Source organism: Adiantum capillus-veneris, chromosome 27 (assembly GCF_014529385.1).
Source record: "Adiantum capillus-veneris isolate H3 chromosome 27, ASM1452938v2, whole genome shotgun sequence".
Lineage (NCBI taxonomy): Eukaryota > Viridiplantae > Streptophyta > Polypodiopsida > Polypodiales > Pteridaceae > Adiantum > Adiantum capillus-veneris.
In genome coordinates this window covers 11,703,251-11,847,429 of record NC_140957.1, presented here as the reverse complement: position 1 = coordinate 11,847,429, position 144,179 = coordinate 11,703,251, and the positions used below count along the sequence as shown (strand labels likewise).

Genomic DNA, 144,179 nt, shown 5'->3' with positions numbered 1-144,179 from the left:
CATAGAACTAGCAAACTAAGTGCCCTCGATAATTTAGTTACAAGTTAGGAGCCATCGATTCAAATCTAATCAATAAAGGATCACATCATGTAATTGTATAATTCCAAGGGAACTGAGGCTTAAGGCCATTTTTGTAGAAGCCCTATGGACTTTTTGGCTTGAAATAGCTACATTGAGCTATCTTGTAATCATCATATCTTTCTCTTTGGTAATCCAAAACTAGTACCAACTATTGCATTGTGTTTCTCTTTTCTTACTCTTTCTATTGAGTATTTTTTGGTTTGACTAAAGTTTGTGTTTACACTGCATGAAATCAAATCCACTATTTATATGACATTCTCAAGTGATAATTCTAATCTTTTTATAGGAGTTTGATCCTAGCTTTAGGGGATGCTATTCTACCACTTATGTTCATGTTTTGACAACTTGTAAGATAATGGGTTGTGCTTTATGTACCTCTCATGAATGAGGATTTAAGGTCCAAATAGGTTATATTAGTCTCTGTCTATAGTCTCCCCAAGATTTTATGGTGTTTCAAACTCATTTACCTGAGGTATCATCAAGTAGTTAGCAAGAGCGAGGATCAAGCATATGCTTGTAGTTAGACAGTGAGAGATGATTTGTTACTACTCTTGAGTACATATTCTTGCAGCAATAACTTTTTTGTGCTTGACAACCCATGCCCCATTCTAGTGGCTTCTCTAAGTATTGACATTATGTTAGCTATGTTATAGATGTTTGTCATGATGATCTGGTAACATGCTCTCATACCAATAAAACCTTAATTAGATTTAGCTTATTTTCGGCATAAAGTCACCTTAGCATAGGTTGCATTTTTAAGTGCATAACCAAGCATCATTTCCACATACATATTCAAACTAGCATGCTTATAACCAAAATGAAGGAGAAGATTATTAACATGAGATGTGTCTTGAAATCTAATATCTAACCAACCCAAATGATTTTCTCATTTTAAATTGATCATTTAATGTGGGATAATACACGGGAACAAGGGTTACAAAATAGACATGTGGTTACGGATCTATCTCAACACGGGGCCAATGGTAAAACGGGTCCAAATCAGAGATGGTATGTCAAAGAGAAAGACTAGTTAATGGAGCTTAAAAAACCTTAGGGTTAGCTTCACTAAAGACCTCCAATGGTTAGTGTTAAAAGTCCTTTGACCTTAGGCAAACTAGGACTGAGCTTAAGAAGGGAAACTGACCTAAGCTTGAGGTGCTTGTCATGCTTGCTGACTAAGATGCTTGAGGTGCTTGTCGTGCTTGATGACTAAGGTGCTTGAGGTGCATGTCGTGCTTGATGACTAAGGTGCTTGAGGTGCTTGTCATGCTTGATGAGGAAGGTGCTTGAGAAGCTTCCCATGCATGGGGGGTAAGGTGCTTGAGTAAAAAAGAGACCCAACAAAGGAGGGGGAAACGCCCAAACGTTAGGGGAATCTTTGACTTAACCTCCACTCACCCAAAGGGAACCCCCTTTCTCAAGGGGCCATGGACACATGTCAGACTCTCCCTATGCTAAGCCACATGGTGTGCTTGAATCCTATTGGCTCGGCTAAAGAGGGGTCCAATGAGCTTCTAGTTCAATTCAACAAATATCTAGATATCTTCAAGCTCTTTCTCTCAAAGTGGTAAGGAGGACACTTGTCCAAAGGCTACCCATGTGATTGAAATGCATGGGGCATGTGATTGGCTAGGGAGAGAGGGGTCCAATAAGCTTCAAGCTTGAGCAAAAAGGGGGGGCGAGGTGCATGGGGCATCTGATTGGCTAGGGGGAGAGGGGTCCAATAAGCCTCAAGCTTGAGCAAAAAGGGGGCTTGCCCAAAGCAATGAAGGGTATGCTTGGGGGGTATACACCTCTCACAAACTCATTTTTTTCAAGTATTCTCACTTGGTGAAAGTAGAGGAACTCCACCTCCTTCTCCAAGGTTTTTGAGAAGTTGAGTGCCTACACCAACACTCTTGTCTATGGAATGCAAATCCAACCAAGAGCCATGCTTCAATGCTTAAGCTTGCCATCTTCTCCACCTTCATTACTATGCTATTATGTATGCTAGAAAGAAGAGTGATGATAAAGGCGGAACTATTTCTTTCTTCTATGGAATGTTTCTTCTTCCTCTTCCCTACCCTCATTCCCTGCTCTCTCCACCTTCAAAGGTGTTTGAGGCCTTGGGATTGAGGCTTGGGATAGTTAATGCTTTCTACAAATTTTATGTTATGCTCGTGATGCATGAAGATTTCCATCTTCATTGCATCACCTAGGTCACAAGGAACACAAAGATTGTATTGTACCAACAAGTCTCTCTTGATGAGGAAACTATAATACAAATGCCTATTGGAGGGGGACCGGCTCCACATGAATCCGGTCCTCAACTGTTGTCATGTTCTCTAAACTCTCTCTTGCAAAATTATTGTTCATGCCAAGTTAACTAAGTACCATGTTTATGTTGCTACCAGCAATTAAGTTCACCAGCTATGCTCACAAAGTAATCTCACAAAATTGCTTTATCTAATTTCCTAATTCCGCTACTCTCAAAATTCATAGGCCATTGGTATCAGAGCATTTGGTTTCTCTTTCCTTGCTTAAGAAGAGAGGTTCTTAAGTAGCCTATTAATGGTGTATTTTGTTAACTATATTAGGGTAAGTGGGATTGGGATCTATTATCAATTTTGTTGAGCCCACTATGTGGGATATGGTGCACATCTTGGGAGATTTGGTCTTAATAATGGAGTCTTTTTAGACTTGCCTACGGCTTGAGAAGTCCGAAAGGAGCTATCCCTCAGCAACTCTGCTATGTTAGACCCACTCCACTACTCTCTATAATTAACCAATTCGAGTCATGGGTGTAGATGCTTACGTATTGATTTTCAAAGGCTAAGAGGAGTAGCAACTAAGGTTTGAATTGCCAAAGAATACACTAAAACAACACTTTGTTTACATGGTTGACAATAACCAAGAGAGTAGAATGAACATTGATAGCTTTGATTTTGCACATGAAGGTGCTAATGATGATGCCCCCATGTTTGTTTATTATCTTGTTACTGGGTTGCAAGAAGCTATGGGCAACTCTGATTTGCAAGCCAAAATTACTCAACAACTTCGTGCTTGATTTCCTTTTCTCTTCAAGAGGAGAGAAAGCTTAGGAGGCCTCTTGATGAGACCCCAAAAAGAAGTCTCTCTCCCATACGAGAGGAGGAATCCAAAGAACGAGAAAGTAATGAATCCCTAAGTTCCTCCGAAGATGTGGCTCCACGAAGACGGAGGACTAAATGATCGCCAACTCCTCCCAAGAGGAAACAGTCAACCCATAGTCCTTGTCCTTGTCACCCTGAAAGGGAAGAGAGAACAAAGGAAGGAAAGGGCAAGAAAGAGGTCACCCTTTTCTCCTTCTTCTTCACCTTCCTCCTCTTCTGATGAAAGCTATGGATATTCTCCTAGAGAATACAAGAGGGGAGGATATCGCAAATCTTACCCTACATGGCGAAGGTCACAAAAGCTCAAGAAGTTCAAAGAGGGAGGAAAGAGTATCTCTTTTGTCACCTATGATGGCACCTTTGGTGCTACCGACAAAGTATTGGCCCTTATCCAACAATTTGATGCGGCCCTTGGAGACGAGGGCTTCACGGAGTCCTCCAAGCTACACGATGTAGCTATGCACTTCCAAAAATTGGCTCGTCAGCTGCCATGGCAACGACAAAGCCCGAAAGACATTGAAAACTCTACGAGTTTCCATCATGAAGCAATTGCTTGCAAGCGATGCAAAGGACAAAGTGCTCACCAAATGGTGCAGTTTGAAGCTTCTCTCTCGTGATTCTATCCACAAATACGTAGACGAGTTTTGGGACTTACATCTCAAGGCTACTGTCTTCCAAAAGATAGACTTTGCCAAGAAAAAGCAACAGTTTTGTTCAAAATTAGTAGAAGAGATGACCGAGTATGTCAACTCTCAACAGCTTGGTTCTATCGTCCATAATTCTACTAGAAAAGAACCTTTTGAAATCATATAGGGAAGACCCAAAAGTCCCTTGCTACTTAAATTACATGGGAAGATCTTCACTCCCGATAAGTATAGCCATGATTTGCAAAAATATTTTCAAAAGATTAAGGAGGCTATATTCATCTCTCAACAAAGGCAAAAAGCACAAAAGGGCCTTAACGCTCAAAGAAAATGATTGGGTCTTACTTAAGTTTCCCAAGGCTCCATTGAGGAAAAGGACGGGCAAAAATCCTACGCACCATCAAAAGTATTATGCTAAACTAGCAAAAAGATACTATCATCCTTTTCAAATTTTGAAGCCAATCAATGAGGTGGCTTATCAACTCCCTTTGGCTCATACACAATGCTTTTCATGTGAGCCTAATTAAGCCCTACAAAGGAGAGCCACCAAGTGAACCGATTATTGAAGACCCTCCTGAAATAGCAGACCAAGAAGAGGTGCTAGAACCCGAAGCTATCCTTTGGCATGAAGAGAAGGTACTACGACATGGTAAGATTATCCGACGGTATCTTATTAAGTTCAAAAATTATCCTTTTGAAGATGCTAGATGGATGAAAGGAATACAGCTTAAGGATAGTATGAACCTTGTCAATGCTTAAAATGCTACATTAGAGTAAGCAAATATACAAATTTCTTTCAAATGACCAATGTTTTGTCTTATAAGACTAGTTCTCTTTTTACTGTACACAATTTTAAATAGTATGCATGCTTAGAATCATGTTTGTGATGAAGACGTATCCCAAATACCAAGTAGAATTTGTCACTTTACTTCGGAGAATGAAATGAACTAAAGAGCAAACATGCTTGTGGCAGCTATGTCTCCCAAGCACCAAATAGATTTGTTATCCATCTTGGAATGATGTCGTATGGTAAAAAAGGGATCCTCTACCCGCTAAGAAAAATTGACTAATGACTAAGACTTTTTCTCTTCTACCTCATAGTTGAGGATGACTATGATTTCAAGAGAGAGGTAATGTCATAAAATCTAACATCTAACCAACCCAAATGATTTTCTCATATTAAAATGATCATTTAATGTGGGATAATAAACAAGAACAAGGGCTAGAGCATAGACATGTGCTTACATGTCTATCTCAACACGAGGCCAATGGTAAAAGGTGTCCAAATGAGAGATGGTCTATCAAAGAGCAAGGCTTGTTAATGGAGCTTAAAAAACCTTAGGGTTAGCTTCTATAAAGGCCTACAATGGTTAGTGTTAAAAGTCCTTTGACCTTAGGCAAGCTAGGGATAAGCTTGAGGTGGGAACCCAACCGAAGCTTGAGGTTCTTGTTGTGCTTGATCACTAAGGTGCTTGAGATGCTTGTCGTGCTTGATGACTAAGGTGCTTGTTGTGCTTAATGACTAAGGTGCTTAAGATGCTTGTCATGCTTGAAGACTAAGGTGCTTGAGGTGCTTGTCATGCTTGACAAGGAAGGTGCTTGAGAAGCATCCTATGCATGTGGGGTAAGGTGCTTGTCATGCTTGACAAGGAAAGTGCTTGAGAAGCATCCCATGCATGTGGGGTAAGGTGCTTGTCATGCTTGAGGTTCTTGTTGTGCTTGCTGACTAAGGTGCTTGAGATGCTTGTCGTGCTTGATGACTCAGGCGCTTGTCGTGCTTGATGACTAAGGTGCTTGTTGTGCTTAATGACTAAGGTGCTTGAGATGCTTGTCATGCTTGAAGACTAAGGTGCTTGAGGTGCTTGTCATGCTTGACAAGGAAGGTGCTTGAGAAGCATCCCATGCATGTGGGGTAAGGTGCTTGAGTCAAAAAGAGACCCTACAAAGGAGGGGGAAAGGCCCAAACACTTTGTGAACTCTCACAAGAATGAATGTCAAAAATTTCTTGTGGAGATGGATGCAACTGGTTTCTATGATGTGCATTGTCAAGAACATAGGACCATTTGTGGGTAAAACATACACTTGGATATATTGGATGCTACTATATTGGTTCCAATTTGCAGTGCTCGCCTATGAGAACTTGTCACAATGTTTCACATCCAACCAAATAGTTTGGCTTAAAATCGTGAGATACATTTATTGAATTGAATGTCAACATGTGTTGAACATATTTCCTCTCTTATTTATAGTTGGTAAACTCTTATTGCAAGTGAGTAGCACTCAAAGTTTGCAACATCAATAGTGTGTTGGTGGAGAAACAATACTCCAGGTATAGATCCATTCAAGTGCACAAGCTAAAGAAAGGAGGCTCTTATAATCAAGACACCAACATAGTAGTTGTACCTAAGCTTGATGCCTACGTAGCCACCACTACCACCCCCAAGAGTAATCTAAGCATCCAAGTGGTTGGTGCATCAATCAATTCACTGCTTAAATTAGAAAAGAGTTATTATGAATGTAGTCTGTTGTTGATGCAAGGGACACCTTAGCATCCATCTCTCGCTATGGTTACTTCAAAGTTAATGCTCGTGGACATATTGTGTCCTTCAAGCCTCAAGCTTAGCATTTTTCTTTTTTTTTTCTCTTTTGTAAGGTACTTGTCTTTGACTATTAGATTTCTTATTGTAAGGTCTTTTTTTGGAAGAAATTGTGATTTTCTCAACTTGTGACTTGTCCTTGTGTGTCTCTCTCCCTCTTTCTATATCATTGAGTTAAGTTTGAGTCCTCTCTCTCTCTCTCTCTCTCTCTCTCTCTCTCTCTCTCTCTCTCTCTCTCTCTCTCTCTCTCTCTCTCCTTCCTTGTTTCTGAATCTAAAAAAGATGGACCAAAAGGAGTAAACATTGATTAATTTTTATTGGCAATGTATCCTCTAAATCAAGACATTTTGTGGCACTTCATGACTTGATTCACATTCAAATGCACCACATTGCAACACGTATCTGGAAACTACTCACATAACTTTACTATCCAAGCCTCAACATCATTTTTTTCTAGAATACGTTTAAGTGAAGGTTTATTAAAGTTTGAGTCTTGATGAAACTTGTAAGTCCTCTATGATTCTCTCAATGGAGGTCATACATCATTTTGCCCTCAATTTTTGTAGAGAAATTGTCGTTATGATCAATCATGCCAATTGAAATTCTGAAAGTCTATCGCAACAACACAAAACTCTCTATAGTCAATAACCACAATCAAAGGCAATAAAGAAGTTCATTGAAAAAGTGATGGATACACAAACCTACTCTTGTGAGAAGCGTGGTCGGTTACTTTTACCGACAACTCACACGTCTACCATTGTCCGCGGATTTGCAAAGCGAGAGAAGGAAGTAGAAGAAATATTAGAGAGATAATATTTGTGCCGTGTCAGGACTAGGGTAAGATCGGGCAGGACAAGGGTCTCTCTCTCTCTCTCTCTCTCTCTCTCTCTCTCTCTCTCTCTCTCTCTCTCTCTCTCTCTCTCTCTCTCTCTCTCTCTCTCTCTCTCTCTCTCTCTCTCTCTCTCTCTCTCTCTCTCTCTGTGGGCGAGTTTGGGTCGTGCACAAGCCCTCTTGCAAGGAAGGGGGAAGGCCGTGGGCATGGCCCCTTGACTACGTAGAGACGAGGAGGACAAGGACGCATGGGCAATCTCTTCCCTGGCAGATTTAATAGGGGGAGTTTGTGCAAGAAAGTACCCTTGCATGTACAAGAAGGTTGTCGTCGACCTGCAGAGATTTGGTAATGTTCGTGTTTGTCATATGCACAGAACGAAAATTAGGAGATCTTGTTTTATGATGGCGGTGTGCGGAGCTTTGCACGGTGCAATATCTCTCTTGTTTTCCTCTTGCGCAGGTTGCTCCACTGTCATCGTTCCTCTTCTTTCACACTTAAGGCCACTAGGCCCTTAAATCAAGTGGTGCTGGGGGGTAGGGGTCTCACCAGTGCCATGGTGCAAAGCTCCGAACAAAAACCTATGGTGCAGAGCTCCGAACGAGAAGCCATGGTTTCCAATTTTTGGCAAGGTGGGACAATAGCATTGAGCACTTACAACGGTGTATCATTCTCTTGTTGTGCCCATGACAGTAGCAGCAAGGCCTTCAACATTACAAAATTTTGACATTTCAGAATGCCACATTCACCAAATTTCATGAAAACATGATCATCAGGATGTGTCTCTACAAAAAGGGTCATCACCCACTCAGCATGCATAGTCAACAAAGCATGTTGACTGAGTAGGATTGAAGTCGATAGAGACTTCAAGCTGATTTTTGAACTCAGTTTTAGATGCGACTGATTCCTCAAAAGTTATTTTCGAACGCATGCAAGGCATGACTGGGAAACTTTGTAGCAAATTTGGATTCTACAGAGCAATCTTCAAAAGTTAAATTTTGATACAAGCACGGCCTATGATCAAAGGGAATAGAATAGGTAACTTCTTTTATATTGTATGATTACAATCATCATTGATGCAGGTTGGCAAAAGGTTGCAATCAATTGTGACAATTTCGAGCTAGAGTTAATCAACTCTTGTGAGTCTGAAGAGCAGTCAACTACCAAAATTGCTGCAGCAAGCAGATTTTACAGCTACATGGCTACAATGGAGATAAAGTATTATACGCAGATTCAAAAGGCCATTGATATCTTATGAGCAGCAAAAGCAACACAAGAGCCACGATCCTATTGATCAGAATCAAGCCAGATTCAAAGAACTCCCAAATGTTCACAGACTTCAGTGGAGCCGGGTATTGCAAGCTCAAAGATGAAGTGCAGATAGAAGTTTAGAAAGTCAACCCAAGTGTTTATCAATAAATCTGCACAAGCCAACAAAACATACAGTTGGTGCATATGCAATTGTGGTCGTTGTACATCGATAAAAGTGGTCAAATCTACAATCGAGATCTAGTAATGGAAGATCCAATAGATCAACCAATAGAAGCCAGTCTAAATGGGGAACCAGGTCAAAGACAGTATAAAGGTCAAGATGGAGCATTCTACAACTTAATGCTTAGTGTTCTGAAAGAAGATGCCGACAACTTGGCCAACATAGAAGCAGAAAATCCTCAGCAAGAGCTTGACATGAGAAAACCAAATGAAATACCACCATTCATGGTGTATTGCTCAGATTGTGGACAAAAAGGTAGACGTTTGTTTGAAGATTCTCCAAGAAATCCAGACAACAAGGACACATCAATTGCCAAGCAAGGTACAGAGAAAATTGGAAATGCGAATCTCGATGTAAGTGCATCTACCTTGTCACTTTTAATGCAATCAGATGATTTTGCATTACCGTTAGAAGCACCAGTAAAAGCATTGCAAGTTCAAAATCATCATAAAGATGCACAGGCACCTAAAAAGCTTAAAATTAATTCTTTGAACAAAAACTCTTGCGTGAATTTGGTCAAGGTGTCCAAATATCACCGAATTTTGAAAAGACTTTTAGGTTTGCAAATGATTCTGCATCCACTGGCACAAGTGTGCAACCAATCACGAGTCTAAGGGACACATGAAACAGAATGTTGTTAGCATTGTATGGCACCCATAATTCATATGCACACTATGTAGACCAAAAAGGGCAACTGTACAAAAAGGATCAAGCAGTGTTTGAACGACCCACATCCCAGCTCATAGAAGTGCATCCATTGATAGATTAGACAGGATGGTTCATTTTAGAGTATAGAAACTCTTATAGCCCATCCTCTCTAGAGCTGAAGGATATTACCCGAGCGAACACAAAAATCTGTTCAAAGCCAAACTCTCCTCCGTCAGAAATCAAGCTTCGACGTTGTGACCAAACGAGCATATACTTTGACCCAAAAAGTCATAGATATAGACAAGATTCTAATATCTATGATGCCTTGGGTCCTAAAACCACATAAGCTCATATCATAGGAGACCCATGGGATAGACAATATCAGGGCAAAGATAATGCTATCTACAGCTTGACTTGGGGAATAATTTTTCATGTTTAACGGAGATACATAGGAAACTATGCAGAAGGTTTACAGATGCCAAACATCAACAATGCTACCCAAATTACAATGCTATCCAAAGTGTGTCTTCACAATCTCAAAAGGCACTAAACCAGAGCCAAATAGTTTTGAACTCTCATAATGAAGCAGGCTATAGTGATCACCCTAGGAAGGGGGGAGCTGTAAATTCATCAAAATCAGCTCTAGTACCAAGAACCGCACTGTCAATTAGAAGCCCTAGAACTTCTAGCCAACAAACCCCTTCAAACCAAAAACCATTAAAAGACCATATGGTTGTTGGAAGTTTCCAATTGACTTAGATTCCATCAGAGTCTACAGATAAATGCTTCTATGAAAATCATCAAGGACAGAAGTTTCAGATGATCTCCACAAGTCAAAGTCAAAAGTCGACAAATCCAAGACCTTGTACAAACCCCTATGGATGGTAAGACTGAAGTCAAAGACTATATGAAGATGATGCAAATCCTCGAGTTGCCAGAACAGGTAACAAAAAAGTCAAAATCAATGAAAGCTAAAGTCCAGAAGGATACACAAAGGTCACCACCAAAATCTCCTTCAAAGAGACAGATTGTGCCAGACAATACAATGGATCTTCTAAGATCAAAGGTTACTCAGATGCAGGTAGACAATACTCAACAATTGCAAGCCAAAAGTGCAATATCACAATCATATGAGTCTATATCAACTGAAGCAAATGATCAAAGCAAAGAAAATGCAGATAAAGCTCAACCAAAGGACACTACCACAACAGAATCAATCAATATAGAAAGAAATCCTGAGACGATCAAGTGCAACATTGTTGGTGAGAATGAAGAAATACTCTCAAGCAAAGTAAAGCTAGATTTTCAGCTAGATAAGAACCTGATATCTTTTTACACTTGGAAAAAATGTAGCCAACCACATCTAGAAGATGCTCCTGAATTTGTTAGCATATCAAGAAACAAACAAGAAAAATGTTGGGGAATCATCTCTACTACCATTGAAGTAAGTTTATAGAACATTATAGCCCAATTCCATGCTATCATAGTAAAAGATGTACATGATGGCCTCATATTGGGAATGCCTTTGGCCCAAAAGGTCCTAGAGATACAAAATTCAATAAAGATGAAGTTGTCAAAGAAAACAAAGAATGAAGACCAACACTGGTCACCACCGGATAACAACATAACGTCCTCAAGCACGGTTAAAATGGAGACTGATATCAAAGCAGATCTTATTCAAGATGATTCATCTCCATCGAATAGAACTTCAAAAGAGCTTAAAGCAAAACAGGCAATAGCAAGTGCATATCAAACAGAGCAAAGGGCAACCACGATAGCTATTGAGCAGAGAATGCCATCAAGACAAGAAGTAAAGAAGATCAAAATTGAAGACACCCAGGAAGCAATAGGAAGTCCAAAGATCTAGACATTGCCAGCTGAATCGGCTGATGTAAGTCAAATTGGAAAAGAGAGTCTCAAGCCACCCTCCATAGAGACACATTTAGATCAAGAGGAGACCGTGACAAAAGTAGGACAGAAAATCTTCAATAGAACCAAAAATAAGAATAGCTATAGTTCTCAACAGTACAAAAGGAGAAAGTGTCGGATGCAATGCTCTACTGGATAAAGCAGTAGACTGCAATATGATTGTAGAGAACATCGAAAGGATCCTCCAGATCACTGCAGGAAAATATGATAGCAAAACAATGCTAGGTATGCATACAGGTCAAGAATAAATGGTTGCTACACTTAGCATCCAAAAGCATGAAAAGCAAGTTAAATTTCAGGTAAAGTCTTCAAAGACATGCATGCAGATGTCATCCTTGGACATCGCTGGTTAGAACAACACAAGGCCTACAAAGAAGATACAATGCTAATATTATCTTTTCCAAGAGGTAGCCCACAACATTTATAGGTACCATTAATGCTAGATTCAGAGTTGTAGAAGTCACAAGAATCAAAGACAAATCTTGTAGACAAAGGTAAAGCCAAAGTGAACCTTCCACCGATTAACACAAAAGGTGTGACAGCATATGCCTCTACATCAAAGAACCCTCATGGATCAACTTCTTCAAGCAAGTCAGGCTTTCAAAACTTCAAGGCAATTGCTAGCCCAACTGAAACCTCTAAGGAGACACCCAGAAAAGCAAAGATAATTCAACCAAAGTACTCAAGAAAGAAAAAAAAAAAAGTCAAGCAAGTGTTTGTTACGAGCAGTTTAGTCAAAGTCAATGATTCGGTTTGGATTGAGGACAGGAAATCAACACAGAAAAACAAACACATGGGATGGATAGCATCACAATGGAGCTTAAAATAACAAGAGTACTATAGAGGTAATATACATATATGAATACCAAAACTACAGGTAAGGGTAGATGAAGTAACATCAAGAAGGACCACCCAACCAACGTGAATGCAGATTCGAAGAAGATAAAAACAGGTATGGCAAAAGAAACCTTCAATGCCAACTTGGTCCTTCACTAATCCTCTTTTTTAGGATTCAAGCTTACTTTTACCTGAAGAAATGTTTGTAGTAAGCACAAGAATGTAAAAAGTCAAGTCGCCAGGGTGCAAAAAAAGTCAATTTGCTAGGCTGCAAAAAATACTCTTTGGCATAGTCAGAGTCGAGCTGCTGAGCCATAAAATGAGCAAAGCATTAGTCCCAAAGCTTCAAGTCGTAATAAACTATGTGCTAAGAGTAGTAGTTATTAGGCTTACACTCAAGTTGGAAGAGTTGAGCATATCTAAGTCGTGTCACTTATGCTGGATGAGATGAGCATAAGAGTCAAAGTCTATTAACTTACAATTGGTGGAGTGTCGTAGAGTCCCACACTCACGCATAGTGTACAGTAACATGAGAGCACATATCCTCGACAACGAAAACCATTCTTAAAGAGGTGCCAGCTTGAAAGCCATGTCATATGCTTTTATAGCTACACCATCTTTCTGAAGAACCCCTCAAAATCTTTCTTGCATAGTATATTGTTTTCCATGCATTTCTATATATGCACATAGGATGTCCTGCCATTGGACATATGCATTAGACACTCTTTTTTGCTTCCACCTATGCACCTTGAGTGGACTACAAGAGGCAAACCAATGTCTCATCATGGTACCCTGTCATATTCGCTGCCTTTTTTAATCTATATCTATCAACAAATAATCCCTTGAGTACTTTAGTAATAATTTCCATGCTAATAAGTACTCCAATAATGCGCGTATCCCAAAGGCACTTTTTTTCCACTGGGTTTTTCCCCTTTGGCCATCCAGGTAATAGACCCTAATTTGGAACCTCATCATTCTACTTCCCTTGTACATACTTTTCATCAATAAACGGCAGCCCCATCATTATGCTGTTACAACGGAGAAATGCAACATCATCTATCACATCAGATATATTCAGACCAATCAAGATGCTTCAGCAAATTGAACCTCATCAACAAATTCAACGATAAATGAAGACGATCAGCCCATCAACAACCAATAAAAAACTTTCCACAGTCTCCATGGACACTTTTCAATAGTGCCCAAGGACAGGCACTAAAATCGGAAGGGGGGTGTTAACTAAGTCGACGTCAATTAACATAAGCTGCTAAAGGCATGAGCCTTACCGATGCACATAGAAGATCAACATGAAGAAGTAGTAAAGATTGGAGTTACACATTTTTTACATTTTTTAAATGGCCATGTATTGTAAATTCCCGATTTATTTAAAGCCATTGTGTAACATTTAATGGCCTAATAACTTGTGTGTAGCGGAAATGAGCATGAACATAGTGGGCATTTCATTAGAATAGATTCCTAATGAGAATTACAAGAGTGCTTGGGTGGAGAGAGCAACAAAAAGCATAACACCTAGCTAGATAGCATCGACAATACTTTCAAAAGAGAGAGAAATTAAGCTAATGACAACAGTTGAGGACCGGATTTGCATGGAGCCGGTCCCCCCTCCAAAAGGCTTTGTATTATGGTTTCTCCCATCAAGAGAGACATTGTACAATACGATTCTTTTTGTTCCTTCAAGACTAGCTAGTGCAATGAAGATGAAAGCTTCATGCACTAAGCAAAACACTTAACAAACACAACTTGAATTATCCTCGTTCTCAGACCCAAGACCTCACACACCTTCGAAGATGGTGAGAGCTAGCAGGGTATGAGAGTAGATTGAGAGGAAGAAGGAGTATCTTACGAGAAAGATGTACATCTCCTCACATAATCACTCATATTAGCATAGCTTAGCTTAGTAATTAGCTTGGTAGAGGAGATAAGCATGCATTGAAGCTTGGCTCTTGGTTGGATTTGCATCCACATGCCAAGAGAGTGTTGATGTAGGCTTCTATCTCACAAGCTTGGAGTAGGTGATGAGTTCTCCATTAAAGCTTGGGAAGAGATAGTCTTCTCTTTCTTCACACATGAGCTTGTGTGAGTGTGTGTGTGATAATGCCTTGCAAAAATCAGCCCCCTCTCTCTCTTGGGCGAGCCCCCTTGCTATTTGCTCTTGCTCCAGCCTCATTGGCCCTCCCCAAGTCAAGCCAATCACAATAAAGCAGCATAAGTGATAGCCTTTTGACATGTGTCCCCCTTTCCCCTTTTGTGAGAGCTTTAGGTAATTAAATAATTAAACTAAACTCTCATTGGACCCCTTTGCCTCCTGGCCAATAGGAATCGGGCAAGCCATTGGGCTCCTGAATGCTCATTGGACCCCTTGGGAGACTGCCCAATAGTCTTCTAGGAGACTTAATTCTCATTGGTTTCTTTTATTAAATGTTTTTAAATTAATTAAACTAGATTTACTCTAGCTTAATTCTCATTGGTCCACTTCAAGGGTCATCCAATAGAAACTGGGTACACCTTGTGGGCATCTGGCCTAGGGAGCTGACATGTGTCCCTCATTCCCTTTGTGTAAAGGGAGCCTCTGTGTGTGTGTGTGTGTGTGTGTGTGTGTGTGTGTGTGTGTGTGTGTGTGTGTGTGTGTGTGTGTGTGTGTGTGTGTGTGTGTGTGTGTGACTTTCTCTCTCATCCCCTAGAAGAAGGGCTCGCCCCCTCCCATGTAGGGATATGCATTAACTTTGGAGAGCACACAAAGCATCCAATTCCCCCTAAGCTTTAACCCTTTGGACACAACCTTTGAATTTTGGAACCTTAGCATTTTGGAAGTCTTAATGGGCTGAACCTTAGGGTCTTTTTAGCCCATTGTTGCACATGGCTCTTTTGCAGATGGCCCTCCCTTTGGATCCCTATTTTCCCTCCTTTGGATCCCTACTGTGGCCGGTCTGCTAGCTTAACCAATATTCTAGCCTTTTCTCCCCTGGCACTTCCCCACATTAAATGATCAGTTTAATATGAGAAAATCATTTAGGAGAATTAGATATTGATTATTATGACCTTAGGGTCTTTTTAGCCCATTGTTACACATGGCTCTTTTGCAGATGGCCCTCCCTTTGGATCCCTATTTTCCCTCCTTTGGATCCCTACTATGGCCGGTCTGCTTGCTTAACCAATATTCTAGCCTTTTCTCCCCTGGCACTTCCCCACATTAAATGATCAGTTTAATATGAGAAAATCATTTAGGAGAATTAGATATTGATTATAATGACACATTGTAATATTTTAATGTGTTACGGGCTCAATGGGAGTTCTAAGCTATAAAAAACAGGTCAGTTAGTGTAGGTTGCAGATTCAGTAAGTGGTGAAGCCCTAAAGGCCTTCGGCGCCCATACATTGCATATTTTACCCTAGGTATATAAGGCGGTGTGTAAAAGAAATTAGGGTTCTCAAGCTCATTTGTTGAGACCACTCTTTGGTGAGAGCTCATGAGGTGTGTGGCTATGGAGTCCTTAAACTTCTCCTTGCTCATGTGACTTGGTTAACACTAATAAATGCTTAATTCTCTTTCAATATCCCTCTCTCACACTTCTTGATTGCTAATGATGCTTTGATTAGCTAGATCGTAACTAATTAGTGGTTAATCCCTCTTTAATCTTGTGTGATTGCCCTCTTTTGCTTGTGTGTGCATGTAGGTTTGATTGGAGTGTGGTACTCGATAGATTTATGTGTGTGTGCTTGTGATTAGTGTGTTGCATGATAGGATTAGTGTTGTGTGCGTCTTGCAATCGTTAGTGTGTGTTGATTGGAGGTGAAGGGAAGTGGATGTGGAGATTGCCAATCATTGTGGCTTAGCTCCTCCATAGGCCAAGAAGCTTACCTCATAGAGTCACCATTCGTGTTGCCATGATTAGCTCACTATTGTGTGACTGTTTCCATGCCCTAGCCGGGTAACTCATCTCTCTAGATTGATAATTTTGTTGGTCATTGGAGCTATGCTACGATGGTAACCCCAACAAGAGAGGTAATGTCATAAAATATAATATCTAACCAACCCAAATGATTTTCTCATATTAAACTGATCATTTAATGTGGGAGAATAAACGGGAACAAGGGTTGAGATATAGACATGTGCTTATAGATCTATCTCAACACGAGGCCAATGGTAAAGGGGGGCCAAATGAGAGATGGTCTATCAAAGAGCAAGGCTAACCAATGGAGCTTAAAAACCTTAGAGTTAGCTTCATTGAAGACCTCCAATAGTTAGTGATAAAAGTCCTTTGACCTTAGGTAAGTTAGGGCTTTGCTTGAGGTGGGAACCCGGCCCAAGCTTAAGGTGCTTGTCATGATTGATGACTAAGGTGATTGAGGTGCTTGTCATGCTTGATGTCTAAGGTGCTTGTTGTGCTTGTTGACTAAGGTGCTTGAGGTGCTTGTCGTGCTTGCCGACTAGGGAGCTTGAGGTGCTTGTGGGAACACCACCAAAGCTTGAGGTGCTTTGTCATGCTTGTTGTATAGGTGCTTGAGGGTAAGGAGGTGTGCAAAAGTCAACATCAATCCCTACAAGGAGGGGGGAGAGCCCTACAAGAGGGGGATGAGAGAGAAAACACACACATTCACACAAGTCATGCTTAGTACAAAGAAAGAAAAAGGGACACTTGTCAAGTTCCTCCTCATGTTGCCCTCATGGTGTGCCTCAAGCCTATTGGTTGGCCTCCCAAGGGGTCCAATGATAAATTAGTTAATTTCCTTAATTGTTTTTGCATTTATAAGTCCTCTCTCTCAAAGGGAAAAGGGGGACACTTGTCCCAAGACTAGTATGCCTGCTTGGTATGACTCTTGCTTGTGATTGGCTAGGCATGAGGGGTCCAATGAGCTTCAAGCATGAGCTACAAGGAGGGGTCAACCAAAGCAAGTAGGGGGCATGCTTGAGGGGTATACTCTGGGGGTTTACGTTCCAAAAATACCTATAGCATTTTTCACACACACACACACACACACACACACACACACTCATTGTGTGAAGTGCAAAGTGCAAGAGCTCCCTCTTCTTCTCCAAGCAAGTAGAGAGGTTGAGAGCCTACACCAAATCTTTTGGCTATGGAATGCAAATTCAACCAAGAGCCATGCTTCAATGCTTAAGCTTGCCATCTTCTCCATATTCATTACTATGCTATTATGTATGCTATCAAGAAGAGTGATGATAAGTGAGGAACTAATTCTTGAGATGTTTCTTCTTCCTCTTCCCTACCCTCATTCCCTGCTACCTTCGAAGGTGTTTGAGGTCTTGGGACTGAGGCTTGGGATAGTTAATGCTTTCCACAAAGTTTATGTTATGCTCATGATGCATGAAGCTTTCCATATTCATTGCATCACCTAGGTCACAAGGAACACAAAGATTGTGTTGTAACAAGTCTCTCTTGATGGGAGAAACTATAATACAAGTGCCTATTAGAGGGGGGACCGGCTCCACATAAATCTAGAGAGAGAGAGAGAGGTCCGCGCGTAAAGATTTCCGCAAAGACATATGCAAATTTGTCATGTGTGAGAAGCGAGGTCATATTTTCTTCTACTCGCTCTCTGTGCTGATGCTGAGTGGAAGCTTAATCAAGTTGCGAGGGCTAACATAGGGAGTATGAGTGGAGGATAATGGAGGTGGGTTAGGAATGGAAGGTGCAGGACAAAGCAGTCCAAAGTGAGAAGAAGGAGCCAGGTAGGAGATGGCTCTTGCACAGACGTGCATGAATGCACTCCAACTTATTTTCCTTCCACCTGCAAGATTCCAAAAGCAATATCTAAAAAATTATTAGGTTTCTTGGGGAGTAGTAGACAAAGAGTTAGAAAAAAAACAAAAATACCCCAAAGGATCTGCGCCGACACAGATCCTTTAGAGAGTTTTTGTTTTTTTTCAACCCTCTCTCTCTCTCTCTCTCTCTCTCTCTCTCTCTCTCTCTCTCTCTCTCTCTCTCTCTCTCTCTCTCTCTCTTACTACATACGAGTTTCAAAAAAAAAAACTCCCCAAAGGATCTGCGTCGACACAGATCCTTTAGAGAGTTTTTGTTTTCTTTAGGGAAAATTATCAACATACCCCTCTAATTTGTGGAAATTCCCAAAATAGCCCTCAAATTTCAAAAATTCCCAAAATGCCTTTGTATCTATTTTGGCTGGATCGTTCAAGATTTCCTAGTCTTTATCCCTTTTTGACAATTGAGATCTTTTTTTGAGTGCTTAGAATATAATTTGTCACAAATTACCTTGCAAAAAAAAAAGGGCAAATATGTCGAAAAATAATGAAGCAAATCATCTCCAAAGCCTACATAACCAACTTAAATTCTAGTTTTAGCATCTTGTATTGATAGACAACTAGTCTACTTATGGAAAGCTACACATTTTTCCATCTTTAGAGAAATTTAATCTCACAACTATGGGAATTTTGGAGAATTTGATGGGCGTTTTGGGAATTTATGACAAAGTATTGGGGGTATTTTGGGAATTTCCACAAATTAGAGGGGTATTTTGGTAATTTTCCCTTTTCTTAAACACACACTCTCTCTCTTACTACATACTTTCTTCCTTACTATTTAGGACGAATCTTCGGGGATTCCTTCCCAAGGTTCAAGTTCTCATTTTAGTTTCGTGCCCAAAATTGAGCCATGGGATTTGAACTCACTCCACATCCACGAACAACCACTCACATTCTCCTAAGCCAACCGAACACGGGCCTCTACTGTTGAGACAATCACCCACTATATAAGTATATATAAAGGTGCACCCCCCCCCCCCCCCCCTTTCGCGATTGGCTTGGTGACGAAGCAGAGCATCTCTCCCCATATGCAATCACCTGTGCTTGCGCCTGCAGCTTGCCCCTCGCCTTTTCTTCATCGTGGTGCACCCTTCTCTTTTCTATTTTTATTTAAGAGGAGAGCATCTCACAAGAGATGGGCTCATCCATTGCCCGTCTGTTCACACAGGGGGGGGGGCACAAAAACTTAATAAATGGATTGGATTTCAAGCTTCTATGGCTAGAAGGGTCCTGTTCATCAACCATTTCTTCTCACCCTATGTCTATTTCTTGTCCTACTGGAGACCTCTTGAGTGTCACCTCAAACAAGTAAGTAGATGCTATAGAAACTTTAGGTGGGCTAGAGATCCTCACAAAAGAGGTGTTTCCAAGTTAGATTGGGATGTTTGCTATCTAGCAAAAGAGTTGGGTGGTCTTGGGGTCAAATAGCATAGTATAGCATAGTAATGAAGATAAAGAAGATGGCAAGCATTGCTTTGAATCATGACTCTTGGTTGGATTTGCATTCCATAGCCATAAGGTGTTGGTGTCAGCTCTCTCCTTCTCAAACTTTGAGAAGGATATGGAGTTCTTGCTCAACGCAGTGATAGAGAGAGTGTGAGTACTCCCATTTCTTTTTGTAGAAACATAGGCACATACTTGCTACATTAGCTCAAATCTCACAAGATTGTGCCCATAGTCTTTATTCGTCGAGAAGAACAACACAATGTCCTCAAAAGCCCTCTTCATCAAGGTCGAACATCAGACCTGCAAGATCCAATCGCACCAACTCCCCGAAACCACTCTACTAGAAAGCGTCTGTTGTCATAGAGACGACACAGAAGCAAAAAAAAAGTATTTTCTAATTGCGTCCTGCTCACATGCTTGATGATCCCGTCCTGCTCGTCCCCCCCCCCCCCCCCCCCCCCCCAACCCACAATCCTCGTCAATTGCCGCCTCCATGCTTATCGCCTACCACATTCTCAATTGTCTATCTGCCCTGATTTCTCTCCCTTGCGTCGTGCGACATCTGGCAAGTCACTTTACTCTCCAATGACACTTTCCTTTAAAAATAAAGCCGAATCTCTGCTGATTCTTGCTAAACGAACGAGTCCAAAATTAGAACCACATACTTGAATAGGGTTTTTCAAAAAAAAAAAACCTCCCAAACAGTTTTCAAAAACAAAAGCCTACCCTACTCACTTTTGCATTTGGTAGTCCACCTAAGTGCAGTCCACCCCATCAGCATTGGTAGCCCTTGCTCCCGAGAGAGAGAGAGAGAGAGAGAGAGAGAGAGAGAGAGAGAGAGAGAGAGAGAGAGAGAGAGAGAGAGAGAGAGAGAATGGCTCCCTTTTTCCGCTGGCGCAAGGATACCAGAGTCACATTCTTTAGCTCTCTACAGGTGGCTTCATCATCACATTGATTTATATGGATATAGAATCACTAGGATCACATGTTGTTGTTGGTAAGATGCATATGTAGATAGGGCGATAAAGAGAGACACGATCAAGATCTACTAGTTTTGTGAGGGGGTTGGAGCACAAAGCATTTCAATTCACTGGTTCTAGTTTGAGGATCAAAGATATTATGGGTTACTTTCTTCAAACTCTAGTTTGATTTCTTTATCTTTATTTCTTCCTCCCTCCTTAAGCACAAACAAAGGCACCTTCCCTCTTACTCATCAACACCATCTACAAAAGGCCTCCAAATTGAATATACCAAAAAGAGCCTAAAGCTTCTGCGCATGTCAACTTCTCAATTTTGGGAGAAGCTTTCAAGAAGATAACACCAAGAGAGAGAGAGAGAGAGAGAGAGAGAGAGAGAGTAGTGAGACAAACATGAAGTAGTCGATGTAACACAAACTTCTTGTCTACATTTGATGATCAATTTGTCTTTTGGGATCTTGGTAGATTCCTCATAAAAGCTAAATAAAACTCAATGAGGATACTGATACTGGTCGACAAATAGCAACAAATTGGTGACGATCTGAATTTGCAACACCCTAAAATATTCATGATAGTCAGCTACTAAGGTTGCTCCATGAGCAAAGAGTTGAAAAATACTAAAACCTGCTATAATTAAGCAAAGAGTTGAAAAGTACTCCAATATTGGAGAAGGGGTTGGGGGGGGGGGGGGGGGGGGGGGGGGGGCAAGGGTTGCTTGCAAGGTTGAACGTTGATGCATAGGATGGCCTGCAGACAACATGTTAGCAATGTAAGACTAGTGTTTGGGAAAAATGATCTTTACAAATTTACAAAATTCCTTTGGGCAATAGAAAAGCTACAACATTTCTTTTACTTGATAGGAAAACACGCAAGAAAAAACAAGCTCAAGAGTTATCCAATGTCAAGCTTGCTAGCACATACCTCTTGCTTAGCATAGCCATTCCGCCATCTTTAGGAGGTCTAGGAACAATTTATTGAGTCTCTTGAGTGAAAAAATGAGTGACTTACTGGAACTCTTGGCTATGCGTGTTTTGATAAAGTTCCTCTCATTAACTCACTCTATTTTAACATTGCTTGAAAAAGTTCGCTCGGAGTTTGGAATTCCTTAGTTGAAAAATAAACATGCATACATAGAGTTTTGGAAAATATTGAATAAGATTGTGCAAGACCAAGGGTTTGAAAAGCCAAAATTTAGAGAACCCATGGCAGATGAAGCAAATGCAGAGTGGATTCTTGTGTGTATTGTTTGCTTTGGTGGAGCCAAGAAAAAAGTACCTTCCAAGGAGTGATCATGTGGTTTTCATTAGTTGTGCCGTCCATGACTCGACACATGATGAGGTATATTTGTCCATTGTCCAACTATCAACTATCGGCCTATAAGTTTATAAGATGCAATTTTGACTTTTTTAGATTTGATAAAGGTGGGAGACGCACTAGTTGGTCAAGTACTTACTATATGGCAACCGCTTTTTGTGGGGATTTGGATTTAGTAGTGTTAACCCTCACGGCACACGGACACCCTATGATCTATAAACGTTGTATTATTTAGAGTCAGGTACCGGGCTTGTCGGTCCAATAGGGAAAGGTAGAGTGATCGCCGATGAGAGGCGTACTCTAACTGGGACATTCAAGGGATTAGTTGGCTAAGCATGGGCGCCCAAGTGTGAATGGGGTGAGCTCCTATAAAAGCCAACTAAACCTAATTTTTACTCATTCTCTCATTTGTGCAATAGAAGAGTGCTCTTGCTCCATCTCCATCTCCATCTTCTTCTTCTTCACCTCCTTGTGTGTGTGTGTGTGTGTGAGAGAGAGAGAGAGGGAGAGTGTGTGTGCGATCGAGCATTACGAAGGCACGACGGCGGCGAAGCGGTTGAGCGCGGCACGACTACAGCTTCTTCTTCATCGCGGCGAGGAATCCACCACGAAGACGAGCGTAGAGCGGTGAGTGACACACCCTTTGTTTTCTTGAGCTTGCTAGTTTAGGCTTGTTGTGTGCTTGGAGCCGTTTGTGGCTCGCACACGGTGTATTGGCAAGTCCCTTGCTTCGACAGTGCGGCAAGGAGCGCACATTTTTGGTGCCGTTGCCGGGGATATGCCCTACACTAAGCTCGGTTAGCACTTTACGCTTCCTTGTGGTGCAATTTCTATCATAGGAAAGGCAGGGAAGGAGTGTGTGGAGATTTCTGTTTTTTGCGTTTTCTGCATTTTCTGTCAAGTTTCAATTTCTGCTATTGTCTGTGCTTTTTCAATTTTCTGCATTTCTTGCGTTTTTTCAATTTTTGCAATTTCTGCATTTTCAATTTCGGCGTTTTCAATTTCTGCAATTTTCTGCATTTTCTCGGGGGAAAAAAATTTCTGGGGGAAAAAAAAAAAAGGAAATTAAAAACGCGAGTGAGCGGGCGGTGAAATTTTTCGAAAATAAAAAACGTGACTCTTAAAACAGACGGGCTGGTTTGTATAAAAGATAGATCGGAAAAAAAAAAAGAAAAAAAAAAAAGGAAATTAAAAACGCGAGTGAGCGGGCGGTGAAATTTTTCGAAAATAAAAAACGTGACTCTTAAAACGGACGGGCTGGTTTGTATAAAAGGTAGATCGAGATCGGGATCATTTCCCCAAGCCCACGCCCAGGCCTCAGTCCTCACTCTTATGATATATACTAGACTCACTCTTATATATATACCCTACTCCCTCAAGAGAGAATGAGAGCATGTGGGACAAGTCCTCCACTCTCCTCCTTTCTCTTTCCACTTGCACCCTTAGACTTTCTAGTTTGGGCGTAGTTCCCTACTGGAAATTGACAGTTTTAGGGATTCTGAGGGCATAGAGTGACCAAACGGAGGGCTATAAAGCACGGCACGACCCTCTGACCGATACGCTCGTTTCGAGCTATCACACGGCCCATTCCACGACACGCTCTAAAAAATCTAGCAAAAAAACAAACAAAAAACACGCTAAAAACTAGTCACAAGGCCTCCTAGAGCAGCTTTTTGACACCTTAGGGTATCAGAAGCACATGCACTTACGCTTTGGACGAGTGTTAGAGCACGATCACATTGGTAGTGCCTCTGTTCATACGGACACCCATTACCCATCCACGATAAGCTCTAGACCCTCAGCGGGGACACAAGGTAGCACCACCCAAGACCCTAAAATAGCCGCTAGTGATTCCTCCTCCGACTCAGAAATCATGGAAGCATACCCTACCCAAAACACTGAGAGAGAAGGCCATGCACCTCCCGAAGCTCCACAGCCTAGTACTAGTATGTTTAGCCGTTTCATGGAAACATTAGGTAGAGCTACTCGCTCGGAACCTGATGCAAATGAAGCACACGAAGGGGGTGGGGAAGTGGACTCTCCTTTCACATCGCACGTGGACCCCACACCCCCAAAGAGTGTCCATGTGGATATCCTGCCAACTTCTTACCAAGAAGGCCCTGTTGAGCTGCCTCCTTCAGAAGTTCCCTCTAGAGTACCGTTGGTGACAAGTAAAACCACAGGGAGCAATATTGCTTCTACCTCACAAGAAACCGTTAACACGTCGACTCTGGAAGGATGGTTCATTAATGATCATTGGACATACGACCTCCACACTGAGGTGTTGACGGATCTACACTCTGGCCACGCCTACCATGTAGGATGGATAGAGATTGTACAATCCACCTCTAGTGCCACGAGCATCGAAGATCAACAGAAAATGATCTGTAATGTTATCCATGGCATTATTCAATCAGAAAGGCAAAACCGAGGGGTAAATATACTCTCAACTGGCCCCATGAGATTTCTGGATACGAGCAAGGCTCAACAGCCTACTCTATCACAAATGGAGACTCCTCTAATGAGCCCCATGGACCCATCTTACGTCATTTCACCTGGGGTCTCTATGCAATCTGAGCCTCCGAGCGACAACTTTAGCTTCCCTAACTTGGCTCAACCCTCTATTAAGGAAAACCCAGTGCTCACTCCAGGGATAGGCCTGACAGAGAATGTACCGATGACATCTACGGTTAGCGCAGTGCCACTACCTAGTGTCGTAGTACCTAATATGGGGCCTCGACCATATGTGCCTCTAGCCCCTTATGCACACATGGCCCCCACACCTCCAATAGTACCACTTGTTTACGCTCCTCGAGTGCCGCTCCCTAGCCCTTATCCGAGTGGACCTATGCCCGGTTATGTTCCATATCCTGCATCATCCACACATATGCCAAGACCGGTACCCGTTCCTCTCCCACATATGATTCCAAGAGTACCTCCACCGGCCCTGCCTCCTCACATAGGTGACTTGGCAGCGTTTGCTCAAACCATAGGTCGATCTATCGCGGAAAATATGCATCATGCATCCGATAGAGAGCCTAGAAGTAAGGCAGTACAAATTGCCAAACTCACGCAAAAATTCAATGGGGACGAAGATGCTAGAAAACACATTGAAGTGTTTGAACAAGTATGTGATTCCTTAGGGGAACGCAACGAACTACATAAGTGCAATGCCTTAAGCTTGACATTAAGTGGGAAGGCTGGAGATTGGTATAGAACCCTAAGGGTGGACGAGAAAACAATCTACCCTACCCTTCGAAGGTTGTTTCTAAAGGAGTACATACGAGAAGGTGTGCTTTGGGGTGTAGCATCTCAGCTACAGAAGGCCGAACGTAAGGAAGGAGAGTCAGTAAGGGACTTCATTAGTCGTCTAAAGCACTTAAACTCTCGCTGCCCTGTAAATGAGCGCTTCAACAATAACCAACTGCTTGATCGATTCATTCGAGGGTTGAGGAATGAAGGAATCTATAATGGACTAGTGATTAGAGGTATCACAACCTGGGAAGATGTCACTGCCAATGCAATCCAACTAGAGGACAACTTGATGATAGCAGGCATGAGGGTGTCTACTGACACGAGATCCACTAGCTCACAAGCCATTGAGTATGAACCCATGACTGCAAAGCCCATTGCCAATGAGCCAAAGGTATTTGAGACATTCTTGACAAACCTCACCAAGGCAATCCAAGAGTCTCTTAAGGATAATCGACCCCCTCAAAATAGTCACATGTATCCAAGAAGGGAGCAACAATGGTGTTCCATTTGCTTAGGTCCACATAGCACTAGTGAGTGCCCTACGTTTAGAGTAAAATTTAATGGAACTTGCAACGCATGTGGTAGGTATGGTCACCAAGCTAAGGATTGTTTAATGATCAAACGTATGATGGCAAATAGACCACCTGTAGCCTGGACGGATGCGCCTCGAGCTCCTGTATTGATGCCTGCTCCACCTGTTGAGCAACTACCGCAACACATGGTCCCTAGACCTCAAAATGTTGTACAAGCTACACCGCTACCACCTCCTGTGCTAGGACCGCAGCCACCGCATCCAAGAGTCGCCCCTATGAACCAAGTGGGTTGCGAGCCATCAAATGCTTATGCAGATGGCTGTGAGGAGGAAATAGACACTAGTATTGCCTACGGACTTGATACAATGGAAGAGTGTCCTATATACTACATGGAAGATTGTTGGGGGCAAGTCAAGCCTGTTTATCAAGCTGTTGCTCTCGCATCCAGAGGTCAAAATATCAACACCCAGGCTAGGAGGCCACCTCTTCAATGCTACGAGTGTGGTGGACCACATCGAGCAGCGGAGTGCCCTATTAGGCTGCAAAAGAATGCTGCACATATGCAAATGAATCAAGGGAGCACGTCTGCAATGCCAATACTCACATGTAATCGTTGTGGCATAGATCACTTGATTGCCCAATGCCCTTATAACCCAAATGCGCCTAAAATCACACCCCTAAATTTGGTCGAAATTGCTAGTGTGACATCGCCAATACCACCCGTCGCACCCGCTTATGCGATTACACGGTCCATGCTTCAAGGGCCAGGCCATATCCTCGAAGAGAGAGATACCATTTCAGTTATCCAAGCAAAGAAAAAGAAGACACGAAGGAAGAAGTCGCAGAATACGGAAAATTCAAAGCCAAGTTCCAAAACAAACATAGGAACAGGAGATGACCCCGTCCCGTGTATATGAATGACCTCGAGGATGATTCAGATTCAATCGAGACAATGGAGACTAGAACCAATACCACAAAGGGAAAGACCGACACAGAAAACCGTAACATGGAACCAAATGAAAACCGAATAAGAGAAAACCATAAAGAGCCTCTGAAAACACCACAAGTGTTTCCAAATCCAATCCAAGACCCCCAAGATAAACCGCAGGGGCAAAAAGGGAAGAATCGTAAAAAGAAGATTGGGACGTACCCAAACCCAGTAGACGAGATTAAGCAGGTGAAACATCTAAGAGGTTTAGTGGAGGAGACTCAAAGGAAACTAGAACCAGAAGCCATGCATGTCAAAATTCATGACACAGTGTTTCCCACGCAAGTTCATCCACCCCACATGAACCATAGACCGTTAGCCATATCTAGTATCATCCAAGAAGGGAGTGAGGACGGGACATCAGAAAGTGAGCATACACCCTTCTTGTTGGAAAGGATGTTTAACGAAGGAATACCTGATCCCATTGAGGAATATGAGATTCCATCCTCACCAGTTCCTAGTCAAGGACCTACACCCTGCAAAACGCCAATGAATGTTGCCAAACTAGTGGACTTCATGTCTTCTGAGGTCCGAACCACGATCATAGCAAAGCTGTATGGAGATCCTGAGTTATTCCTTGCACTTCGAGCATTCCTTAACGGAGAGCTACGAACGGGATTACCGCATTTTGCGCAACCAAATAGGCCTGACTCGATTATGATTGATGAGGAAAATCATGTGCAATCACTTGACTTAGATGGACACGAGTCTGTGATTGAGGTACCCATTAACGAATTAGGGCAGTATTTTGAAGGCGACGAGTCTAATGCGACCCTACCCATCACTACCAAGGGATTAACTATAAAGGGAATTCTTGATGGTGGTGCGGGAGTTAGCATCGTTACAAAAGATTGTTGGGAATCCATGGGAAAACCCCGCCTCAGTGTTACTAACATTGTGGTAAAGATGGCAAATGGTACCATAGCCAAACCTATGGGGATGCTCAAGGATCTTAAGATAAAAGTTCTAGGACACAAGGTACGACATACGTTCATTGTAATGGATTTCTCTAAACACCTTATGTCATATGAAATGATTTTAGGACGACCATTCATGAGGGAAGCACAAATGGTTCATGATTGGTCTAAAAATCATGTCTATTTGCAATTCTAAGACTCTGTCCTTAGAGTGGATTTGGTGACTGGTAAGGTACACCCCTTAAGGAGTAAAACCATTATTGATCATCGCTCTGACACCACAGTTCACTCGGCCCCACTACAATATTGTTACACTTGTAAAGAAGGATACAGACATTGGCCAAGATTCTCCTTATATGGATATCCTACCTGGGATGACTGAGTCGGACAATGTGGATTGGGTCCACCTAGCATCAACCATAGACACTTGGGGAAATAGGGGGACGACCTGGGTAACACCTGAGGGGGATGAAATGCCTATACCCTTAAATATGCTACAAGCAATGCATATCGCTTCCGACAAGACTCATCCTAATGTAACAGAGAAAACATACAAGTGGGTCCCTAAAGCTTCTTTAGTGACCATATCTAGTGCTAAAAAACAGAAGCCTTGTAAGAAACGTACCACTCACTCCAAGAAAAGTAAGAAAATGTTGCGATGGATCCCTAAACGACTATTGGAAGCCCAAGGCTACTATCAAGGAAATGATCAAATCTGGGTGCCAAAACGTAGATTGTGCTCTTACCTATCACCTGACCCAAGTGAGCCCAATCCCGTAGCTCCAAAACGAATCAAGGATCGTAAAAAGAAAAAAATCACAGAATGCTACACACCCGCTCCCGAGCTAGTTTGGGTACCAAAGAAAGAACGATTTGTTCCACCTAGCTCAGGAAGGGGGGAGTCCCATGAAGATTCTAGCTCCTCATGTAATACATCCATAGAGGTAAAAGCTTCTACACAGCCTCCATCTATAGTAGTGGACCCCCATGAAGCTACAAAAGAATCCACACCTTCCAGTGTTCAAGAATCACCTGATGAACCACTTCAAGTTCGATCCTAAGAGAGTACCTTACCACCCTTGCAACTTGACGAGACACCTAGGGTAATAGAAAACTACTGGCAAAAATCCTCACCTATTACCAACTGGAACAATTGGTTTCAAAGGGTGACAAGCTCATTTCAAACGGTATGATCTACCCAAGGAAGGGGGGAGTGTTTGCTGACAGTCATCATTCACTTGTTTCCCTCTCAACCTTTTTCCCTGACCTCTCAATCTCCGATCTTAGGGAATGTACATATAAAGCTTTATACTCACAAAAAAAAAAAAAAGAGCAAGAGCAATTAGCAAACGAGTATGCACATTAAAAGTCACAACATTGACTCAGACCTACACATGTCACATCTGGTACAGTGAAACAGAAACCTATGCCATAAAACACCTTTGATCCTCATCACTTGAGTGATGGAGGGTAGGTAAGATTAGTACGATAGGAGTGTTTCTATTTTAGAGTTGAGTGATTAGAAAAGTTCTCTTTTCCCACTGATGTGCCTCCTAGAGGTATTGTTTGTGTTTCATAGTGTGTACAGGAGCGTGTTGCTATTGATAGGATTTGGACCTTCATGGAACCTTTCTCTTGTTCACACTTCAAATCAAGCGCGACCATCGACACAAACAGGTGTTTCTTGTCCATTAGCATTGCCCTTATCTTTTTGCATCCATGTTTGTCTGCTTTGATTGTGATTGGTAGCATAATATTTAGCGCATTGGCTTAGTATCAAACATTTAATTCAATGTAATGTTTTGTCATAATCACTTGTTTAGGTTTAAAAATCAAGCAGTCCGACTAAGCTAGTTTGACCAAGCTAGGTATTAGAAATCTTCTCTTAATACCATGGGGAATGCCTTCCCAATAAGCAATGGTTACTTAGGTTCTTAATCCGATTTAGGCAGCATTGTATGAAATGTACTAGGGCTTTCTAGTGGGCTTAACCCTATTGACCTTTAGCTTAAGTATTATAAAGGGAGTTTACTAATGTGATGAGCCTGGGGAGGGTAACAGTGTTATATGACCCCCCAAAGTTACAAAATTAAAATGCTGAAAATGAACAAACAAAAAATCAAAGTGCCACAATGTAAAATTTTAAGCTGGAAGAGAAATCCCTGCTTAAATTGGTACTTCACTCACATGTATTGCCTATGGTACTAGAGCCCTAGAGGTTCCCAGTGTGGGCGCTTTTCCTTGAAAAGCAAAAAACCCAAGGCATACAAAATAAGCACACACATCATAATTGAATCAATGTGAAAAGACTTTGGGGGGTCAAAGAAAAAGTAATCAGTCAGGCGATGATTTCATGAGAAATTCCTTTTATGGTAGCTTAACTACAAGGTCTTCTAGATATAGCCTCTAGTCAGCCCTCGAACATGAATACTTGGCTCTCGCGATTAAACAACTTAATTGACCACTGAAAATTAAGAAGCTTACCCATGGTATTAATATTCGATCTCTAGTGCCTTTCGACCGTCAAATTAGCGACCCCAGACTTGTTTAATTTTCTACCTTTACATCTGTTTATGCATTTGATTACATTGCAATTTAATGTTCATTGCTACCAAATTGTTTGAAATTCTTTGACCAATCAATTTGTCTACCTAAAACTGCATATGCTTTTTAAGAGAATGCAATTACTGTGCCAATGTTGTTTGATTTTGCAGTGACTAAAGAAGGCTAAGGACATTCATCTCAAATGCTCTTCCACCTCGACGAACCAGCTTCAACTCAATAGCTTCCGAGGACGGAATCTACATCAGGAAGGGGGGCATGTTAACCCTCACGGCACACGGACACCCTATGATCTATAAACGTTGTATTATTTAGAGTCAAGTACCGGGCTTGTCGGTCCAATAGGGAAAGGTAGAGTGATCGCCGATGAGAGGCGCACTCTAACTGGGACATTCAAGGGATTAGTTGGCTAAGCATGGGCGCCCAAGTGTGAATGGGGTGAGCTCCTATAAAAGCCAACTAAACCTAATTTTTACTCATTCTCTCATTTGTGCAATAGAAGAGTGCTCTTGCTCCATCTCCATCTCCATCTTCTTCTTCTTCACCTCCTTGTGTGTGTGTGTGTGAGAGAGAGAGAGAGAGAGAGAGAGAGAGAGAGAGGGAGAGTGTGTGTGCGATCGAGCATTACGAAGGCACGACGGCGGCGAAGCGGTTGAGCGCGGCACGACTGCAGCTTCTTCTTCATCGCGGCGAGGAATCCACCACGAAGACGAGCGTAGAGCGGTGAGTGACACACCCTTTGTTTTCTTGAGCTTGCTAGTTTAGGCTTGTTGTGTGCTTGGAGCCGTTTGTGGCTCGCACACAGTGTATTGGCAAGTCCCTTGCTTCGACAGTGCGGCAAGGAGCGCACAAGTAGCAACCTCCATCCTAGGAATTTGTAGTTTTGAATTTGATTGAATTTGTTCTCTTGGAAACCATTGGCCATTGACAACATCGTGTCTATGTGTTTGTTTTTTATATTTGCTTGCTCGGTTTAGTACTCGCTCGGATTCGCTTGCTCGGAGCTGGGGATTCCTCAACATTAAAGGCACCACAATACACTCTTCTTCGCTTATTTCTCATAACAACATCAAATGCCAACATAAGTATTGAAAAACTGAATGCTTTTTTACATATGTATAGAGATTTTCAACTCATGCTTCCTGATGAAGCTTCATTGATTGGTTCTACTGTCCTAACAATGGTAGACTTGCGCTAATGATCTATCAAACGAGTTCACGACAAACCATTTGGAGGTGTGGTCGTAATTTTTTGTGGTGATTTATGCCAAGCGAGATTCATGGCTCTTGCAATAAAAAACAACCTTAAAAAAATAATAGCATTATCTTATTGGTATGACTATCCAAAATGCTATAACCTTACACTCACAATGCACCAATCAAATACAATCTTTGTAGATATTTTGAACCGAGTACAAATAGGCCAACAAGGCACATACGATTTAAACTACATCAATAGAAGCTACGACCATTCCCGTCCAAATATACCATTTCACATTTATTATACTGAATCAAGGATAAGGACGCCCACAATCTACAAGTATTCAATGAAATTGAATGAATACCACGCACTTTTGTTGCTAGAGACAAATAAATCTCCACACTTAGTATAACAATTACAATTCCCTCAGACTTAAAACTCTTTGATGATTTTCTAACCACACTAAACTTGAAGAAAGGTATTGTAGTTAAGCTTTGTGCAAAAATTTGGATATCCTCGATAGATTGGTAAATGGAGCAGAAGGAATCTACAAACATTTTAACCAAAACTACACTTTGGGTCCATTTCATAAACCCATCCATTGAAATGCAAAAACATAATGAGAATCAACCATTTTACACACCTAACATCTCTAAAGAATAGACACCAATCAATTGAATTATAAGAGAATTTCGGATTGGTAAAAATGATCGCAACACAATAACTAAATCTCAATTTCCATTACAACCCGTTAATGCTCGTACAATTCATTGATCACAAGGACTGACCCTTGACATCCTAGCGTTCAACCCGTCACACATTGCACCGGATGGATTAGTTTATAAACTCAACACTTTCTCGTACTTATGATCCAAATAACTTATACCTCTTACAAAAATTAGAACATCAACAAATCAAGGTCGACCAAATAGTGCTTACTGAGATGCAATGACTGCACATACATGCAAAATGGATCTCCATAAAAAAATATACACTTATGCTCCCTGCAACAACCGTACTCTTTCAAAATAAAACCATACTTCAAATTGCCTCCCTTTACAACTCACCAACAACACATTGTATTAATTTGCTTGACTCGATAACAACTTTTATACAACAGAAGAAACACTATCTAAGTATAATACTCAATGACTTCAACGTTGAATCCAATCCCCCTTTTTCCAAACTCACATCATCCACTCTACCTCATTTCAACTTAAAACAATAAAGTTCAGTAAGAACATGTCGATCCATTTGGTCTACAATATACATACACACGTCCAACATTGGAGTCGATTCCATGTATTATTCTTCAACTCATATCCTAATCCACTAATGCTACAATTTACCTTCTAGGCCTAAAGGCCATTCTGAGAACTCACCTTGTTAAAGAATCGATAGCCACCTGAGCTATTTCTTAGGCTCATTCATTGCTAATTATTAATCAGGCCTGAACGTACGTGCGGATCGCTGTGCCTTCATCGATGGCAACTGGAGCACCAAATTGGAGCTCAACATTGGAAGACCTGCTTGACGATGGAAACACCGGAGAAGCGCAGCGTCTGTTGGAAGGGCTGGTGGCGGAACTGCGGGCCCGGCCAGATGCCTCCACTAACCTCACCTTGGCCGCTGCCCTCTCTGACCTTGCCTCTCTGTATCACGCTCTCGGCCTCTCCTCCCGCGCAGATTCCGCCTCTTCTTCCGCCCTCCTTATCAAGCAAACAGCACAGTTCTATCCATCGATAAGGCACCTCTCTTCCCCCTTGTCCTCCCCTTTTTTTCTTAAACTCTGCTCAGGTATTTCCACTCTGTTAATCACAGGACAACTTCTTCGCCAAATTCGGCAGGTGATCACATATTGTCAGAAACGGCAAGCTTACCAACTAGGGAGGAAGGGCCCGGTTCAGAATGTGTAGAAGGTTTTGGGCCTCGATTTCTCTCTCGTGTTTTAGTGTAGACGCTGACATATGGGGTGTACACACTGTAAATATTGGCGTAGATCGTCAATAGGAATAGATAAGTTTGTGTTGTCATTTGGTGGCATGTTTGAAGAGCTTAGAAAGATTAGAATGGTGTTAAATTAAATCTTACTTATTTTTGGAAGGAATTTACTTTTTGTTAAGCATTGTTCTAAGAATGGCATCAGAATGATTCTGAGATTAAAAATAATACCATTGACATAGAACATATCATGTACTCGTGTGCCAAAGTGCTCTCTACGTTGGTCCCTGCATTTGAGGGTAAAGATGTGGTACACTGTGGGAAGATTATGCTGAAAACCTGCATGTGTGCAAACGATCTCAATCTTTACATTTGTGCTCTGCTTGCCATCTCACACTGCTTTGTATCTCTTGGGCATCATGTGACCAATTATAATCATAGTCTGTTAGTTAGCAATGGGCATGATCCAAGCGGTCCCTTGCCTTGTGGAGAGGCACCGTGGTATGGACGGTCTAGATTATAGCAATTCCCCAAAAAATTGCAATGAATTCTGGCCGGTGCTCTCCCCAAACATTTGTTGATCTCCGACGTATTACAGTCTATACCATGTGCTTTGTGAATGGTGGTTGTATGAGGGGTCAATATATGGTGTTGGGTGTAATAGACTTGGACACCCCAAGCCAAAGATCTACAACAACACACGTGAGAAAACTGCAAACAACTGAAGTGAACTTGAATGAGAGAGAGAGAGAGAGAGAGAGAGAGAGAGAGAGAGAGAGAGAGTTAGTTCCGCTTCCTGAAGTACTAGCCCCAAAGATTGGTGCAATTTTTTTATTCTTATGCTTCACAAGGTACAATGTCATGTATGAGGGTCCTTTTTTTGCAGTGCGCTCCCAAGCTAATCTGCATGAGAGAGAGGCCGTGGCTTTGCTTATAAACGTTTTACAGGTGTCCTCTAGCCCAAGAGAAACTCACATGAAAGCACTGGTTCCAAAATATGTAGACCCAAAAACTGGTGTCCCTTGGGCACTTCTGTGAAACACGAAACGTCCGTACAGTGCCATGTCATCATTTTTGCAAAACGCGAGCCAGTTTGTAGAGTGTGCCACGTGTTATCTTTTATGGAAATTTTGGTCCCTGCTTTATTTTGGAAGGGTTTAGGCCCCTTGATCATCATATGTAAGTTGGTGAGGTTAGGTTTTTAAACCCTAATCCCTTGTGTCCACTCGACCTATCTTTTAAGTTGGGGACGTTGCAACCACGTCACAAACTTGTGAGATACCCCGCTCTTGAAAGAATAGTAATTACCCTCGATTACGTCTGCAAAACAGACAAAGGAAGAAACTAGCTTAGTAGACACTGACAGTGCGAATGTACTAGATTGGACTACACACAAGCACTTCCACAAAGGCGACAATCATTGAACATTTACATCATTATCCCTGTCAAGATCTTAGATGAGAACATATCACCCGTCAAGTGAACATATAAAATATTGGAGTCATTTCATCATTCGAACTCGTACTCAAACAATACACACGCGAGAGAGCACATGTAACAAATTTATTTTTGCAAAACTTGGAATGTATTGACTTGTGGGTTAATTTGCGGGGATCGGACAGAAACACAGAGATAAGTGCATTCTACACACTTGGCAATGGTTTTAGCACTTTAAAACAAATGTGTGGAGAGAGAGAGAGAGAGAGAGAGAGAGAGAGAGAGAGAGAGAGAGAGAGAGAGAGAGAGAATGCAGAGGGGCAGAGTTCCAGCTCTAGACGGCAATGGCCCCGCCCCAAAGATTGGTGCCCCTTTCAGTATTTCTTTATTATTGATTCGCAAGGTACAACTCGAGGGGCTCTCCTTTGCTTCTCCATGCAGTAGAATAGAATGCCAGAGAGAGACCCCAACTTACATATTTAAAGGCCCTTGGCCAAAATCAAAAGCATCTCACATGAAAAGTATCAAGTCTAAAAGCATCTGCATTATTTATGGTTTAGGCCCCTCGGCCAAGGTTCTGTAAGTTGTTGAGAATCCTAACCCATTGATTATTTGGGCCACTTGGCGGAGATTTGTAACCTTTTGTGCTTCTTCTTTTGCTAGGGTTTAGGTCTTTCCATTGGGATCCGTTTCATCGGTTGGAACTTGGTGGTGCCACATCACTAACTTGTCATATACCCCCCTCTTCAAGAAAAGTAATCGTCCCCGATGACACCTACAAAATAACTAAAGGACAGGAACTTTCTTTAGTAGACATTGACTCTATGTACCCATGTATACTAGAGTCCACAAGACAATACATTCAAAGAACATGCAGTTCACAAATCACACACTTAATTCACACTGAACATTGTGTTTCAATCATTCAATCTAGTCATCTTATCCGTCCGGACCTCTTGATGCACCTAGATCTGTGTGCAGCCATCTCATCCTTCGGAAGCTTATGATGCGCTTATCATAGTATCCAATCATCTCCTCCAGACAAGAAACTTGATACAGTAGAATCTCATTCTATCATTCCTCATTTGTCATCATCATGCATTCATTCAAATATCATAAAACAAAACAAAATTCATGGTTCTTATCGTCAATCGGAAAATTATCGGATTGATTCGTAGGCCGTCGTCGCTCCCATATGCTTTTAGATGCATGTATCTCACGAGTAGTACACAAATATCAAGGGCTTCCAAAAACATTAAAATAAATGCTGATTTTTTTTGCAAAAACCCTAATTTGATGTCGAAAACCCTAATCTTTCAAAGTTGTCGGAATCAAAAATCAATTCGCGTCAATGCCTAGAGCTTCTTGAGAGGATCAACTTTATGACTTTTGTTGCATATCCAAATTCTCAACCGTTGAAGAGCTTTTTAGGGCAAAAACGAATTACTTTTTCTTTTCGTTTCTTCTTCATCCCACTCCATAGCTTCCATCTGTAGGTTGATGAGGACCAGTTTTCCTCTTAAAAGAGAAAAGAAACAAAAAATTCTGTAGAATTTCCCTGTTCACTGTCCATGTTGATAGGATCGTGCAAGTAACCACTTCGAGCGGGGATCTGATGGAAACAGAGAGATGATTGCAATCTACAGACTTAGCAACCCTTTAACACTTCAAAATACTTGAATTATTGTGAAAGAAAGAGAGAGTAGACGAGACGGGTCGGCGGAGTTTCGAGCCAAGACGCATTGGCCCCAAAGGCTGGCGTTCCTTTCGGTAATTCTATATTATTATTGTTTGCAAAAGTACAACTCTTGAGGGTGCGACTCTGTTTGAGACTTTGTGTCCAGGCGCTCTTGAGGAGTAGCCCCTGGGGCACTTATAAACAATACAACGGATGCCAAAAGCAGAGCCCCAAAGTCATCATGTCCAAAATCCTAAAAGCATCGGCACCAAAAAGCTCTTGTATAAATTTGCCCTGGTTGCCAGCGCAAAAAGCGAAAATCCGTACAGCAGTGCCACATCATCAGTCGGCGCAATTTGTGAATTTGTGTAGTACCACATGGCAGGTCAATGCGATGCTCCATAAGTTGGTAGGGGTTAGGATTATTAGTTCCTAACCCTTGAGTTTCTTTGGGCCACTCAGCAGGACGTTTTAAGTTCGGAATTTTTTAGTTTATTCTTCTTTTCTCTAGGTTTTAGGCCCCTCGGTCGGTTCTTGCCTTACTCAAGCTAGTTCAAGATCCGAAGGTCACATAGCTTCTTAGCACCAAGCAGACGTCTTTAGATGCAAATTCCATATAGAGAGAATTGGCACAGAGGAGTCCGACTTTGACCAAAAGATTGGTATGAACCACCTTTCTAGGGGGAGTGAGTCTGGGGCGGGCCAAACGTACGCATTGATCCGATGCGTCTATGACCTCGGCAAAGAAACTCTAATCCTAACCCTCACCCTAACCCTAACCCTAAAACCCGTCACATACCGCCTTTTAAAATCAAAGCAATCGTCTACGATTGCCGGATACAAAAAAAATGTTCACACTTCTAACATTTAGGCGACTTCAAATCTCACAATTGATCATTCAGTCATGCATTCTTGTGTCATGATAGCCGTGCACACAGATAAAAGCTAGCTGCAGACACCTTGGGTGCGTCTGAAAATTGAAGATGTCCATAAGACTGCTTTCAGGACAACATTTGGTCTTTATGAGTTTCTTGTCATGCCATTCGGTCTCACAAATGCTCCTGCCACGTTCAATAGAATGATGGACAAAATATTTAGACCACAGAGAAACTTTGTGGGTACATTCTTTGAGACATGATTGTCATTTCAAAGTTTAAAGAGGAGCATAGGGATCATTTAACGGCAATTTTCAATGAGCTACGCAGGAATAGGTTACTCATTAATGTGAAGAAGAGTGAATTCTTTCTGGAAGACATTCACTTTCTTTGGCACATTGTTTCAAAGGATGGGGTACGTATGGATCTTGGTAAAATGGAAGCAACTAAGTCATGGCCAGATTTGAAGTTCGTACATGACATTCAAAGCTTTCTAGGCTCATCATGTTCTTATGATGGGAGGTTTATCCGAAATTTTGCTGAGATTGCTTCCCCACTCCATGCACTAGATGTTAGGTGCAGCGGAATGAATGTTTGCGCTTTGCTCAAGATGAGTGCTCCGAACTGTGCTCAAGGTTCCTTTTGTTCTTATGGAAGGTAGAGCCTTCCGTTCTTAATGAGAGAATGCTATGATCACAAACAAAGTGAATGGACACTGTGCGTACAAGTGTATGAGACTGAGAGATAGAGAGAGAAGAGAAATACGACACCAGAGACGTAAAACCCTCCTCCGAAGGCCCCACTCGTCGGTGAGAGTAGTCTACTTATGTTTGCACAAACTGGTACAAACTGAATGTATGAGACTGATGCAAGTCTAGGCTATGTCGACGATGACGACGACAACCTAAGGGCTGAAATCTGCAATCTTTCTACTTCTGTCCAAAAACGCTATGGGCTGAAATCTGCGACTGAGCCAAAAACGCTGATTTTGGGGCTGTTTTCTGTGGGTCTTTGACGCTGAAAATCTGCAAGTTTAGGGCTGAAAACTGAGGTTCATCATGGCTGAAAACCGATGTCTTTACCGGGCTGAATCTGCTACACTTTAGGTGAATATTGTCGGTCTTAATCTGCTGCTGAAATCCAAAAACGCCAATGGAGCTGATGACCAAAAACGCTAGGCTGGAAGTTTGCTGGCGATGGCTTGATCAAAAACGCTAGGCATGGTCATTGTTGGCGATGCCGTTTGATGCAAAAAACGCAAGGTTGGGGATGCATTTGCAAAAACGCTAGGTGAGGGAAGGGGGCTATGGCGATGGTTCTTGCTTGGAGGGAATCCACCAAGGGTGTTGTGAGAAGTTGCCTGCTGAGCTTGGCTCCTGTTGCCTCTTCTGCCATTTAGTGCTAGCTTTGGTTTGCTTATATATTTTCTTACCCAAATGCCCTACCTACTTTTGTTGGAAAGTCACTTAAATTAATAAGTGAAAAATGTCAAGAATAGGGAAAATAGGCTAAATCCACTGGAAAATTCCCCTTAAGGATTTTGATGGAAATGCTTATGATCATGCTGTGTGCAACCAGAGGATATGCATCTACACTAAGTGACTGGGCATGCACGATCTACGAATAGACTCACAAAAGTGCCAGATCACTTCTAATCTAGACTGACTGGACTGTTTGAACCCTTGTCATGCTGTAGCTTGTCCACGGACACATAGGGTTGGATGTCTCACGTGACATCCCCTCCTTTTCAAAGTGAGGTACTGGTACCGAACTGTATGGCGTCGAGGGAGATCGCCAATAGCATCCGGAGTCCTGGAAGGGACTCTTTGCTGGCCCACTCGGATGTGTGGGTCGAGCGGTACTTGAACTTCATAAAGGTCTGCAACGCTTGCTTCTTTGGGCCGCGCCAGAAGCGACACAAGATCATCTATAGCTCCTTCAATGCTTCAACTTCGTCTATAGTCATGCTTCTTCCTTCTTCAAGAATCTCCATGGTTGAAAATTCCTGAAGCCACTTCCAACACAAAAACATGAACATACATACTCTATGTAAAGTGACTGGAAAAAATCTTGTCTTCCTCAAAGATTGTGCATGCAATGTAGATGAACAAAGAGACGGAGTGCGAAATCGTTCACACAAACAATGAGATCAAATCTTGTCTTGCTGATCTAAATCAATCAACTGTGGCAATTCACAATGGAAATGCCGACGCTTGGTGCTCATACTTTCATGTGCTTGTTCGGAAACTGTGTCATGCCAAGGAAGAGACATGGAATGTGACTTCCTTACATACATACTTTTCAGCTTTTCATGAACAATCCGCATACATTCGTGCTCATTCATGAGTGAAACGTGCTCAACGTACAATATGTCATCCCTAGGAAAAGGGATCACATAAAGATGCTGACGAAAATACAAGAAAGGATCACGAATGAAACACTCGAACAATGCGTGCGTATCAATCATGCGAACACATAATACTTCCTGTGAGGGTTCTTTGGACCTAGGCTCGAGAGCCAAGATCGGTTCTTCTTGAATGATCGAATCGTCCTGTGGGGTTTCTTTGGACCTCGACTCGAAAGCCAAGATCGGTTCTTCGTGATTGATCGAATCTACAACGAGGTTAGCTTCGCTAGAAAAAGCATCAACTAACTCATCATCCTTGTGAACAATCACGTCATCTTCATGCAACTCATCATGCTTGTGAGAAATCACATCTTGATCATGCAAATCATCATGCTTGTGAGAAATCACATCTTCATCATGCAAATCATCATGCTTATCATTATCATTTAATCATCATGCTTCTCATAATCATGCAATTCTTGTGTGTCATGTAACAGACTTGGACACTCCAAGTCAAGAATCAACCGCGACAGCACCAAATAACCACTTCAAAACAATTCACAGATCACAATAGATTTGCACTGGCCCGGCGGAGTTCCGTGCCTAGAGATATTGGCCCCAAAGACTGGCGCCCCTTTCGGTATTTCTTTTTGTATTAATCAATCATCAAAGTACAAGAGAGCGGTTAGGGTTTCACTCTCAGACTCTGCGTCCAGATGCTCTGAGAAGTGAGGCCCTCACCACTAATTTAAAGGTTACAAGGGATGCCCAAAAGCAGAGCCCCAAAAGCTTTCAAAATCAAAAGCATCAGTTCTCTCTCTCTCTTAGAGAGTCTTTTCTTTTTTTTTATATAAAAAAAAGCAAAAGCAAAATTCGCGTCGCTCATCATTTTCCAAAAAAAATAAAATAAAATATATTTTTTACTAATCCGCCTCGGCGATTTCCGGAATTTAGGGTTTTTGGCAAAAATTAGGGTTTGCAGGAATTTTAGGGTTTTTGGCAGAAATTAGGGTTTCTGCTGTCCGCCATGTCATCACTTTGTGACATACCCCCCTCTTGAAAGCATTGTAATTGACCGCGATTACGCCTGCAAAACCGACAAAAGCCATAAACCGTCTTAGCGGACACTGACTGTTAGTACCTACGTACTAGGAACTGTCACAAAGTGATGACGTGGCGGACAACAGAAACCCTAATTTCTGCCAGAAACCCTAAAATTCCTGCAAACCCTAATTTTTGCCAAAAACCCTAAATTCCGGAAATCGCGGAGGCGGATTATTAAAATTTTTTTTTTTTTTTGGAAAATGATGAGCGACGCGAATTTTGCTTTTGCTTTTTTTTTTATAAAAAAAAAAGAGAAAAGACTCTCTAAGAGAGAGAGAGAACTGATGCTTTTGATTTTAAAAGCTTTTGGGGCTCTGCTTTTGGGCATCCCTTGTAACCTTTAAATTAGTGGTGAGGGCCTCACTTCTCAGAGCATCTGGACGCAGAGTCTGAGAGTGAAACCCTAACCGCTCTCTTGTACTTTGATGATTGATTAATACAAAAAGAAATACCGAAAGGGGCGCCAGTCTTTGGGGCCAATATCTCTAGGCACGGAACTCCGCCGGGCCAGTGCAAATCTATTGTGATCTGTGAATTGTTTTGAAGTGGTTATTTGGTGCTGTCGCGGTTGATTCTTGACTTGGAGTGTCCAAGTTTGTTACAGTGGTATCAGAGCACGGCCGATTTCTCTTCTACGGGAAATCCGATCCCCGATTTTTTTTTTTTTTCCGCGGCACCTATGGCTTCAGGCAATGATCAGTCGACTCCCTCTGCATCTGGAGACGCGGGCTGGGATCACAACGAAGATTCAGACAGAGAGTATGGCCCGCCTCGGCCTACTCAGGCGGAGCAAACAGAGATGGAGCGTCGTCAATTGATTGGCGATGCAACAAAGATGATGCTCAATTTTGCCAAGGACCCGAAGATGGTAAAATATATGAACCAGACCTCTTTGAAAGAGGTACAGATGGAGTGGCAGAGAACCACAACACCACTCCCGAAACCCGCTCTCAAGAAACCTTCTACCTCCAAGAAATATACGGAGAAGGAGCTGGAGAACGTGGTTGATGCACGGATTGCTCAGCTTTTCGACGTGCAAAAAGCACGGCAAAAAGCAGAACAAAGGTACTGACTTCCCGGGATATTTGGGTCGTCAGTCGACATTCGACAAAGCAAAGAAACGGAAGAAGCGTGTTCGATTTGAAGGAGTACCCAGTTCTTCTTCTTCTTCTTCTGACAGTTCTTCTAGCTCCTCGGATTAGAGCGAAGAAGACAGAAAAAAAGCAAAAAGCGAAGCAAGACACAAAGCTTCGGAACGGGCAAGAAAAAGGCAAAGAAGGCTACATCTCGCCCAGAGACTGACAGTTCTACTGAGGACTCGTCTACAGACAGCTCAGATTCCGATGACGGAAAGTTTTATGCGAACAAGAAGAATTTTTACAAAGCCAACCAGTATGACTTTCTCGAAGATAACAGCAAGAAAGTCCGAGAGTTTAAGGAAGGTGGCCACTCGATCAAGTTTGATACTTTTCAGGATACTCAGATGCTTCGAAGGCTTTGTCTCTTATACAGCAGTTTGACATCGCTTTTACGGGAGGACGCTATTCAGAGCACTCCAAGATTCGGAGAGGTGCCTCTTACTCTGAGGGGAATGCTCGTACTTGGTGGTCCACGCTTCTATTAAGCAAGACTGTGCCAGTTACATGGCTGAAATTCAAGAGGCTTTTTATTTCTTCTTGGTTGACTCAAGAGTTTGAGCGAGATATACGAGCTGCTTGGAACCATCTTCGGATGACCAAGAGCGATACAGTGAATTCTTATTGTGAAAGATTCTGGAGCTCTTTTCTACCCGCCTCTTCATTCAAGAAGATCTCGTTCAGAGAACAGATTGAGCGGTTTACCTTGGGTCTACCTACAGAGATCCGAGATCACTGCTTGGAACAGAAGTCAGCTTCTATTCAGGAGTTGATGAGTCATGCGAAGCGGGGCTTTGCCATTCACTCTGGCAGTCTGACCTACCCCACAGATGAGGCCATGACACAACGAGCCAAACAGACTTCTGGGAATGAAAGTAGAATGAAAAAGAGCAACCCAGAGAAAAAAAAAGGATGCACGACCCAAGCTTACTCCTGAGGAGAGAGCTCGCTTCATCAGAGAGGGGAAGTGCTTTGGATGCGGGAAACATGGACATATTTCCGCAAAGTGCCCTGATAAGGCACAGAAAGAACAGAATGATAAAGACGACGACAGGTCTGAGAGTTCGAGAGCAGCTGAGGAATGTGGCAGAAAAGGCAGATAGAAAAGCAGAACTGGTACCACATGGCGTGGTACTTGCACCGAATCAAATGAATGAAAGTACAAACTTTGCCGTTTTTTTTTGGGGCAAAGTGAAGGATCAAGAAGCTCTTTTGAAGGAGCCAAGGCAAACTTCTTTTCACTTGGAATTGGCGGCTCGATTTGGAACTGCGCCCGACAGACTGACGCCACTGGCGGAGGTAGTTCGATTGGCACCCGGATGGGATGTTGCCATTACACCGAGCATTGGCAAACTTCGTTTGCAATGACAGGGGTGTTCAGGGCACGTGAGTGACGTTCTACTCGGGATCCCTTGGTACCACAAGAACTACGCCGTGGTTGACTACCGGGCCGAGAAAGCGACTTTGATAAATGAAGGGCTTAGAGATTGTACTTGATGAACTTCAGTTTTCTTACTCATTCTTTTGGGAGAACTGAACCATGGATAAAAGTTGAATATGTTTTGACCTGAAGAAAAGAACGCCAAGATTTTTTTCTCCACGCTCATGCCGATTGCTTTTGAGAGGGCCTGAAGATCATACCATTGATATGATATCTGGAAGCACGCCACCGAATCGGCCACCTTATCGTGTGAGCCGAGTACAGAATGAAAAGATTATGAACTCAGTGAAAGACCTCTTGGAAAAGGGTCTTGTCCAGCCTAGTACTTCACCGTATTGCTCTCCAGTGTTGTTGGTTTTGAAGAAAGACGGATCTTGGAGAATGTGCATCGATTATAGCACTCTCAACGAAATCACCATCAAGAACAGATTTCCGATTCCTAGGATCGATGATATACTCGACAGGTTACAGGGATCCTCGTGCTTTAGCAGGATTGACTTGAAGAGTGGATATCATCAGATCAGGATAGCGCCAGGAGATGTCTACAAGACAGCTTTTCGGACGACTTTTGGGTTATTTGAGTTTTTGGTGATGCCTTTTGGCTTAACCAATGCTCCTGCGACATTTAACCGGATGATGGACAGGATTTTTCGAGAGTACAGGCTATTTGTTGGCACTTTCTTTGACGACATCATTGTTTTCTCGAAGAATGAGGCAGAACACAGAGATCATCTGCTTCAAGTCTTTTAGGCATTACGAGATCACACGCTAGTGATTAATGCAAAGAAAAATGAATTTTTTCCTACCATGGATACACTTTTTGGGACACATTGTGTCAGCAACACAACAGGAGTGCAAATGGACCCGGCCAAGATAGAGACTATCCGTGATTGGCCCGATTTGAGGAATGTCCATGAAGTTAGAAGCTTCTTGGGACTATGTTCATACTACAGGCGGTTCATACGAAAGTTTGCAGAGGCTGCTTCCCCTTTGCATATCTTGACACAGAAAGGAGTACCTTTTTCGTGGGGACCCACAGAGGTGACTGCCTTTCAGACATTGAAAGAGAAATTGACTACGGGACCTATTTTGACTTTGCCGGACTTGCAGAAGTCATTCGAAGTATATTGTGATGCTTGTGGTCGTAGTCTGGGTGCGGTCTTGATGCAAGAAGGCCATGTCATAGCTTACGAGAGCCGTTTGTTCTCTAGGCCGGAGATGACAGCACAGATCTATGGGAAAGAGCTTTTGGCGGTTATCCACGCTCTTACTCAGTGGCGGCATTACCTACTCGGAGCGGATTTTACTGTCTTTACAGACCATTAGAGTTTGCGCTACTTCTTGTCACAGAAGCAGCTTTCGGAAAAGCGGATGCGGTGGGTGAACATCTTGTCATAGTTCCACTTCCAGATTGTCCATGTGCAGGGACAGAAGAATGTGGTTGCAGATGCTTTGTCTCGGAAACCGTTGGTTCTGGCTATTTCCGCGATACATCATAGGAGCTTCGAGGATATGGTCGATCAGTGTGCCACAGATACAGATTTTGCATATATTTTCACACGGATACGGGATGGGGAGACAGTAGCTGGATACTCCCTTCGGGAAGGCTACTTGATGAAAAAGACTATGTTGTGCGTTACACAGCCGTTGAGGGAAAAGGTTATGACTGATTGCCACTGTCCACCTTTTACGGGTCACCGCGGCATTGCTACCACCATGAAAGGGGTAGAGAGAGATTTCTTTTGGCGGAGACTGAAGAAGGATGTGGAAGAGTTTGTGCGCAGTTGCTTGGTATGCCAGAAGGTCAAGTTTGACAGGCATAAGGCACAGGGATTGTTACAGCCTTTACCCATACCCACCCGCCCCTGGGAAAATATTGAAATGGATTTCATTTTTTTTAATCTCCCGAGAATACAGAATGATCACGATGATTTTCCGATTACATGGCACGCCTGGGACGATTGTCTCCGAGAGAGACCCCAGATTTATGAGTTTGTTTTGGAAGGCAATTTGGGAGAACATTGGCACGCGGTTGCAGTTCTCGTCATCGTTCCACTTGCAGACTGACGGGCAATCTGAGATTGCCAATTCAGTGATTTTAGATTTATTGAAGTCTTGTATCTCGCATCAGAAGACTCAATGGAAAAAGAACTTACCTTTGGTGGAATTTGCCTACAATAACACGATACACTCTTCGACGGGGAAGACGCCATGTGAGATTGTTGAAAGTGCTGCGAAGGTTCCATCCTTCCTGAGCACGAAAGATTGGAAATTTGAAGCGGATGAATATTCGCGAGATTTGGATACGGCTTTTGCCAAGGTTCGCGAGACTTTGCAGGAGTCTCAAGAACGACAGAAAAAGGCAGCGGATCGCCATCGTCGCGACTGGAAATTGAAGGAGGATGATTGGGTGCTCTTACTTTTGAGAAGGCACACCTAAGAAAGAAAAAAGGAAAGGAGAGGCTTTTTCCAAAGCTTAGTATGTGATACTACGGAACTTTCCAGATTACTGACAAGATAAATGATGTCTCCTTCCGATTGGACCTGCCAGATACTTGGAGGATTCATAATGCATTGCATGTGAGTCTCTTGAACCCTGTTAAGGGTGATGTGCCTGATGATGGGGAGCCTGATGAGCAACCCGAAGTGGAAGAAAACGAGGAGATCCTTGTTCTTGAAGAGATTTTGGCACATAATGATACGAAGAAAGGTAAAGTCCGAAGGCGGTTCTTGGTTAAGTTCAAGAACTTTCCTGCATTTGATGCGAAGTGGATGGAGGAGGAGGACCTAGCAGATACTCCTCGGATTGTGAAACTTTACCTCGATGTTTTGGTTTAGCATAGTCTACTCCAAACGGAACCCAGAAACTCAGCTTGGCCGAAGATCTGGTGCAGTGGGATGCACAAGAGGGGAGTCGCTCCACTCCTTTGTCAACAGATGCCTCGATTTTGATACTAAAGTCACTGATGTCTCTTTGAGCTTGAGGGATACTGAGAGCTGACAGTATTCTGCTGGATGACTTTATGAAATGGAATTCCTGATTATGATACTGATTTGTTCTTGACTTCTTGTGAGTGCAGGAACTGATAGCCGAAATGACTGCAGCATTTTGGTCTGATTGATCTCGAATAGACATGGTTGCAATAGGGGTTAGTCAATCGGACATCGATGAGGTCCCGATTGGACCTAGATGTGATTGCTAGCTACATTGCCGACAAATCATGGTCTAAGATCCGAATGAATGTTGAATGTCATGTGATGTCCTGTGATGTCTGGTGATGTCCTGTGATGTCATGTGATGTGACTGTCGATTTTGTACATGTGCTAGATGTGTGTTCCTAGTACGTAGGTACGAACAGTCAGTGTCTGCTAAGACGGTTTATGGCTTTTGTCGGTTTTGCAGGCGTAATCGCGGTCGATTACAATGCTTTCAAGAGGGGGGTATGTCACAAAGTGATGACGTGGCGGACAGCAGAAACCCTAATTTCTGCCAGAAACCCTAAAATTCTTGCAAACCCTAATTTTTGCCAAAAACCCTAAATTCCGGAAATCGCGGAGGCGGATTATTAATTTTTTTTTTTTTTTTGTGGAAAATGATGAGCGACGCGAATTTTGCTTTTGCTTTTTTTTTATAAAAAAAAAAGAGAAAAGACTCTCTAAGAGAGAGAGAGAACTGATGCTTTTGATTTTAAAAGCTTTTGGGGCTCTGCTTTTGGGCATCCCTTGTAACCTTTAAATTAGTGGTGAGGGCCTCACTTCTCAAAGCATCTGGACGCAGAGTCTGAGAGTGAAACCCTAACCGCTCTCTTGTACTTTGATGATTGATTAATACAAAAAGAAATACCGAAAGGGGCGCCAGTCTTTGGGGCCAATATCTCTAGGCACGGAACTCCGCCGGGCCAGTGCAAATCTATTGTGATCTGTGAATTGTTTTGAAGTGGTTATTTGGTGCTGTCGCGGTTGATTCTTGACTTGGAGTGTCCAAGTTTGTTACAGGAACACACATCTAGCACATGTACAAAATCGACAGTCACATCACACGACATCACAGGAGATCACCAGACATCACAGGACATCACATGACATTCAACATTCATTCGGATCTTAGACCATGATTTATCGGCAATGTAGCTAGCAATCACATCTAGGTCCAATCGGGACCTCATCGATGTCCGATTGACTAACCCCTATTGCAACCATGTCTATTCGAGATCAATCAGACCAAAATGCTGCAGTCATTTCGGCTATCAGTTCCTGCACTCACAAGAAGTCAAGAACAAATCAGTATCATAATCAGGAATTCCATTTCATAAAGTCATCCAGCAGAATACTGTCAGCTCTCAGTATCCCTGAAGCTCAAAGAGACATCAGTGACTTTAGTATCAAAATCGAGGCATCTGTTGACAAAGGAGTGGAGTGACTCCCCTCTTGTGCATCCCACTGCACCAGATCTCCGGCCAAGCTGAATTCTGGGTTCCGTTTGGAGTAGACTATGCTAAACCAAAACATCGAGGTAAAGTTTCACAATCCGAGGAGTATCTGCTAGGTCCTCCTCCTCCATCCACTTCGCATCAAATGCAGGAAAGTTCTTGAACTTAACCAAGAACCGCCTTCGGACTTTACCTTTCTTCGTATCATTATGTGCCAAAATCTGTTCAGGAACAAGGATCTCCTCGTTTTCTTCCACTTTGGGTTGCTCATCAGGCTCCCCATCATCAGGCACATCACCTTTAAAAGGTTTCAAGAGACTCACATGCAATGCATTGTGAATCCTCCAAGTATCTGGCAGTTTCAATCGGAAGGAGACATCATTTATCTTGTCAGTAATCTGGAAAGTTCCGTAGTATCACATACTAAGCTTTGGAAAAAGCCTCTCCTTTCCTTTTTTCTTTCTTAGGTGTGCCTTCTCAAAAGTAAGAGCACCCAATCATCCTCCTTCAATTTCCAGTCGCGACGATGGCGATCCGCTGCCTTTTTCTGTCGTTCTTGAGACTCCTGCAAAGTCTCGCGAACCTTGGCAAAAGCCGTATCCAAATCTCGCGAATATTCATCCGCTTCAAATTTCCAATCTTTCGTGCTCAGGAAGGATGGAACCTTCGCAGCACTTTCAACAATCTCACATGGCGTCTTCCCCGTCGAAGAGTGTATCGTGTTATTGTAGGCAAATTCCACCAAAGGTAAGTTCTTTTTCCATTGAGTCTTCTGATGCGAGATACAAGACTTCAATAAATCTAAAATCACTGAATTGGCAATCTCAGATTGCCCGTCAGTCTGCAAGTGGAACGATGACGAGAACTGCAACCGCGTGCCAATGTTCTCCCAAATTGCCTTCCAAAACAAACTCATAAATCTGGGGTCTCTCTCGGAGACAATCGTCCCAGGCGTGCCATGTAATCGGAAAATCATCGTGATCATTCTGTATTCTCGGGAGATTAAAAAAAATGAAATCCATTTCAATATTTTCCCAGGGGCGGGTGGGTATGGGTAAAGGCTGTAACAATCCCTGTGCCTTATGCCTGTCAAACTTGACCTTCTGGCATACCAAGCAACTGCGCACAAACTCTTCCACATCCTTCTTCAGTCTCCGCCAAAAGAAATCTCTCTCTACCCCTTTCATGGTGGTAGCAATGCCGCGGTGACCCGTAAAAGGTGGACAGTGGCAATCAGTCATAACCTTTTCCCTCAACGGCTGTGTAACGCACAACATAGTCTTTTTCATCAAGTAGCCTTCCCGAAGGGAGTATCCAGCTACTGTCTCCCCATCCCGTATCCGTGTGAAAATATATGCAAAATCTGTATCTGTGGCACACTGATCGACCATATCCTCGAAGCTCCTATGATGTATCGCGGAAATAGCCAGAACCAACGGTTTCCGAGACAAAGCATCTGCAACCACATTCTTCTGTCCCTGCACATGGACAATCTGGAAGTGGAACTATGACAAGATGTTCACCCACCGCATCCGCTTTTCCGAAAGCTGCTTCTGTGACAAGAAGTAGCGCAAACTCTAATGGTCTGTAAAGACAGTAAAATCCGCTCCGAGTAGGTAATGCCGCCACTGAGTAAGAGCGTGGATAACCGCCAAAAGCTCTTTCCCATAGATCTGTGCTGTCATCTCCGGCCTAGAGAACAAACGGCTCTCGTAAGCTATGACATGGCCTTCTTGCATCAAGACCGTACCCAGACTACGACCACAAGCATCACAAAATACTTCAAATGACTTTTGCAAGTCCGGCAAAGTCAAAATAGTTCCCGTAGTCAATTTCTCTTTCAATGTCTGAAAGGCAGTCACCTCTGTGGGTCCCCACGAAAAAGGTACTCCTTTCTGTGTCAAGGTATGCAAAGGGGAAGCAACCTCTGCAAACTTTCGTATGAACCGCCTGTAGTACGAACACAGTCCCAAGAAGCTTCTAACTTCATGGACATTCCTCAAATCGGGCCAATCACGGATAGTCTCTATCTTGGCCGGGTCCATTCGCACTCCTGCTGCTAACACAATGTGTCCCAAAAAGTGTATCTCTAGTAGGAAAAATTCACTTTTCTTTGCATTAATCACTAATGTGTGATCTCGTAATGCCTGAAAGACTTGAAGCAGATGATCTCTGTGTTCTGCCTCATTCTTGGAGAAAACAATGATGTCGTCAAAGAAAGTGCCAACAAATAGCCTGTACTCTCGAAAAATCCTGTCCATCATCCGGTTAAATGTCGCAGGAGCATTGGTTAAGCCAAAAGGCATCACCAAAAACTCAAATAACCCAAAAGTCGTCCGAAAAGCTGTCTTGTAGACATCTCCTGGTGCTATCCTGATCTGATGATATCCACTCTTCAAGTCAATCCTGCTAAAGCACGAGGATCCCTGTAACCTGTCGAGTATATCATCGATCCTAGGAATCGGAAATCTGTTATTGATGGTGATTTCGTTGAGAGTGCTATAATCGATGCACATTCTCCAAGATCCGTCTTTCTTCAAAACCAACAACACTGGAGAGCAATACGGTGAAGTACTAGGCTGGACAAGACCCTTTTCCAAGAGGTCTTTCACTGAGTTCATAATCTTTTCATTCTGTACTCGGCTCACACGATAAGGTGGCCGATTCGGTGGCGTGCTTCCAGATATCAGATCAATGGTATGATCTTCAGGCCCTCTCAAAAGCAATCGGCGTGAGCGTGGAGAAAAAAAATCTTGGCGTTCTTTTCTTCAGGTCAAAACATATTCAACCTTTATCCATCGTTCAGTTCTCCCAAAAAAATGAGTAAGAAAATTGAAGTTCATCAAGTACAATCTCTAAGCCCTTCATTTATCAAAGTCGCTTTCTCGGCCCGGTAGTCAACCACGGCGTAGTTCTTGTGGTACCAAGGGATCCCGAGTAGAACGTCACTCACGTGCCTTGAACACCCCTGTCATTGCAAACGAAGTTTGCCAATGCCCGGTGTAATGGCAACATCCCATCCGGGTACCAGTCGAACTACCTCCGCCTGTGGCATTAGTCTGTCGGGCGTAGTTCCAAATCGAGCCGCCAATTCCAAGTGAAAAGAAGTTTGCCTTGGCTCCTTCAAAAGAGCTTCCTGATCCTTCACTTTGCCCCAAAAAAAAGCGGCAAAGTTTGTACTTTCATTCATTTGATTCGGTGCAAGTCCCACGCCATGTGGTACCAGTTCTACTTTTCTATCTGCCTTTTCTGCCACATTCCTCAGCTGCTCTCGAACTCTCAGACCTGTCGTCGTCTTTATCATTCTGTTCTTTCTGTGCCTTATCAGGGCACTTCGCGGAAATATCTCCATGTTCCCCGCATCCAAAGCACTTCCCCTCTCTGATGAAGCGAGCTCTCTCCTCAGGAGTAAGCTTGGGTCGTGCATTCTTTTTTTTTTCTCTGGGTTGCTCTTTTTCATTCTACTTTCATTCCCAGAAGTCTGTTCGGCTCGTTGTGTCATGGCCTCATCTGTGGGGTAGGTCAGACTGCCAGAGTGAATGGCAAAGCCCCGCTTCGCCTGACTCATCAACTCCTGAATAGAAGCTAACTTCTGTTCCAAGCAGTGATCTCGGATCTCTGTAGGTAGACCCAAGGTAAACCGCTCAATCTGTTCTCTGAATGAGATTTTCTTGAATGAAGAGGCGGGTAGAAAAGAGCTCCAGAATCTTTCACAATAAGAATTCACTGTATCGCTCTTGGTCATCCGGAGATGGTTCCAAGCAGCTCGTATATCTCGCTCAAACTCTTGAGTCAACCAAGAAGAAATAAAAAGCCTCTTGAATTTCAGCCATGTAACTGGCACAGTCTTGCTTAATAGAAGCGTGGACCACCAAGTATGAGCATTCCCCTTAAAGTAAGAGGCAGCTCTCCGAATCTTGGAGTGCTCTGAATAGCGTCCTCCCGCGAAAGCGATGTCAAAGACAGCCTTCGAAGCATCTGAGTCTCCTGAAAAGTATCAAACTTGATCGAGTGGCCACCTTCCTTAAACTCTCGGACTTTCTTGCTTTTATCTTCGAGAAAGTCATACTGGTTGGCTTTGTAAAAATTCTTCTTGTTCGCATAAAACTTTCCGTAATCGGAATCTGAGCTATCTGTAGACGAGTCCTCAGTAGAACTGTCAGTCTCTGGGCGAGATGTAGCCTTCTTTGCCTTTCTCTTGCCCTTTCCAAAGCGTTGCTTCTTGCTTCGCTTTTTACCTTTTCTGTCTTCTTCGCTCGAATCCGAGGAGCTAGAAGAACTGTCAGAAGAAGAAGAAGAAGAACTGGATAGGTCTTCAAACTTGACGCGCTTCTTCAATTTCTTTGCCTTGTCAAATGTCGACCGACGACCCAAATATCCCGGGATGTCAGTGCCTTTCTTCTGCTTTTTTCCGTGCTTTTTGGCTTTCTTTTGCGTGTCAAAAAGCTGAGCAATCCGTGCATCAACCACGTTCTCCAGCTCCTTCTCCGTATATTTCTTGGAGGCAGAAGGTTTCTTGAGAGCGGGTTTTGGGAGTGGTGTTGTGGTTCTCTGCCACTCCATCTGTACCTCTTCCAAAGAGGTCTGGTTCATATATTTTGCCATCTTCGGGTCCTTGGCAAAATTGAGCATCATCTTTGTTGCATCGCCAATCAATTGACGACGCTCCATCTCTCTTTGCTCCGCCTGAGTAGGCCGAGGCGGGCCATACTCTCTGTTTGAATCTTCGTTGTGATCCCAGCCCGCATCTCCAGATGCAGAGGGAGTCGACTGATCCTTGCATGAAGCCATAGGTGCCGCGGAAAAAGAAATTCGGGGATCGGATTTCCCGTAGAAGAGAAATCGGCCGTGCTCTGATACCACTGTAACAGACTTGGACACTCCAAGTCAAGAATCAACCGCGACAGCACCAAATAACCACTTCAAAACAATTCACAGATCACAATAGATTTGCACTGGCCCGGCGGAGTTCCGTGCCTAGAGATATTGGCCCCAAAGACTGGCGCCCCTTTCGGTATTTCTTTTTGTATTAATCAATCATCAAAGTACAAGAGAGCGGTTAGGGTTTCACTCTCAGACTCTGCGTCCAGATGCTCTGAGAAGTGAGGCCCTCACCACTAATTTAAAGGTTACAAGGGATGCCCAAAAGCAGAGCCCCAAAAGCTTTCAAAATCAAAAGCATCAGTTCTCTCTCTCTCTTAGAGAGTCTTTTCTTTTTTTTTATATAAAAAAAAGCAAAAGCAAAATTCGCGTCGCTCATCATTTTCCAAAAATAAAAATAAAAAATATATATTTTTTAATAATCCGCCTCGGCGATTTCCGGAATTTAGGGTTTTTGGCAAAAATTAGGGTTTGCAGGAATTTTAGGGTTTCTGGCAGAAATTAGGGTTTTTGCTGTCCGCCACGTCATCACTTTGTGACATGTCATGCTTGGGAGAAGAAGAGACTGAGAGAGTCTCCTTTTCCCGAATCTCTTGCATCTGTGCCTGAGCTTGAGAAACGAGTTGCAAGAACTCTTTCATGTGTTGGTTGCTCATTCCTTTGACGGCGGTTGCCATTCTTTCTTGGTGTCTGCGCTCCATTTTATCTTTTCTTTCTTCTCTTCTTTCTGCGTTTCTTGCTTCGCATTCTAAATTTTTTTTCATAAACATCTGCTCCAACTCCTCCATAGGAGTTAGTGCAATCTTTGACGTAGATGGGGAAGGGGGAGGGTCGGAAAAACCTCCTGGTGGGGAAATTTCTTCTTCGCCTCTCTCATGCTCATCACCTCCAAGCGAAGTATCCATTCCGCTTCGAGTGATGACCACTATGAAGTCGTGGGTTCTTGTGGGTGCTTGGGGTCTTGGGTTCTTAAGTTCACAAGGAACTTGGGTTCTTGCGGGTCTTGGTTCTAGGGGTTCTTGGTTTCTTGAGGTTTTCTTTCGCTTGCAAACCGTGTTCGAGAAGGATCTTCTCTTCACCCGAAATCGGCTCTTTCCCGCGGGCACACCCCTTGGCGGCCTTGCGCTCACACCAAGGTTGATTTTTCCCACCTCACGTTGATTGGCCGGCGGCTAAGTGGATGGTCCGCTCTCAACGAGTGAAAAGAGACACAAGGGGAGGCTGAACAAGCCCTTCTTTCCTGGGATTCCTGTCACTCTTTAAAAACACGATTAGGAATCGACACGCCCAAGCGAACTTGGGTTCGTGCGACCGCAACAAGCAAAAAAAAATTCTTGTGATTCTTGTGGTTCTTTCCTTGAGTGATACAGAACACTGTGAAAGCTCTGATACCAATGTAAGGTGCAGCGGAATGAATGTTTGCGCTTTGCTCAAGATGAGTGCTCCGAATTGTGCTCAAGGTTCCTTTTGTTCTTATGGAAGGTAGAGCCTTCCGTTCTTAATGAGAGAATGCTATGATCACAAACAAAGTGAATGGACACTGTGCGTGCAAGTGTATGATACTGAGAGATAGAGAGAGAAGAGAAATACGACACCAAAGACGTTGTAAAACCCTCCTCCGAAGGCCCCACTCTCGTCGGCGAGAGTAGTCTACTTATGTTTGCACAAACTGGTACAAACTGAATGTATGAGACTGATGCAAGTCTAGGCTATGTCGACGATGACGACGACAACCTAAGGGCTGAAATCTGCAATCTTTCTATTGCTGTCCAAAAACTCTATGGGCTCAGATCTTTGACTGAGCCAAAAACGCTGATTTTGGGGCTGTTTTTTGTGGGTCTTTGACGTTGAAAATCTGCAAGTTTAGGGCTGAAAACTGAGGTTCATCATGGCTGAAAACTGATGTCTTTACCGGGCCGAATCTGCTACACTTTAGGTGAATATTGCCGGTGTCACGAGGACGTGGCAGTTATTAACCATGTCACAGAGATGTGGCAACTGCTAACCTTGGTTGTTGGTTTCTTTCCAATGGGGTTTATTTTATTTGTTTTGAGACCCTCTTTTTGAAGTAGCAAACGGTCGGACATTGTATGGCCAATGTGAACGATAGATTCACCCGCAGACGGGAAGTGGTCGGCACTGGAATTCGTATGGTAAGAGGATGTCTAGGCTCATAGCAAGATCATATAGGTCCCCCCGTCGCACTTAGCAAGTTGGTGGATACTAGGAAGTGAACTCAATTAAGGCGTAAAGTCAAGGTGGGACTACCAACAAAAAGTATCCGACAGTTGGGCCACATTGCACTTTTGGATGCGGCTCCAATGAGGATAGATGGTCAGAAGACCAGTGGGAGCCCAACGGAAGCATCTCCTAAAATTCAGGGAACTGCTATTTTGGGCCGTGAAATGTGTTCGCGTCATTACCTCCGGTATGACTAGAGGAACATTTTATAACTCTGCCGCGAAGTCAACTGGGCAACCGGTCAGGATATTTTTAAGCGGCAAACCCGAAACGGGAAAATGCTTGAAAATGCGCCAAGTGTCAGTTTTTCATGGACTTTCTTCCTACAGAAAAATGGGCGCTGATTTTTAAGCTGGGAGAGGCCTCATTTCAGCTTTTGTCACAGGTTAAGAGCTATGGAGTGCTTCCTTTCCCTCTCATGTACAGTGTGGTGCTAGGAGTGATGCCCTGCACGCTATACACTGCTCTCTCTCCCCCCTACGAGGAGTATGTTATGCCCCACTAGTGGGCTTTTCATTTGACCAATGTACAGTTATGTGGGTTCATGCGCGATTGCCGAGGCAAGAGCCTCTTGCACAGGTACTGGATTAGCTAGCGGCTAATCCCCCGCAGGTACAGGTGAATTCGGAGAGGTTTCACGCCAGAAATCTCGTCGGATTCAAAGGGCAAGTAGCCCTACAGGTGCGGGAGTTCGAGGTCTTGCTACGGATGCGACCGGCACGCGAAACGGAGCCCAAAACAGGGAATTACAGCCTGCTGTGTATTTTTGCAGGTTTAGGGTTTCGGCCCTAAACGGACCCTAATACCCCGAGGAGGTTCGGGGACGCAAGGGGACCGTTGTACAGGTGAACTGGCGCATTTTCGGGGCAGAAAACAGAGAATTCAGCGTGCTGCAGATTCTCGCCAGGTTTTGCAAAGTGTCCGTATGCGTCGGGAAAGTCACCTATTGCGTGGGAATACTGATTGTGAAGCGTCCTAGTACAGTTATGTTGCCGAAATCGGGCCAGAACAGGTGTTTCTTAGCCTAGATTGTGCGGGGCAGCTTGTGGGAGATCTCAGGTTTTATTCCCTTTGATAAAGATTAAAGAAATACCGAAAGGGGCGCCAATTTTGGGGCCTACAGGTTGTCGGCGTCTGCTCGGAGCATTCTAGCTTCCGAGCCGTGTGTGTGATTAAGTGTTAATTCCCGTTACAGGTCTCTTTTGCAAAGTGCTCTGTGTGTGTGTTTAAAGTAAAGAATTTCGGGTGAAAGCCAACGTCTACCGCCCTACGGGCCGGTTGCATGGTTCCGTCGTCGGGACTTCAATCACTTTTTCCTTAAAGAGTGAGCCTGGATTGTTTTGGGATAAAGACACATAGTGCAGGAACACGGGGATTACACTATGGCCTACAAGGGGAAGGGAATTATGGAAGAGGGTTCCTCTTCAAAGGAGAGGCAGGAGATTCCTATGGTTTTTGAGAGTGGCGAGAGCTCACGGCCACGTCAGTCTATACCTCCTGTCAACGTGAATGTCCCTCCAGTAGTGCAGGGCTTTATGACAGGGCAAGTTGAGGATGATGCGTTCAAGACTCAGTTAGTTGCCGCGGTGAATGTCTTTTCGCAGCCGGTGCAAAATCCGAGGTTTATGGAATTCTTGCAAGCGCCACCAGTGCAACAGCAAAATAGGCAACCTACGCCGCGTACAGAGCTTGTTTATGCTCAAGCCCAGGTACTTCATGTGACGCAGGAGGAAAGGGAACACTCGCATGTTGCGGAGTCGGGGGCTCCAAAGCAGGTTCCTCCCGTGCTTGAACAGGTGGCTAGAACGCCTATTCCACAGGTTATGCCAGTTCAGCCCGCCACCTTTCAGAGCCAGCATGCTGTCTTGAATGGACAGGGAGCTGGATACCAGGCTATGCATTCAATTTTTCCACCACCCACGGTACATCCTGGGTATTTCGGGGGTGGATCAGTGTTCCAAAGTATGGCTGGTTATGCGTCTGGAAGTCAGTCGTACATGCCAGGAACAGTGTTCAGGGGTATGCAAGGCATCATGCCAAACCCCATGTATGGTAATATCGGCATGCAGCAGGGTTTTCAGAGCAACCACGGCCAGTTTGGGGTGCCACAGGGTCATTTTGGCATGGCTGGTTTTTCTGGACAGCAGCCAGATATCGCACCTCTGACGCAAAATGTGAATGGCCAACACGTGCCAATGATGCCTAGTACAGTGCCCATGTTGCAGACCATTCCGTATGACAATTTGGGGGCACTAGAGAAGCTGAAGGCTTACAAAGAAGGTGGTGCAGCGGTAAAGTTCAGTATCTTCAGTGGTTTCGAGGACAAGACAAAGGCACTCACTTTCCTCCAGCAGTTTGATACAGCTTATGCGGGAGGGAATTTTACAGAGGCCTCGAAGGTCAGGAAAGCTGCCACTTTCTTAAAGGACAATGCGCTTACATGGTGGACGACATTGTTAATGCAAGGACAGGCACCCGCCACTTGGGTTTACTTCAAGCAAATGTTTGCATCTGCTTGGCTATCAAATAAATTTGAAGCCGATGTCCTGACAGATTGGCACCAGCTTATGGCATCTTTGTGCAAGAGCTTGCTGGAGTACAATAGGAGGTTTTGTAAAGCATTACTCTCAGTGACCTCCTACAGATTTGTGCCATTGACAGAGCAGATAGAGAAGTACTGTTGTGGGCTGCCTAAAGGGCTTCGCGATTACTGTACAAAGAACAGAGTGGCTACCCTTACTCAGCTTATGGAAGTTGCGAACACTGGTCTTGCCTTGTTGAAAGGAGAGGACAGTCGATTTCCGAGCAGTGACAAAGGAGGGCAGCAAAAGAAAAATTCAGCGAAGAAGCCCTTTGTGAAAACGGCTCCTGATGCGTCGCAGGGGTCAGAAAAGGCCACCAAAGACAAGGATTCAGCCGGGACTTCTGGAGCGCAGGCAAAGAAACAGAAAAGGAAGCCTTTTGTGCACAAGTCGCTCGAGGAAAAGAAGGTACTAATGGCTGAGAACAAATGCTTTATATGCGAGCAGCCTGGTCACTTTTCTATCAATTGTCCACAAAGGAAAAGGCCAGCTGACTCAGAGGATAAAGAAGACCAGAAAGGAAAGAAGCCAAAACCCACGGCAGGTTTAGTGCCAGACATGGTGGGTGACAGGCCCAGCACAGATGCCAGTGAGTTATGCAGGGCATGGGGTAAAGTTAGGGATCAGACGGCACTCATCTTTTTTGATCCAGGTGCCAAAGCCAACTTTATCTCACCAGAGTTAGCTATGAAGCTGGGCATCAGAGCTGAAGAGATGGGGTACACAGCAGAGGCAGGGTTGGCATGTCCTGGCCACTCAGAGTGTGTTACTCCCATCATTGGAAAACTGCGTCTGCATATTCAGTCGTATGTGGACACTGAAGAGTTTTACATCATGCCGCTGGAAGGTTGTGACGCCTTGTTGGGGATCCCGTGGATATTCCGAGTGCATGGAGTCTTGGATGCCTACAACAAAAAGATCACTGTACAGCATAGGGGCAAAACTCACATCTTGGATGTTAAGCTTAAAGGAGAGTTAGTCCCTATTGTATTTGCTTCTGCTATCACTTCTGTAATAAAGAATCATCTTTCTGTGTACTTGATTTTTGCACGTGATGTCTTAGATAGTGATCAGTCAAATTTATCTGTGTTAGATAAAGAAAGGTAAGCATTTTTGCAAAAGTTTAGTGACTGTTTTTCTGATTCATTACCGTCGCAATTGCCGCCAGAGAGACCTGAGGACCATCGGATAGATTTGGTGCCAGGGTGTAGCCCACCAAATAGACCTCCCTACAGGGTTAGTGCGGCGCAGCAAAAAGAGATTATGGGCCAGGTTGAGGAGTTATTAGAGAAGGGGCTGATTCAGCCTAGTTCTTCACCCTTTTACTCCCCAGTGCTCCTAGTGCAGAAGAAGGATGGCTCATGGCGCATGTGTATTGATTACCGTGCGTTGAATAAGAATACCATCAAGAATAGGTTTCCTATTCCTCGCATTGATGATATTCTCGATCGTTTAGAGGGTGCTGCAATTTTCAGCAGGATAGACCTTAAGAGTGGGTACCATCAGATTCGTATAAGGCCAGAGGATGTGCACAAGACTACGTTTAGAACGACATTTGGTCTTTATGAGTTTCTAGTGATGCCGTTTGGGCTAACAAATGCTCCTGCCACGTTCAACAGAATGATGGACCGGATTTTCCGCTCGCATCAACAGTTTGTTGGAACGTTCTTCGATGACATGATAGTGTATTCGAAGAATGAAGAGGAGCATAGGCGTCACTTGACCATTGTGTTCGAAGAGCTGCGCAGTCACAGGTTACTTGTCAATCCTAAGAAAAGTGAATTCTTTCTCGAAGAGATCCACTTTCTGGGCCACATAGTCTCAAAGGATGGTGTTATGAAGACTGTGCACGATGTCAGAAACTTCTTGGGATTGTGTTCCTACTATAGAAGGTTTATCAGAAATTTTGCAGAGATAGCATGGCCTCTTCACGCATTGCAAAAGAAAGAGGTCAGTTTCAGATGGACCCAAAAAGAGATTTCAGCTTTTAGTCTCTTAAAGGAAAAGTTGACTTCAGATCCAAATATTGTTTTGCCAGATCTCAGGAAGTCATTTGTGGTCCAGTGTGACGAGTGTGGCAGTAGCATCGGAGCAGTGCTAATGCAAGACAAACGGGTAGTAGCTTATGAAAGCCAAATTTTGCAAGGGCCAGAGAGGACTATGCAAGTCTATGAGAAAGAGCTCTTGGCCGTGATTCATGCGCTTTCTAGCTGGAAGCACTACCTCTTAGGTGCTGATCTTGTTGTCCAAACAGATCACCAGACCTTACGATACTTCTTGACACAGTCAAAATTATCCGAAAAGCATATGCGATGGGCAAACATTCTTTCCATGTTCCACTTCCAGATTATGCATGTGGAAGGCAAGAAGAATGTTGTGGCTGATGCGTTATCCAGAAAGCCACAAATTTCAGCTGTGTCAATTCCTTATCATCATGAGTTAGATGACATGAAGGAACAGTATACTGCTGATGAAGATTTTGCAAGGATCTTTGAACATTTACAAGAGGGGCAACATCACGAGCACTACCTCCTCAGAGATGGTTTTATGATGATGCATGGCAGACTTTGTGTCACTAGGCCATTGCGACATAAGGTCATGGAAGAGAGTCATGTCCCACCGTATGCAGGGCATCGTGGCATTGATGCAACAGTTAAAGCGGTAGAGACATTCTTCTATTGGCCTACCTTGAGGAGAGATGTGGATGCCTTTGTGCGAGCATGCATAGTTTGCCAAAATGTCAAGTTTGACAGGCAAAAGGCACCAGGGTTGTTACAACCACTGCCGATTCCGGATAAGCCATGGGAAAGCATTGCTATGGACTTTATCTTTGATCTTCCAAGGACGCCAATAGGGAATGATGGTATATGGACCATTATCTGCAGGTTCAGCAAGCAGGCCCATTTTATCCCTGTCAGGAAGAAGATAAAATCTGATCAGATGGCACGCTTGTTCATGTACAATGTGTTTAAGTACCATGGTATGCCACAATCGATTATTAGTGATCGTGATCCTCGCATGACCAGTTTGTTCTGGAGAGGATTGTTTGAGAACATGGGCACTACGCTCAAGTTTTCGTCTTCGTTTCATCCACAAACTGATGGACAGTCAGAAGAGGCAAATTCTACTGTCGTAGATCTGCTGAAATGATATGTGTCAGATAATAAGGGCAAGTGGGAACAGTATTTGCCTATGCTTGAGTATACGGTGCATTCGTCTACTGGCAAAGCACCTTTTGAGATTGTTGAAGGCGGCAAAAAGGTTCCTCCCATTTTGCATATAAAGGACAAGATCTTTGAGGCAGATCGATATGTTGAGAACATGGATGAGATGTATAAGAAGATTAAAGTTGCCTTGGAGAAGACTCAGGCAAAGCAGAAAAAGGCTGCTGATCGTCACTGTCGTGAATTGCTGTTATCACCTGGTGATTGGGTTCTGCTATGGTTCGAAAAGGCAAGGTTAATGAAGATGAAGGGCAAGGAACGGCTGTTTCCTAAGCTCAGCATGCGTTACTATGGGCCTTTTCAAGTGCTTGACAAGATCAGCGATGTGGCTTACAGGCTGAAACTGCCTGATGCATGGAAGATTCATAATGCGTTTCACGTGAGTCTTCTAAGACCCTTCGTGGGTGATGTGCCAGAAGATATGCCAGTTGAGGATCAGCCAGAAGTTGAGGAACTTAATGAGATCCTGGTACCTGAGCAAGGTTTGGCACATAAGGACAGAAAAGTTAAAGGACAAGTTGCAAGACGCTATTTGGTGAAGTTCAAGAACTATCCGCCTATCGATGCAAAGTGGATGGACGAGCATGAACTATCAGAGTCACCAAATGTATTGCAGCTTTACCTTGAAGCCTTTGGGTTACAACCTACTTATGCCCCAACCCAATGTGTGCAAAGGAGGGGTAATGATAGAGCTAGTACATCAAATGTACATATGAGTTCAGTGCCATAGATGGAAATGGCAAAAGTATGAAGGCTTCATTAAGTCATTTGTATCTATGTATGTTACGACCTTTCTTGCGAATACATGCGATGATAAAAGAGTGTTAATAGCACAAGATCATCAATGGCGTGTATTTATGGTATGCAATCGAGGACGTTTGCGATTTCAAGAGGGGGGTATGTCACGAGGATGTGGCAGTTATTAACCATGTCACAGAGATGTGGCAACTGCTAACCTTGGTTGTTGGTTTCTTTCCAATGGGGTTTATTTTATTTGTTTTGAGACCCTCTTTTTGAAGTAGCAAACGGTCGGACATTGTATGGCCAATGTGAACGGTAGATTCACCCGCAGACGGGAAGTGGTCGGCACTGGAATTCGTATGGTAAGAGGATGTCTAGGCTCATAGCAAGATCATATAGGTCCCCCCCGTCGCACTTAGCAAGTTGGTGGATACTAGGAAGTGAACTCAATTAAGGCGTAAAGTCAAGGTGGGACTACGAACAAAAAGTATCCGACAGTTGGGCCACATTGCACTTTTGGATGCGGCTCCAATGAGGATAGATGGTCAGAAGACCAGCGGGAGCCCAACGGAAGCATCTCCTAAAATTTAGGGAACTGCTATTTTGGGCCGTGAAATGTGTTCGCGTCATTACCTCCGGTATGACTAGGGGAACATTTTATAACTCTGCCGCGAAGTAAACTAGGCAACCGGTTAGGATATTTTTAAGCGGCAAACCCGAAACGGGAAAATGCTTGAAAATGCGCCAAGTGTCACTTTTTCATGGACTTTCTTCCTACAGAAAAATGGGCGCTGATTTTTAAGCTGGGAGAGGCCTCATTTCAGCTTTTGTCACAGGTTAAGAGCTATGGAGTGCTTCCTTTCCCTCTCATGTACAGTGTGGTGCTAGGAGTGATGCCCTGCACGCTACACATTGCTCTCTCTCTCCCCTACGAGCAGTATGTTATGCCCCACTAGTGGGCTTTTCATTTGACCAATGTACAGTTATGTGGGTTCATGCGCGATTGCCGAGGCAAGAGCCTCTTGCACAGGTACTGGATTAGCTAGCGGCTAATCCCCCGCAGGTACAGGTGAATTCGGAGAGGTTTCACGCCAGAAATCTCGTCGGATTCAAAGGGCAAGTAGCCCTACAGGTGCGGGAGTTCGAGGTCTTGCTACGGATGCGACCGGCACGCGAAACGGAGCCCAAAACAGGGAATTACAGCCTGCTGTGTATTTTTGCAGGTTTAGGGTTTCGGCCCTAAACGGACCCTAATACCCCCAGGAGGTTCGGGGACGCAAGGGGACCGCTGTACAGGTGAACTGGCGCATTTTCGGGGCAGAAAACAGAGAATTCAGCGTGCTGCAGATTCTCGCCAGGTTTTGCAAAGTGTCCGTATGCGTCGGGAAAGTCACCTATTGCGTGGGAATACTGACTGTGAAGCGTCCTAGTACAGTTATGTTGCCGAAATCGGGCCAGAACAGGTGTTTCTTAGCCTAGATTGTGCGGGGCAGCTTGTGGGAGATCTCAGGTTTTATTCCCTTTGATAAAGATTAAAGAAATACCGAAAGGGGCGCCAATTTTGGGGCCTACAGGTTGTCGGCGTCTGCTCGGAGCATTCTAGCTTCCGAGCCGTGTGTGTGATTAAGTGTTAATTCCCGTTACAGGTCTCTTTTGCAAAGTGCTCTGTGTGTGTGTTTAAAGTAAAGAATTTCGGGTGAAAGCCAACGTCTACCGCCCTATGGGCCGGTTGCAGCCGGTCTTAATCTGTTGATGAAATCCAAAAACGCCAATGGAGCTGATGACCAAAAACGCTAGGCTGGAAGTTTGCTGGCGATGGCTTGATAGGAAACGCTAGGCATGGTTACTGTTGGCTATGCCGATTTGGTGCAAAAAACGCAAGGTTGGGGATGCATTTGCAAAAACGCTAGGTGAGGGAAGGGGGCTATGGCGATGGTTCTTGCTTGGAGGGAATCCACCAAGGGTCTTGTGAGAAGTTGCCTGTTGAGCTTGACACCTGTTGCCTCTTCTGCCATTCATATATATTTTCTTACCCAAATTGCCCTACCTACTTTTGTTGGAAAGTCACTTAAATTAATAAGTGAAAAATGTCAAAAAACGAGAAAATAGGCTAAATGCATTGGAAAATTTCCCTTAAGGATTCTGATGGAAATGCTTATGATCATGCTGTGTGCAACCAGAGGATATGCATCTACACTAACTGACTGGGCATGCACGGTCTACGAATAGACTCACAAAACTGCCAGATCACTTTTAATCTAGACTGACTGAACCTTTGTCATGCTGTAGCTTGTCCACGGACACATAAGGTTGGATGTCTCACGTGACATCCCCTCGTTTTCAAAGTGAGGTACTGGTACCGAACTGTATGGTGTCGAGGGAGATCGCCAATAGCATCGGGAATCCTGGAAGGGACTCTTTGCGGGCCCACTCGGACGTGTGGGTCGTGCGGTACTTGAACTTCATAAAGGTCTGCAACGCTTGCTTCTTTGGGCCGCGCCGAAAGCGACGCAAAATCATCTGTAGCTCCTTTAATGCTTCAACTTTGTCTATAGTCATGCTTCTTTCTTCTTCAAGAATCTCCATGGTTGAAAATTCCTGAAACCACTTCCAACACAAAAACATGAACATACATACTCCATGTAAAGTGATTGGAAAAAATCTTGTCTTCCCCAAAGATTGTGCATGGAATGTAGACGAACAAAGAGATGGAGTGCCAAATCGTTCACGCAAACAATGAGATCAAATCTTGTCTTGCTGATCTAAATCAATCAACTGTGGCAATTCACAATGGAAATGCCGACGCTTGGTGCTCATACTTTCATGTGCTCGTTCGGAAACTGTGTCATGCCAAGGAAGAGACATGGAATGTGACTTCCTTACATATATACTTTTCAGCTTTTCATGAACAATCCGCATACATTCGTGCTCATTCATGAGTGAAACGTACTCAACGTACAATATGTCATCCCTAGGAAAAGGGATCACATAAAGATGCTGACGAAAATACAGGAAACGATCACAAATGAAACACTCGAACAATGCGTGCGTATCAATCATGCGAACACATAATACTTCCTGTGAGGGTTCTTTGGACCTAGGCTCGAGAGCCAAGATCGGTTGTTCTTGAATGATCAAATCGTCCTGTGGGGGTTCTTTGGACCTCGACTCGAAAGCCAAGATCGGTTCTTTGTGATTGATCGAATCTACTACAAGGTTAGGTTCGCTAGAGAAAGCATCAACTAACTCATCATCCTTGTGAACAATCACGTCATCTTCATGCAACTCATCATGCTCGTGAGAAATCACATCTTGATCATGCAAATCATCATGCTTGTGAGAAATCACATCTTCATTATGCAAATCATCATGCTTATCATTATCATTCAATTCATCATGCTTCTCATAATCATGCAATTCCTGTGTGTCATGCTTGGGAGAAGAAGAGACTGAGAGAGTCTCCTTTTCCCGAATCTCTTGCATTTGTGCCTGAGCTTGAGAAACGCGTCGCAAGAACTCTTTCATGTGTTGGTCGCTCATTCCTTTGACGGCGGTTGCCATTCTTTCTTGGTGTCTGCGCTCCATTTTATCTTTTCTTCTGCTCTTCTTTCTGCGTTTATTTCTTTGCGTTCTAAATTCCTATTCATCAACTCCTGCTCCAACTCCTCCATAGGAGTTAGTGCAATCTTTGACGTAGATGGGGAAGGGGGACGGTCGGAAAAACCTCCTGGTGGGGAAATTTCTTCTTCGCCTCTCTCATGCTCATCACCTCCAAGCGAAGTATCCATTCCGCTTCGAGTGATGACCATTATGAAGTCGTGGGTTCTTGTGGGTTCTTGGGGTCTTGGGTTCTTAAGTTCACGAGGAACTTGGGTTCTTGCGGGTCTTGGTTCTAGGGGTTCTTGGTGTCTTGAGGTTTTCTTTCGCTTGCAAACCGTGTTCGAGAGGGATCTTCTCTTTACCCGAGATCTGCCCTTTCCCCTTGGTGGCCTTGCGCTCACACCAAGGTTGCTTTTTCCCACCTCAAGTCGATTGGCCGGCCGCTAATGTGCACGGTCCGCTCTCAATGAGTGAAAAGAGACACAAGGGGAGGCTGGACAAGCTCTTCTTTCCTGGGATTCCTGTCACTCTTCAAAAACACGATTAGGAATCGACACGCCCAAGTGAACTTGGGTTCGTGCGATCGCAACAAGCAAAAAAAAATTCTTGTGATTCTTGTAGTTCTTTCCTTGAGTGATACAGAACACTGTGAAAGCTATGATACCAATGTAAGGTGCAGCGGAATGAATGTTTGCGCTTTGCTCAAGATGAGTGCTCCGAATTGTGCTCAAGGTTCCTTTTGTTCTTATGGAAGGTAGAGCATTACGTTCTTAATGAGAGAATGCTATGATCACAGACAAAGTGAATGGACACTGTGCGTGCAAGTGTATGAGACTGAGAGATAGAGAGAGAAGAGAAATACGACACCAGAGACGTTGTAAAACCCTCCTCCGAAGGCCCCACTCTTGTCGGCGAGAGTAGTCTACTTATGTTTGCACAAACTGGTACAAATTGAATGTATAAGACTGATGCAAGTCTAGGCTATGTCGATGATGACGACGGTGATGACAACGACGACCTGAGGGCTGAAATCTGGAATCTTTCTACTGCTATCCAAAAACGCTATGGGCTGAAATCTGCGACTGAGCCAAAAACGCTGATTTTGGGGCTGTTTTCTGTGGGTCTTTGACGTTGAAAATCTGCAGGTTTAGGGCTTTTAACTGAGGTTCATCATGGCTGAAAACTGATGTCTTTACCGGGGCGAATCTGCTACACTTTAGGTGAATATTGCCGATCTTAATCTGCTGCTGAAATCCAAAAACGCCAATGGAGCTGATGACCAAAAACGCTAGGTTGAAAGTTTGCTGGCGATGGCTTGATCAAAAACGCTAGGCATGGTTCCTATTGGCGATGCCGATTTGATGCAAAAAACGCCAGGTTGGGGATGCATTTACAAAAACGCTAGGTGAGGGAAGGGGGCTATGGCGATGGCTCTTGCTTGGAGGGAATCCACCAAGGGTCTTGTGAGAAGTTGCCTGCTGAGCTTGGCTCCTGTTGCCTCTTCTGCCATTTAGTGCTAGCTTTGGTTTGCATGTATATTTTCTTACCCAAATTGCCCTAACTACTTTTGTTGGAAAGTCGCTTAAATTAATAAGTGAGAAATGTCAAAAATAGGGAAAATAGGCTAAATGCACTGGAAAATTCCCTTGAAGGATTCTGATGGAATTGCTTATGATCATGCTGTGCAACCAGAGGATATGCATCTACACTAAGTGACTGGGCATGCACGGTCTACGAATAGACTCACAAAAGTGCCAGATCACTTCTAATCTAGACTGACTGGACTGAGTGAACCCTTGTCATGCTGTAGCTTGTCCACGGACACATAGGGTTGGATGTGTCACGTGTCACTAGAAGGGGCGGGAGTTACTTTCAAGTGGACAGTCAAGGAAATTCTAGCCTTTAAATACTTGAAAGAAAAGCTGACTTCAGATCCAATAATCATTTTGCCAGACCTTATGAAACTTTTTGTCGTTCAATGTGATGTATGTGGGAACAGCCTTGGTGTAGTTCTAATGCAAAATGGTCGAGTAGTGGCATATAAGAGCAGAATTCTCTTGAAGGCCGAAAAGAACTTACAAGTTTATGCGAGAGAATTGCTGGCAGTAAAAGTCATGCGCCACTATATGTTTGGCATCATGGAATTGATGCGACAATGAAAGTGGTCAAGGCATTCTTTTATTGGCCAGCCTTATGCCAAGATGTTGACACATTTGTAATATCATGCCTAGTATGCAAGAAAGTCAAATTTGACAAGCAAAAGCAACCAGGATTGTTGTAGCCATTGCCGATTCCTCATAGGCTATGGGAAAGTATAGCAGTGGACTTTATCTTTGATCTTCCAAGAACGCAAACAGATAACGATGGATCATTTGCAGGTTCAATTAGCTGGCTCCTTTTATTCTTGTCAGGAATAAGATAAAGCCAAAACATATGGTTAAGATATTTATGAGCAATATCGTTTAGTATCACGGGATGCTTCAGTCAATTGTCAATGACAGGGATCCATGTATGACGAGTCTTTTCAGGAAAGTATTGTTTGAGAACATGGGCATTGTAACAAACTTGGACATCCCAAGTCAAGATTCTACGGCGACACAACAGAGATTCACTTTAAAAGAGTTTAGAAAATTGACACGGCCCGGCATAGTTCCGTGCCCAAAGGTATTGGCCCCAAAGACTGGCGCCTGTAACAGACTTGGACACTCAAGTCAAGAATCAATCACAACAACACCAAATAACCACTTCAAAACAGTTCACAGTTCACAATAGATTTGCACTTGCCCGGCGGAGTTCCGTGCCTAGAGATATTGGCCTCAAAGACTGGCGCCCCTTTCGGTATTTCTTTATGTATTAATCAATGTTCAAAGTACAAGAGAGCTGTTAGGGTTTCACTCTCAGACTCTGCGTCCAGATGCTCTGCTGAGTGTGAGCCCTCACCGCTTATTTAAATTACAAAGGATGCCAAAAAGCAGAGCCCCAAAAGCTTCAAAATAAAAGCAACTCCTTTTTCTCTCACAAGCTCTCTCCATAGCTGTCAATAAAATAAAGCAAAAGTTTTATCTCTCTCTCTCCAACTCAAATTGCGTCGCCCAAAAGCTGAAAATCAGCGCCGCAATTTTCGGAGGATTCCGTACGATGCCACGTCATCATTGCCAACGCATTTCACTGAAATCTGTTCTTGTTGCTAGGGTTAGGGTTAGGTTTTAGGGTTAGGGTTTTTGTCAGATTTTAGGGTTTGCAGAATTAGGGTTTTCAGCAGCTCGGCTCTCGGGCAGACACGTCATCACTTTGTGACATACCCCCCTCTTGAAAGCATTGTAATCGCCTCGATTACGCTTGCAAAACAGATAGAGGCCATAAACCGTCTTAGCAGACATTGATTGTTAGTACCTACGTACTAGGAGCACACATCTAGCACATGTACCAATCGACAGTCACATCACACGACATCGCAGGACATCACTAGACATCAAAGGACATCACATGACATTCAACATTCATTCGGATCTTAGACCATGATTTATCGGCAATGTAGCTAGCAATCGCATCTAGATTCAATCGGGACTTCATCGATGTCCAATTGACTAACCCCTATTGCAACCATGTCTATTCGAGATCAATCAGACCAAAATGCTGCAGTCATTTCGTCCTGCACTTAAAAGAAGTCAAGAACAAATCAGTATCATAATCAGAAATTCCATTTCATAAAGTCATACAACAGAATATTGTCAGCTTTTAGTATCCCTGAAGCTCAAAGAGACATCAGTGACTCTAGTATCTAAGTCAAGGCATCTATTGACAAAGGAGCAGATTAACTCCTCTCTTGTGCACCACGTGGGAGAACTAGGAGTTACAGATATGCTTCAGACTTTGTGGCCATTGGCCAAGTTTGCGGTGACACCTCTAGGTACAACAGGATGTAAACACATTGTGGTTTACTTCTTTGCCGATACACAGTGCTTGCCATGCTATGTACACATTCATGAGGACTCCTGGACAGAGAAGGTTGCTTTACGTACGGCTTGCTCTGCTTGGGCTTGGGCCATGCACTCGTTGCAGTCACGCCTATCTAGAGGATGCTCGGATGCGGATTACTCCCATCCAAGCTAGCCTCGAAGATAGCCCGTCTAGCTGCCACGGCAACATCTGTTCTCTCTCACTCCCCATGAGGATCGTCTCATGGAACGTGCAGGGACTATGTGGGCCCCAGTTTTAGCGTCAGCGGGGCCGATTGCATCAGGAGCTTTAGCGCTGCCTTGTGGGAGGAGAGATTGATCTCCTTATGCTTCAGGAGCACCATCTGTGTGAGAGCCGCATTAGACGTTGTGGTCAGCTCTTGCGTGGATGATATGATACTTTTTGATCAGCTGCTTTTGGACCTAGAGGCATCTAGGGTGTGGTATGTATGACTATTGCGGACTCTTTGCAGCAGGCCATTGTGGGTAGAGAGATTATTGTGCCAGGCAGGGCTCTGTGGATTACTATGCATGTTCAGGGTTGCCTAGTGGGCTTCCTGAACATCTATGCGCCCAATGTGGCGAGTGCTCGAGCGGAGTTTTGGTCATAGATAGTTGAGTCTCTGCCGCAGGCAGAACACTAGTGCATAGGAGGGGACTTCAACATGTTGGAGGACCCTTCTGACAGGATTAGTGGTAGCCATGCTATTGTGCATGGAGTTGAACTCGCAGCTTGGGAGAGGTTTTGTATGACTTTGAGGGTCTCGGATGTTTGGCAACACTCTAGTTTTGTGAGGCCCCTAGACAGCCTTGCCTTCTCTCGTTCGGACCGCAGAGTGGGAGGAGTGAATCTATCGCGGATAGATCACTTCTACACTAGTGACCATTTCAGTGACTTGGGAGGGACAGTTGGCATTTTGGTAGGGACCTCCTTCTCGGACCATGCACCAGTGATCCTCACAGTGGCAGACAGGCAGAGGAGAGGGAACACGATGCTTCGCATCCTAGAGAGGGTCTTGTTGGATTCTGCACTCAGAGAGCGAGTTGCCCCCTTCCTTTTTCTGTTCTATGCGGAGGTGATGAGCAGGTTTTTGGTGTCGCAGCAGGTTGGTCTATGGGGCTTAGCACTCCCTATTCAGGGAGATGAGCTACTGGCCGCTGAGTTTGCCGACGACTCAGCCTTGTACTTAGATGGCCAGGAGGCCAACCTTGATAGGTGTGAGCAAGCTCTGGAGACCTTCTGTTGTGCATCGGGCGCACTGATCAACTGGAGAAAGACAGTGGCTTTCTCGGTTGGTAGTGCTCCTGTGCCAGATTGGATGCCAGGAGAGGGTTTTAGGTGGATTCCCCCAGGGACTGCAGTTCGGTACTTGGGCTGTTAGGCTTGTCTCACGAGCAGCAGATTGCTCCCCTCCTCCTATCTATCAGGAGGAAGTTGTTACATTGGAGCTCAACACGACTTTCTTTGGTTGGCAGAGTAGTAGTGGCCAACCAGGTGTTGTTGGCGACTATGTGGTACATCACTTCTTGCTGGATCTTCTCGAGTTCATGTATCAGCGAGGTAGAGAGGCTAATCAGGAACTTCCTTTGGTCAGGACGTGACACTCAGATAGCCCGAGCCAAAGTGGTTTGGCAGGTCATCACTCTTCCTTGTTCACAGGGAGGGCTTGGGATCATTGACCCAGCACAACAGAGCAGAGCCCTTCTTGGGAAGTTCATAGTCAGAGGACTTCTTCCAGGTGAGGAGCCCTGGAAGGAGTTCTTGCTATAGCGGCTTCGTGCTAGGGTGCCTCAGGATGGAGGCTCCTGGCGACCTTCGACTAGATGGATCTTCACAGAGATGCGCAGAGTTGGTTTGAGCAGGAGACTGGAGAATCGCTTCACTGTGAGCTTGCTTCGATCTTGGGAGCGCTTGCGGCAAGGCTTGGAGCAGAGACAACCTACTTGCAGGGAGGAGCGCCTACGGCAGCCCCTTGTCTGGAACCCCATGGTTAGCACTCAGAGAGGCCACTTGGTTGGTAGCGGCCTCATGTTTCCTGGGGTCCCATGGCAGCGGGTCTAGCATGCTCTTTAGGTGACTGGTTAGAGTTCACAGGCTTGTCAGAGGAGGTTCAGAGTTTCCGGCTACAGGGCATGAGAGGGGTGCAGAGCATGTGCCAGGACATCTTAGAGGTAGTTCCAGCTGAGTGGCTCACGCCTCTCGAGTCAGTAGCACCCAGGTGGATGGGAGCCTTCACACGACTGGAGGTTCTCATCTCAATCAGGGCCTGCTCAGAGACTGTTCCATCCCTTTTCTTCGAGCTTTAGGGTGGGGGACGCTTACAACGAGTTGCAGTAGAGGCCCCGCAGGTGGCAGAGTGCTGTTTTCAGAGGATCCGAGTAGTGGGCATCTGTGGGAGGACTTGTGTCATTGATCCTGACCCAACAACTCTTGAGACTGGACATTGGAGACTGTGGGCTTGGGAGTGCTGTCCACTGGCACGAGTACAGTGGGATCCTGGTGAGTGGCTCTGGAGGGACCCTTTCTCTTTTGCAGACCACCCAAGTGTCCCATTGTTTCAGTACACTTTTTGATAGGGACGTCATATACTAGTAGCATAGAGAGAGGCCCGCCCCGCTGCAGCACCTCATTGGCAGGAGTAGGGTCTCACAGCTGAGTTCTTGGCAGCCTTCTGGGAGAGGTTGTGGGACTCCAGACAACCGAGGCGAGTCACCTTGTTTCAGGGGCTGGTCGCACACAGAGCTACAACAGTTGGGAGCTAGCTAGTGCATAGTGGTCTCTCGGCCGCATGTGCAGCTTGTGACCGTCTTGTGGAGAGTCAGCGTCAGTCTTTGGGATTGTCCTTCGGCCTAGCAGGTGTGGCTTGGAGTTCTTCGGCTGATGCCTGCTCTCTCCACGGCTCGACAGCACACTTGGGGAGCAGCGGCTTGGTCCACCCTCACGGGCCCGGCACTTCAGTTTGAGCTATCTTCCATCAGCAGGTTGATAGTGGTGCAGGAGGGGCGACCTACACTTCAGCTTGCTACACAGCTTACTCCACAGGAGTGGTGCAGTGAGAGAGAGGAGTGTTGGGAGCTCATTAGTGGCCTGACACTCTGGTTCATCTGGCGGGCCCGTTGCTTCCGCATCTTTGAGGCTCGCCCTGTGCCACCTGCAGACTATTCGCGATTTTTGGCTAGAGCCGATCCACACTCTCAGAGGACAGCTCGAGGGACTACAGGGCAGCTCCGACCGCATGCGGGAGCGTAGAGAGGCTTTCCTTCGACTCTGGCGTCCTGGGCCTTTCTACACCATGGTCTAGGGTGTTCTCCGATGGCACTACCGACCACTTGTGTGGCTTTTCCCTCCCCCCATTTCTTGATTTAGCCCCATTGTACATATGCTGGTTTTTTCATTGGGAGAGTCTCCCACCATGGTTGTTGTAGCCCTCTCTTGAAGAGGTGGTTGTAGCCCTATGGGCAGTTTCAGTAACTAATAGAAGGATCTTTTTTTCGAAAAAAAAAACTCCCCTCTTGTGCATCCCACTGCACCAGATCTCCGGCCAAGTTGAATTCTGGGTTCCATTTGGAGTAGACTATGCTAAACCAAAAGCCTCGAGGTAAAGTTTCACAATCTGAATTGTATCTGCCAGGTCCTCCTCCTCCATCCACTTCGCATCTAATGCAGGATAGTTCTTGAACTTAACCAAGAATTGCCTTCGGACTTTACCTTTATTCTTCGTATCCTTATGTGCCAAAATTTGTTCAAGAACAAGGATCTCCTCGATTTCTTCCACTTCGGGTTGCTCATCAGGCTCCCCATCATCGGGCACATCACCTTTAAAAGGTTTCAAGGGACTCACATGAAATGCATTGTGAATCCTCCAAGTATCAGGCAGTTTCAGTCGGAAGGAGACATTATTTATCTTTTCAGTGATCTGGAAAGGTCGGTAGTGTTGCATACTAAGCTTTGGAAAAAGCCTCTCCTTTCCCTTTTTCTTTCTCAGGCGTGCCTTCTCAAAACGTAAGAGCACCCAATCATCCTCCTTAAATTTCAGGTCACGACTATGGCTATCCGCTGCCTTTTTCTCTCGTTCTTGAGACTTCTGCAAAGTCTCACGAACCTTGGTAAAAGCCGTATCTAAGTCTCGCATATATTCATCTGCTTCAAACCTTTCGTGCTTAGGAAGGGTGAAACCTTCGTAACACCTTCAACAATCTCAAATGGGGCCTTCCCCGTCGAAGAGTGTATCGTGTTATTTAGGCAAATTCAATGATTATGCATAAAGGGACACAGTTAGCAGAAGGTAGACTCTCATTTTTGAGAGCTTCCGTTGAGTTTTGTGGAAGATAGACTCCTGTTTTCGAGAGCTTCCCAAAATCTCATAGCAGAGGGAAAATCCTCTCAGTATTCAGAGAGTAGCTTTCGCACTCTCTCAGTCAGAAGCAGAAAAGAAAGAATAGAGGACGGGCTATTGCCATGTTCCTGTGCTTGTAAAGATTCTCCCTTAGTAATAAAGATAATCTCTTAATGGGGGGGGGGACCAGCCCATCTTTTGGTCCCCAATGAAGTGTTAAGCTTTCTCTCTCCCTCTTTAATTCTCTTCAGTATTTGACGTACAATTAAAAGTCAGTTTACGCTTCCGTATTTTTGTGACAGTGGTAACAGAGCAAGGTCATCTCTCTCTTTCTTAAGGGATTGACGACTCTTGGTAGACTGCAGAAATGGAAGGACGTGAGATAGAGTTCTCTATCCTTCAACAGCAGGTGGCAGAGTTGCAAAAAGCTCTCTCCCATCCAGAAGTACAGAAGATTCTCCATACCCTTGAGAAAGGGAAAGAGAAAGTGCAGATGGGCTCGGGAGAAATCCGGCGAACTCAAAGACGCAAGAACCAAAGAAAGATCCTTCAATTGGAACCTCCCGCATGCACGAGAGACAAAGGAAACCTCCAGAACGTCATGTGCGGTTTAATCCAAAGGTTCAAGAGCAGGATCCTCCTGATTCTCCTTAGTTTTCTTTCATGAAGGATCTGGATGACATAGTCGCTCCAGAAGACATGTTTCTTGACGATCCGTCGTAGCAGGAAGTGCATTCAAGGGAAAGGACTCCTATCCACAAGGAGTCTAAGCATAGAAAGAAGGAGCACCATAAGAGGAAGCACCACAAGCAAAAAACATTCAAGTCAGGTGATAAAGATGTAAAATTCGACACCTACAATGGACGGCGTGATAATGACAAAGCTTTGGCTTTCATCCACCAGTTTGAAGTTGCATTTGCAGAAGGGAACTTCAAAGAAAGATCCAAGCTTCGCCATGTTAGTATGTACTTGAAAGGCATCGCCAGCAAACTGGTGGTTAGCCCTAATCCTAGAAAAACGCAAACCCCAAGATTGGACCGCTTTCAAGTAGGAGTTCTATGCACAATTTGTTCCTCCAGACTATGAGGAAGAAGTAAAGAAAGAATGGGATGGACTCTCACAGTCAGAGAACGAAACTGTTCCACGCTATGTGGATAGGTTTTGGGACGTTCTTTTGAAAGTCACCCCATTCAAAAAGATTGAAGATTCGGACAAGGTGCGCAAATTTGAAGCAGGATCGCATGAAGCCTTGCAAAAGGCTATGAAGCTTTACCCTCGAGGTAACTTGCAGATACTTATGGAATCAACTCGCATAGTTGATGGAATACATGACAAGGGAAGTCCCAGGAAGATGGAGCAAAGCACCTATCATGCCAAGCAGAAGGCTCTCCATGAACAATCTACCTCTACTTCTTCTTCTCAAAAGAAGAAAAGAACCGCCTCCGATTCAGAAGCAAAGCCATATCAGCCCAATAAAGGGAAATATCTCTCGTGCTGAATTGAGAACCTACATCAACAAAGGAAGATGCTTCAAGTGTGGACAAATTGGACGTATGAAGGGTGATTGTCCTACCAAAACCCTGCAACCACCTTCTTCCAATGCAGTTCCAGATGTACAGGGGAATACAACCAAGGATGGAAGAGAAAGAGCTCTTCTCAAAGCATGGGGTAACATCAACAACCAACGGGCTCTTATTCTGTTTGATCCTGGCAGTACAGACAATTTCATCTCTACAAAGCTAGCTGATGACCTAATTTACAGCCCAACCTTTCTATTCAAGCACAATCTGCTTTCAAAGGGCAGAACTCCAGTTCTACTCCAATCATAGGGAAGCTGAATTTAAAGGTCGACAACCACAAAGATCAAAGTCTTTCTTACTAGCTTCACTTGAAGGGTAATGTCATCTTGGGGATGCCTTGGCACTACAAGATGCATGTCATTCCTGACTATGTTCAGAAAACTTCATCCTTTGATCATAAAGGAAAGCAATATCTTGTACTTGCGGATGCAGGTGATTGGCGTATTCCCATCGCCAATCACATTGCAATCAAGAAAGTAATGAAAAAGTGTGTTTCAGCGTACTTAATTTTTGCAAGAGAGAGAGATGTGTCTGCTTCACAACTTTCTTCCTCTCTAGAGCAAAAAAGAATTAAGTTATTAGAAGTTTTGAAGATTGTTTTGCAGATGAAGTTCCAAATGAACTCCCATCTTCTCGACCTGAGGATCATACAACTGATTTGATCCCAGGAAGTTCTCCTCCAAATCAGCCCCCTTATCGAGTTAGTCTAATGCAACAAGAGGAAATCCTCAAGAGGAAATCCTCAAGCAGGTTAACGAACTTTTGGAGAAGGGCTTAATGAGGCCTAGTACTTCTCCATATTGTTCACCTGTATTGCTAGTACAGAAAAAGGATGGCACATTCCGCATGTGCATAGACTATAGATCTTTAAACAAGATCACAATCAAGAATCGATTCCTAATCCCTCAGATTGATGACATTCTCGATAAGTTACAAGGAGCAAGTGTCTTTAGTCGTATAGACTTGAAGAGCGGGTATCATCAAATCCGCATAGCTCCTCAAGATGTGCATAAGACTTTATTTAGAACAACCTTCGGGTTGTATGAATTCTTAGTGATGCCTTTGGACTCACTATTGCACCAGCCACATTCAACAAAATGATGGATATAATCTTATACTCAAATAGAAGATTTACAGGAGTTTTCTTCGATGACGTCTTAATCTTCTCAGAGACGGAAGACGAACACTATAAGCATCTCGCATTAGTGTTTGAAGAATTACGCAAACACAAATTATTTGTGAATGCTAAGAAGAGTGAGTTCTTTCTAAAAGAAATTCACTACTTGGGCCATACAGTATCTCACAACCAGGTGAGAATGGACCCGATAAGATCCAAGCAGTTGTAGAATGGCCTACGCCAACTACAATACATGACGTACGAAGTTTTCTCGGCCTCTATTCCTATTATCGGCGTTTTATTCGAGCCTTTGCGGCCATAGCGGGTCCTCTCCATGATCTGACAAAGAAGCGAATTCCATTCCATTGGGGGCTTGGACAAAAACAAGCTTTTGAAAAGCTTAAGTACCTACTCAGTCACGAATCTGTCCCTGATCTTCGTAAACCTTTTGAGGTGTACTGCGATGCATCTGGATTCTGGAGATTGTGTAGGAGCAACTTTGGACCAAGAGGGTCACGCCATAGCCTACGGAAGTCGGCGCCTTAAAGATGCAGATTTGTATGCTTCCATTTATGAGAAAGAGCTAATGGCAGTAATTCATGCTCTTTCAAAGAATGCAGTTGCAGATGCTCTCTCTAGGCGTCCAAAGATCAATGCAATGACAACTATCTATCATGAGGAACTAGAATCTCTCAGTGAGATGTATCCTCAAGATCCAGACTTCGCTACAATTTGGGCAGATCTTCAAGCTGGTCACTCAAGACCACCTTATTCCATTCGGAATAATACCCTATATCGTCAACCAGCAATATGCATAGCTCAGCCTTTACGACAGAAGGTGATGGATGAAGCACATGATTCTCCCTATGCCGGGCATCGGGGAATTGCTGCTTTGACTAATGCCCTCGAAAGATATTTCGTTTGGCCAACACTCCGGGTGGATATTGAAAAATATGTACGCGAGTGTTTAGTATGCCAAAAAGTGAAATATGATAGACATAAAGTTTATGGCAAGCTTCAGCCACTCCCTGTGCCAAACACGCCATGGGAAAGTATTGGCATGGATTTTATTACCGATCTTCCTAGATCCAATAATGGAAATGATGCAATCTGGACTATAGTAGACAAATTCTGTAAGCAAGCACATTTCCTTCTCGTTAAGAAGACCTTCAAAGCTGATCACATGGCTAGAATATTTCTAGCTCAGATTTTTAAACACCATGGATTGCCAAAGACTATTGTCAATGATAGAGATCTTTGCATGACTAGTCTATTTTGGCAAGCATTGTTCGAGAACTTGGGAACTAAGCTTGATTTTTCATCAGCTTATCATCCTCAAACAGATGGTCAAAGCGAAATCGCCAATGCCATTGTTTTAGACCTCCTCAAGTGCTATGTTTCGGAAAGACAATCCAAATGGGAACAGTACTTACCGTTAGTTGAGTTTGCGTATAATGATACCATACATTCCTCAATTGGTAAAGCTCCCTTCGAAAGTATTATGGGAAGCCACTCTTACTTCCTATTATGGTTACCAAAGAAAACATCCTTGTCGTAGATGAATTTGTGCGCAATATTGATACTGCCTACCAACAAGTAAAGCAAGCGATTCTTTGTACTCAAGAGCAACAGAAGAGAAAAGCAGACAAGCGCAGAAGGAATCTCAATCTTGAAAAAGGACAATATGTCCTACTTAAGTTTGAGAAAGCTAGATTGAAAAAGCGAGTCGGAAAAGAGAAAGTTGTTAAACTTTCCCATAGATTTTACGGCCCTTTGAAGATTATAGATAAAGTCAATGAAGTGACTTTTCGATTGGATTTGCCTTCTCATTGGCGCATCCATAATGCTTTTCATGTAAGTCTCCTTCGACAATATGTTGGTCCTCCTCTAGTGGCACGAGTACAAGAAGATCCTCCAGAAGTCAAAGAGACTGAGGAAATCCTTTAACCTGAACAGATAATATACCACTCTGAGAGACAACTAAAGTTCGGGAGCCTACATCGAAAGTATTTAGTCAAGTTCAAGAATTACACCCCTTTAGATGTAAAGTGGATGACTGAGTCTGATCTCAAGGACTACCCAGACATCTTGCGCAGTTATGTTGACGCTCTACAGTCGAGGTCAACTGTTTAGAACCAAGAGGGATGTAACAATGTCGGACTTTGTAAATAATTTATTTATTTACGAGAAAATAATTATCTAATTAGTTGTGTGCACATCAGAATAGAACTAGCAGTTCTAGGGCCTCAGATGCGCCCAAATTTGGGCTAGAGCACTTGAAGGAGATCCTAACAGAAAATACCCAATGAAGGGGTAGATAATAGCCACAGATTACAGGCTCAAAAAATGACGCGCGCCAGTGCAAGCACAAGAATGAGATGGGGTCCTTAGAAGAGTAACCCTAAGGCCTGAATTATTTTATGGCCTTAGGATAATTCAGTTAAAATATCTTTAAATTGTTTATGCTGGACCAAATGGCTGGACAAGTGTGAACAAGTAATGCCAGAGCGGTGCCGGTATGGCATTGTGCTGGGGAGCAGCTAACATTTCATTGGTTATTGATCTAATTCCTGGTAGTGCTCCACCTATACGAGCTCCGTTTCGAGTTTCATATTCTGAATCTCAGGAAATTCAAAGACACCTAGCAGAATTGCTAGATAAAGGTCACATTCGTCCAAGTAAAAGTCCTTTTGGTTCTCCAGTCCTGTTGGTTAAAAAAAAAGATGGTTCGATGCGCTTGTGTATAGACTACCGTGCATTAAACAAATTAACAATTAAAAACAAATTTCCTCTTCCACGGATTGATGAACTGTTTGACCAACTTTTAGGTGCCAAAGTATCTTAGAAGATCGAGTCTGGTTATCATTAAATCAAAATCAGAGCAGGTGATGAGTATAAAACGGCATTCAGAACAAAATATGGACATTATGAATTTTTGGTAATACCTTTCGGATTAACAAATGCTCCTGCATCATTTATGACCTTATTGAATGAAATTTTTAGTTCATATCTGGATAAATTTGTCATCATCTACTTGGATGACATTCTGGTTTTCAGCAAAGATATTGCTGAACACAAAGCATCTTCGTTTGGTGTTTTTGGTATTACAGACTCTTGTGCTTTATGTCAACAAGAAAAAGAGAGAGTTTTTCAAGGATCGGATCGAGTATCTTAGTCATGTTATATCAGCTGATGGAATAGCAGTTGACCCTCAAAAAATCAAAGTCATTATGGAGTGGCCTCTTCCAACAACAATATCTGATGTCCGTTCATTCTTGGGATTAGCAAATTTCTATCATACCAAGGTTTATAGATTTTCAGATATTGTTGCTCCTCTATCAGAGTTGACGAAGTTTGACAAGCTTACCTTGTCTTCAGAAGCAGAAAAGTCTTTTAATGATCTCAAACAGGCCTTAACAACTACTTCAGTCATGGCCATTGCAGATCCTACAAAACCATTTCTTGTGATGGACAGATGCTTGAGATCGTGCTTTTGGTGGTGTATTAATGCAAAATGATAGGGTTATTGCATTCGATAGCAAGAAGTTTACTGCTATACAGAGAGTTTATAGCCATTGTCCATCCATATCGTACATGGAAACATTACCTTTTGGGAGCTGACTCTTTTGTCAAGACGGATCATCAATCATTGCAGTATATTTTTACACAACTAGTTATGAACCCTCGACCAGGACGTTGGGTGGAATTTTTAGCAAATTTCCACATGGTCATTGAATATGTGCCAGGACTTTAGAATTCGGTAGCAGATTCACTTAGTAGAATGCCTCAAGCTACGAATATGGCAATTTCTACAATTACATTTGATATTCCTGATTGTTTTAAGGATGAATACTTGATTGATCGAGATTTTACTGAAATTTTGCGAGTGCTTGGAACAAACACTTCTACATAGGATTTGGTTGCAGCTTATACAATGTAGGATAATCTGTTGTATTATGAAGACAGAGTTTGTGTACCACGTAATTCGCGTTTGCGAAAAATGATTATTTAAGAACATCATGAAGTACCTTATGCTGCTCATCCCGGCATCAACAAAACGTACAAACTATTGACGGCTGTTTATTATTGGCCTCGAATGAAGCAAGACGTGGTGAACTTTGTCAAAGCTTGTCACTCTTGCCAAACTATGAAGGCGTCACGACATTTTACCACAAGGATTGTTACAGCCTTTACCAATTCCAAATGAACGTTGGGAAAGCATCAGCATGGACTTTATTACAACATTGCCCAAATCTTCCAAAAGGCAATAATCAGATATTGGTGATAGTGGATCGATTTTCCAAAATGGCACATTTCATACCTTGCAGAATTACTGCTTCGACACTAGATATTGCTTCATTATTTGTGCAACATATATCTCGAATCCATGGATTACCGAAATTAATAATTTCAGATTGAAATCCAAAGTTTACAGGACATTTTTGTACCTCCTTATTTAAATCATTGGGAACGAATCTTTTATTCAGTTCAGCTTATCATCCACAGACTGATCGGCAAACTGAACGAGTGAATCAAATATTGGAGGAAATGTTACGACATTATATACAGACTCGACTGAATTCTTGGGAAGAATATTTGCCATTGGTGGAGTTTGCTTACAATAACTCCTTTCACTCAGCAATTGGCATTACTCCCTTCCAAGCAGCCTTCGGACATACTCCGTTGAATCCTACAAATTTTGTGATACAACATAAGGTTGCTTTGGTAGATCAATAGGTAAATGAAATGCAAGATATTCTTATTCAAATCAAGGACAAGTTGGCACATGTTAGACAGACTTATAAAATGCAAGCAAATAAATATCGTCGCCATACAGAGTTTCAAGAAGGTGACTTGGTGTTACTATATGTTGCTTCACATCGATATAAGATAGTGAAGTCTGTTTTTCCAAAGTTACGGCTCCTTTCAAGATTTTGAAGGAGTATTCTACAGTCAGTTACAGACTTAAACTTCCACCAGCATAGGGAAAGATTCATCTAACATTTCATATTTCTTGGCTTAAGAAATATATTCCAGGAGATTCAGTTATTCCAGATGTCTCATCCTATGTTCCAGAAATAGAGAAAGAACACTTGATTCTAGTTCTAGAACTTATTCTAGATGTTCGTCAGAAAGAGACAAGACGGGAGATTACTACAGAATTCCTAGTCAAGTGGATGGATCTTGATTAATCAGATTCTACATGGCAAACGGATGAAGAGATGCAACAATACCCTCAGCTTCTACAAGAGTTCTTTGATAAACGAATGTCTATAATTTAATGCAGAGGGTTTTATTTTAAATGGGGGAGAATGTCACGATTGTGACGTGTTCTTCATGATTGTATTACCTTTCTCGCTTGGTTCTCTTGCATATACGAAGATGTACCAGATCAGAGACCCCTGTTCTCAAACGGATGTGCCTCTTCGCCCAAGAGTTGCACCTATCGGCGAATAGCCATGCCTCTTCGGCGAATGGCTGCACCTCTACGCCGAATGGTCACGACTCTACAGCGAGACACGACTATTGGCCTAGGGTCATGTCTTTTGACCTATGGTCATGTCTCTTTATTATGTCTCTTCAGATATAAGAACGCCCTTGTAACACATTTCAATCAATCAAATACATTCAGTATTTGAGTTCTATATAAGAACGCCCTTGTAACACATTTCAATCAATCAAACACATTCAGTCTCTGAGTCTCTTGTTCTCAAGTTCTGTTCAAAGTTCAATTTTTATTTAAGTTTAAGTATGAATAAACACACATAATAAGCGTGTTCTTCACACTCTCAGACTTTGCGTCCAGATGCTCTGAGAAGTGAAGCCCTACCTGCTTATTTATAAGTACAAGGGATGCCCAAAAGCAGAGCCCCCAAAAGCATTAAACTCAAAAGCTTATAATTTCAAAAGCAACTGTTCCAAAAGCTGCTAAAATCAGCCAACGCACTTTGTGAAAATCCGTACAGGCTGCCACGTCATCAGCTAGCGCCAAAAAGTGGAGATCCGTACGGCTTGCCACGTCAGCCTGTCGGCGCAATTTCCGTACAGTCTGCCACGTGTCACTGCTGTAGTGTCCGGGGCCAGCCACATCATGAGTTTGTGACATACCCCCCTCTTGAAAGAATTGCAATTGTCCTCAATTATGCCTGCAAAACAAACAGAGGCCATAAACTGTCTTAGTAGACATTGACTGTTAGTACCGACGCACTAGGCACAACACATCTAGTACATGTACCAATCGATAGTCACATCACCGGGCATCACAAGACATCACTTGACATCACGTGACAAATCACATTCAAATTCATTCCAAATCTCAGACCATGATTAATCGGCAATGTATTTAGTAATCGCATCTAGATCTAGTCGAGACCTCACAGATGCCCGATCAACTAATCCTTATTGCAATCATGTCTATAGAGATTTATCATTTATGAGATCGAAATGCTGCTGTCATTTCGCCTTTCAGCTCCTGCACTCAAACAAGTCAAGTACAAATCAATCAATATCATTTTCATTATCGGGAATTCCAGTTCATAAAGTCATACAGCAAAATACTGTCAGCCCAGCAGTATCCCTGAAATCCAAAGGGACATCAGTGACTCTATATCATTCAGGGTAATTTGTTTACAAAGGAGCGGAGCACTCCCCTCCTGTGCAAGCCCGTTGCACTAGATTCACCCATGCTGAAATCGGGGTTCTATCGGAGTAGACTATGTTGAACCGAATGCTTCAAGGTAAAGTTCCACAATCTGAGGAGTATTTGCTAGGTCCTCCTCCTCCATCCACTTCGCATCCAATGCAGGATAGTTCTTGAATTTAACCAAGAACCGCCTCATCACTTTACCTTTAATCTTTCTGTCTTTATGTGCCAATATCTGTTCTGGAACGAGTATCTCCTCGCTTTCGTCCACTTCCAGTTGCTCATCTGGCTCCCCATCATGGGGCACATCGCCTTTAAAAGGCTTCAAGAGACTCACATGAAAAGCATTGTGAATTCTCCAAGTATCGGGCAACTTGAGTCTAAAGGAGACATCATTTATCTTTTCTTTTATCTGGAAAGGTCCATAGTATCTCATGCTAAGCTTTGGAAAAAGCTGCTCCCTTCCCTTTTTCTTTCTCAAGCGTGCCTTCTCAAAGCGTAAGAGCACCCAATCGTCTTCCTTTAATTTCAAATCGCGATAGTGTCGATTTGCTGCCCTCTTGTGTCTTCTTGAGATTTCGCTAAAGCCTCTCGGACCTTGGCAAAAGTAGTGTAAGGAAGGGTGGAACCTTCATAGCACCTTCAATAATCTCAAATGGTGCCTTCCCCATGGAAGAGTGGATCGTGTTATTGTAGACAAATTCCACCAAGGGCAAAAACTTTCCCATTGAGTCTTCTGAACTGAAATGTAAGACTTCACGAAATCCAGAATGATTGAATTTGCAATCTCAGATTGCCCATCTTTATGTGGGTGGAAAGATGACGAGAACTGCAACCGAGTGCCAATAGCTTTCCAAAACAACAAATTTACTTGCAGCTCATCGGAAATCTTCTACAATGCAAGGAAATCGGTCCTAAACTTGTACTTTTGACCTACAAAGATTTTGGCACCGTTATGTTGCCGAAATTGGATCGAAAACCTGCAATTTCAGCCCTTGACAGGTTTGGACAGCTTGGTGGGAGTTTGATCTAAGTCTTCGGATCGTTTGTTTTCAATAGAATAAAGAAATACCGAAAGGGCGCCAATCTTTGGGGCCTATAGGGTGTCGGTCGTCGTGTGCGCAATGACAATCTAGTTGCTGGATACGTCTGCGTTCTCTCTTCTCTCAATTCTTTGTGTGAAATTAACAGGTAATTAAATTAGTACCGTCCTCTATTGTGTATAGGCCGGTTTCACTTGCCCTTTGGGATGACCCCTTTGAGGTATGGACGGATGCAAGCAACGTTGCCATAGGAGTTGTGCTTTAGTAGCATGTCAACGTGGCTTATAGAGGAGTATGAAGAGGTTGCCAGCACTGTTTGGCATCATTTGCGGTTGATTACAGAAGATACCTTGGGCAGTTATTGCCAAAGCTTTTGAGATACATTTCTACCAGTCTCTTCTTTCAAGAAAATCACCTTCAAGCAACATGTTGAGCGGTTTTGTTGCGGTCTACCCAAAGAAATTCGGCGATATTGCCTCAAACAGAAGTCTAAGTTCATTCAACGACTTACGGGACATGCCAAGGAGGGATTTGGAATGCACGCCGCCACTCTAACCTAACCTTCGGACAAGCCAGTGTCCACCGCAACAAACCAAGATTCTTCGAATGGAACCAAAAAGATGGGCAAGCAGCAAAAGAAGAAAGCCAAAGGCCCAAAGTTATTTGTAGAGCAACGTGTAGAGTACTACAAAGAGGGAAAATGTTATCGTTGTGGGCAGCGAGGGCACATTCTTGCGAAGTGTCCTGACAAAACACGAAAGGAGAGACTGAGGACAAATCAGAAGAATTCTAAAGCGATGAAAGAGCAAGCAAAGAAAGGAAAGACAAAGGCATGACTGGTTCCAAATTTTGTGGAGACTAGTCCAAAACAAATAGATGAGAGTGCGAAACTTTGCAGAGCGTGGGGCAAAGTACATGATTAGGAAGTCCTTATCTTCTTTGCTGGCGGAGCCAAGGCCAATGTCATCTCACGTGATTTGGCGGCTCGACTTGGACTCGTGAAGGAATGGAGCCATTGATAAAAGCAGGTTTAGTGGCACTAGGGAGGGACATTGCCATTACACCTGTCATAGGCAAACTTCAGTTGCATTGTCCGGTGTATCTAGGACACTTCTACATCATGCCTCCGGAGGGGTGTGACATCCCTTTTGGGATCCCCTTGTACCACAAGAACTGCGTTATGGTTGATTATCGGGCAAGAAAGGCCACTTTGAAGAATGAGAAAGGAAAGGAAATCACACTTGATGTAAAAGTAAAGAGTGAGTCTGTCCTACTTGTATCGGTTTCGGCCATTTCCAAATTAATGAAATCCAGTCTCTTTGTTTACTTGATCTACTTGAATGACATTGATGAAAATAAGAAGTCAAATTTGTTAGACTTGGAAAAAGAATGACAAGAATTTTTGCAAGCTCAAGCTGACTGTTTCTCTAAGGGTTTGCCTAGAGAGGTACCTCCTAAGAGACCTGAAGATCACACGATCGATTTGATTCTCGATAGTTTGGCACCGAACCGACCACCTTATAGAGTAAGCAGAGCCAAGAATGAAGAAATTATGAGTCAAGTGAAAGAACTTCTTGAAAAGGGTCTAATACAACTGAGTACATCACCTTGTTGTTCACCAGTGCTTCTAGTGTTAAAGAAAGATGGATTATGGAGAATGTGCATTGACGACAGAGCTCTCAATAAAATCATCATCAAGAACAGGCTTCCTATACATTGGATCAATGATATAATAGACAGGCTGTAGGGTTTTACTTGTTTCATCAGAATCAACCTGAAAAGTAGCTATCATCAAATTAGGATCGCTTCTGGAGATGTATAAAAGATTGCTTTCATGACATCCATTGGATTGCATGAGTATTTGGCAATGTCTTTAAGTTTCACAAATGCTCCTCTTGCAACATTCAATAGAATGATGGACATGATTTTTAGAGAGTACTGGTCATTTGTGGGCACTCTTTTCAACGACATCATTGTGTTCTCCAAGAGTGAAACAGATCATAGGCACCATTTCTTACAGGTTTTTGAGGCACTACAATGACATAGATTGGTGGTCAATGGGTTTTCCTGCCAAAAATACACTTTTTGGGACACATCGTCTCAACAGAGGGTGTACAGATAAATCCGGCCAAGATAGAAACCATACGGAATTGGCCGGATTTAAAGAATGTACACGAAGTTCGAAGCTTTTTGAATTTATGCTCTTACTAGAGGCGATTCATATGAAAGACAACGAACTATCGGAACTCTCTGAAGACGAAGAAAAATTTGGGTCATCCTCAAAAAGAAGGTTGGCCACCCATCGCACATCACGTGGATTGCATGGGCGGATACTTTAGCACGTGTCCGGCCGGTCATTTTCTGAGCATGGCTGGGTGCACATATTTGTTTTTTGTACCAGTTACACATTTTGCCCTAGCTCAACCTAACATTCTATAAATAGAATGGTTAGGGTCTTGTAGTCATTCATTGTGTATTGAGAGCATCATTTGTAGATTACTTGTGTTCTCTCTCTCTAGCTTTTTCGGCATGCTTGGCTCACACCCTCTCCACTGCTCACACTCACAAGGTAAACCTTGAAGCTTTTAAATTATTAGTAGTGTCTATGTTAATAATTACCAATGAATCAGCAGATTGAATTTAGTGCGGTGCGGATTGCACAAGAGGGGAGCCACTCCACTCTTCTGTCACAAATTGCCTAGATTGAATAAAGTCACTAATTTTTCCTCGAGTTTTAGGGATATTGATAGGCTAACAATATTTTGCGGAACAACTTTATGAAATACGTACATTGAATTGGATTTTTTTTTTTATTGAATTGAAGTCATGTGCTCTTTTGGTTATAGCTTGGACACTCCAAGCGAGAAATCGATAGCAACACACGAACAAAAAGTGCAAAATCACTGAAATTTGAGAGAGAGAGAGAGAGAAGAGGAGAGTTGACAAGACACGACACGGCGGAGTTCCAGGCCAAGACGCACTGGCCCCAAAGATTGGTGTCCCTTCAGGTATTTCTTTATTATTGAGTCGTCAAGGTACAACTTGTGTGGGTCCTTTGCTCTTAGACTCTGCATCGAGATGCTTTGGAGAGTGAGGGCCCCAAGGGTCCTTATAAACACTACAAGGGATGCCCAAAAGCAGAGCCCCACAAGCACTTCACCCAAAAGCACTAACCCCAAAAGCATCTGCTCACAAAAGCTAGCGTAGAAACTGCCAAAATCTGCGAGCATAAAAAGCGGAAATCCGTACAGCTTGCCACGTGGCACAACCAATGCAAAACGTAGGAATTCCATACAGCCTTGCCAGGTTAGCCTCATACGATCTGCCACATCAGCATGTGAGCGTTTTACAGAATTTAGCCTCAGAGTTCAAGCTTTCTGTTTTTTAGGTCCTAGGCCCCTCAGCTAGTGCTCCACAAGTCGGGTGGGAACTAGGATTTCAAAATCCCTTATTCCTTTTAGTTTTTTACTCCTTGGCCATTCCCTCTGGGTTTATAACTTCCTCTGTTCTTCGTGTATAGTTGTCCTCTCGGCCATTTCTTTCAAGTTATGCACGCCACGTCATCACTTTTTGACATTCTCCCCCTCTTGAAAGAATTGTGATTGCCCTCGATTACGCTTGCAAAACAGCCATAAGACAGAAACTTCTTCAGTAGACATTGACTCTATGTACTCATGCACCAGATTGTGCCAATCCAACATGTTTACAAAGACATTAGTCAATAATCAATTACATTTCTGTCGAGGGTCTCAGATACAAATCATGATCATTGTAACCATTTAGCAATCACATCGATACCACGCTGATCTTTTCATAGTGTCTTGATCTACTAAATCGTATTACTATAAGATTCATATCCTTTCTTTTCATATTTCAATCAAGCAAACCATGCCCATGACCATCCCCACAAGACACTACATCCATATAGCATGCAGTCCTCAAATCACACTTAGTTCACACTGAACACCGTGTTTCAATCATTCAATCTAGTCATCTCATTCCATTTAGAACTCTTGATGCATCTAGATCGTTGTGCAACCATCTCATCCTTCCGCAACTCTTGATGCACTCACTTCAATATCGAATCATCTCATCCAGATAGATATCTTGATGTACTAGAATCTCATTCAAATTTCATTCACTTAGCCACCTCATCCAGATCTCGCTGATCTCTAATAGATATCTAGATGCACTAAGTTCATTTATTAGACAAAATGCTATAGACGTTTCTTTTTCTCTAGGTGTCTCTAATATTGCACACATGAAAGAGCACATGTTTTCGACTCAATTTAGGATATTTTCAATTCAATGCACATCTGTTCATAAAGTCATTCCACAAAATAATGTCAGCCAGTCAGTCCCCTAAAAATTCAAAGAGAAATTAGTGACTTTATTTAATCTAGGTAATCTGTGACAAAGGAGTGGAGTGGCTCCCCTCGTGCAGTCCGGACCGCACGAGATTCAACTTGTTGATTCATCGGTAAGTTTTGGCATAACCCAAAAGCTTTGAGGCATAGCTCTATTTGAAGAGAATTTGCGATGTTCTCCTCCTCCATCCACTTCGTATTGAGGGGCAAAAAGTACCCTTGACCAAATTATCCGGTGGACCTAGCTTTCTTTTCTTTTCTTTTTTTGTGCCCTATGACTTGTTGGTAGCGTTGGTGGCCTCCCCTGACCTTGGCACCTCAATCTGGATCTTCGGAATTCTTTGATCTACTTGATTCCCTTTATGTTCTTTTCTTGTGCCTTGAGACCTGTTGGTAGCCTCGCTGGTTTCCCTTGTCTGTTGGCACTTAATCTCAATCGTCTGAAGAACCATTAGGTGATTCCCCTGTTTTGTTGGAAACCTCAAATGCACTGTCATGTGATTCCCTTGCCTCTCTGGAATCCTCTGACGAACTTGCATTTGGTTCCCTAGGTTCGTTAGAACCTTCGGATACACTATCATATGACCCCCTTTCTTCTCTAAAATCCTTTAATGAATTTTCATCCGGTTTCCTTGATTCATTCTCGTCATTGGAAGACTCTTGTCGTGTTGAGGTGGACACTAACTTGTCCGTAGAATAAGTCACGACTGGGCGCGGAACTCCGCCGTGCCGTGTCGACACTCTCTCTCTCTCTATCAAAGTTCAGTGATTTTGAAGTTTATGTCCGTTTGTTGCTATTGATTTCTCGCTTGGAGTGTCCAAGCTTGTTATAGTGGTATCAGAGCTCCGAAAGATTCTTCTTCTACGGAGGATCTGATCCCTTCAACAAAACATTGATTCTCGAGGAGAACCCGACAGAGCAGTTAAGAGCTTTGTTTGTTAAAGAACCACTCCCACCCTTCGTCCATTGCACATCGGGTGCGCTCCTGTCTTCATCGCTATGTCTTAAAGGGCATAAGCCATAAAGAACCTTAGATTACACATGGGTTTTCGCAGAGAATCTGACAGAGATAACACCTCTCAGTGGGAAGGCAAAGAAAAGGTGATATCCGACGTGGGAATTGTAGAAAAGAACGAAGAATTGGGCAAATTTTCGATAGGGAGGTTTGCCAGATTGGAGTACAAACGTCAACTGGAGGTTGACACGTGTGTGAAAAGATTGATGAAGTACTCGAGAGATCCGAGATTTGAGAAACACCTGAAGAATTACCCGATGGATGAGATTAGCTCGAGATGGCATGAGGCCATTGATTCTTCTTTCAAGTTGGGAAGAAAGGACATACGAGTGCAGAAAAGCGAAAGTTGTACTCGAAGAAAGAGCTAGACAAAACTTTTCAAAAGAAAATGAACCAGATAATGAAAGGCTTGAAGCACTCTCAGAAGAAGAGGAAGTTGGTGGATTTTCTCCGTTATTTGGGCCGGAAGTCGAGTTTTGAGGTGGCAAGCAAATCCAAGAAGCGTGCTTGTTTCAAGGATGAATCAGATTTTTTTCCGTCTTCAAAGATTCTCCAAAAGCTCGTCATCCTCTAGTTCCAAAGAGGATGAGAAAAGGAGGAAGAAGTAGAAAAGAAGCAAGAAAAGCAGGTTTCGAAGAAAGTCTAGAAGGCATGGGAGGCTATCTAGGAGTTTTGAAGAGGAGAGCTCATACTCTCTTGACAGTGAATAGATGAGCAAGAAGATCAAGGAGTTCAAACTACAAGGAAGCGGGTCAAGCCGATATGTTTGAAACTTTTTCAACCAGGACACCCATTGAGCCCTTGAGTTTGTACAATAGTTCAACGTCCCCTTCTCTGGAGGTTGGTTCATGGAACACTCGAAGTGCGAAGGGCGGCATCTTACGTGAAAGGAATTGCACAAACATGGTGCACTACTTTGTTGCTACGCAAAAAAGCTCCTGCGACATGAGTAAAATTCAAGAGAATTTTCACGTCAGCTTGGATATCAAACGAATATGAAAGAGATGTCATCACAACTTGGCATGACTTGAGAATGATTAAGAAAGATACATTGGATGACTATTGCCAGAGGTTTTGGGATACTTGTTTGACAGTGTCTTTGTTTCAGAAGGTTACTTTGAGAAGGCAGATTGAGTGGCTTTGGCTGAGGTTTGCCAAAAAGAGATTCGAGAGTATTGTTTGGAATAGAAGTCTCACTCTATTCAAGGACTTATGGGATATGCTAAGCAAGGATTTGAGATGCATGCCGGCTCATTGAATTGTCCTATGGATGGGATAGTATCCACCTTATCAGGGCAAGAGTATTCTATTAAAGAGAATGAATTGGGGGAATCAGACGACAGATTTTCACAGGATTCCAGAGCATTACAAGAAAAGAAAGGAAAATTATGAACCCAGCAAAAGAGCTTCTAGAGAAGGGTCTCATTCAGCCTACTACATCACCTTATTGTTCGCCAATGCTGCAGATTTTAAAGAAACATGAATCTTGGAGAATGTGCATTGACTACAGGGCTCTCACAAGAACAGATTTCCTAGACCCAGGATCGATGATATACTAGATAGACTTCAGGGTTCTAGTTGTTGAAGGAGAATTAACTTGAAGAGTGGTTATCATCAGATCCAAATTGCTCTTGAGGATGTCTATAAGACAGCATTCAAGATGTCCCTTGGCTTGTATTATTCGACGAATACTCGTGCAACGTTTAATAAGATGCTGGACAGGATTTTCAGTGAGTATAGATCATTTGTGGGCACCTTTTTCAACGATATCATCGTATTCTCCAAGAATGAGATAGAACATCGACACCACTTGCTACAGGTTTTCCAGGCACTGAGAACTTAGAAGAACGAGTTTTCTTACCCGAGATTTGTTTTGTGACACATTGTCTCTTCGGAGGGGGTAGAATGGACCCGACCAAGGTTAAGACCATCAGAGATTGGTCCGATTTGAAGAATGTCCGAAGCTTTCTGGGTTTGTGCTCTTACTACCGACGGCTCATTCGAAAGTTTGCGGAGATTGCTTCTCCTCTGCATGCTTTGACAGAGAAAGGGGTTCCTTTGGCATTGCAGCCTTCAAGACTCTCAAGGAGAAGCTGACGACTGCCAGACTTGCAAAATGTGCTTGAGGTACATTATGATGCCTGTGGTCGCAGTCTGGGTGCGGTCTTAAGGCAGGAAGGCCTTGTTGTAGCTTATGAGAGCAGAATATTTTCTAGACCAGAACGGGTTGCACAGATTTATGTGAAGGAGCTTTTGGCAGTCATCCACGCTCTTACTCAATGGCAATACTTTCTACTTGGAGGCGATTTTGCAGTGTTCACCGATCATCAGAGTTTGCGTTATTTCTTGTCTCCGAAACAACTTTCGAACAAGCAGATGCGGTGGGCAAACATTTTATCACAATTTCACTTTCAGATTGTACATGATCAGGGACAGAAGAGTGTGGTGGCGGAGGCATTGTCTCGTAAGCCTTTGGTTTTGGCTATTTCGGCAGTTCATCACCATAGATTCGAGATCAATACGCCACAAATCCAGATTTTGCAGGCATCTTTGATCGACTACAGAGTGGGGAAGTAGTTGCGGGCTACTCAAGGAAGGCTATTTGATGCGGAAGAATTTGTTGTGTGTTACACATGCATTGAGGAATAAGGTTTTGAGAGAGTGCTACTGTCCACCTTTTTCGGGCCATCGAGGCATTGACACCACCTTGAAAGGTGTGGAGTGGTTTTCCCACTGGCTGTGGCTCAAAAAGGATGTGGACGAGTTTGTTTGTAGTTGTTTCATATACCAGAAGGTCAAGTTCGTCAGGCATAAGGCACCAGGACTTTTACAATCTTTACCTAGCGGACCTTGGGAAAGTATAGCAATGGATTTTATTTTTGATCTTCCCAAGACTCAGAGTGGGCATGATGACATTTGGACAGTCATCAGAAGATTTGATAAATAGGCTCATTTTGTTCCAGTCAAGAAGACAGTTGAAGCCCGATTATTTTGGCTAAACTGTTTGTCTCACACATATTTCGACTACATGGCATGCCTCAGTCTATAGTTTCACATAGAGATACTCGTTTTACTAGTTTGTTTTGGAGGGGCAATCTCGGAGAATATTGACACTTGGTTAGAGTTTTCGCCTCTTTTCACCCGCAGATTGACAGGCAATTGGAGATTGCAAATTTAGTAGTTTTGGACTTGTTGAAGTCTTACATCTCTGATCAGAAAACTTACTGGGAGAAGTTTTTTTCCTTGGTGGAGTTTGCCTACAACAACACATTACGTACATCTACGGGGAAGACGTCATTTTAAATCATTCAGGGTGCTAAGAAGGTTCCACCTATTCTAAGTAGCCAGGATAAGATTTTTGATGCAGATCAATATGTTCAAGATCTGGAGGCTGTTTTGCAAAGGTACGCGAGGCTCTTGAAAAGTCTCAAGCAAGAAGCGGACAAGCATTGACGTGACTTGCAGTTGAAGGAAGATGATTGGGCGCTTTATGGTTTGAGAAGGCACGCCTACGAAAACGAAAGGGTAAGGAGCGACTTTTTCCAAAAGTTGAGAATGAGATACTATGGCTCTTTCTTGATTCGGGAAAAGATAAATGATTTATGCTTCAGACTAAAGTTACCAGATACTTGGAAGATTCACAATGCATTTCATGTGAGTCTATTGAAACCTTTCAACAGGGAGGTGCCAACGGATAGGGAGCTTGATCAGCAACCTGAAGTGAGATAGAGGAGATTCTCGTTCCAGAATAGATATTGACTGACAAGGAAAGGAAAGTGAAAGATGAAGTGATACGTCGGTATTTAGTTTAAGAACTATTCGGCATTGGATGCGAAATGGATGGAGGAGGACCTAGTAGATACTACTTAGATTTTGGAACTTTACCTTGAGGCTTTTGGTTTAGCTTCGACTATTCCAAGAGTTACCATGATCAGCGGGTTGAATCTGGTGCGGTACCGATTGCACAAGAGGCCAGTTACTCCGATCCTTTGTTGCAGATTACCCTGATGGATTAAAGTCATTGATTTCTTTTCAGATTTTAGGGGTACTGATGGGCTGACAATATTCTGTATGACTTTAAGAACATAAGTACTTACAAATGGGATCGCGACGATTGAGGCTGACGTGCCAATGGATAGGGGCGGCTAGAGAGGCTACCCACAGGTCCCAGGGAACAAGGAAAGAAAGGAAACGGAATGAGCTGGTAGATTAGAGAATTCCACAGATCCAGATTCAAGTGTCAAGGACAGGGAGGCTAGTAGGCCTACCAACAGGTCAAAGGGCACTAAATTGGAAATTTCCTTGATTGAACTGAAGATATGTCCTCTTTCATACGTTAGAGATATGCAGAGAAAGATGAAATATGTGCAACATTTTGTCTGATGAATGATTTGAACTTAGTGCATTTAGACATTTGTTATAGATCGGTGAGATCTGCATGTGATGGCTAAGTACTTTGTGCATCTTGACATCTATTATAGATCGGTGAGATCTGGATGTGATGCCTAAGTGAATGAAATTCTAGTGCATTAGTAGTTCTGGAAGGATGAGATGGCTAGATTAAATGGTTGAAACACAAGTGTTCAGTGTGAACTAAGTGTGTGATTTGTGAACTGTATGCTATGTGGATGTACTGTCTTGTGGGGATGGTCATGGGCACGGATGGCTTGATTGAAATGTGAAATGAAAAGATATGATAGTAACAGGATTTAGTCCATCTTGACATCCGCTAAAGATCGGTAAGATTTGGATGTGATTGCTAAATACGTTACGATGATCATGATTCTCATCTAAGATCTCGACGGGGAAAGTGATGTGAATGTCATGTGAATGTTCAGTGACTATCGTCTTTGTGTAAGTATTGGATATGTGTTGTCTAGTGCGTTGGTATTGAGAGTCAATGTCTAGTGAACTGGTTTCTGGCTTATGTAGGTTTTGCAGGTGTAATCGAGGGCCATTACATTTCTTTCAAACCAGGGGGGTATGTCACAAAGTGATGGCGTGGCATGACCTAAAGGACAAACTCCGGACATAGAGGAGTCGGAGCCCTACTGAAAGATGCAGAAGAAGTTGTTTCAACTTGCAGAATCAATCTGAGAGGCCAAAAATGAAAGGACACCAATTTTTATAAGTTGTACCAACTCATGGGGTCCTATCCGATGGGTCCTATCACAATGCAACACAAATGCTTACATATGCATGTTACAAGATACAATAAACAACGCCGTTGAGCACTCCCCCGAGACAAACGGTCTGCGGTATGAAGCTACTCAACGACTACCTTGTCACTCCCCCCGCAAATAACCTTAAAAGGTCCGGCCATGAGCTCAAAGTACTATACAACCAAACGCTCCCCAGACCGCAGTCTACGTCGCTTGGAGGTTCAAGCATACAACCAAACGCATCCCAGGCATCGGCCTGCATCGTTTGGAGGTTTTCTAGTATACAACGGAACGCTCTGTCACGAGGACGTGGCAATTGTTAACTATGTCACGAGGACGTGGTAACTGCTAATCTTGGTTGTTGGTTTCTTTCAAATGATTTTTGTTTTATTTTTGAGACCCTCTTTTTGAAGTTGCAAATGGTCGGACATTGTATGGCTAATGTCAACGATAGTTCCACCCGCAGATGGGAAGTTGGTCGGCACTGGAATTCGTATAGTAAGAGGATGTCTAGGCTCAGTTCAAGATCATGTAGGTATCTCCGTCGCACTAAGCAAGTTGGTGGATACTAGGAAGTGAATTCAATAAAGGCATAAAGTCAAGGTGGGATCACCAACAGAAAGTATCTGACAGTTGGGCCACATTGCACTTTTGGATGCGGTCCCAATGAGGATAGATGGTCAGATGACAAGTGGGAGCCCAACGGAAGCATCTTCTAAAAATTAGGAAATTGCTATTTTGGGCCATGAAATCTGTTCGAAGTCATTAACTCCAGAATGCAAAGACTGATGCACCAATTAATGATAAGGGGAACATTTTATTACTATGCTGCAAAGACTGATGCACCAATTAAGATATTTTTAAGCGAGAAGCCCAACGCGGGAAAATTGCATGTATGAGTGCCAAGTGGCACTTTTTGGCCAATTTACCAAGTTTGGGAGAACATAACTCGTAATTGACTTTTTGGAGCAGTTTTGGAGGATGATAACTATGATTTTCAGCCATTTCTCTCCTTTTTTGAGCTTCCCATGACTTTACCTAGGACCAAGGAGCTCATTTTCAGCATTGGAAGGCATCAGATGGGTGTTTACAAGGCTGTTTTGCTGCGTTTTCAGCGATACGCAGGTTTTGACAGCCATGGAAATCTTCCCCTTTTTGCATCTATTTGTTCACAGATGCATTACAGGTCAAGCGCAAAAGAGGGGGCACTCGATTTATGCGGGGGGGATGCTTCATTGAGAACCTGTCACAGGTTAAGAGCTATGGAGTGCTTCCTTTCCACTCTATATACAGTGTGGTGCTAGGAGTGATAACCTGCACACTACACACTGCTCTCTCTCCCCTACGTGCAGTTATGTGATGCCCCACAAGAGGGCTCTTCATTTGACTGATGTACAGCTGTGTGGTTTCATGCTTTTGTGCTGAGGCAAGAGCTTCCTTGAGCAGGAACAGGAGTAGCTAACTGCTACTCCAAAAGCAGACACCGGTGAGGGTCATAATTTCACCAAACAGGTGCGTTTTCAGCGCTGTGTATGCGTTGTAATTTGACCGTTTTTCAGCCATACGAACGCTAGAACCATTGGGAACAGTGCCCCACTGGCAGAGGATAGTTTGGGGACTGTTTAGGGCTGAAAACAGGGCAAAAACCAATAAATAAAGCGTGCTGAATTTACTGTTTTTGGGCAGGAATCAAAGGGTTTATGCCAGTGGAAGTGAGTTCCAGCAGGGGAATTGGTTTCGCGCAAGTTTTGGGGTTGTTATGTTGCCGAAATTTGGCCAAAACAGGCGGTATCTAGTTGGATACAGGTAAAGGATTCTCTCTCAAAGTATAAAGGATACTTTGTAATTTACCCTCTCAAAGTATAAAGAAATACCGAAAGGGGCGCCAATTTTGGGGCCTACAGGTTGTCGGCGTTTGCTCGGAGCATTCTACCTTCCGAGCCGTGTGTGTGCTCAAGTGTTAATTCCCGTCGCAGGTTCCTCTTGCAAAGTACTCTCTCTCTCTCTCTCTCTCTCTCTCTCTCTCTCTCTCTAAAGTAAAGTAAAGAATTTCAGGTGAAAGCCAAAGCCTACCACCCTACGAACTGGTTTCACGCTCCCCAGACATTGGCCTGCGTCGTTTCGAGGTTTTCAAACACACAACGAAACGCTCCGCAGTCATCAGCCTGCTTGTAGCTAGGTTGAAACAATACCAAAATAGTATTTCGCACTTCTTCACCCGGGAGTAAAATCACTAATCATTGTAACCAATATTAAAACCATAGTCAAACATTTCAAATTGGCGCCAAAACAGGTTCAAAACAGATACCATGCATTTCAAACAAATTCCAAACAGGATCATCAAACAAGTTCAAACTGAACTCAAACTTAAAAAGCAATCTCGACATCCGTCAAGCTAGAAAAGTCGATTGCTTTGCATCTTGAAACCTGAATAAAAAATTAGGGTTGGATTCCTGCCATAAGGTCGTAGCTGACCACAAGCTCTTGGACAGACAGTGTTCCTCTGGCGGCGACGGTAGTCCGAAGACATAGCAATCACACTGGACCTCCAAGGTTTTTAGCTCAAAAAGAGACACCTACTGAGAGATGTCGAGAAATTTCAAGATATAATCTGCAAGGGTTTTCGTGGCAAGCATTTCAGGATACCCCACTCTACCAGAAGTTGCACTTCGAAGGAAGATGTCAAAAGCCATATAATATCATTGTCACAAGACGGGCACCACGTGCCAATAGAAAAGAATAGAATGAACATATTTTTAGCACTTCAATAACAACTGAACTGAGAGAGAGACGACACGCGACACGGAGTAGCGGAATTTAACCCCAGAGAGTATTGGCCCCAAACCTTGGCGCCCCTTTCGGTATTTCTTTATATTGCATCAACACAGTACAAGCCGGTACTCCAGACTCTGCACCTTCTCCAGGAAGCATGCCAGAGAATGAGCCCATGGCCTCATATTTAAAGGCCCTAGGCCCTAGGCCCCAAAAGCAGTTTTACATGAAAAGCCTTCAAACTCAAAAGCATGTGGTCCAAAAGCAATGCCCAAAAGCTGCCAGTGTAATTTACGGAAATCCGTAGAGCTTGCCACGTCAAGATGTCAGCACAAAACACGGAAATCTATACGGCGCGCCACATTAGCATTGTCAGCGTGATTTCCGGAGCATTCGTACTGCTACCACGTCATCAGCTGCACATGTGTGTGTGGGTGGGTCTACCGCCCTTTTTGGATTGTACAGGCCGGTTTCACCGTTCGCTGACATAAAGGAATTAAAATAAAGCAAGACTTCAAACCTTGATTTAGCTTTCACCCAGTATTAGTCGTCTATTTTACCTGTACTTTCAAGACACAACAAAGGGGAGAGGGATACAGGCTGCTAGATTGCACCTGTATGAGTAGACGGACACCAGATTGGCCCCTAACTTAGGCACCCCTTTCGGTATTTCTTTATTGTTCAAAAGAGGGAATAAACGCTGTGGTTTCCTAGAGGCTGTCCCGCACAAACTTGGCTGAATTTCCACTGTTCCGGCCTGATTTCGGCAGCATAACTGTACTAGGACCCTTCACAGTCAGTATTCCCACGCATTGACCGACTTTCCCGACGCATACGGGCACTTTGCAAAACCTGGCGAGAATCTGCAGCACGCTGAATTCTCTGTTTTCAGCCCTGAAAATGCGCCAGATCACCTGTACAGCGGTCCCCTTGCGTCCCCGAACCTCTTGGGGGTATTAGGGTCCGTTTAGGGCCAAAACCCTAAACCTGCAAAAATACACAGCAGGCTGTAATTCACTGTTTCGGGCTCCGTTTCGCGTGCCGGTCGCATCCGTAGAAAGTCCTCGAGCTCCCGCACCTGTAGGGCTACTTGCCCTTTGAATCGGACGAGATTTTTGGCGTGAAACCTCTCCGAATTCACCTGTACTTGCGGGGGGGATTAGCCGCTAGCTAATCCAGTACCTGTGCAAGAGGCTCTTGCCTCGGCAATCGCGCATGAACCCACACAACTGTACATTGGTCAAATGAAGAGCCCACTAGAGGGGCATAACATACTGCCAAAGGGGAGAGAGAGGGCAGTGCGTAACGTGCAGGGCATCACTCCTGGCACCGCACTGTGCATAAGAGGGAAAGCAAGCACTCCATAGCTCTTAACCTGTGACATATCTGAAAATGAGGCTCTCCCCCACTTCTTGTTGCATGAGGCAAGTGCACCAGAATGTGCCACTTGGCACATTTACAAGCATTTTCCCGTTTCGGGGTTGCCGCCTAAAAATCTCCCAACCGGTTGCCTAGTTGACTTCACGGCAGAGTAAGAAAATGTTCTCCTTGTCATTCCGGAGGTAATGACTTCAACACATTTTCAGGTCCCAAAATAGCAGTTCCCTAAATTTTAGGAGATGTTGCCATTGTATCTTTCTAGGTCATCCGACCCTCTTTGTACACTGTGGCCACACCCACAATTGAAATGTAGCCTCTGTAGCAAAGGATTCCACTTTGGCTAGTCAATGACCCCACTTTGGCTAACCATAGTCTTTGTCCAACCTTAGTGCTCTCTTGCCCTCAGGCCTGGACTCCCTCTGGACAGTTCCACACTAGCTATGCAATGCAGGGCAGTTAGATTTCCCGAGGGGTGTTTCCAAAAAGTGAAAGTAAATAGATAATAAGAAAGAAATCAACAAAAAGGATAGATAGTAGTGACACGCTGGTGACATACCCCCCTCTTGAAATCTCAAACGTCCTCGTTTGCATCTATGTCGTTCATGCTCCTAGTCAACACTGATGTATTCAACACCTGTCGACACATGTACGACACATACATGCTCATTGTCAACCCTGGTGTATTCAACACCTCGTTGACTCATGTATTGCCTGCGTGTGAACCCTGTCCCAATGACATAGTGGGAGCTGCGCACTCTGCCATTGCTTTGAGTCACTAACTTTCCAATGACAAAATGGTAGCTGCACATTTTGCCACTGTCTTATAGTACACGTTGGATCCTGTAACACTTTCGAGCATACCCAAACCGACAGTTTAAGAATGCAGTTACACATGTATTCCTCAATAGAAGCAATCACTGTATCCTTGACAAACTGACAAGAAATACTCACTTCTATAGCACTAACCAAACTTTTGGACATTCCATAAGAGCAATTGCCAAACTGACAATCTGTACAGCTCTAACATTCATGTAACAGGTATTTCATTTGAGCTCACTTTAAATACCATGTACATCATTTGTTTCAGAAGCCATTGTCACACTGACAATCCATGTAGCTTTGAAACTCAAGGGGTCAAGGTAGGTTGCAAATCGAAGGCTTCCAAGTAAAGTGATAACACAGTTGGTGACTCTGCAAGTTCACCTTCTTCCATCCACTTAGCATCCATTGGTGGATAGTTTCTGAACTTTACCAAGTAACGCCTAGCAACCTTGCCTTTCACTTTCCTTTCTTTGTGTGCCAAAATCTGTTCAGGGACCAAGATCTCGTCAAGTTCCTCGACTTCCGACTGATCTTCAGCTGGCATATCTTTTGGCACATCACCCACATAGGGTCTGAGAAGACTCACATGAAACGCATTGTGAATCTTCCAACTGTCAGGCAATTTCAGCCTATATGCAACATCACTGATTATGTCGCACACTTGAAAAGGCCCATAGTAACGCATGCTGAGCTTTGGAAACAGTCTTTCCTTGCCCTTCATCTTCTTTAACCTTGCCTTTTCAAAGCGTAAAAGCACCCAATCACCAAGTGAATATACCACTTCACGACGGTGACGATCAGCTGCTTTCTTTTGCTTTGCCTGAGTCCTTTCTAAGGCCACTTTGACCTTCTTGTACATTTCATCCATGTCCTGAACATACTTATCTGCTTCAAATATCTTGTCCTTTGTATGCAGTATGGGAGGAACTTTCTTGTCACCTTCAACTATCTCAAAGGGTGCCTTGCCAGTTTATGAATGCACTGTATTATTGTATGCAAACTCCACCAATGGCAAATATTGCTCCCATTTTCCTTTATGCTCTGACACATAGCACTTCAGCAGATCTAGGACAGTAGAATTTGCCTCTTCTGATTGCCCATCTGTTTGAGGATGAAATGACGAAGAGAATTTGAGCGTGGTGCCCATATTCTCAAACAAGCCTCTCCAGAACAAACTTGTCATGCGTGGATCACGGTCGCTAACAATCGACTGTGGCATGCCATGATACTTGAAAATATTGCTCATAAACAAGCGTGCCATCTGATCTGGCTTTATCTTTTTCTTGGCAGGAATAAAATGAGCCTGTTTGCTAAATCTGCAAATAATGGTCCAAATACCATCGTTTCCTATCTGCGTTCTCGGAAGATCAAAGATAAAATCCATAGCAATACTTTCCCATGGTTTATTTGGAATAGGTAGTGGTTGCAATAACCCTGGTGCCTTTTGCCTATCAAACTTGACCTTTTGGCATATTAGGCATTCTCGCACAAAGGCATCCACATCTCTTCTCAATGTAGGCCAGTAGAAGAATGTCTCAACCGCTTTAACTGTAGCATCGATACCACGATGCCCTGCATACGGTGGGACATGACTCTCTTCCATAACTTTGCGTCGCAATGGCTTTGTGACACACAATCTGCCATGCATCATCATGAACCCGTCTTTAAGAAGATAGTGTTCATGATGTTGTCCTTGCATTAGCTGCTCGAAGACCCTTGCAAAATCTTCATCATTTTCATACTGTTCTCTCATATCATCAAGTTCATGATGATAAGGAATTGACACAGCTGAAATTTGTGGCTTCCTAGACAAGGCATCAGCCACAACGTTCTTCTTGCCTTCCACATGCACAATCTGAAAATGGAACATGGACAAGATATTTGCCCATCGCATATGCTTCTCAGATAACTTTGTCTGTGTCAAGAAGTACCGCAAGGTCTGATGGTCCGTTTGGACAACAAAATCTGCACCTAGTAGGTAGTGTTTCCAACTTAAGAGCGCATGAATCACAGCCAGTAACTCTTTCTCATAGACCTGCATGGTCATCTCTGGCCCTTGCAAAATTCTGCTCTCATAGGCTACTACCCTGCCATCTTGCATTAGCACTGCACCAATGCTACTACCACAGGCATCACACTGGACCACAAATGACTTCCTAAGATCTGGCAACACAATGACTGGATCTGAAGTCATCTTTTCCTTTAAGAGATTAAAAGCTGAAATCTCTTTCTGTGTCCATCTAAAGGTGATTGCCTTCTTTTGAAGAGCATGTAAAGGTGAAGCAATCTCAGCGAAATTTCGGATAAACCGTCTGTAATAGGAGCATAGTCCCAAAAAGCTTCGGACATCATGCACCGTCTTCAAATTTGGCCATGACTTGATCGCTTCAACTTTTGCAGGATCCATTCTGACACCATCCTTTGAGACAATGTGTCTCAGAAAGTGAATCTCTTCCAGAAAAAACTCACTTTTCTTTGCATTGATGAGCAACCTATGACTGCGTAGCTCTTTGAACACAATGGCCAAGTGATGCCTATGCTCCTCTTCATTCTTTGAGTAGACTATCATGTCATCAAAGAATGTACCAACAAACTGCTGGTGTGGACGGAAAATTCTGTCCATCATCCTATTGAACGTAGCAGGAGCATTTGTGAGACCAAAGGGCATCACTAAAAATTCGTAAAGGCCAAACGTCGTTCTAAAAGCAGTCTTGTGCACATCCTCTGATCTAATGCGGATATGATGGTACCCACTCTTTAGATCTATCCTGCTAAACATAGCTGCTCCTTCTAATTTGTCCATAATATCATCAATTCTAGGTATAGGGAACCTATTCTTGATGGTGTTCTTGTTCAGTGCACGGTAGTCGATGCACATACGCCATGAGCCATCCTTTTTCTGCACCAGCAACACTGGAGAACAGAATGGAGATGAACTGGGCTGAATCAGCCCCTTTTCTAACAGCTCCTGTACTTGGCCCATTATCTCTTTCTGCTGAGCCGCACTAACCCTGTACGGAGGCTTATTTGGTGGGCTACTGCCTGGCACCAAATCTATCGCATGGTCCTCGGGTCTCTCTGGCGGTAATTGAGACGGTAATGAATCGGAAAAACAGTCACTATACTGTTGTAAAAACTTTGACCTTTCTTTATCTAGCATAGATAAATTTGATTCATCACAATCTGACACTTCACGTGCAAAAACCAAGTACGCAGAAAGATGCTTTTTCATTACAGAAGTAATAGCAGAAGCTGATATAGTAGGAATAGACTCCCCTTTAAGCTTTACATCCAGAATGTGAGTCTTTCCCCTGCTCTGTACAGTGATCTTTTTGTTGTAGGCATCCAGGATTCCCTGTACACGAAACAACCAAGGAATACCTAACAACACATCACATCCGTCCAGTGGCATGATGTAAAATTCTTCAGCATCTACATAGGACTGGATATGTAGACGTAACTTTCCAATGATGGGTGTCACAGCCTCTGTATGGCCAGGACATGCCAAACCTGCCTCTGCTGTAAACCCCATCTCTTCAGGCCTGATTCCCAACTTTGAAGCCAATTCTGGGGAAATAAAGTTGGCTTTGGCACCTGGATCAAAGAAGATAAGCACTGTTTGATCCCTGACCTTTCCCCATGCTCTGCAAAGCTCACTTGCATCTGAATTTGGCTTGTCGCCCACCATATCTGGCACTAGACCAGCCATGGGCTTCTTTTCTTTCTTGTCTTCCTTGTCATCAGAATCAGCTGGCCTTTTCTTTGTAGGACAATTGTAAGCAATGTGGCCAGGCTGCTCACATATAAAGCATTTGTTCTCTGTCCTCAGGACCTTCTTTTGCTCTTCTGACTTGCGAGGAAAACGTGTTTTCCATTTCTTTGCTAGTCCTTTTTCTGATTTAGCCGTAGCTTTGTCTTTCCCTGCGTTGGCTGACTCCTGAGTCCCTTTAGGAGCCTCATTGGGAACGTGCTTCTTGGCTGAATTTTTCTTGCCTGATCCTGCCTTGACGCCAGTGTTAAATTCACAATCTTCTCCCTTGAGCAAACCATTCCCAGTGTTTGCTACCTCGATGAGCTGCGTCAAAGTAGTGACTTTTGTCTTCGTGCAGTACTTTCTCAATCGTTTAGGTAGGCCACAAGAGTATTTTTCAATCTGTTCTGTCAATGGCACAAACCTATAGGAAGTTACTGGAAGTAGGGCTTTCCAAAACTTCCGATTGTAATCAACCAGATTTCTGCAAGTGGCAGCATTAAGCTGGTGCCATTCTGTCATGACATCTGCTTCAAAGTCATCAGATAACCATGCTGCTGTAAAAATCAGCTTGAAGTAAATCCATGTGGACGGAGCTTGCCCTTGAAGCAATAAAGTTGTCCACCATTGTCCCGCATTCCCTGTCAAGAAAGTGGCTGCCTTGCGGACCTTTGAAGCCTCTGTAAAGTTTCCCCCTGCATAGGCCTTGTCAAACTGCTGGAGGAATGAGAGAGCCTTCTTCCTGTCATCAAACCCTATAAAGGTCGTGAATGACACACCTTTGCCACCTTTGTACGGAGTTGGCCTCTCCAGCGGCGTTAAATTGTCATATGGAAGTGACTGAAACATGGGAACACTATTAGGGTTCATCTGTGTTCCTTGGCCGCTATTAACTTGACCTGGAAATGCCATATTTGGCTGCTGATTTGTAATTCCAGCCATACCAAAATTTGCCTGTGGCATCCCAAATTGGCCCTGAGTGCTCTGAAACCCTGGTAGCATGCCCGTGACACCATACATGGGGTTAGGCATCATTGTTTGAGCACCCCCGAACACTGTTCCTGGCGTGTAAAATTGATTTCCAGGTGCATGACCAGCCATGCTCTGGAATACCGATCCACCTCCAAAATAGCCAGGGTGTACTGAAGGTGGTGGGAAGACCTGTTGCATAGCCTGTAGGTTGCTTCCCTGCCCATTAGAACCAGCTATAGGCTGCTGAAAGGTGGCGGGCTGAACTGGTACAGCTTGAAAGACTGGCATCTCAGCCACCTGTTCTTGCACCTTAGGCATAGGTTGTGGAGACTGCATGTTCTCCGTCAAGTGTACAGGTGTTTCCATTGACTGTGTGGTATGAATCACCTGTGCTCGAGCCTTAACAGGCTTTTGAATATGATCCAGTGACCCAACTTGCTGAGACGGAACAGGAGGTTGCAGAAAGGCTAAAAACCTTGGGTTCTGCATTACTTGTGTAAACATAGCCACAGCAGTAGCCAACTGGGTCCTGAATATATCGTCATCTGTCTGTGGTGGTCTTGAGGACTCACCCACTTCATGTGTCTGTTGACCCTGTGAAGAGGAAACCTCTTCAGTCACATCATCTGGTCTGTCAGTCATAATTGCAATTCCCTGTGTCTGGTCTATGATCCCCTGTGTCTTCAATCCCAAAACTGACCAAGGCTCACTTCTATGGGAAAAAGTTATTTAATCCCGTCGATGGAACCATGAAACCGGTCTGTTCAATCCAAAAAGGGCGGTAGACTTTACTTCAAACCTTGATTTAGCTTTCACCCATTATTAGTCGTCTATTTTACCTGTACTTTCAAGACACAACAAAGGGGAGAGGGATACAGGCTGCTAGATTGCACCTGTATGAGTAGACGGACACCAGATTGGCCCCTAACTTAGGCGCCCCTTTCGGTATTTCTTTATTGTTCAAAAGAGGGAATAAACGCTGTGGTTCCCTGCAAGCTGCCCCGCACAAACTTGGCTGAATTTCCACTGTTCCGGCCTGATTTCGGCAGCATAACTGTACTAGGACCCTTCACAGTCAGTATTCTCACGCATTGACCGACTTTCCCGACGCATACGGGCACTTTGCAAAACCTGGCGAGAATCTGCAGCACGCTGAATTCTCTGTTTTCAGCCCTGAAAATGCGCCAGATCACCTGTACAGCGGTCCCCTTGCGTCCCCGAACCTCCTGGGGGTATTAGGGTCCGTTTAGGGCCAAAACCCTAAACCTGCAAAAATACACAGCAGGCTGTAATTCACTGTTTCGGGCTCCGTTTCACGTGCCGGTCGCATCGGTAGAAAGTCCCCGAGCTCCCGCACCTGTAGGGCTACTTGCCCTTTGAATCGGACGAGATTTTTGGCGTGAAACCTCTCCGAATTCACCTGTACTTGCGGGGGGGATTAGCCGCTAGCTAATCCAGTACCTGTGCAAGAGGCTCTTGCCTCGGCAATCGCGCATGTACCCACACAACTGTACATTGGTCAAATGAAGAGCCCACTAGAGGGGCATAACATACTGCCAAAGGGGAGAGAGAGGGCAGTGCGTAGCGTGCAGGGCATCACTCCTGGCACCGCACTATGCATAAGAGGGAAAGCAAGCACTCCATAGCTCTTAACCTGTGACATATCTGAAAATGAGGCTCTCCCCCACTTCTTGTTGCATGAGGCAAGTGCACCAGAATGTGCCACTTGGCACATTTACAAGCATTTTCCCGTTTCGGGGTTGCCGCCTAAAAATCTCCCAACCGGTTGCCTAGTTGACTTCACGGCAGAGTAAGAAAATGTTCCCCTTGTCATTCCGGAGGTAATGACGTCAACACATTTTCAGGTCCCAAAATAGCAGTTCCCTAAATTTTAGGAGATGTTGCCATTGTATCTTTCTAGGTCATCCGACCCTCTTTGTACACTGTGGCCACACCCACAATTGAAATGTAGCCTCTGTAGCAAAGGATTCCACTTTGGCTAGTCAATGACCCCACTTTGGCTAACCATAGTCTTTGTCCAACCTTAGTGCTCTCTTGCCCTCAGGCCTGGACTCCCTCTGGACAGTTCCACACTAGCTATATGCAATGCAGGGCAGTTAGATTTCCCGAGGGGTGTTTCCAAAAAGTGAAAGTAAATAGATAATAAGAAAGAAATCAACAAAAAGGATAGATAGTAGTCACACGTTGGTGACAAACGGGGTCCCCATAAGTTGGTAGGACTTCTTTCTGTTACTTGTTCTTCTTAGGGTTTAGGCCCCTCGGCCAGGATCTGCAAGTTGGCTCCATTCTTCAGGGCTTTGACACGTCAGCAATTTGTGACACGCTCTAGCCTCAGAGACCAATCTCTTCCAGTCCGACTCTATGCCGAAATGCTCTGAAGAGTGAGGGCCCCAAGGGTCCTTATTAACAGTACAAGGGATGCCCAAAAGCACAGCCCCAAAAGCACGTCACCAAAATGCACCCAAAAGCATGTGCTCACAAAAGCTAGTGTAGAAACTGCCAAAATCTGCCAATGTAAAAAGTGGAAATCCATGCAGTCTTTCGTGTGGCACCTCCAGCGCAGAATGCGGAAATTTCGTACAGCCTTGCCACGTTAGCAGCCATACGATCTACCATGTCAGCATGGTTTACGGAATTCAGCATGAAAGTTTAAGCTTTTGGTTTTTAGGGTTTTATGTCACTTGAACTGCTGCATACCGGATGAGCAAGAGTAACTTGAAGCTTAACTGGAGCTTCCATCCTTGGATGGACAAGAGAAAACTGAAGAACATCTTGTGCTTCTTAGAAGGATAGAGATCCTTCTCTGTCATCCATAATCCACAATCTGGTAGAAAAGTGCAACTGAATTTTCAACTTGCTACTCATCGGATAGGTGACTATGTGGACAATTCCAAGAAAGGCGTGCATTTGCAAAAGGCACAATAAATATGCCAATCCATCTCCTCGATGAAAACACAGCCATAAAAACCTGCTCCAGAAGTGTTGAAGAAGACCGTACCGCTGTCCAAACACTTCTCTTTGGAGAAGTAGCTGGAAATGAATAGCTCCCCCTCTGGATCCAACAACCACATGCTTGCTCCCCTTGTGGAAAGGCACGGCAACATGCACGGCAGCGTGACTCCCTGTGGGAAAACCAAAGCAATCAAGCACTGCTATACATTCTGAAGTCTCCATCGGGTTCCCCTTGGTAAGAGAGGTCGGAGTAAATGAGGGTAATGACGAGGAAGTCGTAGACGAGGGTCCATGGCCAAGAGAAGAGAGCAAGGGGGGCATATGCAAGCCGATGGTGAGAATCTATGGTAAGTCTTTTGTTTCCTTTATGTGATTTGCACATGGATTCTCGTGTGTGGAGGTTGTTGCTAGTGACGATTGCATGGTTTCTTGGTGTGTTTTTCAAGGTTTAGCTTATCTCTTGGCTATCATTCGTACAAGGGTGTCCTTGGGAGCTGTCACCTTAGGATATGGTAGTGCCCTCCGCTTGCACATCATGGTAAGAGGTATTTTACTTTTTGGAGCATGTTTATTTTGCAAGTGATTCATGGAGAACAGCGGACAAGAGAGATTTTTTTGAATGCTTTTTTGCCATGATTGGAAAATTTCTTGGGAAGTTTCCCCTTGAGGGTGGCTAAGCACCAAGGGCAGTTAAGACTTCCCCGTTGGAAGTTTCTTGGGAAGTCTCTCCTTGGAGAGGTTAAGCATCAAGGGCAGTTAAGACTTCCCCGTTGGAAGTTTCTTGGGAAGTCTCTCCTTGGAGAGGTTAAGCATCAAGGGCGGTTAAGCTTCCTCGTAGGAAGTTTCTTTAGAAGCTTCCCCGTGAGGAGGTTAAGCATCAAGGGCGGTTGAGCTTTCCCACAGGACGTTTCCTAGCAAGCTTCGCCTTGAGGCGGTTAAGCATAAAGGGCGGTTAAACATTCCATCTATAAATAGGTGCTGATGGGTAGAGGCCAGCAAGTGAGAGCGTGATCACTTTGTTCACTGCAAAATCTCACCCGCGCGTAACTCTCTCTCTCTCTCTTCCCCTCCCTCGCTCTCTTGTTTTCTTTAATATTTTTTTTTCTACCACTATTTTTCTTATTTACCTTAATGCCTTGGAACATTTTCCCCAAGAGAGCCTCTACTATATACTCGTATCTATCTCCATCTAGATCCTATGCGCCATGCCCTCGCACGATGCTTCTCCGCATGAGATTGGCGCCGCTAGCACACATCAACACATGGAGAAAACACCAGTTTCTCCTCCTGACTCCACACACACGCACGGGCATCGTCTCGCAAGCTCTCCTTCTCCATCTCCCGCCGCTTCTGATGCCTCTCTCGTCGCTGTGCTCCAACAACAGCCGGAGGAGGTGTAAAAGAAACTCTTGGAGATTCCCGCCATGCCGGTCCAGTTTTCACCTACGGCCATGAGCAAGCATTTTGCCTCTTCAATTTCATTCCGACCTCTTCAAAGGGGAGCGGAAGGAGTGGGAAGAGACCGCCATTGACTCTTGGTTGGCGAAATGAACGGTCTACTTTGATTAGTACCAAATAACCGATGTCCAATGCATCAGATAGATTTAAATCATGCTGCAAGGCAAGGCCTACACATGGTGGGTAGTGTTACGGCCTTAGCTGATGACTTAGGGAAGATTTTCAATTGGTCTTTCGCGCTCGCTTCGTGCAAACGGACAAGATCGAATGTTCAAGTTGGAGATGGGAAAGAAAGCTTTGGACGCTTACTCATAGGAATTCAAGGACCTCGTCCATAAGACAAAGGCCTTGGAAGACCCAAAAGTCGTTTTACAAATGTATCTATTCGGATTGCCACTGGCATACCAAAATGAGGTAATGCTCAATCCCGTCGCATCATTGGAGTATGTCTACAAGTTTGCAAAGAATTAGGACAATACTTTGGCTGTGTTAGGGAGTGGCCCGACGGCGGGGGAGACCTCTATCGGCGACACTTCTACTCTAAATTCAAACGCTTCACTCCATCAGCAGCCGCAAGTTAGTCAACAAAACACTAGCGGAAGCAGTTTTCAAGCACTGGCCACTTCTGCAGCGCACGAGGATTGTGTCACGGGAAAGACAATGATACAGTCTAATCCTCTAGGTACTTTTTCCTTTTGATTCAAAGATTTTTCATGTTATTTATGTCAAAGTCGACAATGCGGAAGCGTAAAGACCAAGGGGGGGGGGAGAGAGAGAGAGAGAGAGAGAGAGAGAGAGAGAGAGAGAGAGAGAGAGAGAGAGAGAGAGAGAGAGAGAGAGAGAGAGAGAGAGAGAGAGAGAGAAATGAAATGAAATGTTATATTAACGTCTTCAAAAGGCCAAAATGACCTATGAGACCAATCAGTTACAAAATAGTGAATCTAATACCATGTCTGAGAGAGAGAGAGAGAGAGAGAGAGAGAGAGAGAGAGAGAGAGAGAGAGAGAGAGAGAGAGAGAGAGAGTCTCCTGAATCAACCAACCTTGGCAATGAATAAACTTATACATGTACAATGGGAGAAATGGGTTGCATATATACCCACCTAAGTAAATTGCTCTACCCGCACTTTGACAAATAAGTAAAATAAATACCTAAAAGCCAAAATAAATATTGGGATCGCATTGGGCAGTTCACTCAAGATACCTTAACTTTAACACCCTCTTTGTAGCTCATAATGGACATAAATGGTGAGACCAAGTCGATGAAGGAGCTACCATGGACACCCCAAAAGTGGCCACCAAGTGGGTATACCTCGGTTTTGCTACCCTCAACTTTTTACCTTACAAGAATGCCATCTTGAGCATCGGTTGCATTATAGAGAAGGGCGCCAATCTTTGGGGCCAATGCATTTGGGAACGGAATTTTACCGTTCTGTGTCGCCTCTCCTCTTCTTTCTCTTCCTCTCTTTCAGTTCAGTTCAATTGTTTGCAGTTCTCTCACGTGTGTTGTTGTACATCTTTGGCTTGGATTGTTCAAGTATGTTACATTCTTGGTAAAGCTAACCCAGTTGTAGGTGCGTTAAGTCGCAAAGGACATATCTTGGCTCTTTAGTCAAGTTTACAGTCTCCATTTAGGAGTATCTTTTGACATCATGAAAAATCGATATGCAAATTGTGAGTTTGGTAAGCAATGGTTGTAGGCCCTTGCCGCCCAAGGGCCCAACAACTATCTCATTCGTGACGGTCTCTTGTATTTTCAGCACCGTCTTTATGTGTTACCTTCTCTTAGGCAAGCCATATTGGAGGATGCACATGATGCACTCACGGGTGGGCACAAAGGCATGAATATCACTTTAGAAAAAGCAGAAAGACTCTTTTTAAGGCCTTAAATGCGGAAAGATGTCTTTAGGTATGTCACATTGTTCCATCTGTCAAAAAATTAAAGCCCCTAGGGGTAAGCAAGGTCATTTGATGTCGCTGTCTATTCTCGAGGGACCGTTTTAAGACATTTCTATTGCACCAATGCACATGATGCACTCACGGGTGGGCAGTGGGCACAGAGACATGAATACCACTTTAGAAAAAGCAGAAAGATTCTTTTAATAGCTCAAAACGTGGATTGATGTCTTTAGGTATGTCACACTGTTCCATTTGTCAAAAAGTTAAAGCCGCAAGGGGTAAGCAAGGTCTTTTGATGTCGCTGCCTAGGGATCGTTTTAAAACATTTCCATGGATTTTGTGACTAGTTTACCACCTAGTTTGCATTCAAGGAATACACAATGTTTAACTATCGTTGATCATTTCGGTAAGTTTTGCATGCTCATTCCTTGTAAGGCCACAATCACAACACAAGATGTAGCATATTTGTTCATTAAGTATTGGTATCTCTTTTGTGGTTTGCCAAAGTCGATAGTTTCAGACAAAGATAAGTTTGTGTCACATTTTTGGTAAGCGCTTTTTGAAAATTTTAGCACTAAGTGAAATTTTCCATTTGCTTTTTATCCACAGTCCGATGGTCAAACTTATTTGTTAGCCTTCGATGTCTTGAAGTCTTATGTGCATGATCAACAGTCACATTGAGAGCATTATCTCCCGCCAATACAAGCAATTTTGAAGGACTCCTATTTTACTGCCATTGGTTGAATTCTGTATGAGGTAGCATTTGGTTGCCTGTTCCATTTGTTGACTAGTTCAGTTAGTCAGTTGTCTGATGCCAATGCTGAGAGCCAATCCTTGGACGAGATTACTGTCACGGGGACGGGCACCACGTGTCAACGGAAAAGAACAGACTGAACAACTTTAAGCACTTCAAATTACAACTGAACTGAAAGAGATGCACGACATACGAGACGAGGAGTGGTGGAGTTCCACCCCAAGAGAGCACCGGCCCCAAACCTTGGCGCCCCTTTCGATATTTCTTTATATTGCTTGAACTCAGTACAATGCTGGTACTCTTGCTCTGCACCTTCACGCGGAAGACTGCCAGAGATTGAGCCCTCTGCACATATTTAAAGACCCTTGGCCTATGAAAAGCAGTTTACATGAAAAGCTTCAAACTCAAAAGCACTTGGCCTTTAGAAAGCACTTTCAATGCTGATCATGGAATCCCGCACAGGCTGCCACGTCATTAGCGTAAAACGCGGAAATCTGTATAGGTTCGCACGTGGCACTGCCAGCACAAATTGCGAACGTCTGTACAGTTGCCACGTCATCATCTTTTGCGTAAGAGATTGAGTGTGTGTGCACGTGTGGTCCTGCTTTATTTTAATGCCTTTAGGTCACTTAGGCTCCATGAGACGGGGTCCCATAAGTTGTTGGGAACTCTTCTTTAAAATAGGCCACTCGGCAAGACTTTGCAAGTTGGTTAAACTTCTTTTGCTGCTTCTGCTTCTGCTTGGGATTTAGGCCCCTCGGCCGAGATCTGAAGGTTGGCTCCATTCTTCAGTGACTTGACACGTAGTAGTTTGTGACAATTACTAAGAGTGTGAAGCTTTGGCTATGCAAGGCTCAAGAATTTTACTCAAGGGAGGCTAACAAGCATCGATAGGATGTTACTATCAAGGAAGAGGATTGGGTGTATCTTAGAATCATGAAGCAACATCTTAAGCAAGTACGAAAGAAGTGTCCAAAGTTGTCTTTTAGGATGTATGGTCCATTTCCAGTCAATAAAAAGATAATGATGCGTCTATGAAATTGCGGTTGCTTGTCAATGCACAATGTATTCCATGCTTCTTGGTTGAAGTTGTTTCAGGGAGATCCCTCAAAGGAGAATCTTGAAGAGGACAAATTTTTTTGAACGCGAGATTGTAGAGGAAGCTGAAGTCATGGAGCCGGAGCAGATTTCACTGCATCACTTTTGGCACGACTGAAAGAAGCAAGCACGACAGTACTTTTTGAGTGCAAGGATCACGAAACCCACGAGGTAGTGTGGGTCGATGAAGATTTCTTTGCAGATTACCTGGAGTTGTTTGTGGACTACAAGAAAGCCATGAGTATCTCACCTAAAAAAGGACAAGTTGGTGACGTTGCGTGGCCAATTGAGGAAATGGTCGAGAGGACAAGGGGTTAAAGAACCTAGGAGAATTGAAGAAGGGGTTAGGATTTAGAAAACGGTAAACCTAACCCACCAAGTTGAAGAACTTATGGAGCACGAGTCGAGAGGCCTAAAACCCTAAAAAAACAGAGCACAAGGGCTACTACCGATTTTCGTAAATTGTGTTGATTGCTGACGTGGCTTGATTGTATGGATTTTCCGTGTTTTGCGTTGGTTGCTGAGCTTGCAGAGTTTACACTAGCTTTTGAGAACAGATGCTTTTGGTGCTCAATGCTTTTAGAGCACGTGCTTTTGGGGCTCTGCTTTTGGGCATCCCTTGTACTGTTTATAAATGCCCAAAGGGCCACTCTAAGAGAGCATCTGGACGCAGAGTCTCGGAGAGCTGGACCCTCGAATAGTTGTATCTTTGCGAAGCACTAATAAAGAAATACCGAAAGGGGTGTCAGTCTTTGGGGCGAGTGTGTCTTGGCTCGGAACTCTGTCGTGCCATGTGGACTCTCCTCTTCTCTCTCTCTCTCAAGTTCAGTCATTTACAGATTTTGTATGTGTGTTGCTATCGATTTCTTGCTTGGAGTGTCCAAGCCTGCAACATGTGCACATCTAACCCTATTTGTATGTGGACAAGCTGTAACTCTTACTTCTAGGGTTTTGGACGGCCTAGGAAGTGTTCTAGCACCTTTATGAGCATGTATGCAGGACGTGCTGGCCCAAGTACTTTAGAGTAGTTGTGGACCCTTTGATTGCACATAGCATTGCCGGTGTTCTCTTGGTGTAGACACTAGTGTTTCTATACTCTAGCATTAGTATTTGGCCATAGGGAATTATCAACATATGAATCACCTCTTATTTAATAATGTGGGCATTATAAATGTGAGATATGGCATTTTAAAGAAGTCGTGGGGCAATATTTGGCATTTCTACTACTCAACCCACTCTTCTGGACATATATAAGAAAGCCCTACTTACCCCTTAGAAGCATAAGGTGAGTACCCAGTGCATGGGTAGTAGTACCTTCAGCACCTCAGCACATACCTGGCGTTTTTGCCTCCCGTAGTGTTTTTCATCACCATCATTCACTTCCACTGCACCTAACATTTGTATATATGTTGAAAGGGCCCTCTTATGTTGTAGTTTGTGTTAATGCTTGTGCACATCGTACTTACATCTTGCATGATCTATATAAGTTTGAGTCCACTTCAGCTCATTCTTGGGTTAATTGTAGTGGCATTCAACTGGTATTTTGTGGCACAAAACGCGCCATGATCCACGGATGATTGCACTGTAAATCGTGCCTGCGTGTGCGTTCCTGCCACTGCCACTTCAAGTCGTCACAGAAGTTGAACCCATGCCTAGCCATCGAGGGAGTCGGGAGGGATTCACGGGACTCCATGGCGTTGTTGATGTAGCATTGTATGAACATGATGGTGTGGCTAGTTTGGCGCTGGAGCTTCAGTGTCTTTTATAAAAGCAGCTGGCTTTTGGGTTATTTTTGGCACAAGCTTTAAAAGCCTTGTGTGAGTCTTCCATTCTGTTGTAGACAGGCTCACACCTGCAGTTGTACGATCAACTAAGAGCTTAATAAAAAGAGCACCGCAAGGGGGCCTACGTCAGGGGCCTATGCATTTTAGTAGGGAACTCTGCCCCACTATGTCTCGTTTATAGTGTTCAGTTTCTCTCTTTCGGTTTAAGTATTTGCTTTGCTGTTTTCAGTTTATGCGTGGTGGTGGTGTTCTGTCATTGCTCTTGCAAGTGATGGGCATGATACCAACATTGATGGACATGAGAGGTTGTGATTTTGGTGATTTCTTGTTGGCACGAGTTTTTTTTTTTCAGTTACTGCATTTAATTTGCGAAGTGAGTGTCTACATTACTTGCTGCACTAGCTATTTACAATCTGTCATCTTTGTTCTAATAAGCAAACTCAGAGTTTTTTATGGAACCTGGAATTTGTGAATTATTGAATGCTTTGGGGAAGCCCTATGGTATGAACCTTGAAAACAGGTAGAATTTGAATGGTGAAGTATAAGGGCCATTGGAAACCTGGAATTTGTGAATTATTGAATGCTTTGGGGAAGCCCTATGGTATGAACCTTGAAAACAGGTAGAATTTGAACGGTGAAGTATAAGGGCCATTGGGTAAGGAGTCAATCTTGTGTTATTAGCCCATACAAAAAAGATTTGGAAGTTGCTTTGCAAGGAAAGTCTTGTTCGTTTGCCTCAAGCCAATTATGTGGTCGCCTCTTGGTTCTCCCTTAGAGGCAGCATGGCACTTCTTTAGTATCTTTTCTTACGCATGTTGCTCTCTGATGGGTTGTGTTATATTCTTGTGAGAAGAGAATAGTCTTTTTGAATGCTTGCAGTATACATTTTGCTTTGTAGGATGAATGAGATTATGATCAAGCCACATGAGAAATAATGTTGGACTTTTGTATTGGTCTTATTCTTACCACAAACGCGATAAGGAGGCAAACCTTGAGAAATTTTATAAGAGGAAACAGATTTCATTCGATTTTTCTCACTTAAATGTGCTAAACAGTTTTCTCTGGAAACGTTCCTGAATCTTTTTGCAGAAGATCTTTTAGGCATCCTTTGTTGCCACCAGGTGGATTAGTGTAACTTTCTTTTTGTGTTGGCAGAGTGGGAAAGTCTGCTTTCTGAAGAAACAGTTAACATTGAGGCCCTGTCACTTACAAAGCATGCTACTGAATCGCCACCACATGAGAGGACTTCGTACAAACAACGGGGACGAGGTGTTTTCACTCGCGGAGAAATGGGAATGTATATTGACAGGCTGACAACGTGTTCAATAAGAGGCAGGGAATATTTGGACACAATGACAGAGGAAATCGAGCATGAAGTATCTGTTCCAAATGTCCAATCAAAAGGCTAGTTCTCAACATCAAGCAAGTTTTGAATAGGCCAGGGCTTCAGTGCTGATTATGTCTGAAGCACAAATCTATTCACTGTAATTACGTATTCATTGCAGTGACGTATGGAGTCAGGCACGTACTCATAGTTTCTTTCCCTCCCTCTGTTACTTCAAGAGACCTGGAAGAGCTTTTTGAGCCTTTTGGATCAGATGGAGTTGCAATACGGTGGGTGAATGATACAACCGCCTTGGCAGTTTTTCGAAATCCTGAGACTGGTATCTGTTATTTTGACGAGTTCCATCGTGCTGAATTATTTACTCCATCTGTGATTTCCTATGACAACAATTGAGTTTCAATAAGATGCATGAGGTCATTCTCTGTTTTAGTTTGGCTGGGATGAAAAAAACGTAGATTACACTGTTTCTATGCATTTTGCAGCTAAAGAGGCTCTTCAAAGTCCCAGAAATCCTCATTTCAAAGTTGAGCTGCTAGCGGATGATGATGCCTTACTTGCTCTCGTCAAGGAACAAGGTAAATAGAAATCTATTTTTCATCATTTAAATTAGTAAGGCAGCTGCCATTGTAAGCAATTTTTTCAGCTAAAGCATCTTGATGATGTGGGAAACTTAATAATAGTAATTGGCCAATATAGGCAACCAATGTAGACAATCTTCTAGGTGGCCACCAAAATTGACTCTTCAAGGCCTATTCCAATGTTGTTTTTCAGGTCAATGGGTTGCCTAGATGAAACTTATAAATCTTTATTATTTTATTTCTTGAAAGTCCTAATTTTGAGTCCCATGGGAGGGTGTTGTGAGAGGCACAAAATCGGAAGTGAAAGGGTGGAGAGAGTCAACATAGGTTACGTGCTAAAACAAACTTTTAGGACCAAACAAGGGGAAGCGAGAGGGTGCAGGGAGTTTAACATTTGTCGAATGCCAACTGGGCTAAACTAATAGATCATGCAAGATGCAAGAGGGATAAGCTAAAATGATCAAAAGCATCCTTGTCTTTCAATTCTGTTGCCCTATTTTTCAAAAAATGTTAGCTGATATGTGCTTCTTTGCGTTGTGGTTCTCTTAAAGACCACCTGCGTGCACACAACTTTCTTACAGTAGAAAGTAGAGATGCAGATTGCAAGCTTTGTCTGCTTGGTCTTTGCTATGTAACCTAACATATAAATCGAGAGAGTTGTGAGAAAAGGTGCATTAATGTTCACCTCAGTATAAGTCGTACCAGGTTGACTCCATGTGCCATAACTATGCCAGGTGGAGTAGGTGTAATGTGCTTGTTGCATACATGATGAAGGTTATTGGCGTATCTTGTCATTTATGCCCGTATTTGTTGGTGAGAAGACTCGTCATCTGGAGAAGGCAAGTGCTTCGATTGTTTCCAAACGTAACACACTTCCAAAGTCTGTCCACACAAAGGAGATAAACCTTCCAAGCAACCTCCCATCAAGAAAGCCAGAACCACAATGGGACTTGTTCAGACATTTATGCAATTTCTACACCGAATGCTTCCAAGGTATTGTGTGCAGCTTATGGAAAGATTCGTGGCCACAAAGCACTTATCTTCTTTGATCCCGAAGCCACCCAAAATTTCCATCCAGAGTTTCTCAAGCTCATGGACTTTGAGTACGGCCAGTTTGTTGGAGGCATTGAGACAGATTTGGCTACAGGAGATACCGGCACAGTTGTCCCACTTATTGGTGCCTGTCCTGTCACCATTTAAGGTACCATGGCAAGGAGACTTTCACATCATGCAGTTTGGACATTGCGACAATGCCTTAAAACGATGCTATCATTCAAATCCGCAATAGAACCAACACCTTGAACCGGGATGGCAAGGCAATTGTCTTTCGATTGTTTGCAATAGATTATATTTATTTTAAAGTTTTCTTTGTACTGATTGAAGTTGTTTGATTCTGGTTGCAATACTTTTTCATAACCTCTAAACGACGCAGACTATGACCTGGGGAGAGTTTAATTGTACTTGGAACCTCTAAACAACACAATTGCGGTTTAGGAAGTGTTTGGTGGTGAATGGAACCCTCTAAACGACATGCGCTACGGCCTGGGGAGCATTTGATTGTAAATGGAACCCTTAGAACGACGCACGCTGCGATCTGGGGAGCATTTGGTTGTATCTAGATGTCTTTATGTTTGGTGATTGCATATGTGCATATGTGTCAAGTGTATAACATTTTGTGAAGCACATGAATCTGGTGCATCAATAGTTCCTATTTGGATGAGATAGATTAAATATGTGATCTTAGTGCCTCGGGACACCCTTGCAAGACTAGCGCGGTCTGGGTCTGATGTCTAATATTGCTACGCCGGAATATCAAGAGTTTTGATGCATATGAGATGACTGGATAGACTTCCGTTGATTGTGAAACTGAATGGTGTAATGCATGATGGTCATTCGCATGTATGCATGAAGGCAGTTCCTGCTAAAGAATTTGATTGAGTTTTGCGAGAAATTACTCTTCCTTTAAGAGGAGGTTATGTCATAAAAGTGAGGACGTGGCATGGTCCGCTGAAGAGGACCAGTTCTAGCTCCTAAAAGCTGACGGAGGTTATGTTATAAAAGTGAGGACATGGCATGTTCCACTAAAAGAGGACCAGTTCTAACACTTAAAAACTGATGGCAGGGTACACTATACGGAGTCCCGGATTTCGCACCACGATTCATGCGATGTTAATGTGGCAATCCACACGCAAGAATAGGGTGCTTTTCAACGCCAAGTTTTGTAACTAAGGGCCTGGGGCATTTAAAGAAGTGCCTTGGGGAGTTCTCTGGTAGATCCAGCAGGGGTAGATTGTAGAGTGACTCTCCCCAGCGGTTGTACCTTTGTCAAGAGCAATATAAAAGAAATACCAAAAGAGGCGCCAGGGTTTTGGGGCCAGTGCATTTGGGAGTGGAACTCCACCACTTCGTGTCTTTTGTGTGGATTCTCTCTATTTCAAGTTGTGTTTGAGCACCCATGACCAAGTTCAAATGGTTTACACTTTTAAAAAGTCTTGGCATGCAAAGAAGTTCATAAGTTCAAAAGAATGTTGGGAGTCAAAGACTTTGGGTAGAGCTTAATAGGAAGTGTTGGAATGTCTAAATGTTCATAAGTTTTTTCAAAAGCATGTTGACAATACAAGACTTTAAGTAGAGCTTAAAGGGAAGTGTTGACAGTGTCAAGCTCAACATGTGACTTGCTGTTGAAGAGTATCTTGTTTGCGAGTAGTCCGACGAGGTCGTGCAGGTAGAGTCGAAGTGTCACGGGAATGTCAGGTGCAACGGAAGACTTTGAGGATTTAGCTCGGATCTAGTACTCTGCACAAACACAAGGTTACTTTACTTCACTTGAAGAGAGAAATTGAACTGAACACAATGAAGGAGAGAGATAGAGAGAGAAAAAAGAGAGACAACACTGCACGCCGGGTCCCAACCACCCTCAAGGGCCCCCTTGCTCTATTGCCGAAGCAAGAAGTACTTGCTTTATTGACTTGCACAATGATGTTACAATGATCCTAGATGATGAGATGCTAAGAAGTACTGGCTAGAGAAGCTTGGTACTGCTGAGATGCATATGGGTATTTGTAGATGGGTATTTGCTAGAGATGCTTGGTATTGTGAGGCTAAAGACTGGATACTAACACACTAGGAAACTCTGATTTGAAGTGCTGAAATCTGCAAGTTGCTGACCTGCTTCCAAAATGCAAGGGTCGAAAGCAAAAACGCTGAAGTTACAGAGGCTAAAAAATGCTTCTGGCTGAGGTGCTACTACTCGAGGTTGATGCCACTAGAAATGCCAATGGAGCTGTGGTACATGCTGAGGTTGTAGGCTTCGAGGCCATAACCTGTCTTAGTAGACACTGACTGTTAGTACCGATGCACTAGACACGACACATCTAGCACTTGCACCAAACGGCAGTCACATCACAGGACATCACTTGACGTCACAGGACATCACATGACAAATCACAGACAAATTCATTCCAAATCTCAGACCATGACCATCGGCAATGTATTTAGTAATCGCATCTAGATCCATTCCGGACCTCACTGATGCCCGATTAACTAATCCTTGTTGCAATCATGTCTATAGAGATTTATAAGACTGAAATGCTGGAGTTATTTCGTCTTTAGTTCCTGCACTCAAACAAGTCAAGTACAAATCAATCATATTGATTTTCAGGAATTTCTGTCATAAAGTCATACAACAGAATACTACTCAGCCCATTAGCATCCCTGAAACCCAAAGGGAACATCAATGACTCTATTCAAAAATCGGGGTAATCCGTTGACAAAGGAGCGGAGTGACTCCCCTCTGGTGCAAACCCGTTGCACTAGATTCACCCTCACTGAATTCGGGGTTCTATCGGAGTAGACTATGCTAAACGGAATGCTTCAAGGTAAAGTTACAAAATTTGAGGAGTATCTGCTAGGTCCTCCTCCTCCATCCACTTCGCATCCAATGCAAGGTAGTTCTTGAATTTAACCAAGAATCGCCTAATCACTTTACCTATTATCTTTCTATCCTTGTGTGCCAAAATTTGTTTTGGAACAAGTATCTCCTCGCTTTCCTCCACTTCGGGTTGCTCATTAGGCTCCCCATCATCGGGCACATTGCCTTTCAAAGGCTTCAGTAGACTCACATGTAATGCATTGTGGATCTTCCAAGTATCGGGCAGCTTGAGTCTAAAGGAGACATCATTTATCTTTTCTTTTATCTGGAAAGGGCCATAATACCTCATGCTAAACTTTGGAAAAAGCCGCTCCTTTCCCTTTTCTTTCTTAGGCATGCCTTTTCAAAACGTAAGAGCACCCAATCGTCTTCCTTTAATTTCAAATCTCGTTGATGTCGATCTGCTGCCTTTTTATGTCGTTCTTGAGGTTTCGCTAAAGCCTCTCGGACCTTGGCAAAAGCAGTGTCCAAGTCCCTTGTGCACTGGTCTGCTTCAAAAATCTTATCTTTAGTGCTAAGGAAGGGTGGCTCCTTCGGAGCACTTCAGTGATCTCAAATGGCATCTTCTAAGAGTGGATCGTGTTATTGTAGGCAAATTCCGCCAAGGGCAATTTTTTTTTTCCATTGAGTCTTCTGATAAAAAAGAAAAGACTTTAATAAATCCAGAACAACTGAATTTGCAATGTCAGATTGCCCAATCTGTCTGTGGGTGAAATGATGACGAGAACTTCAACCGTGTGCCAATGTTCTCCCAAATAGCTCTCCAAAACAAACTCGTGAACCGCGGATCTCCGTCGGACACTATTGTCCAAGCATGTCATGTAGTCACAAAATCTGTGCACTGAAGAATCTTGCTAAATGATCCGGCTTGGTTTTTTTCTTCACTGGAATGAAGTGAGCTTGCTTGCTAAATCTGTCGATGACAGTCTAAATGCCATCATGCCCATTTTGTGTCTTCAGGAGATCAAAAATGAAATCCATTGCAATACTTTCCCAGGGGCGGGTGGGAATGGGTAAAGGTTGTAACAATCCCTGTGCCTTATGCCTGTCAAACTTGACCTTCTGGCATACTAAACAACTGGGTACAAAGTCGTCCACATCTTTCTCGAGTCACGGCCAAAAGAAGTAACGCTCCACACCTTTCAAGGTGGTCTCGATGCCGCGGTGACCCGTAAAAGGTGGACAATGGCACTGAGGCAATACCTTTTCCCTCAACGCCGGTGTGATGCACAATATCATTTTCTTCATCAAGTAGCCATCTCGTATGGAATATCCCGCTACTACCTCCCCATTATGTATTCGAGTGAATACATCGGAAAAATCCGGATCTGTGCGTCCCGGTCGACCACGTCCTTGAAGCTTCTATGGTGAATTGCGGAAATAGTCCAGACCAGGGGCTTTCGAGACAAAGCATCTGCCACCAAGTTTTTCTGTCCGTGAACATGGAAAATCTTGAAGTGAAACTGTGACAAGATATTAGCCCATCGTATCTGCTTTTCCGAAAGCTGCTTCTGTGACAAGTAGTAGTATAAACTCTGATGATCTGTGAAGACTGTAAAATCGGCTCCAAGTAGGTAATGTAGCCACTGAGTAAGAGCATGAATCACTGCCAAAAGATTTCTCTCATAAATCTGTGATGTCAATTCTGGCCTTGAAAACAATCGGCTTTCATAGGCAATGACATGTCCTTCTTGCATTAAGACCGCTCCCAGACTACAACCACAAGCATCACAATATACTTCAAATGACTTTTGCAAGTTCTTCAAAGTCAACACTGGTACAATAGTAAGTTTTTCTTTAAGTGTCTAAAAGGCGATCACCTCTATCGGTTTCCACGAGAAAGGGACTCCTTTCTGATTCAATATGTGCAAAGGGGAAGCTACCTCTGCAAACTTTCGAATGAACCGCCGGTAGTAAGGACACAAGCCCAAGAAGCTTCTAACTTCATGAACATTGTGGCCAATCACGTATAGTCTCAATCTTGGTCGGGTCCATATGTACTCCTGCTGTTGAGACAATGTGTCCCGCAAAGGGGAAGCTACCTCTGCAAACTTTCGAATAAACCGCCGGTAGTAAGAACACAAGCGCAAGAAGCTTCTAACTTCATGAACATTCTTCAAATCTGACCAATCACATACAGTCTCAATCTTAGGCGGGTCCATATGTACTCCTACTGCTGAGACGATGTGTCCTAAAAAGTGCATCTCCAGTAGGAAAAATTCACTCTTTTTGGCATTGATAACTAATTTGTGATTAACAATGCCCGAAAGACCTGTAGCAGATGGTGTCGATGCTGTGCTTCATCCTTGGAGAAGACTATAATGTCAAAGAAAGTCCCGACAAAAGATCGATACTCTCGGAAAATCCTATCCATCATTCGGTTGAAAGTCGTTGGAGCATTGGAAAGGCCAAAAGGCACCACCAAAAATTCATATAAACCAAAACTTGTCCGAAAGGCTGTCTTGTAGACATCTCCTGGAGCGATTACGATCTGATGATATCCGCTTTTCAAATCAATCCTACTGAACAAGAGGATCCCCGAAGTCGTTCAAGAATATCATTGATCCTTGGAATCGGAAATCTGTTTTTGATAGTGATTTTATTGAGAGCTCTATAATCATTGCACATTCTCCAAGATCCGTCTTTCTTTAAAACCAACAACATCGGAGAGTAGTAGGGAGAAGTACTCGGCTGTATAAGACCCTTTTCCAGAAGGTCTTTCACTTGGTTCATGATCGTTTCATTCTGGGCTCGGCTAACACCGTAAGGTGGCCGGTTCGGTGGTGTGCTTCAAGGAATCAGATCAATGGTGTGATCCTCAGGAGGCGATGGGGGTAACTCGCTTGGCAGGCCCTCAAAGAAACAATTAGCATGTGTATGGAGAAAATCTTGGCGTTCTTTATCAAGTGCAGACATGTTCGTTCTGTGTTCATCATTTAACTCTTTCAAGTAGATCGAGTAAACAAAGAGACTGGATTTTATTAATTTGGAAATGGCCGCAGCCGATACAATAGGGACGGACTCGCCCTTCAGTTTTACATCAAGTACAATTTTTTGGCCCTTTTCATTAGTCAAAGTTGCTTTCTTATCTCGATAGTCGACCATGATGTTGGTTCTTATGGTACCAAGGGACTCCTAGGAGGACGTCATAGCCTTCCAAAGGCATGATGTAGAAGTCCTCGTGCCCTAAATACCCCTGACAATGCTATCGAAGTTTGCCAATGATAGGTGTAATGGTTGTGTCCCGTCCGGGCGCCGCTGGAATTGCCTCTGCTAGTGGTCCCATCTTGTCGGGTGTAATCTCGAGCCGCACCGCCAATTCAGGTGAAATGAAGTTGGCCTTGGCTCCTCCATCGAAGAAAATGAAGTTGGCCTTGGCTCCTCCATCAAAGAAATGAAGTTGGCCTTGGCTCCTCCATCGAAGAAAATCAGGTGAAATGAAGTTGGCCTTGGCTCCTCCATCGAAGAAAATCAGGGCTTCAGGGCTTCTTGATCTTTCACTTTGTCCCAAGCTTGGCAAAGTTTTGTACTTTCATCACTCTGGCTTGGGTCAGTACCCATGCAATCTGGTACCAGTCTTGCTTTCATCTTGCCTTTTCTGCCACGTTCCTTTGCTGCTCTCAAAGTCTCTGGCCTGCCTTCAATCGATTGTTGCGGTGCCTTTTTCAGGCACTTTGCGGAGATGTGCCTTCGTTCCCCGCAACCAAAAGACTTTCCCTCTCTGATATAATTGGCCCCCTCTCGAAGAGTCAGCCAAGGTCGTTTATCCTTATCCTTCTTTTCTTGGGAGCTCTTTTTCTTTCTACTTTCATTGTTGGAGGTCTGTCGGGTTCTCTGAGTCAAGATCTCATCAGTGGGGTAAGTCAAATTTTCCGAATGTATCGAGAAACCATGTTTCGCATGACCCATTAATTCTTGAATAGAATTTGACTTTTGTTCCAGGCAGTAGTCTCGTATCTCTGTAGGGAGTCTGCAACAAAACTACTCAATCTGTTCCTTAAAAGAGACCTTAAATGAAGAGGTTGGTAGAAAAGAGTCCCAAAACCTCTCAAAATAAGCGTCCAAAGAATCTCCCTTGGTCATCCGAAGATGGTTCCAAGCGGTTTGTATATCCCATTCGTACACCCGGGTCAGCCAAGAAGAAATAACCATAGTTACCCGGAACGCGGAACGGGAACGGCGACGGGATCCCCGCGGAACGGGGGAACGGCTAGGGGTTCGGAACGGGAACGGCGCGGAACGGGAGGTATAAAAAACACCCAAATAGTGCATTTTTTAGCTTCTTGTGTTTAAATACAAGGAGTATTAGAGTGCTTTGACTGTAATACTCACAAAAAACTCGTTTTGAAGACCATTCAATCTTGCTATGACTAGATGATGTGAGAGAGAGAGAGAGAGAGAGAGAGAGAGAGAGAGGGAGAGGAAGAGGGAGAGATTTGAGAGAGTGGGAGGGAGAGGAAGAGAGCTTGAAGGCTTAAAGCCTTGAGCCTTGAGAGAGTGAGTCTTGAGAGGGAGAGATCTTGAGAGTGTGATAGGGAGAGAGCTTGAGCCTTGAGGATTAGCTTGTGGAGAGAAAGGGGGAGGGGGGTGCATTTTATGAGTCCTTCAGGCCTTGCACACTTCAAAAAGAAGCCCAAACATTTACTTCAATTTTTTCAATTTTTGCCAAATTTGTTTGTAGCCGTTGGCCGTTCCAGGGGCATTCCGGAACGTTTTGGGGGCGTTCGGAACGTTCCGGAACGGCCGTTCCGGTTTGCACTGGCCACCCAGAACGTCAAATGTTTCGGGACGTTCGAGAAGGGAACTCCCCCCCCGGAACGCCGGAACGGGGGCTAGGGGGCGTTCCCCGGTAACTATGGAAATAACGAGCATTTTGAATTTCGACCACTTGACTGGAGCTTCTTTCCTCAGAAGAAGGGTGGACCACCATGTTCGAGCGTTTCCTTTAAGAAAAGATACACCCTCCTAATCTTGGAGTTCTCTGAGTAATACCCTCCAGAGAAGGCTATGTCAAACTGCTGGATGAAGGCCAAAGCCCTCGGAGCATCTCGGAATCTAGAAAAGGATTCAAATTTATCGACTATCCACCTTCTTTAAATTCTTTTGCTTTCTTTCTTTTGTCTTTGAGGAAGTCATATTGGCTGGCTTTGTAGAAGTGCTTCTTCTTTGCATAAAACATATGGTCATTTGAGTCCGAACTGTCAGAGGATGACTCCTCCATAGAGCTATCAGAAACTGGGTAGAATTTGAGTTTGTTTGCCTTTATCTTGCCCTTTCCGAAGCTTTTCTTTTTCCTACGATTTTTGTCTTTTGTGTCCTCCTCGCTCGAGTCAGAAGAGCTAGAAGAACTGTCAGAAGAAGAGGAAGAAGAAGAACTGGGTAGTCCTTCAAAGTGTACATGCTTCTTCTGCTTTCTTGCGGATGCAAAAGAAGACTGACGACCCAAATAACTAGGGTAGTGAGTCCCCTTCTTGCGCTTTTTCAATTGCTTTTTTGATTTTTCGCATCCAAAAGCTGACTGATCTTAGTTTCAACCACCTCTTGAATTTCTTGTTCTGTAAACATCCTTGGAGAAGGAGGTTTCTTGAGTTCCAGTTTGATTGGTGGTTCGGTGGCTTTCTGCCACTAAGTGTGCACTTCAGCGATGGATTGCTGAGACAAAAATTTTGCAAACTGAGGGTCTTTCGCAAATTTAATCATCTGCTTTCTGCACTTGTCAACCTACTGTAGACGTTCCATCTCTTGAAGTTCGTACTGAGTAGGCTGAGGTGGCCCGTACTCTTCCTGTGTTACTTCGTGTAAATCTTTTGCTGCATGATCTCCTCCCGCATCAGAAAATGCAGAAGAAGTCGACTGATTCTTTTCGGAATCCATAAGTGTGCGAAATAAGGAATCGGATTTCTTGGTAGAAGAGAAATCCGCCGTGCTCTGATACCACTGTAACAAACTTGGACACCCCAAGTCAAGATTCTACCGCGACACAACAGAGATTCACTTCAAATTAACTGACAGAACAAAGGAGAGACGACACAACCCGGCGTAGTTCCGTGCCAAGAGGTATTGGCCCGAAAAATTGGGGCCCCTTTCGGTATTTATTTTTATATTAATCTGTGTGCAAAGTACAACTGAGCTTGCGGGTGCTCACTCTCAGTTTCTGCATCCAGATGCCCTGAGAAGTGAGCCCCTAAGGCCACTTATAAAGATTACATGGGATGCCAAAAGCAGAGCCCCAAAAACTCTAACTCAAAAGTTTCAAAAGCAATTGTTTCCAAAAATTTGTAGTAAAAGCAGTCAACCTAATTTTTGGAAATTCCGTACGTTGTTAGTGGGTTTTGCGAAGATTCGTACGCTACCATGTCAGCGCATAATGCGGAGATCCGTATAGTCAGCCTGTCGACGCTTTTTCCGGTGTCCGTACGTTGTTGCCATGTCAGTAGGCGTGTGTTTGTGTCCGGGGGTCTGCCACCTCACCAGATTCTGATAGGGTCAGGCTCTCAGGAGATTTGAGACATTCTCAGGCTATCAAGACACCCGTCGAGCCCTTGAGTTATACAATAGTTTGTTCTCTAGACGTTGGGTCATGGAACACTCCAAGGTGCGAAGGGTGGCATCTTACTTGAAAGGAACTGTAGATACGGTGGTCTACTCTAATGTCACGCACAAAAGCACCTGTGACGCGGGTAAAATTCAAGAAAATTTTCACGTCAACTTGGATATCGGGCGAATATGAAAGAGATGCCGTCACGGCTTGACATCATTTGAGAATGACTATTAAAGATACATTGGATGACTATTGCTAGAGGTTTTGGGATACATATTTGCCAGTGTCTTCGTTTCGGAAGATCTCTTTGAGGGGTCAGATTGAGGCATTGAGCAGTTTTGCTGTGGTTTTCCAAAAGAGATTTGAGAGTATTGTCTAGACCAAAAGTCTGACTCTATCCAGAGATTGATGGGACATGCTAAGCAAGGATTTGGAATGCATGCCGGCTCATTGACTTGTCACAAACTGGTGATGTGGCAAGCCCCCAGACTCTCGTGAAATGCGTCGATAGGTTGACGTGGCAGCAAGCCAATGGAAATCCTGTCGAAAAACGCGCTGACAGGTGACGTGGTAGGCAGTACGGACTTCCGCAATAACCGCTGACATGCTGACGTGGCAGTGTACGGACTTTCGGCTGAATTAGCGCTGGCTACTTTTGGCTGAATTAGCGTTGGCTGCTTTTGGAGAAGGTTGCTTGTAAGCTTTTAAGTGAGCTTTTGGGGCAGTAAGCTTTTGAGTTGAGATTTTGGGGCTCTGCTTTTTGGGCAACCCTTGTAACAATAAATAGGTCTTTTTGGCCTCATTACTCAGAGCATCTAGATGTAGAGGCTGAGTGTGAGTTTCCAAGGACTCCCTTGTACTTTGGCACACAAGTTAATATAAAAAGAAATATCGAAAGGGACGCCAGTCTTTGGGGCCGATACCTCTTGGCATGGAACTGCACCGAGCCGTGTCATTTGTTGCGAACTGTTCTAAAGTGAATCTCTGCTGTGTCGCGGTAGAATCTTGACTTGGGGTGTCCAAGTTTGTTATAGTGGTATTAGAGCATAGAAAGATTCTTCTTCTACGGAGGATCCGATCCTTTTTTGCAATGCACAGCTTTTGGGAAAGAACTTCGTGTCTTGACCCCAGACTTATTAGCCACTCCTACCCTTCATACATCGCGCATCGGGCGCTCTCCCGTCTTCATCGCTCTGTCTTACAGGGCATAAAGCCATAAAGAATCCGAGATTACACATGGGTTCTCGTGAAGAATCTGGCAGAGATGACACCTCTCAGTGGGAAGGCAAAGAAAAGTCGAAAATTCGGCGCGGGAACTGAAGAAAAGAATGAAGATTTGGGCAAATTTTTTTTCAGACAAGTCTACCAGAATGAAGTACAAACGTCAATTGTAGGTTGACATATGTGTGAACAGATTGATTAAGTACTCCAGGGACCCGAGATCGGCGAGACACGTGAAGAATTACTCGATTGATAAGATTTACTCGAGATGGCATGTAGCCATTGCTTCTCCTCCCAGGTAGGGAGGAAAGCCAAAAGGACAGACGAGTGTAGAAAAGCGGAACCTGTACACGCAGAAAGAGATGACCAAAACTCAAAGAACCACCGGAAGATAAACTTGAGAGCTACAGAGCAGCAACCGAGTGCGGAAGAAAAGGAAAGATGAAAGCAAAACTGGTACGACATTGAGTTGGGCCCGAACCGAATCAAATGAACGGAAGTACAAAATTTTGCCGCCCTTGGGGTAAAGTGAAAGATCAAGACCGCCCTCATTTTCTTTGATGGAGGAGCCAAGGCGAACTTCTTGAATTGGCGGCTCGACTTGGAATTGCGCCCAATAGGCTGAGGCCACAAGCGGAGGTAGTTCTAGCGGCACCGGGACGGGATGTTGCTATTACACCGATCATTGGCAGACTTCGTTTGCAATGTCAAGGGCATTTAGGGCACGAGGACTTCTACGTAATGCCCTTAGGAAGGTTGTGACGTCCTCCTCGAAATCCCTTGGTACCACAAGAACAACGTCGTGGTTGACTATCGGGCTGAGAAAGTGACTCTGACAAATGAAGGGCAAAGAGATTGTATTTGATGAAATTTAATTTCTTTACTCAGAACTGAACGATGATTGAAGGTCGAGTATGTTTGACCTCGAAAAAGAACGACAAGATTTTTTGCAATAGGGGTTGATTGTTTCTCTGAAGGCGTACAAAGCGAGTTACCTCCTTTAGGTCGAGAAGATCACATGATTGATTCGTGGTAGTACACCACCGAACCGGCCACCGTACAGCGTTAGCCGAGGCCAAGATAAAGAAATAATGAACCAAAACAGATTTCCACATTATGAGGATCGATGCTATACTCAACAAACTTCAGAATTCTACTTGTTGAATTGATATGAAGAGTGATTACCATCAGATCTTTATTACTCCTGGAGACGTCTACAAGACAGCTTTCAAGACGACTTTTTGGATTTTCACAAAAGACTAATCATTTGTGGGTTTTCCAGACATTGAGGAAGCATAAATTGCTTATAAATGTGAAAATAAGAGCGAGTTTTCTTGCCTGAGATACATTTCTTGAGACACATCGTCTCAGTAGAAAGGGTACAAATAGACCTGGCCATATACAGTTTGACGTCTCCTTCTCTAGAGAGTGGCTCTCAGAACATTCCAGACAGGCGGCATATTACTTCAAAGGAACGGTGCCGATGAATGTCATCACGACTTGGCATCGCTTGAAAATGACTGAGAAAGATACATTGGATGACTACTGCTAGAGATTTTGGGATACTTGTTTGCCAGCGTCTTCGTTTCGGAAGATTACTTTGAAAGACTAGATTGAGCGGTTTTGCTGTGGTTTTTGAAAGAGATTCAAGACTATGCTTTAAACCAAAAGTCTGACTCCATTCAGAGACTTATGGGACATGACTAAGCAACGATTTGGAATGCATGCCGGCTCATTGACTTATGCGAAGGGCAAGATAGTATCCATCTCAAAAAGGCAAGAGTTTGCGAGTGAAGAGAATGAATCAAGGGAACCAGATGATAGCTCATTACAGGATTCTGGCGAATCAGAGGGTTCAGACGAACTAAGGGAACCAGATGCAAGTTCATCAAAGGATTCCAGAGAAAGTGGAATCAGATGATAGTGAGTCTTAGGGTTCCGATGATTGACTCTGACGTGCCAATGGACAGGGGAAGCGAAAGAGGCTACCCGCATGTCCCAAGGCACAAGGTAAGAAAGGATAAAGGGAATCAATTGGTAGGTCATAACATTCCCCAGACACAGGATAAGATTGAGACTATTCCCGATTGGCCAAATTTGAAGAAAGTTCTTGAAGTTGGAAGCTTCTTCGGCTTGTGTTCTTACTACCGGTGGTTCATTTGAAAGTTTGCAGAGGTAGCTTCCCCTTTGCACATTCTGACACAGAAAGGAGTCCCTTTCTCGTGGGGACCGACAGAGGTGACTGCCTTTCAGACATTGAAAGAGAAATTGACTACTCGACCAATATTGACTTTATTGGATTTGCAAAAGTCATTCGAAGTATATTGTGATGCTTGTGGTCATAGTCTGGGAGCGGTCTTAATGCAAGAAGGCCATGTCATTACCTACGAGAGCCGATTGTTTTCAATGACGGAATTGACAGTATAGATTTATGAGAAAGAGCTTTTGGTGGTTGTCCATGCTCTTACTCAGTGGCAACATTAGCTACTCGGAGCCAATTTTACGGTCTTCATTGATCATCAGAGTTTACGATACTTCTTGTCACAGAAGTAGCTTTCGGAAATGCAGATGCGGTGGGCTAACATCTACTCACAGTTTCATGACCAGATTGTCCATGTTCAGGGACAGAAGAACTTGGTGGCAAATGCTTTGTCTCGGAACCCGCTAGTCTTGGCTATTTTCACGATTCACCATAGAAGCTTCAAGAACATGGTTGATCAGTACGCCACCGGATTTTTTCAGATGTATTCACTTGAATACAGAATGGGGAGGTAGTAGCGGGATATTCCTTACGAGATGGCTACTTGATGAAGAAAACGATGTTGTGCGTTACACAGCCGTTGAGGGAAAAGGTTTTGACAAAGTGCCATTGTCCACCTTTTACGGGTCACCGCGGCATTGACACCACCTTGCAAGCTGTGGAGGTTTCTTCTCTTAGCCAAAACTCAAGAAGGATGTGGACGACCTTGCACGCAGTTGCTTGGTATGCCAAAAGATCAAGTTTGACAGGCATAAAGCACAGGGATTGTTACAGCCTTTACCCATTCCCACCCGCCCATGGGAAAGTATGAATTTCATTTTTGATCTCCTAAAGACACAAAGTGGGCATGATGGCATTTGGATTGTCATCGACAGATTTAGCAAGCAAGCTTACTTCATTCCAGTGAAGAAAACAGTCAAGCCGAATCATTTAGAGGGACTGTTCATTGCACAGATTTTCAGAGATCCCCGATTCACGAGTTTGTTTTGGAAGGCTATTTGGGAAAACATTGGCACACAGTTGCAGTTCTCATCATCTTTCCACCCGCAGACAGATTGGCAATCTGAGATTGCAAATTTAGTTGTACTAGATTTTTTTGAAGTCTTACATTTCTGATCAGGAGACTCAATGGGAAATTTTTTTGCCCTTGGTGGAATTTGCCTACAATAACACGATCCACTCTTCGATGGGGAAGGCGCCATTTGAAATCATTGAAGGTGCTTTGAAGGTTCCACCCTTCCTTAGCACTAAAGATAAGATTTTTGAAGCCGACCAGTACACGGGGGACTTGGACACTGCTTTTGCCAAGGTCCAAGAGGCTTTAGTGAAATCTCAAGAACGACACAAGAAGGCAGCAAATCAATACCGTCGCGATTTGAAATTTTAGGTAGTCGATTGGGTGCTCTTACGTTTTGAGAAGGCACTCCTAAGAAAGAAAAAGGGAAAGGAGCGGCTTTTTCCAAAGCTTAGCATGAGGACTATGGCCCTTTCCAGATAAAAGAAAAGATAAATGATGTCTCCTTTAGACAGAAGTTGCCCTATACTTGGAAGATTCAGAATGCATTTCATGTGAGTCTATTGAAGCCTTTTAAAGACGACGTGCCCGATGATGGGAGCCAGATGAGCAACCCAAAGTGGAGGAAAGCAGCACACAAGGATTGGAAGATTAAAGGTAAAGTAATTAGGCGGTTCTTGGTTAAGTTCAAGAACTATTATGCATTGGATGCGAAGTGGATGGAGGAGGAGGACCTAGCAGATACTCCTCAGATTTTGGAACTTTACCTTGAAGCATTCAATTTAGCATAGTCTACTCCGATAGAACCCCGATTTCAGCATGGGTGAATCTAGTGCAGCGGGTTTGCACAAGAGGAGAGTCACTCCGCTCCCTTGTCAATGGATTGCCCCGATTTTGAATAGAGTCACTAATGTCCTTTTGGGTTTCAGGGATTATAATGGGTTGAGAGTATTCTGCTGTATGACTTTATGAACTGGAATTCCCAAAAATGAAATGAAAATGATTGATTTGTACTTGACTTGTTTGAGTGGAGGAAATGAAAGACGAAATGACTGCAGCATTTCGGTCTCATAAATCTCTATAGACATGATTGCAATAAGGATTAGTTAATTGGGCATTTGTGAGGTCCCGACTGGATCTAGATGCGATTACTAAATACGTTGTCGATTAATCATGGTCTGAGATTTGGAATGAATTTGTATGTGATTTGTCATGTGACGTCCTGTGCTGTGACTATCGATTTGTACAAGTGCTAGATGTGTTGTGTCTAGTGCGTCGATACTAACAGTCACTGTCTACTAAGACAGTTTATGGTCTCTGTCTGTTTTGCAGGCATAATCGAGGGTGATCACAATTCCTTCAAGAGGGGGGTATGTCACAAACTCGTGACCTGGCAGGCCCCCGTCTCCTGTGAAATGCGCCGATAGTTTGACATGGTAGCAGGCCATCGAAAATCCCGCCGGAAAACGCGTTGACAGGTGACGTGGCAAGCAGTACGGACTTCCGCAGTATCCGTTGACATGCTGACATGGCAGTGTACGGATTTCCGGAAATTGCGTTGCTGCTTTTGGCTGAATTAGCGTTGGCTGCTTTTGGAGAAGATTGCTTTTAAGTTTTTAAGTGAAAGCTTTTGGGTTGAGATTTTGGGGCTCTGCTTTTTGGGCAACCCTTGTAACAATAAAAAGGTCTTTTCGGCCTCATTACTCAGAGCATCTGGACGCAGAGGCTGAGTGTGAGTTCCTAGGGAGTTCCTTGTACTTTATGTCAGAAGACGGGCACCACGTGCCAATAGAAAAGAACAGACTTTTAGCACTTCAATAACAACTGAACTGAGAGAGAGCGAGAGATTGACCAAGAGATTGGTATTGACCACCTTTCTAGGTGGAGTGAGTTTGAGGCGGGCCAAGCGAACGCATTGATCCGATGCGTCTATGACCTCGATGCAAAAACTGTAACCTTAAAACCCGTCACATAGCGCCTTCTAAAATCAAAGCAATCATCCTCGATTGCAAAATACAAGAAAATGTTCACACTTCTAACATTCATGCAACTTAAAATCTCACAATTGGTCATTCAGTTATTCATTCTTGCGTCATGATGGTCGTGCACACATAAAAGCTAGCTGCAGATACCTTGGGTGCGTTTGAAATCCGATCTTATGGCCAGTTTCTTAGCCCATGCCTATAAAAGGTCATTGATTCTATCTTGTGGCTCACACACCCAAGATTATAATCTTAGCCAATGCCTATAAAAGGTCATTGGGTCTTGTGGACCTGTGGTGTCGTGCACACACCGAGGATCATAGTCTTAACCTTAGTCATAATCATAATCTTTATTCATCATAAGTTCGCACAAAATTTCCAAATTCATTTTTCTTTTCTTAGCTTGCTGTCACTCCTTGAGTAGGTGGAATACTGAAGTCCAACACCAACTCTTTGTTCTTGTGGTTCAACTTGATCGTTTGTTCTCTTGCATCAAATCGGACAGGATACTTATAAAACCAAGCATGCCTAGTAGAACATCACATTCTCCCAAATCCATAATGTAGAAGTTAACTAGATCTGCAAACGTGTGAACTTGAAGTCAAAGTGATCCAATCAATGGTGTAGATGACGTGTACGTTCCATTAGCCATTTGTGATTCAATCTGCGTCCCCTTGGCATATGCCTCAATACCTAATCTTGCAGCTAAATTCTGGGGAGATGTTGATGGTAGGGACACTTATCAAATCAGAAATCAATCCAACTGAGGGTTAGGATTTCTTGTTTTTTGTGCTGTCATTTGGGAGTGATCTTTTGTTGTTGGGGTTTTCAAGACAGTCCAATGCAACATGGCCACGAAGGCCACATTTGTAACACTTTCCTTCTGAACGGTATTGTGCCATTTCGGCACGAGTCAGCCGTCGAGTAGAATTGTTGGAAACTGTACTAGGTAATGGTTGTGGGGTATCTTGGGTGGAGGATTGTGAACTTTGGTTTCTTGGGCAATAATGTCAACGAATACTTATTCTTTCTTCATAGTGTGATAACCCACTCTTGCATGTGGCATTAGTTGACGCATATTTGAGACCACGTTTCCTATGCTGTAATCCTGCAATGGAAAAGGTAGGCCCACGATGTACTTCTCAATCTGTTCTGCAAAAGTAATGTCGCGAAAATACTTAATATTTCTCTATAATGTGGTAACCCATTCTTGCATGTGACATTAGTTGACGCATATTTGAGACCACCTTTCTTATGCAGTAATCCCGCAATGAAAAAGGTAGGCCCACAAGGTACTTCTCGACTTGTTGTGTAAAAGTAATGTCTCGAAAAGTGAAAACTAGTAGATAAGCGTCCCGAAATCTTTAATTGTGAGTTGAAAGAGTTTTCGAGGGATACATTTTGAGGCTAGACCATGTCTACTTCAAAGGTCTCATCAAGGAAGCTTGGGTAGAAAGCGAGCTTAAAGTCATTCGAGGTTTTCGGACTGTCAGGTTTCTTGATTAGGGCTACCCACCATGTCAAGACACTAACTTTGAGAAAAGAGGCGACTCGTAGCAACTTGGATTCTTTTGTAGAATTTCCGTTATCGAACAGGACCTGAGAATCTTGGACACTGAGAAGGTGCAAAATTTAACTGTAGCACCACCATCCTTGAAGGATTTTGGACCCAATCTGCTAACTATACCAAAACAACATTTCTCGCTTCTCCACCCGGGATTAAAATTACCAATCATTGAAACCAGTATTAAAACCAGAGTCAAACAATTCAAATCGGTACCAAGACAAGTTCAAAACAGATACCATCCATTTCAAAGGAATTTCAAAGAGGATCACCAAACAAGTTCTCAAACAGAACTCAAACTTAAAAAGCAATCTCGACATCTGTTGAGCTCGAAAAGTCGACCGACTTTCCATCCTGAAATCTGCACCGAAAATTAGGGTTAGGTTTCTTCTATAAGGTCGTAGCCGACCAGAGCATGGTCCATCAGTTCTTGGACAAATAGTCTTCCTCTGGTGGTTGGTAGTCCCAAAACATAGCAATCACACCGGACCTCCAAGGTTATCAGCTCGAGAAGAGACACCTACTGAGAGATGTCGAGAAATTTCTAGTTATAATCTGCTAGAGGTTCCATGGCAAGCATTTCAAGACACCCACTTTGCCAGAAGTTGCAGATCGAAGGAAGATGTCAGAAACCATACAACTTCGGGCAAAAATTTTCTTCAAAGCTTGCCAAGTTCTTGGAGCATGTGGCTTGGTAACTATTGTATGGCACTGCATCTGAGAAAAGCAGCAGCTCGAAACAAATCTTGGATCCTTCTCTTGCAAGTGATCTTTATGGCTTATGCCCAGTAAGACAGAGCGATGAAGACGGGAGCGCGCCCGATGCGCGATGAAGTAAGGGTGGGAGTGGCTAATAAGTCCGGGGTCGTGGCTAATAAGTCCGGGGTCGCGACACAAAGATTCTTCAATACAATTTCCAATAGACTTTGGAAGCGTCGGTTTGCTTTGTTTGCTCTTTGGTAGGACCGGTATGCTTTTACAAAAGCACACGCCTGAAGCTCTAATACCGCTGTCACGGGACGGGCACCACGTGCCAACAGAAAAGAATAGACTGAACAAACTTTAGCACTTCAGTAACAACTGAACTGAGAGAGATAGACGACACAGGGAGTGGCGAGTATTGGCCCCAAACCTTGGTGCCCCTTTCGGTATTTCTTTATATTACTTGAACTCAGTGCAATGCCAGTACTCCACCCTCTGCACCTTCGTACTGAAGCATGCCAGAGAATGAGCACTTGGCTCATATTAAAAGGCCCTTGGCCATAAAAAGTAGCTACATGAAAATCTTTCAAACTCAAAAGCAACTGGCCCAAAAGCAAGTGCTCAAAAATTGCCAGCGCATATGCAGCAATCCGTACAGCTCTGCCATGTCAGCAAGCCAACACAAAACGCCGAATTCCGTACAATGTGCCATGCCAGCAAGCCAGCGCAAAATGCAACATTTCGTACAACGGCCAAGTCATCTTCTCCACCTGTGTGTGTGTGTGTGGGCTTGCTTTATTTTAAAGCCTTTATGTCACTTGGGCCCCATCGGACGGGGTCCCATAAGTTGGTGGGAACTTCTTCCGTTTCTTCTTCTGCTTCTGCTTCCGCTTCTTAGGGTTTAGGCCCCTCGGTTGGGATCTGAAGGTTGCTCCATTCTTGAGTGACTTGACACGTCAGCAGTTTGTGACATCTGTTCTGTTTGTAATAGGAGGGCATCACATGCCAACGGAAAAGAACATATTTAACATGATTTTAACACTTCAATACAACTGAACTGAAAGAGAGAGAGAGAGGGAGCACACACGAGACACGGAGTGGCATAGTTCCACCCCGAGAGTGCAATGGCCTCAAACGATAGCGCCCCTTTCAATATTCTTTATATTGCTTCAACACAGTACAAGTGCTGCCACTCTTGCTCTAATTTTGCTCCCGCTAGAATGTCAGAGAAGGGACCCACAGTCTGTATTTTAAGGCCCATGGCCATTCAAAAGCAGTTACATGAAAACTTAAAAGCCACAAGTCTAATAATGATTAAGCTATGAATGGATCATTTGTGTACCCACGGTCCACCATAGCCATTAATATTGGTAACAGAGCCTATGCTAGATTAGTGTTTCCTATGCATAGGCATCTCTCTCTATGCTAGATTGCATAACACTATAGCCATTGCAATTGGTATTGCATATTAAGCATGGCGCTAATTCACAGTCAGTTGGAATGGGAAATGGGAACAAGACCGGCAAGGCCATCAAAGACGGAAACGATTTGCTCATTTCACTGGAACGGTTTAGAAACGGCTTTTTATAGGTAGGTTTGGAACTCCCTAAGGAGACCGAAAAACGGAAACAAGAAACGGGGGACTTTGGAAATAGAGTTTCCAATCCGGTTGGCCCACCTTGACCCTCTGATGCTCATACAGTTGCGCAAGCTCCGCCATAATCTCCATAGAGTCAGAAAGCAAGAGAGAGATGACATGCAAAAGCTAGAGGCCACACGTAGCCTCACTTAATACCCTGAGGAAGCACCTATAAACTACAAGCGTTTGAGAGAATGAGAGTTGCGCCAGAACACCAATGCCAAGTTTAATTTTTTAAAAAAAGGGGGCGAGCTTCAAGGGCACTGATTCTTCCCCAAGTGCTGGTCTTCCCACCTAGATTGGGCGAGCGTCAGACTGCCTAGTAATTTTAGGGTTTGTCTTTGTCCCGTTCATCACATGGGATCGATTTGCTACGGGACATGGCTACACCAAACCATAGACTAGAAAACCCCAGGATCTGGAAATTGAAGGTTTTTATTGAAGTAATTTGAAACCCTATTGAGAGATGAATCAATGACTCAAATATTCCAAGATGCAAGTGCCATAAGCTTTGATTCCTTTCGTTGAGAATGGTAAGAGTTATTGGTTGAAGATCAAATTAGCCATTCATCTTGAAAAGAGAATGTTTTAACATTACTTGCATTAGATATAGGTGTCAAGCCATTGATAGGTGGAATCAAGCTTTTAATGTAGGATATGATCTAGAGGATTTCTAGGGAGAGAATCCTGGGTCAACTTCTACAATCATGGGGCTGATTTGGCTTGGTAATTTTCAGCATTGAAATTGTTCCATGCAACCAATCATTCCTGGACCATAATAGGACTAGCAGTATAGTTATTGCTAACATGATTTTATTTTTTGGCAGATTTACGACCTCCGGTTCCGAGGCCCGCGACATCATCACAAGCAGCTCACAGAATGATAATGGGAGCACTACAAAGACAGGGTGTTAAAAAACAACCAATATCAATGAGCAGCTTCAAAAGCTCTCAGCAACAAGAGGCGGAGAGGAAGCAACGGCTACATACAAGGCAGAAACTTAGAGATGAAGCATGGGGATCTGAAGTCTGAGTCCAGTGAAGCTTTCTTTTCATGTCAGTGAGAAAAATTGGTGGATCTTTTCAAGAAGGCTTCCTAATAGCTCTGAAAGCAGTGCTCAAAAGAGTTAGGTCTATCATTGTTGTAAAGTATAGGAAAAAATATACCGGATAGTTCAGTCTCTCAGATAATCGCTCTCTCTGCTTCCGTGCCTAGTGGTTCAATTTCCTTTTCTGTGAGTATGATTGTCAAATTTGGCAATAGTTTTCACGATCTTGTTGTAGTATGATGTTTGAATGTCACAGTTTTAGGACAGACTTGTCCATGTGCAATTGCCGTGGTATTTGGAAGCATGGAACATGTGTTTACTAGTGCCTTACATATTTATTCAGTCCCTCTGCAGAAGCTTCTTCATCTGTTTTGTTTCTTGCTTGTGGTTCCATTTCCAGATCTCATGGCTAATGGCTACCTGAAAGTTGCTGAGAATTTACTGGTCTTCATGATTGCTCCTTTTCTTACTCATCTCTGGTAGGGTGTCACTGCAGAAACAGGGAGGCACCAGCTTGAACCTAGTATGGCTCGATTCTCCTATACTTGATCTGTCAATGGGTGTCAGCTTACACAGGGCCCTCTTGTAGACCCTGCAAGACAATTACTCATGAACCTGAAAGGCAACAGTTAGTGACGATATGCCCCTGTGCAGCAATTTACAAGCTTGCACAAGTGTGCTGGGTTTGGGGTGTTGGGGGGGGGGGTGCTCTTCTTCATCCCAAAAACAGACAAGGAAGCATTTTAGTTGCTAGGGGAGGAATGGGTGCTTTTGTGCAGAAAATCTTTTCAAAAAGTTGTTCGATAACTTTCAAAATAAAACGGATCCGTCATTCTGAAGCTATCAGGTTACAACAAAGGGGTTGTCTCAATTGCATAGATTCCAGGAATAAGTCCTATAATGCTTCTCGTTCGTGACGGGGGTATGATGGTTCTCGTTCGTGTAGGCATGTGTTTGAGATGCTTAGAATTAGAAGCTCTGAATCGGAAGGATAGCTTCTAAGTTGTAACTTTTGCCCGCAATTTGGTCAATAAGAGCGAGTTCTACTTGTTGATGACAGTAGAGACTCAAGTTTCTTTTGAGGTGAATGCTGGCAATTATTATATTTTGAGAAGGCAAGGTTTCTCTTTGTGCTAGTAGCTTTGGGGAAGGTCGTCTCACCTAGTGTTCATTGGACATAGTGTAACAGCCAGTTTTATTTAATGGATGTACAAGATGAAGAAGCAGTTGAAAAGGAAGAGGAAAAGAGTGAAGGCGTTTCTACAGACAAGCATGGCTCCTTCACATTCCCCTGATCATCAATTTGCTACGTTCTTGTACAAATGCACAAAGTAGAGAGACCTTCACTTGCACGATATTTTTTCATGTGGCAGAGTGGGCTGGACACCCATGGGTCACTGCGTGTCTCTTTACTGGTTGAGGTGCCATGCCTGGTGTGTCTTTGACAGAATGCTTTTTCATCTATGCTTTGATCGTAGTTTACGTCAAACATGATAAGCTACATCATGCCCTCTCACTTTATCAAAAAAGAGTGCATGAGGTTCAAGATCATCCCCCAATGACTGTGCCTTTGCCGCTCTCTCACTCTTATGAAAGAACTAACTGTGCTCCTGCCTGCGACATCATGAAATTGAGATCTGCGGGAATTGTCTTCGAAGGAGAGCAATTCCTCGCTGAGATAGGCTATCAAGGGACCAAGATGTTCTCGCTAATTTCCAGAGCGGCTGAAAAGGGACAGAAAATCTAAGACGCCCCCCCCCCCCTCTCTCTCTCTCTCTCTCTCTCTCTCTCTCTCTTCAAATGCAATTGTGTTACCGCCGCAATAGACACGTTTAATGAAGTTATATCACGGGCTATGTGACTAGCATGCTAGTCACATAGCCCGTGATATAACTTCATTAAACGTGTCTATTGCGGCGGTAACACAATTGCATTTGAAGAGAGAGAGAGAGAGAGAGAGAGAGAGAGAGAGAGAGAGAGAGTACCACCTGGTGCTCACCACACCGTGCGGGTTTCTAAGGGGGTTCGCACTATCAATTACAAATAGCCATGCTCGTGGGACCACCACCTCATGGTTCTGGTTGTTTTTATTCGCTCTTATTATGGTGCCTTTGTGCGGGCATCCTTCTCTTGTTGTTGGCTCTGTTATGTGTTTGTGCGCGCACGTGTACAATTGGATGTAAGTGTGGCTGTCTGTGCTTGTGCCTTTGTGTGCAACAAAATGTGCGTGTTTTGTGTCGGCTTTTGCTTGTACTTTGAAATCATGTGCTTTGTGTTTTTTTTGGTCTTCCCCCCTTTTTTCTATTTTTCTCCTTTTTTCTTTGCACTTGAAATTTTAAGGTTAGAGTTAGCCTTAAAATTTCACAAAAGTGCGTGCGTGTGTGCGTGCGTGCATGCATGCATGTGTGTGTGTGTGTGCACGTGTGCGCGAGAGAAAAAAAGGGGGGAGGGGGAAAGAGAGAGGGAGGGTTGGTTGCAGGTTTTAAGTGAGCTATGTAAAGAGTTCCTTTTTTTTTTTTGCAAATTTGCTTCGCTGCCAATTTTTTTTTTTTTTAACAAACTCTCAAAGCTCGCTCTTAAAGCTTGCTCCAATTAAATTTTTATTTTTGGCATTAGATGGAAAAACCACAAGGGTAGTTATGAGCCACAAGATCCACATGCAAACCTACTCAAGGTTTCAGTGAATGGATTGAGATGGATGCCTCATAACACATACATGCCTACAAAAGCACAAACACACCACACTTTTGTACAATATGATCAGAATGAAATAACATTCCAATTATCATGTACATCAAGCTACACCAGTTTACGTGGATGAAATAAGCCTTCATCTCCAAGGTCTAAGATAAACCTCTTTAAGAAAAGATAGAATTCTCACGTGCACCCATATAGACAAGACAATAGATTTGATAGCCTTCGCTACATACAATTGGTGTCAAAGAACCTATTTGTTGTTATCCATGTCTAACTTAAAAAATTAGACCTGCTATTGTCCTATAAATGCAAAAGTATTTAAAGTAACAATGTAAGAACTCGTTTTCATTCATTTATAGCACTTTCACGTGCTTTCCCTCTTTCAAAAAAGTAATAATTGTTTAAAGATATTCAATTTACTCAGAGTATAATTTTGTTTGAATCTTTTTCCAATTGCTTTTGACGACAATGAATCTGATCATTGAGTAGGTTTTAAAATCCATTTGAGTAGTATCTCGCACAACAAATTTTTTTCCCAAATGTATCGGCACAATCAAATATCCAAACCTTAGAAATCATTGAGTACATGGGTTAGCCAAGATGATGACAAAAAATAGTAGTTCTTTTAAGTATTCCACAAGTCAAAATTTAAGCTCAAAAGTAGGACTTAACCATATTTAAGCTCAAAAGTAGGATTTAACTAACTTTAACAACCATTATAATTAGGGGAAAGAACCATTTCCAAGCAATTAGATGCAAAGAGAAAAACCAAATTCAATAATTATGGTATCAAGACCATGAGTCCCAAGTTGAGGATGCACTCCAAGCCGGTCAATAGCCAGCACATATGCAAGGTCAAAAGGTCATGCCAGGCAGTATGAAAAAGTCTCAACCAAGCTCCACAGGATGGAGAGAATATGCAACTCTCAAAGGCTCTAGAGTAGTTGTATGACACAAGGGGAAAGCTATTAGGTTGCATCCAACAATGCACACAGTTCAACAATTGTCACACATAGTTCAAAAGCACCAATTAGGTAAAGACCCATCAAACCTTACCATTGTCCATAGGTGAGAGTCAAGCCAAGAGAAATTTTCAAGTTCAAGAGAACAAACCTCTCCAAGTAAACGAAAGTCTAGTAAAAGATAAAATCTCCAAGTAAAGGAAAAAACTAGACAAGCAGTTGAATGTTTCATCACAACCAGGTTAATAGGATTCCAATATAGCTAGCATCACAAAATCCAAAACAATTCCAGCAACATACAAAAGCGCTTTCATTAGAAGTTTTTTTTGAAAAAAAGTAGCATTTACTTAGTGCTATTCAAAGGCTCATTGTTAACATGATTCAAAAAACAACAAAAACAGATCAGAGAACATTTAGTATGACTTAAAAATCCCAAAGGAAATTACACTTCCCAGCATCATGCTAGTATTTCAATGCAATAAACCAAGTTGAGAACATGCCAGGCTCAACCTTACAAGAGTTATGAGGAAAATCCAAGATCTTGAGAGGACAATGAAGCCATCGATGCATTTGATAACGCTTGTGCCTCCAGGCCCTAGCTCGATTGTCGTGCCACGGATTGATGATTTTGTTGGTCGTGGGTTGTGATTAGGCCGATGCTACGACGACCCCAAACATTCGGCATCTTTGTTGGGGATCGATGTCCTACGCTAGTGTAATTATAGCGTAATTGAATATGTTTTCTCACTAATTTCTTGATTAATTTTCTTTCTGTGTTTAGTGTTTTGTGGAATTTGGATGTGTGTGCATACGGTAATCTGTTCAATTTGGGCCTAATTTGATATGTATCTTGCTAATTGTGTGCCTACACACTCTAATTTTTCACTAACCCTTTGCTAACTTCACTAATTTTTGCTAACTTACACATTAATTTTATTATTTTTGTTATTTTGAGCTTTTGATATGTGCGTTTGCATGCCATCGTAACGCCAAATGTTTCCTAAAATAAAATGTGTATGAATTGGTGATTATAGTTGGTAATTTGCATTGTTGACTTGCCAAATATGTGTTTGAATGGTTTAATTGTGATTGTGTGCCCTCCTAAGATTAAGTGTGTGCACTCTAATTGAGAATGTGTATGCCTAATTTTAGATGTGTGTGTAGTAAATTTCCCTTGAGTGAGCCCTAAAATCATGTATAAATTAAGGATGTGGCAAATGTGATGAAATGGTCAGAATATCCGTTAGTAAGGAGCATGCACAGGATTGTCCCCTAGTGGGGTTGAAGGCTTGCCCAAAAATGGATTTGATAGGTTCTTATGTCGAGAGGCAAGTGAGGGCATCAATGTCTGGCTGAATTCTTGTGGACGTAGCCCATTTTATGAAGCAAGATGAAGCTTTACTTCACACGTCCTCCATGTTTCCTTAAAATAGAGAACTTGTTTTGAGCCCACGACCAAGGGCTTCCCTCCCCAATCTCAATTTTCAAATTTGATATGATTAACACTTGTTTTTGTGCACCTAAAAATTGGTTAAGGAAAACTTGCTAATTATTTGTGTGTATGTGTGTGTGTGTGTGTGTGTGTGTGTGTGTGCATAAAAAGTGATTAATGTGCATCTTAATTGGATGTTTGATCGCAAATTTGATGTGTGTAATGATTATCTGACGTATTTTTGATCTCAAAAGAGGGATTTACACACTCTAATTGCATCAATTTTGGACATAATTTTGTCAAATTCAATTACTAGTCTTGATTTTTAATAGTGAAATTAATTGGCATCTACAACCTAATGCTAAGTGTTCTGAAAGAGGACGTCGAAAACTTGGCAAGCACGAAAGTAGAAACTTCTCAACAAGAACTTGAGATGAATGAACCGATTGAACTACCACCCATAACGGTGTATTTCTCAGATAGTGGAAGAAAAGATGGACATTTTCCAGAGGATTGTTCTAGAAATCCAGACAATAGGGACATAGCAGCTGCAAAGCAAAGCCCATAGCAAATGGGAAATGCAAATTTCAATGTGAGTGCATCTAAATTGTGATTTTCGATGCAATTAAATGCATCTGCATTGTTGTTAGAAACACCAATAAAAGCACTACAAGTTCAAAATCTGCATGAAGATGCACAAGCTATTGAAAAGCTTAAATTGGAATCATTAGACAACAAATTCATGCGTGAATTTTGTCAAAGCACTCAACTATCACCAAAGGTAAGAAAAAGTGTCAGGATTGCAAACGAACCTGCATCCACAGCTAGTAGTGTGCAATCATTTATGAGTTTAAGGGATACATCAAAGAAAAGGATATTAGCATTGTATGGGACACATAATTCCTATGCACATTATGTAGACCAAAAAGGAAAACTGTACAAAAAGAACCAAGTAGTGTTTGAGAGGCCTACATACAAGCTCATAGAATTATGCCTAGTGTTAGATCAGGAAGGATGGTTTCTGTATGAGAAAATAATTCTTTATTGTTTATCCTCTCTAGAGCTGAATGACATTACTCAAGTGAATCCAAAAATGTATTTGGAGCCAAACTACCTCCCACCAAAAGTCAAGCTTCAACTTTGTAATCTGAGGAGCAAATATTACGACTGAAATAGACGTAGATATAGACAAGAGTCTACAATCTATGATGCCTTGGGTCCTGAATCCACAAAAGCTCATGTCATAGGAGACCCACATGATAGACAATATCATGATGAAGATAATGCTATCTACAACTTGACCTAGGGAGACATACGTCATGTTTCACGAAGATACATAGAAAACCATGCAAAAGGTTTGCAGATGCCAAACATCGACGATGAAACAGACAATATGCCTTCACAACCCCCAAAAGTGAGATTAAACCAGAGCCAAACAGTCTTAAGTCTAGCTCATGGAGAAAGATTTAGTAATCACCCTAGGAAGGGGGGAGCTGCAAATCCATCAAACTTAGCTCATGTATCAGGAACTGCA

The 144,179-nt window shown here is 43.4% G+C and overlaps 1 protein-coding gene across 2 annotated transcripts; it reads left to right on the top strand.

Moving 5' to 3' along the window:
• The first annotated feature begins 32,462 nt into the window (after positions 1 to 32,462).
• Positions 32,463 to 137,930, top strand: LOC147421507 (coiled-coil protein). Of its 2 annotated transcripts, none has more exons than XM_086503516.1 (6): positions 32,463 to 32,930; positions 33,005 to 33,102; positions 114,883 to 115,131; positions 115,233 to 115,391; positions 115,555 to 115,647; positions 116,385 to 116,909. In XM_086503516.1, the coding sequence occupies exons 1-6, from the start codon at positions 32,668 to 32,670 to the stop codon at positions 116,417 to 116,419; spliced, it is 897 nt and encodes a 298-aa protein (XP_086359642.1). In that variant the 5' UTR covers positions 32,463 to 32,667; the 3' UTR covers positions 116,420 to 116,909. The 2 variants fall into 2 exon arrangements, with proteins under 2 accessions (XP_086359642.1, XP_086359641.1); XM_086503515.1 differs by lacking the exon at positions 116,385 to 116,909 and adding an exon at positions 137,333 to 137,930 and having other exon boundaries at positions 32,471 to 32,930.
• The last annotated feature ends 6,249 nt before the right edge of the window (positions 137,931 to 144,179 follow it).

Excerpts from the sequence above, each read along its gene's own strand:
- LOC147421507 (XM_086503515.1), top strand. The coding sequence starts at position 32,668 with ATGGCAACTGGAGCACCAAATTGGAGCTCAACATTGGAAGACCTGCTT. Across the intron at positions 33,103-114,882 it reads CGGTTCAGAATGTGTAGAAG|AGTGGGAAAGTCTGCTTTCT; the intron begins GTTTTGGGCCTC and ends TTGTGTTGGCAG. Across the intron at positions 115,392-115,554 it reads TTTTCGAAATCCTGAGACTG|CTAAAGAGGCTCTTCAAAGT; the intron begins GTATCTGTTATT and ends TGCATTTTGCAG.